The sequence below is a fragment of the Apteryx mantelli genome, chromosome 1, assembly GCF_036417845.1.
Source record: "Apteryx mantelli isolate bAptMan1 chromosome 1, bAptMan1.hap1, whole genome shotgun sequence".
Taxonomy (NCBI): Eukaryota; Metazoa; Chordata; class Aves; order Apterygiformes; family Apterygidae; genus Apteryx; species Apteryx mantelli.
This window is the reverse complement of record NC_089978.1, coordinates 163,269,611-163,412,705: the sequence shown is the minus strand read 5'-3', so window position 1 is coordinate 163,412,705 and position 143,095 is coordinate 163,269,611. Positions and strand designations below refer to the sequence as shown.

Here is a 143,095-nt window from a genome sequence, read left to right as displayed (position 1 = left end):
CTTCCCTCACCGATTCCGGGTATCTCACTGCTTTGGGCACTTCAGCTGCATTGCCAGCGGCATGCACCATGGTTATGAGGCTCTAGGACAGTGCACTGCCTCTGCTTTGCCGTGGGTGATGCAGAAGTCTGCCCAGTGGTCCCTAGAGCACAGGCAACCATTTCTTGCATCAGATGGAGAAGGAGAGGGAGACCCCATAAGTCCTATCATAGTCCAGCACAAAGCATTTGCTCCAGAGATTCAGGAACTACTTTCCTGTCTGCCAATCCCAGTGCGGGTGAAACAAGTTCTCTCCCATGCTCAGGCATCTGAGAATTGCCTGGGAGTCTCCTATTCCCAAGGGTACAACTTTCAACAGCTGCTGAGTGGCCTGGCAAATAAACAAGTAACTTCTGCAAAATGTATCTGGACATCAGCCATATTAACCATGAGTGCTGCTCACCCCTATGGATGCAACAGCTGCCCATTGGAATAAACAGGAAACTGTGTTATCCTCTGAGGAGCAAGAAAGGTGAAGGGGTCATGACTGTAAATTTTATGTCTCTATGTTTGGGACATGCAGCATGAGCCACAAACAAATAAGTTTTCCATTTTTTCTCATAAAGCAGGGACTCAAATGCTGGTCTTTTCCTTCTGAGCTGGTTCTCTGACCTAATGTTACCCTTTTCTTCAGTGCAAGACCATTAGCCACATCCAAGAGAACAGAAATCCTGGTTTCTCCATTCAGGGTTTGGAAAGCAGTCCAATAGCATGGCATAGGGAGGCACTGAAGCAATATGCCTGCCAGGTCAAGCGGAATAAAACCATGGATCTGTCTTCTCTGATTCTATGCAATCACACATTTGTTTTGTACTAGCAGGCCTGGGGTCCTGCCTATGAATACATGTTCTTCTGCACTTTGTCTTCCTGCAAGCTGGTGTTTGTCAGGAAAAACTCTGAGCCCCTTTGGTGTCAACTTTTCTCGGCCATTTTGGAGTCTTTACTTTTTCACCCTTTTGGAAAGCAAATCAGGAAAATTTTATATCAAATGAATGCAGCCCGTGAGAATTTGCATTTGCCCATGGAGTGCTCAGAAATTTCTGAGATCCTTGGCAGACCTTTAGGGCCTGTGTCACACCTGACCAGGAGGTCAGGTGAGCTGGGCCAAATCGTTCCTTCTGACCTCAGTATCTATGGATAAGTTTCAGTTGAACTCAAGACTGGGAAAGTTTCACCCTCTTTCCTTGTGATGTATCTATTACTGAAAGTTGCATCTGCACCTGAATACAGTACAGTAAAATGACGTTGGTGCAGTGTGGCAGCAGTGATGTTGCTGTGGAAACCATGATATTTTAATTGCCTAATTCAAGAGAACCCAGGTAAGCCAAACATTGTAGTTCCCCCAGTAACAGCAGTTCTGCTGCAGAAAGATCTGGACTGAATATCAGGAATGTAGGGCTCTGTCACTGACCAATTTGTGTGAGCTGTGTGACCTTGGGCAAGCTGTTCCCCTCTTCATGTCCTTTGATTCTCCCCAATGCATGCGCCCACCTTTCGCCTGCCTGACCTGTATGGATGGTAAACCTCCCGGATTTGTGACAGTCTCTGCATTCCATGAGGGCACAGCATCCTGGTAAGATCACTGAGAACCTTCACAGTACAAAATATGGATACAAGATAATTAATAATGTTGAATGTGCTCTTTTACTGGTGCAAGGGTCTAGGACAATGGTACTACCTGTATGGTAGATTACGTGTCCACTGTTGCTCTAAAACCATATAAATATCTTGAGCAGAGTGCATTTAACTTAGTCTAATGATATACCAAAGTTCATCTTTGTGATCATTTGTGACAGAGCCCACAAAATACTGTGTGCAGCTTGAGACCTGACAGATTCTATCCACTGAGGGATTTCCAGAAAGGAAAGATGCCTACATACCTATTTATAGGTGACTATTTATACCACAGAGGTACTGGATGCTGATGAGCACACAGCATGTGACCAGCTGTAGATAGACCTGATTTCCACTGAGCAAGTATTTCACAGATACTTCAAACAAGGCAAATGCCTTAATAATGCTCCTACTTTCATTCTGAGGGCCCAGAATTGTGCAGTGGAAAAGGCATACAAATCAATATTGCCTAGCCTTTCTGGCTAGAGGTTTGTGTGCTGCAGCTCCCTACAACCTACGTGACCAGCAATAGGGAGTTATGACTTGTGGCTGGAGTTTTCAGTAGATGGCATGGTAAGGAGATAAAAATGCTACTTAAAAAAAGCTTGCTGCTCTGAGAAACACATGAGGATGAGACAACTGGAGGGGCTGTAGGAATGAGAGAGAAACCACCTGGCCTGAAACGCTGACAGGTCTCCCAGAAAGGAAGTCAGATCTGAGAAGGGTGACTCTCGCATCTCAGCACCTTCATTTTTCAAAGATCTGTCACTCTCCAATGTCCCTAAGAGTAAAGTGGCTGTGAATAGACAATTCCTTTGCTAAGAAAGCCTGTGCTTTCTTGCCACAATGCCCACGCAGAGTCAAGCAAGAGTCTTGATGACTAGAGGTGTGGGGCAGCAATGGGAGGATTCAGCAAGATTAGGGCACTGATATGAGCTGTAAGATGGCCCCACAGGCCAAAAGGAAAAGACTAAGCCTGGTAGGAAACTCTACAGGCCCCAGAGTTAGTAAGAAAGATTTAAGCTCTTCACAGGACTGCTTTGTTTAGGGTGGTGCAGCAGCAGGCTGCCAGGAGACTCAAAAGAATCAAGAAATGAGAAGAGCATTGATATTAGACATTGCTGAGAAGAAATCAGCTATGGGTGAGAACATAGATGTATCCTGCTGCTACATCTGAAAGATGAGAATAGATAGGTGACAAAAGAGGACTGTCCAGGACAAACTCCTGCTTTGTCCTCTCATTAGAGAATGGTGTCCATACTGAGGGGTTAAGTGTCATGGGGTGACTATCTCTAGTCACTGCAGTCTTACACCAAGAAGCTATCAGAAAGCAGTGAGTGAGGGAAGCCCAGCGTGGGAGCCCAGTGTGACCAAGTGTGAGGCAATGAGTGATTTGGGATTTTGAGGGAACCCAGCCCAGAATTAGGAGATCACAGGCTTTTATTCAAACCTCCTAAAGGGCTTGAATCTTGACACGTGTCATCCACCACCAGACCACGTCACAAGCACTTGGAGCCATGACACACACGGGCCTTTGCAGGGGGTCACGTAATAGGGAATGGCACATCCTTATGAGGTCATGCAACAGGGCATATGGCAAGGGAGAGGCCACAGTCACTTGGCTGTGGTGTGAGACCTGCCCAGACCCAGTGAATTGGTTTTGCACACTGAGGACAGTTTCTGTTCAGTGTGGCCCCAGCGGATGGCATAGCACGGCCCTGTGCCTTTCCAGAAAGATGTCAGGAGGCATCCTCGCCCTGAAACCACCACACAGTGCTGCTGGGGGCTGGCGTACTACTGTAACGAGGCTACTCCTTGCTGCGCTGCAGAATGACATTGCTACTCCACAGTCTCAGTCCCCAGAGACTGCTCTGATTGTCTGTTTGTCTTTTCTGGCACTTTACAGAACAAAGTACAAGAATTTCTTTCCCTCCATGAGATCAGTTCTGATGCAACAGCCTGGCAAGGGCTGGAGAGAACACCAGAAGGTGTGAGTATTATTTATGTCAGCATGGAGACTCCACCACTGAGATCATGCTAACATTGTGCCAGGCACTACACAAATGCATGGTAAGAAATGGCCTGCGCTCTGAAGAGTTTATTAGCTAAGACAGACAAGAAGATGGAGTTATTTGCTCAACTGAACCAGTAAGTCAGCAGCAGAGAGGAGGAAAGGACCCAGGCCTCTTTCTTACATTCAAAGTCAGTGCTTGTCTGGACCAGCTTAGATTGTTTCTCACATCACCCCTATCAGCATATTCGGCTTTCCATAGTTTATCTCACATGCTTGAGCAATAGTTTTCAGGACTCACAGTTCAGCTTTGTTTTATTTTATGGAGGAAGTGACACTCACAATATTCTCAAAGGTTATGTTGCTGCATTGCAACAGCTCTCATCCTACATGGAGATGGAATACAGCTGAGCGATGCTGATGTGATGACTCAGCTTTGCTGGATTTTACAGTAGTGGAGCACCTCTGACATTTCCATGGAGATATTCTGATTAGTTTGGTGTACAGGGCAAGAGAATCAAACCTAGTGAAGTCACCCCAAACTTAGCAGCCCAAAGCAAGCCTTCACCAAAGCCACCTTCTCCTTTGCTACAGCAGTTCAGCACCTATAGAGGAAAGATGCACACACCTCCCTAATTTGAGATGCCAATGATGTAGAATTATCCACCTGAGCTAGTCACCTGACCTCCTTTTATAGCCAACAGAGGGGAAACAGATCTTACTAAAAGAGGCCAAAGGAATTGTGCCCTAATATCTACTTTGGATAAAATGAATCATTATCTAGAAGTCCTCACTTCTCTGCACTGACACAGAGCGCCTTGCTCAGATACAGCTGTTTGCACTTGGTCAAGTGAATCCTAACCCTGCTGTCCCATGGTGACCCAAAAAGGTTAAGAGTACTGTGCACTAGTCGCCTTCTGAGCTAGAAACCCCGTCCTCTCATACAGATTAACACATTTCAGATAGAATTACATGTAGTCTACAAGTTTCTCAGGGGTTAATTAATTGTAACAACAGGTGGGTGGCTCCTATACAAGCACAAGTTTGAATCCAAGGCAACCTCGTGGTTGCTTTTTTTCCCTAGTTTGTGGATGTTGCACTCACCTAACCGTACTTCTCAAGAAGATGCAAGCCCATGACAGCTGAAGTTACGGTTGGAAAGAGGCCTTTCTATGCAAGTGGCATAGCACTAAGTTAAAGAATACGCTAGGTGAGTGAATGCTATATTGTTCAGATGTGAAGTGGCTAAGTCTGTCTGTTTTTATTCTCTGTGTTGGCCTTAGAGCTGAGAATCATATTTTTGGTCATCTAAGGACTCCCAGATAGTGATTCTGTCACAAGTATCAGCAAGCCAGAACCTCAGGGGTGACCAAGAAGAGTCATCTTCACCAGGAGGACCACTGATCCTTTATCAAGTAGCTATCAGGTGAGTAAAGATCTGACTATCTTTGGAGCAAGGTCATCTGTTTCCAACTAGCTGAAGAAAGCCTGTAGCACTCATCATCTAAATACCTCTGCATCATTAGCACTCTGAAGACATGTGATGGTAATTATCATTTCCATTTTAAAGTCAAGACATGGAGGTGCAGAGAAGTGATGTGATTAGCCAGGGGCCACATAATGAGTCTGTGACAGAGCAGGGACTTGAACACACGTTTTGTAATTCTAGAATAGCAGACTTATCCCTGGCCCACTTTTCCTGTTTCTATAGTTATGCAGGATATGTGCAAGAATTACCACTCTGTCCAGCTGAGAATTGCTATTTCTCCCCCAAATCTTTCTTGCAGTGCAATGTTCAAAAAAGAGCCATTACTGATCAAAGATCTTGAGTTCCAAGATAATGTCAGAGTTGTGCATATCCCAGCTCCACTTCTTGTGATAGAGCTGCATACATTAGTTGCTAAACAAAGTTGTCACAAACTGTGTGTACACTTACATAACCTCAAACCATATAATCAGCACATTTCATAGCACGAAGAGATCAATCATTCTGATCCCCATCACAGAAATATTCCTCTGATCCATATCATGCCATGAAAACAACAACAAAACAAAAAAAAACAAAAAAATCCAACCTCTGCACCTGCCAATGCTCAACATAGCTTACATACTTTGAGATGCTGTCCACTTTAAAACTTGTGAGCGCCATGGTCAGCTTAACAAACACCACACAAAGTCAGCAGGCAAAATCCAGCCATGCACTACCACTCCAGCACAAAGAAATAATCAATGGGAACGCTGTGTGGAAGCTTGTAGGTGGAGGGAAGCAAGGAAGGAGAAAACCAACAAGAAGAGTGACAGAAGCAAAGCACTTGGTCACTATGTTCTCCTTCCCCAATTCCCTTCCCAGGGCACTCTCACCACCCAGTCCCTTTCCACTGCTGGGTGCTCTTTCCAAGCTGGGGCAATGGAGGCTTGCAGCCCCTCTTCCAATGGCAGTAGTAACAGCAGGCTTTGGATACTGTTCCCCCTACTCACCTCCACATTTGCCTTGCTCTTGCTGTGCCTCTGGAAGAAGGACCACAGACAGATATTGCCAGGATCTTCTAAGCAGGAGTAGATGTACTAGGGAATGGTGGCAGAGGCAGAGACCCCTGTAGGACTTCTCTGCTACAGTGACACATGGACACATAGCAGGAAAACAGCCATGACATTACACTGCTTTGGGGCCAAGTTGACCCTGCCTTCACAGGCCACCTTCTGATGCTACATTACCAAGTACTTTATCAGGGGCACAGGAGCTTGTGAAGCAAGTGGGATATTTTCAGCTAGACACTGGCAGTCTTGTGAAATCCATCTGGCCACTGCTTGAACAGTGTGGTGCAAAGAGGAGAAAAAAAAAGGCAAAAGCAGATCTCCATTTCTTTCCTCTGCCTTCAGAGCATTTATCTTTTGGAACTGGTATGAAGCTCATTGACAGTGGTGCAAGCTACTGAGGTGACAGTGAGAGGGCAGGCAGAAGACATTTAGGTAGGTCTCCCTTTTTCTCTATGGAAACAGGAATTATGGCTGCTAGAAGTCTCCAGGCAAGGAGCTGGCCCAATTATTCCCACTTTAACTTCCCTCATCCATGGAGCTGGTCCTGTTCGTGGAACAGGAGGTTGGGGCAATAATATTCCTTTCTTATTCCAGCCCTACCTCCCCAGTTAGGGAAAGATGTAGGGAGTGCAGCTGTGTCTCTTTTTTTTAAGGGAAAAGAAGATTCCTCTTGCTTGCCCTGGTATTGAACGTTGCTTGCTCCAAGAAGCCTCACATGGTGCATGGCAGCATGCTGTGTTCTCTACAAGGCTGTCAGCGCCATGTGGAGGAAAGCAGCAGGTGAGAGTCCCAACAGTACCTGTTGACTGTGCCCACTCACCTCCCCTTTTACATGCAGCTGTCACCACAGTGCCTAGCTGGCAGAGACTGTAGAAGAATATGGGGAGATAAAGTTGCTGTCCTATCCTCTCCCAAGCCCCATACAAAGCTCTGGATAGCAGCCACAGGAGCAATGCTGTCAGTAAAGGTACACCCCTTACCTAGGATGCCAGTGCCTTCAGCAACTCCAAACTTTTGCGAGGGGCTGAGTCAGCCTGACCCTGCCTTTGACTATGCTTAACTTCCCATTCCTCATGCAGAGGGGAAGACAGGAGGCATGCAAGCTCTGTAATTGCATGAGTTATACACCCTCTGTATGAAAGCCAGGCCAATTAACTGTGCCTCCTTCCGCTCTAGAGCACTAGGGACTGAGGCTGCTATTTCGGAAATGTCAGGGAGGCACAGCATGTGTAATTGAGCGCAGCAGCATGTGCCCCGGCTGCACTTAAGCCGATGAACTCTAGCCTGTCCCTGTGGGGGAGCAGAAAAGGTTGTGCTCTGCATGGAGGACTATACCTCAGTCCCTCTCTAAGCCTCTTTCAACCCCTCCTTCCTCTTTCCCCCCCACTCCTGGCTTGCAGCTCACTGTAGAATGGCTGCCCTGCAGCTGCAGAGGAGTCTGCCCTGTTACCCCGACTGCAGTGAGAGGCAGCTGGAGTGGACTGGCAGCAAGCACTTACTATAGCTGTGCACAGCGAAGCACTGGCCATATACAATGGCACAGAGAATAACAGTCACAGAAATGAACTTTAAAAAATGCCATAATCTGTGCCTGAAGTCTTTGCAGTCCCTAAAGTTTGAGAGTGCCTGTTAAGCCACTATACTGCTGTTCCCTGAAGCAATCTGGCACAACCTTCAGCAGTGCAGGAGGGGGTGTGGGGGTCTGTTTTTCTGGCCTGTTTTTACTTTCTCTCTCCTCTGCAGTGGAAATGGGAATGAGGGCAAGCCAGCACACTGCTCTTTCCTTTCACTAGGAGCCCAGAGCTAGGCAGAGTTTGGGGCAACACTTAACCTAAGGACCACTCCAAACTCAGGAACACGGGGTCTGGTATGAATACCAGTGCTGGCTACTACCTCTACCAAACTGAGCTGAGCTCAGTTTGGGACCATGCTGAATGCTGACCCAAATTCCCAGTGCTCCTTGGACTCTTCAGAGGATCCAGATTTAAGGAATTAAAGCTCAAAGTTTCCTCCACATTAGCCATGCTTGAATACAAAGCACAGTAAATCCAGCTGAACTGTAATTTTGTGTTATCCCTGAGAGCATTTGTACAGACAGGAACAGAAAAAAAACAGAGTGAGCTTTCAGGAAACCGATCATTCCTTGGATTCTTTGAGACAGCCTCCTTTTCCTTCCAGTCCTCCACAAAAGTCAGGTCCACCCAAAAAACTACAGAGTATGAAGAGCGGGAAGCTATTTCTTCAATGCGCAGGCTTGTAGCCTCACACAACCAATCTGGTGAGGGCTACCTCAGGGTGCAAGGCTGAGGTGACCACTGCCTCAGCTTGTCAGTCCATCCCCTCCAGACAGACTCCAAACTCATTGGCCAGCTTCAACCAAATTCCAAAGCATGCTGTACGCTTCTCTAAACATCTATACAGAAGCTTATAGGGATCCTATTGGGCTCCCAAAGGCTGCGAGGAAGTTCAGCCCTTATTTGACAGCTGACAGTCTGCATGCAAACTCAATACCAAAACACTACTCTGAAGAAAAAACATCCACTGACTTACTGTTCTCAAACTACAAGGCAGAATAGTCTTGCAGTACCACAGCCCCGTATTCTCAAGTCTCTAGTACCCTCTGCTGGCCCTGAGTATTTATTTTGCTAATAATGCTATTTTGCCTGTGTCACGTTCTTCTGGGGTGTATTTTTAGTCTGAAGGTCACTCTAAGACATGGCACTAGCCCCTCCTGCACGCACAACAGCTTCTCTCTGCTATAAATGCCCTGAAGCAGAACTCTTTTGAGGTCACAAAGTCCCTCGCTCAGCCCTCTCTCACGTTCGAGGCTGGCCCGGGGTGGCTGAATGGACAGAGACCTACCAGCACATTGTGTCTTTAGGATACTTAGATCCAGCTGTCCTTAAAACATAACCAATATTACTTAGCTAGAAATGACAAAATCTTGAGTGACAAGTGCAAGGACACAAAACAAATACAGAAGCAGATACTGCAGGAGGAATTCAGGAGTACTGCTTCCTAACATGAGCTAACCTGTGTGACAGCTACATACCAACAGCAACAGCTCTGAGGTGTTGTTGGCCAGTGAGGTGCTATAGGCTAGTGCTTCTCTGAGTGTGAGGCTTTTCAGAAAACAGATTACCACAGAGTACAGTGCATACTGCACAATAACCATCCACACTCCTGCAGCAACACATGACAAACAAAGAAGCTCCTTTTTGTGCATCCATGGGTGAAAGGACAGCCTATCTCACACTGAGCAATGAGGGGAAAGAGTATGTGCTTCTATGTACTAGGGGCAAGAAGATCTGTGTGTGCTTACAGACAAGTATACAAGAGTAGCTGACATGCAGAGCAAGTGCATTCTGCCACTCTAAGGGCCCAAGCCAGAAAAGGTTCAGAGAGTTCAGGAAAGACTCCCTGCAAAGCAGGACATCCTGCCTCACAGCCACCACACACAAAAGAAGTGTTTGAAGCAACACCTTCTACAAAGGTGCACAGCTCTTTGCCACAGTCACTGCCCCCAAATCCCCCATCCTCTCTCAGCAGTAGCAGCACTCTGCCAGGCTGACAGAAACAGGAGGCTTAGAGCCATTCTGCCTATATGTGGAACTAAGGCTTATTCACATAGTCATTTTTTACTGCAGGGTAATGTGCTTGCCTACTAAGGCCCTTTGACAGGGAGAGGAGGGGTAAGTAAATAACACCTTGGAAACACTGTGTCCTGTACAAAACACCAGGTTGTTTCCTGCAATGCTGCTTGAAGGCAGGAAAGACAGCAGCAGCCTGTGGTTAGTGACTTAATAACGTGCTTCCAGCATAGCTAAGCCTAGCAGAGCAGTTTGTACTAACAGGATTTATGCCTCAACGGGGAGATCAAACCCTGAGTGAAAAGTGACATTTTTCCTTTACATATGCTTGAGCTGCCCAGATGGCAGCAGGGCTGTTTCCATTTTCGAGGTGAGCCCACATTGTCAGTGGCTGAGTGGAGAGGATAATACAGAAGGAGCAGAACAGATGCCCTTCCAAACAATGGTCCTGCACTGCCAACAGAGGAGGATAGGGATAAAATGCCCTCTGTCCCACCTCCCTCCAGACAGCAAAGGATCCTGGAGTACCAATGTCAGCTTTTATTTTAACGCAAACTAAAAGCTTTCGGAGTTCTGAGAAACACGAAAGAGACCCTGTGACAGAGCATCTGACACAAAGTGGGAACCCCACCTGTCCTGAACTGTGGTTGAAGATGGAAGCACCTGTCTGTTCTGCTTCCCAAGGAAAAGCTTCTTCCATCAGCAGAAAGCCAACCTAACAGGGTGCTCTTTCTCAGCAACCACCTGGGGGGTCAGTCAGCAGCCAGCAGTGGTTCCCTTTGGATGGCTTGAGCTACCAGACAAGTGGGATAAAGAGGTTACTTGATGCGGTAGAGAACTTTACGTTGCATGCGGTGCTGGATCTCTCCACGCCGCATCATGAGCTGCAGCACCTTGTAGATGGCATGTTCTGGATATTTCTGGAAAGGGGGAGAACAGAGCAACATGAGCAGGGACAGGAAAAGCTCACTATGGCCCAGCAAGAACCAGAAACTGTCTAGAAAGCTTTGCTGTGCCCTCTCCGTAGGCAGGAAACTTTGTGGCATGAGCTGCTCACGTTCCTTTTTAGCTGAACTGTTTCAGTTCTGACTGCAGACAGTCTCACAAACCCAATGGTTCCAGTTTCAAGGCTAAGATCCCAACCTACAGGCAAGTAGGCAGGGTACCAGAACAGCCTCCAACCCCCACACTTTTGCAGAGAACAGAGTTCCTGACTCAGTCCCCTTACACTCTGCAATCTTGTTACTCGCCACTTCCTACGAAGGATTTCAAAAGTAATTATTACCAAAGGGCTCTCCAGCCACATTTCAGGGAATGGGTTTCACCCCACAAAGCAGTAGCCTGTGGGTACCTGTTTTCACAGCCTACCACCTGCCCTCAAGCAGAATCTCTGCACCCCAGCCCACCTGCCGCATGAAGTCCTGGACGATGCTGTGCTCTGACACCTGAGAGCCGATGGCAAAGCGGCGCTTGAGCTGTTTCTCAATGCGGGACAGCATCTCTTGGTCCTCCTGTGTCATGAAGCCTTCTGCCCCTAAAGAGAGATGCTATATGAACTTTCTGCACCGCTGAGATGTCACTCTCAAAACCAGAATGCCTGTCTCCCTAACCTCCCACCACACTTGCATATCTCTAGCATCAGAGACCTTTAGGGAAATTAGGCAAATCCAACATCAAATATTGCGGAGCTTCAAATGCACAGCCAAACATGTTCCTAACCATCAAAGTTTCCCTGAAACCCTTCATGCCATGCTGCCTCTGAAGGAAACACACAGTCTTCACCCTCATAGGAAAAGGGATTAGAGTATGAACAGGATGGGGAATGATCTTTTTTCCTCCACCCTCAGCACTGCACTCTGTCCTCAGTGCTACAAGGAGCCAGACTGTACCCCCTTCCCTGCTATTGTGAGAGACAAACTCCCCTGCCTGTATGATTTATGTTCATCACTGTCTAGACCACTCGGTGAGCCACAGCCACACAGCTGCAGTAATCCCTGTGGGAACAAGGAGCCCTTGCAGCCATACGCACTGCTTCACCTTCGCTCAGAAAGCACTTCCAGCACACAGGGCAGCAGCACCCTGTACAGAGGATGCCTTTAAGCACCCTCTCTGCAACTGCCAGTGCTGTCCTGAGAGGTGAGCTTGGCTCTCCTTGCTCTATGCACTGGGGTCAGCTTCATACCCCACCCTGCCCCCAGCAAAAAGCATCTCAAGCATCTCTGCCTCACCTGACAGGCTGCCCGACATGGCCGCATCAAGCGTGGACACCTGGAAGAGCCGCAAGGCCTCTTCAACATCCGCCTCAGTGGCAAAAGGCTGAAGCTTCATCTTGCCAAGGGATTCAGCAATGCGCACGATGGCCTCCAGCTGCCTGCGGCCGATGAAGACATAACCCTCTTACTACCACAGTTCTAGCAGGCCTTCTCCTTCCCTCCCACCTGTGACACACACACACACTCCCACCTTGCTCAAGGAATCTCCTGCCACACAGCCACACCTCCAGTACTGCCCTATGGTACATGCAGTCCATTCACTGGTGAGGAAGGGATGACCCCTCATCCACAGGAGGACTCCCTAAAACCCAGGGCCCTGCTAACCTCCCTGGGCTAACTCAGGTGACACCCAGCCATCCACTGAACCACTTCCAACCCTTGAGGGTTTAGGTGGCACGAGGAAGACAGCGGTGCCCTTTCCTCTGTGCATATCCCCCAGGCATTCAGGATCCATGTTTCCCTGCGCTCCCCCAAGACAGTGCTGAGAGGGCCCTCACCGGATGGTGATGGGGATGCTGGACCGATGATCACTCTCCTGCTCATGCTGGCGAGCACTGCTCCGCATCAGGATGTAGCGATTCTTCAGCTTCTCTGCGGCTGCTGCAGACAGGCGAGGGCCACACTTCCTGCAAAAGAGGGCAGGGACACTTGATGAGGCATTGCTAGGGAAGATGTACTAGACAGGCAGCACCCCATCACTGCAATGAGATGGGGGCACCTCTCACTTCCTCAGGCCAAGTTGTGGCACAGTTTCAGGCCACTTTCACTTCCATTTCTTCTGGGCAGGAGAGAAAAGGTCACCCAAACAGAGCACTTCAAAAATGTAACTGAAATTGCTGTGTCGCTGCTGGAAATGGCCCGGCGTTTTTAGAAACACCTCCCCCAAGAAGCACCTATGTGGCTCAATATTGGGTCATTCCAGGTAACTCACTACCAGGCAGGGAACGGCCCAACGGTTGGTGCAGCAGCATCAGGCATACACCTAAGGGCCCTCAAGGAGCACATCTGTATTGCTCCATTACATGGTCCACACAGGTCAAGCTGTATGTGCCGCCTGCAGTTCTGTCATGCAACCTGGCACTGCCAAAAGTGATGTCATAGGGAGACACCTTTCACTCACGTCCGACAGAAGGATATGAGCTTCTTCAGCTTGTTCAGCTCAATTTCACCTTCCACGGCCTGGGTCTGTGTCAAAGCACTCACGTGTAAGGACATCACGTGCTTAGCCAGCGTCTAGGAAAGCAGAGGACAGTCAGACAATATAAAAACTCCTGCCTTCAACTGCAACATACAATCCTGCAGAACAATGGGGCAGCTTGTCTCAGCTTATTGCACAGTCGGGGCAGCAGTTTTATGAACATAACTGTTCAAAAGCTCTGTCCCTGTGAGACTGATGTTTGGCAGGAGGTAACAGTGCTTTAGAGGACATGGAGGGGGTCCAAGCTATGTTAGTGCTGAAGACAGGATTAAAGTCCCCCTGCAAGCTAATCTCAATGTTACATGGGCTGTGCTCAGCTCAGTAGAAACAGGTTAAGGGACCCGCGGGGCCAGGGTTCAAGGCACACCTTGCCCTAGTGGACAAACGGGACAAAGCAGAGGCTTTGCTTTGCCTCTTCCTCAAGCTCTTAGCCCAGTGTTATGGCTAAATAAGCTCCCAGCTACTTGCCCTGCTGCCCTTGATCATGCGTCTGCTAGGCTGACTGCGCTGCGAGTTCCAGTTGAGCCCACAAGCTCCAACCCACCATGTCTCGCTCCTCATTGTGCTCATCCTTGACAATGAAGATCATGTCAAATCGGGACAGAATGGTAGGCATAAAATCGATGTTCTCTTCGCCTTTGGTTTCATCCCAGCGTCCGAAGACAGAGTTGGCAGCCGCAAGCACTGAGCAACGGGAATTCAATGTGGTTGTGATTCCTGCCTGCAAGGAGGAGAAATGGCTGAGGTCAAGACCACATCCATGTAACAGCAGGGCTAGGTAGCTATTAACCCACATCAAAAGGTCCAAAGTGGTTTGCAAGGACTCTTATCCTCAAGCATCTGTGTTTAAATAAAGCTCTTTAAGTAGCATCCAGTTGCTCTCTTAGGGTTCCACATTGGAGGGAGGTCATCACAGCAGCTGTATGAGGTTGGACCCGCGTGTCCTTCTGGAGGAAAACTAGCTTCAACTGAGACTTGAGCTCTGAGTAACCTCATTTAAAATCTTGTGTTAAGAGCAAGGACACAAAAGTGAGACAGACTCTACCCTTGAATTTGCAATCTGAGCGAGAAACTTGGAGGTCTGGGGCTGAGAATCCACCAGGGAGGCCAGAGGGGGAAACGCCTATCTGGGCTGGTTTACTACTACTGCATAATTTTCAGAAGCAGCACAGAAAAAGAACAAAAAAAGTAAGAAAGCATGTCTGCAATGTAAAGGGAATCACAAAGGGGAGGGCATCAGAAGATCTGCTGGGATGAGGTGACCAAAGATAGGGAAGAGAATCGCCTGGGTGCGTGACAGAGAGAAGGAATCTGATCGACAACAACAAATCTCTGCTGGTTTGAAGGTAGCACCGGCAGTTAAGAGCAAAGAGCAAGGAAAAGTTGTGGCAGCTGCTCTATTAAGAAGGACTGAACAGATAAGAGGTGAGTCAGAGCAACCAGGAGGGTGGAGAGCTGCAATTAAAAATGTTGAACAGTGGAAATGAAGAGAAACACTGATTTGAGGGAGACCTGGCACCAGGAAGTCAGGCAATTTCTGTAGATTTTGGTGGGGGCAGGGGAGGGAAAGAGTGGAGAGCAGGGGGAAAGGAAGAAAAGGAGGCAGAAGTGACACCAGGCTATGACACAGGAATGTGAGTGGAACTACTAAATCTACAGGAGCAGAGCAGGCAGAGCAGAGGAGGGAGCTCAGTTTCAGTCTTGTTCAGGCTGCCTAAATAAAGACAACCTGATGCCCATAAGCAGGGCCTACTGGTCTCAGATCACAGAAACCAGTAACTATTAAAACAACTCTAAAATGTGCAACTCTGGCAAAAGATGTGTGACAGCTGGTCGCCGGGCTCTCACAGAAGCTGAGAGCTGTAAGTCAGACTCCTGCCACTATTGCTCCCCTCCCACCCTGGGGAAATGAACATGCTAGCAGCTCACCTTTGCAATGGAGATGGTCTGTTGTTCCATGGCCTCATGGATGGCCACACGGTCATCCTCCCGCATCTTATCATCAGAGGAGAGAGAGAGATTGGGGGGTAAAAAAAAAATCATCAGTCATCTTCACTGAATTTCAGCCAAACACTGACTGACGTTGACCCCAGAGGTAAAGATCTATCAATACTTCTGCTCAAGAGTGTGGTATGTAACCAGCACAGCCTCCCTCCTCTGAGCCACTCTTTGGATGAAGAATAGGACCCTGGAGCCTGGGAATTACCTTGCAGCCCCTGCAGCTCCATTTCCTTCTCCAAAGGAAAATGAGGGTGTCTTAGGAGATACACCTCTTTCTCCTACAGCTCTGGGCTCTCCAGGGAAGAGTTCATAGAAGAGTGGCTCTCTTCCCCACTCCCACACATTGTAACGTTGGACTCTGCACGCCACACTGGTACCTTGTCAAACTCATCGATGCACACTACTCCCCCGTCTGCCAGCACCATGGCTCCTCCCTCCATGAAGAAACTCCTTGAAGAAGGGTCTCGGATCACGGAGGCTGTCAAGCCAGCAGCACTGCTGCCCTTCCCCGAGGTGTATACCTAGCAGTATGTGGGGCAAGGAATGGGACAGAATATGAGCTGCCATGGGATCCAAGACCTTATCACTCCAGCTGGAGAAAAAATATCCCACTGTACTGCAAGATCTGCCTTGCTACAGCAAGAACCCCATAGCACACATCAAAGCTGGATGCAAAGCAAGATTTTCACATACTTTCAGGCACTGGACTCAGGAGTTGTGATGCACTGGAGGGCTTGTAGACATACAAATACAGGTAATAAGCACAGAACAAAGTGATTCATTTTTTTGCTGGGCTGCTGTGTTCATTTTGTTTTCCCTCTGAGGAAACAAAGCAGTCAGAGGCTGAGTTTTATGGAGATGAGAAAACATAGCTGAAAATATAATTTCGTGCCTGAGCTCTGTCTGGAGCTCCGTGCCCAAGACGCAGTCAACTTCATTTGTTCTGACCAGACAGTCTCTCTGCTGGTCAGCTCTTAACAATAAACAACACCAGTCACATCTTTGGACATCTGCAAATAGCCAGGCTCATATCATAACAAAAAGCATTACCTGCTTCTCTTCCCCTCCCTCATCCTCTATCCTGCACACATCTCTCTTCCAGGCTAGCACCAGAAACAGCAGCTCGCCCCTCTGCCAGTCAGTCTAGCTGTGCACGTATGGGCAACTTTCTGCTGTGACCATGGTTTGGTCCTCTGTGCTATACAGGGAGCAAAAGGAAGAAATGAGCTGCACTGTAAGCATATGCCTTGTACCACCCATAACACCTACCCCGATGGGTGAACACTTCTCTACAAACTTCAGCAGCTGGGATTTGGCTGTGCCAGGGTCACCCAGCATCAGTAAATTGATGTCTCCTCTGCGGGTCAGCCCATCGGGGAGCCTGGAGTGACAGGGTGGGAAGAAAAGAGGGGAGACAGATAGTAAGCACTTATTCTGACAACAACTTATTGCTGACGAGTGGCAGGCAGTTGTTAGCATTGCCAGAAGACTGCACAAGGGCTCTGTGCCTTGAATGATACCCCTGTCACCACCCTATCTCCACCAGGCTGTTTCTCCTCACCTCTTGCGAGAGCCTCCAAATAAGAGGCAAGCAATGGCCTTTTTGATGTCAGTGCTGCCATAGATGGAGGGTGCAATGCTCTTAGCAATTGCCTCATAGATGTTGGGCATGGCAGCGAGGCGACGAAGTTCCTCCTCTTCTTGAGGTGTCACTGAGCCAGCAAAACTGTGCCCTATGTGGGGAAGAGGAGAATAAGGCACAGCAAGCAAACGGATGCTTTAAACAAAAAGACACCCCCTGCCCCCAAAAGCCCTTCTTGCAGATCATGCCAAATGCCACCATGTCTGGAGATTGGAAACGGCAGGGGTTTGCTAACCCAGCAGACAGGCTGTTTCCTTGGAGGCTGGGTGAAGGAAGGAGCTGAGTCTACAGCAAGACTGGAAGGAAAAAAAGCAAGGATCTTGGGCAAAACAGCTCAGGAGGAACCAGAGAGAGAATTATGGGCAGGACTGTGTTTTAAATACACAGCTCAATTTTAACTGTTGACTTCAGCCCAGATCCTCAGGGACAGCTTAGTGGATTCCCACTAAGATCAATAGGATAAAACTACTTAAGTACCCTGAAGGATTCAGGTTGAAACCTCATTTAATATCATTGAGGAAAAATCATACAGGATTCTTGAGCAAGGACACAGGATACGGGGCAAGCCAACCCCCCTGGATAGCTTGTGCCTTTTGCTATATATGCAATAGAGAAAGACCCAGGCTGTGATTTTGTAGTCCTTGTTGAGGAGCTTCCTTGTTCAGCAACAGGGCTCTCCTAACACCACGCTATCAACACAAACCAGGCAGGAACCAAAACCAGCCTTCACCTGAGCCTTCCACATCCACCTGGATACCCACAACACGGAGGTAAGCGCTTCGGATGCCCACACCCACGTTGTCACGGCTTTTGTTCTTGCTCTGGGTAGACTTCTTGATGGAATAGATGCCCATAATAGTGACTCTGTTCCCTGGGACAACTTTGTCACACAGGTACCTAAGAAAAGGAAGGGGAAAGCAAAGGATGACAGAGAGGAAAAGGACAGCACCAGCAACACCTGTTAGCCCCTCTCTTGCCAAACCCAGAAAAATTTCGAGGCCCAAAACTCAGCAGTGGAGGCTGTCAAAAGGGGAGAGCTGGCCGGGACTAAGTCAAGAAATGTCAAGGGGGTTTCAAGCCAATTTATGGCTCTTGAACCTGCTCACTAAGGCTCCCATGTCAGACCAAAGTAACATCACCAGCAGGAAGTCATATTGTCCAGGTCTGCTGAGCAATCCCAGTCACCAGCTGCGTGACAAAGTGGAGTAAATAGAGGCTGCCAGGAGCAACAATGTAAGATCACTCTGAGATGGAGCAATGTGTCTACAGCCTAGCCCATGGCTTTCCCAAAACAGAGGAGCAGCATCCCAGGGAGTCACTGTCACCCCTCACATCTGAGAGCTGCTTCCCAAACTACCTGGTCCCCCAGGTACGTGGCATGGCTCATGGCCACAAAAAGTTAGGCTCTGGAAATCATAGGAGGAAGAGGCCAGCCATCTCCAGGCTATGGTAGCTGTTAAAACATCCCGGCACTGCTGTGAGGTAACCACACAAGTACAGGGGCACGTACAAATCTGTTTTTGAACAATTCTGTGCAATACTCCTAAGGACTGATGCAGGAAAGGACAGAATATCCATTTCAACTCAGATAACTTCTTGCCAGGGAAGAGCTGAACCCAGCACCAGCTGTCTGAAATGTCCTGTGGGATGAGTGGGACAAGGGACTTGTTTTTACCTGTCACAGTACAGCTGCATGTGCCGAGGCATCTCCCCATGTGGCACAGCATCTGGAGACTCTTGGAGCTTCAGGACTTGGAAGTCCACGCACTTGCACTTATCTGGCATAATGAAATACGGGTCCAGTGGGCACTTTGGGCGGCCAGCCTGTTCTCTGCACAGAGATCAATCAGGGAAATTAGCTGACTGCCAGGACTCAGAAGACACCACCTCAAAGCCCCCTTTGCATAGGTAAGAGCAGTCACACCCCAGAGCAGTCCACTCTCCCCAACAGTACCAAGCAAGCCAGAAGAGCAGTCATACAGGCCAAACCACAGGTTCATCTGACCCTGTTTCTTGTATTCAACAGCTGCTAAAAGCAGGTGTAAAGGTCAAACTATTAGAACAAGCCAAATACATAGTGATACTTCTCCTGAATACTCTTCCAGCCTCCTCCCTCTCCCCTGCTAGCTAAAAGCAAAGAGAAAGGTAATTCAGTAATTACACAGAAGGTAACAGTATAGACTCAATGACCTGACAGAGCATTTTTCTTTAACTTCAGGCATGAAGCAAATGTTAAGCGGTTTCTGTTGAGAAAGCAATTAGCAATGTGACAAGACTGTCATCAACCTCTTAGTCTCTTGAGACATTGGCTCTACATATCTGTCTTGCTACACTACATGCTCTTTGAGACAAGAAGCGCCTCCACATCCTGCTGGCTTCTTAGTACATTATTACTGATGCCTGAATCCATGCAGGCAGTGACAGGGCTTTCAGGGAGGTTAACATGAGAACGAAAAATCTCATAAATGTCAGTTACATTCAGGATAGAAGGAGAGGTGACTGCACTACAACTCTGCAGATGCACTTCCGCGGTCAAGGATCAGGAATTAGGTACTCTACAGACTAAATACAACAATGATTCCTATCCTAAAGATCTCTCAAGCTGTGTTAAAGACGAGGCACAGGAAAAAACAGCAGACATGAGATCAAACACACGATCCATCAGCATCAGTCAGCATGAGAGCACTGCAACACCTAATGCTTGTGGTTCACATAGGCATCACAAGCTGTAAAGAGGGGTTTGCAAGTTAGTAGCAAAGTGCTATTACAGAAGTTTATGAAAAACAGCAATCTGAGGAGAGGCAACTGGGAAGCAAGTTTGTTTGAAAAAGAAAACAACTTAATAGGAAGTTAGGATAGCAACTTAAAACAATACTGTAGGACAACTGGAGGCAGGAGTGAACCTTCAGGTACCTGACCACAGGCAACAGGGGAAAGCAAGGTTATGCAGTGGCCAGCTTAGAAACTGAAGACAAATAGTCCACATAACACTTTAGCATAGACAGACTTGGTGGAGAAAGAAGGCAAAAGCCAATGGGGAGAGAGATCTAGAAGGTGGACCTCCAGACAGCCACAGAAACTGCTTCAATGAGCCTGTGATGAGCAGAAGCCAGTGCAAAAGTCTGACAGGCAGGAGGATTTTTGTTTGTTTGTTTTGCTTTGTTTATTAATGGAAGGCATTAAAGTGCGAGAGTGAGGGACAGATGAGAGTTTGAGAAGGAAAGGAGGAAATCATCTGTGTCTGCAGCAATAGGGAAGATCAGATGCTGGAAGCAATGGAAATGCAGATCTAGAGGAAGAAGGACTACACCTTATTTTCTGCCAGTTTTCATTTGGAAGAGGAGTGAGATCCTGGGCAGAAAGGTCTAGGAAGAGATGGAGCTTTGAGAGTACGGGGATTTTAAGAAGGTCTGCAGAGCTGGGCAGCAGTTTCTCAGTCTTTCAGTAGGAACACCTGAAAATCCCAGCCTTTGGGATTGTGTGACAACTTCTGGTTGCAAGAGCTGAGATTTTTCAGAAACACCTGTGAAATCAGGTTTCACTACAGTTGAATGGGAGGTAAGCACTTAAGAGCCAGCTATGAAAAAAATCTCATCCTTAAATCAATTGGGGCTGATTTTCAAAGGAGTATTCAATTTACCTTAGCTCAACATTTATGCAAAGCATTTGGAGCCCTCTGCATCACAAGTGAATGATTTACATGAATGTGAGAGTACACAAACACCATCTACACTACTGTACATGAAAATCCTCACAGGATGCTTTGGGACAAATTACTCAAGGATTTATTCAAGCTCTGCTAATATTTGCCAAGAACCACTGGTCTGATCAGTAGGAAGTAGTGCTTTGAGTCCAGCCTTGCTGGGACTGGATACCCAGTAATCTGGTCCGATCTCATAGCTTACCCTGCTTTGAGCAGGAGGTTGGACTAGAGATTTCCCAAGGTCCCTTCCCACCTGAGTTATCCTTTGAAGAGACAGTTGAGTTTGCCAGCAAAGGGTTCTTACTAAATGGGAGAGGCTGAGCTGTTATCTAAGCAGATACCCCTCAAAAGTGGTATATATCTGCAGTGACAAAGTCAGCTGGTTCCTGGGATATCTAGCAGGGAACAACAGTCTAGAAGGGAAAAAAAAAAAAAACCCTCAAAAGAGAAGATGGTGGCGGTAAAGCCATAGCAAGGTTTGGTGGTGCAGGCCTTGTAGTGAGAGGGAAGGGCTGAATCAAGAGGGGAGGAGAGCATTGTCACAGTGCTGGAAGAAGAGGGTCACAGCAGATAGGCAAAGCAAACCAAAAGATGGGAGACCTATGGACAAAGAAGCAGGAAATCAGTCAGAGGTATTTTGCACAGCTAATCAAAATGAGATACTTGGTAAGGGATAGTTGAAGCAACAACTAGGCTAGGCTAGGCTAACCACTGTAATGGGTCCAGCCCCTGCAGTGCCCCACAGATATGAAGAAGTCCCCAGAAACTGCCACTCAACACAGCTTGCAACACTGGTCACACAACATCCATGACCAAGGCTACTCCCAGATGGATGGAGCTAAAAGCTGCTGGCCAAGGATGAGGGCAGGCACTAGGGCAACAGGAAGGGAAGAGGCTCAGAGCAGTGTAGACCCTTCCACTCCGTGGGACAGGGAGCTGACTCCACGTAACATGCAAGGGATGAAGGGGAAGGAGGAGACAATCTTTTGTCCCACTACCCTGGCACATTCATCCCCATTTCAGTCCTTACATGTTGCATTTCCTGGGCAGGGCATAACCTTCCAAACCTGGGCGCACAGCAATGTTGCTGATGGTGTTACGGCAGCTGCGGCACTGGATAGCTATTTTGGTGGCTTTGGCTCTCACAGGAGTTGCTGCAATTACAATCCCAGGGATCTTCACAAGGTGGGACATCTGGTCAGACTGAAAGGGAAAAGGTGAAGGGAAGGTGAGAAAGCATGTCACTGGAAGAGTGACAAGAAACTTAACCATGCTATACGGTGTTAAAGAAACACAGGGGTACCAGAACAAAAAAAACCCCTACACTTCTTGCAACTCCACACTCTTGCTCTACAGTAGTAGGGGAAGGTTGCATGACTAACTACTCTGCCTTCAAAGCAAGAGAGGTAAGAGGACAAAACACTACACACAACACCCCTAACAGCAATAAAGTCCCCAAGGCAGGAACCAATCAAAACAATCCTGTGCAGTCAGATTTAAGTTGCTTTGTATTCCTGTTTGTAAATTAGTGAACAACAACCCATGTCCTGAACTAAGTAATCAAGTACCTGAAATTCCACCAGCAATCACACCCTCACACAAGCAAGCCCTGCCACCCATTCCTCCACATAGTAGTAGTTTCACCTCACCTTCAAACTGCGGATGTTGGCTGCATTGGCATCTGATCTCAGCATGACCTGGATGTCTTGCAGAGTTTCTTCGCCTGAAGGACGAGGACGGGTGACCTCATCTGCAACTTCTTTTGCTGCTTCTTCCAACTACGAAGGGAATAACTAGGCTATTACCGACACACTACAGTGTATTGTCAGGACTGCTCTCATTACATGACTGAACGTCAGTGCACCAGATCTCCCATTCCCTCCATCTTTACCAGCTGAAGGTGCTCTGCTGGTTGCTTGTACAGATAGTCAGCAAGATCTTCATCAAAGCTGGCTAAGTCTTCCATCTCCACCTCAATCCAATACTGACCCAGATTATAGTGTCGTTTAAGTTCATCCCTGCAAGGCAGTAGGCAGTAAATGTTTGCAGAGCAGAAAGCATCGATCTTAATAAACATGTCCAGCTACCATCCCACAATGACCTTGTGACTACCCAGTGAGCAGAGAAGATAGGTTCTGTATGGAGTCCTTAGTTTGGAAAGCAAACAGGGAAAATAGAGAGAGCTCTTTGAGAATACAAGGGGGTCCTGAGCAGATCTTTCATCCAAATACACTTTGAAATGTGACATAGGATCAGGAACACTAGTGCTTGCAGTGATAGTATAAGTTTAGTGCTAATTCTTCACTAGAGTCACACTACCAGATGGGCAATTCAGGAACTCCTATGCAGAATAGTGTCTATTATACCTAAACTGTGATTCTAAAAAAACAGGATGTAATAGCCCTGCAGGCAATATTTCCCTTACAAAAGCGGGGGTGCAAGAAATTCAGAAATGAAAGGTGAAAGATTTCCCTAGCCCATGCATAACATGTCTCCATCTTCTCTCTCAATAGTCTCTCCAAGTTGCATAGGCAAAGCAATAGCCAAGGGACCTTCAGTCTCAGAGGGCATAAGTAGACAGCGTTTTATCAATTTTAATACACCAGACCAGAAACTCAGGCCAGTCCAAAACTCTGGACCACAAAGCACTAAAACTTGACGACAGACCTTGAAATTCTGATCCAAGTGCACGTTTGGCAGTGCAGGTCCCACTATTCCTACATTTGCCACTGTAGACCAGACTACTGCCTACAAATTTCTGAGAATGCCAGACCTCAGTTTTCCCATAAGCTCAAATGGGAATAATGACATTTCTTATCCTAACAAAGAGCCCTTTGGAGGTCTACAGGAAGGAAACAAGCTAAAATATGCTATTGCGTCCTTTGGGTTTACGTAGCAGAAAGCAGGTTAAGAGCAGGTTGGACGTGCAAAGAGGAGTGAGTGAGTAAGGTCACAGACAGAGAAGAGAAGTTGCTACAAGTCACAGCAGCACCTGTATTTGAAGGTGAAGCCTGTCCGGTCTGTGCCCACCCGGTACTGCCGCAGAAACTCTTTGAACCGTTTCTGCAGCTGGGATTTCCGAATCTGCCCTTCATCGGCCGACACGTCGCCCCCAAAACTGTCGCTGTAGTAAATACCGGGGTCGTCGAAGCCGGACATGGTAACCACTGCTTCCCTGAAGGGGTGAGAGGACACAGTCAGCCCCCACCCGCCTCTTTCTCCCCCCCCCCAAAATGTCTCATGGGATCCCCACCTCCCGGTGTCACCACGGTCCCACAGCCCCTGTCCCACCCATTACTCCAGCACCCCCCCCAACCTGCCCTCCTCCCCCCTCCTTCTCCACCCCAAAGACCCCCTGTCCCACGGGATCCCCCCCACCCCACTCTGCCCCCCCCCGCTACACGACGGTCCGGCAGCCCCTGCCCCACCGATTGCGCCAATATCCCCCCAAACTGCCCACCTCCCCCTCCAAGAAGGACCCCCCTCCCCAGTTCCCACGCGGGCCCCCCTGCCCCCGCCCGCGGGGCGGACCTCAGCCCCGGGGCAGCCGCGCCCCCCGCTCCGCACCTCGCCGCTCCCCGGGAACCGGCCCGCAACTTTTCGCGGCAAAAGCAGCGCGAGGCGGAAACAAAACCGGATATGCGGTGCGTTCCAAGCGCGCTGCCGCCGCGCGCTCCTATTGGCCCGCCCGCAGCGCGCCGCCGCGGATTGGCCCCGACCGTCCTTTCCCTCCCCGCCCCCTCCCCTTGCGACCGAGGCCGCCGCAGCCGAGTGCCCCGCCCCCTTTCGGCCGGGCGCAGTTTGGCGCGAAAACTGGGAGAGAAAGGGAGGGGGAAAAGGGGAGGAAAATGGCGGATCGGGCGGGACTATTGTAGGCGGCGCGGCGGGGGGGAGAGGGTGAGACCATTGCTGCCGGGGGGGAGAGAGCGCGTGGGCTGCCTAGAGGCGAGCCTAGCGGGGCGGGCCTGGCCCCTCCGTGACATGCGTCAAACAGCTGCGTTAATGGACACAAATAAAATAAAGTGGCGATTGCGGCAAGGCTGGAGGCCAAGGTGGAGAAAACCCTGGGTTGTCTGGAATTCCTGCCTCCCTAGATGCTGGGTGCTGACAGGCCTTAGCAGGAGGCATTCAGCTGAGGGCTGTGAAAAGGCTGGCAGCTCTGCATCCCGCTTGGCACTCCAGGTGTCTGCCCTGGGGTTCATCTGCCAAGCCCCCGAAACATGGGAGGTGCAGTTTAGTGGGGCTATGGCTGTCTCTGAGGCCCATCAAGTCGGTGGCAGCCTTTCGTGTCCTCGGGCAGCACTGCGATCACCTCTGATGCCCCCAGAGTGGGGATAACAGAGATCTGTGAGGATTAGTTAGTGTTTACACAATGTTTAATCAATGCTAATTTGCCCAGAGAGGTTGTGGAGTCTCCATCCTTGGAGATACTCAAAACCAACTGGACACAGTCCTGGGCAACCTGCTCTAGGTGACCTTGCTTCAGCAGGGGGTTGGACGAGACGGTCTCCAGAGGTCCCTGCCAAGCCCAACTATTCTGCGGTTCTGACGTGATAGGTACCGTAGGCCAGATAAGGAGCGTTGTACTGAGCCACGAGAGACTCCTCGGAGCGTTTCCAGAGCCCTTTCTGCGAAGACTATATGTACCAGATTTGGCTTTGCGATCCTGCCTTGTTGGGGTAGCTGCTTTGGGATGGTACTGCCGGCGAGCTCTGGCATCTCGACAGGGCAATGAGGGCTAGTCCTTAGTTCAGGTGACAGGTCCATGATAGGGACATTTCTGAGGGAAGGGAAGGGAAGGGAAGGGAAGGGAAGGGAAGGGAAGGGAAGAACATGTGCAGATTTGTTCTGGTGCAGCAGGCCAGCAGCCAAAGACAGCTGGATGAATGAAGAAAATAACTTGATTTGGAACATACTGGAAAAGGGAATGGCAGGTGGCTGGACTGTCCGGAGTCCCACAGGGAAGACAGTAACTATGCAGCAAGCCAAATATGCATATACACAGACTGTTGTTTTAGGATATGTTTTCTCTGGAATGCTTTTCTGCTAACTAGTACTGAATTTTTGGGGAAAGCTGACTTGTCATTGGGTAACCATTATGGCTCCTAGAAAGTGTGGTAGTGCACATACTAAATGAAAATCAGAGCTGGGAAGCATAGTGTGTTGCAAGGGAGATTTTAACAGCACGGGATGGAAAATGAAGACCATCTTGTCAGCTGTAGCTATGCTGTAGGGAAGCTGGATATTTTCATAAAGATCATAGATGAGTACAAAGGAAAGTTTTAGTTTTTACCTCTGAAGACTTGCTTTAGGCTCAATCTGGAGTCCTTCTGTGTGTGATGCTACAATGGCTGTGAGATATTCAGAGCATGATACCTCTACTGCTATGAACAGGAAGGGGATGGTGTCAGTTTGAATCCAAGTTTCATAACTTTGAGGTCACCATTATGATCTCTTAGGGCAGCAGAGTGGGGGGCTGATTGTGCTAGAATGCATTTTCTGAGCTCTTTGGCATTTCTTTGCATGTTTGGGAGGTTTATTTATTCAGCATGGTTGAATGAACATAATGATTTAGTTGGGGTGTGTTAGAGAGACTGAATAGGTGGAACTTAAAATAAATTTGAATGAATGAATGAGTTCTTGGATTTGAATAGCTATCAAGCCTAATATCCCTGCTTTTCAAACATTTGACTATCTTTTTTAACAATTAACTTGTTTTCTGTTTTTCCAGGGATTGGTGAATGGGTCCAAATAGAGAAGTATTAAAGGGGATTTTGGAAGAAAAATAGGATAGACAAGAACCTAAGGATAGTGACAGTCCCTCTTTCTCACCATTTATTCTCTGCAGGACCTGCCTTCTGATTCTTGCTCTTTGAGTAGGTTCAGTGCTGGTCATTAACACAGATCAGTAGGAGTATATGTCTTTGGGATTAAGGCCACAGCTAGAACAGGCAGCATCATGAAGACAGGTTGATCACAGAGGCTCTTCAGGTAGAAAGAGGGGAAAGGACTCTGAGCTGAAGGATAATGGCCTTGTCAGTATCTGCTGTGTTACACCAAATTGCAGCCACTCCTTCAGGGACTCCTGCATTAGAAGACCCTCATAAGCAGATAAGGCCTACAGCCATAACAGCAGGTGGCCACAAACCCAGACCTCCAGTTCTGAGTGAGCAAGGGGAAAACAGAAAGCTGTGTACATGGGCTGCTCTAGTGGTGCTACTTATTTGTACTGTCTTTAGCAACTCCTTGTGCGTTGCCAAAATCTGGGAGTAAGCTGGCTTGGTTTGATTGTTACCTAGGTGAGGACATGCTTGATGTCTCTGATTTTGCTGTCTTGTAGGATGAAAAGCTAGTGTGTATTTCATTTGTGAGTAGTGAAAACATGCTTGTTTTTCTGATTCATGGTGACATTCTCAGGCAGTATGATTAATGGCACCTGGCCCTTAGCTGGTACAGGGCAGGGGCAGCTGCCCTTGTTTAGACCAGCCAGGAGTCCAGTCACCTTTTTCTTTTAATAGAATAGCAGCTAGCTCTTATGTACAGCTTCCAGCTCTTAAAGATATTTTGTACAGTCACAGAATTTCATTCAATTTCTAGAAATAGAGAGATCATTGTGAAGCTTAAGAAACCTGACTGAGCTTGTACAAGTTATTGTTAGAACAGAGTGGGAACAGAGTCTGGTTCTGATAACTCCCACTTTTGTCTATTGTCGTGTCTGTGGAGGCAGCAGTTCCAGAAGACATAAAATTGGGAGGCAGAAAGGCACTTCCATTCTCCCTGGATACAGCTCTAACAATAGGAAACACCAGGCCTGAAGACTTTACATTGATGTTTATTATGTATATAAATTATATAACAAGACAAAAGAACAACACTATCTTCAACAACTATGTTCTGCTTTTTAAAAAACAAAAATGATTTGAAAAAGATTTAACCTACTAGTGACATATAAAATAGTCGATAAACCCAGAGGAACCTTGTGGCTCCACAGAAACAGTGATCACAGTATCAGCTAGCAGTATAAAATATTGAGCAAACAGAGCTCTGGGGAACTTTTCATTTCTGAGGTGAGACAAGATGTCAAACGTGCATTTCTGATCTTGCAGGATTTTTACAGGAGCTCTACAAAGCAATGACAATTCCCGGTCATTGCTTTTAGGCCTTTTCTGCCCTTATGTTCTGGTGATAAATTTAGTCTCAGGCATAGCTCACAGCAAGCACAGGAGAGGCTTTGCCTGAACCCCCCTTAGCACTCTCTTTGCTTTCTGGGGAGAGAAGTCTCCTAATGTTAGTGACAGAGCCAAGATCACAGCACCCAGCCAAGGAGAATTTCTCTCAGAAGGACTGAGGAAGATGGATTAGTTCATGGTGAGGGAAGGCATGAAGAGAAGGTGAAGGTCCTATTTGTTCACATGGCAAATAAGCCCACGGCGACTGTTGTGGCTAGGAAGCTGAGTGCAAGGATCCACCGCACAAGGGGAGTAGTGGGAAGCATTTCTGTGCATCTTGTATTTGTCCTCTCTCTTTCTTTCCCAGACACTGGACCTAGATTAAATAGGAAAAAGTTGATGAGACCAGGATGAGGCAAGAGGCTGCCAGTATGCTGTGCTTGCCTTCCACAGTGCTGGAGCAGGCCTTGGTGCAGTTGTTATGGGGAGAAGGAGAGAGCCCAGTGAGGCTGGGGGAAAGAGCGACAGCAGATTCTGCTCTGCCAGGGTAGGTGAGGAAGGGAAGCAGCAGACTTGACCTGGACATCACAAGCAGAGGGGCTGTGAGCCCTTGTATTTGATTACTGGCATCTTCCTTTGTCTCCTTACTGGTTTATAAATACCCTGCCCAGATCCCGAAGAGACTCATTCAAACCTCTGATGCGTCCAGAAGACAGTTAAATGGTTAAACCAGAATTTTAAAGGCATTTTGTCTCCTAACTCTCAATGATTTAATCAGTTAGGCATTTTATGACTTTAAACAGGTAGTCCTTAACATTCCAGACAAATAATTGTCCTAGAGCAATTTTAGAATGGGACTTTTCATCCAACACTGAGCTTTTTAGAAAATCCTACCTTTATGGGTTTACTGAGAAATGAGCAGCAAAGATTCACAGAGAAGTTCTGCTGCCCTGACTGAAGAAGTTGCTCTAAGCTTCACTGTTCAGATGTGCACAAAACAAGGAGATTTTGCATTCTTTGCCTTGGGAAACTAGTTCAGCCCAGTATGCAATGAAAAATCTGTCTTTTAGTTTCAGAATGTGTAGGTCATAAGAGCTTTCGTATTCAAACCACATCTTATAAGAGAAACCACTTTCCTCCATAGACATCTGAGCCCTATCCAAACTCAGTCACAAGTCTGACTCCATCAAAAGGGATCACTTTGCCAGCAGCAGCTGGACTGACTTTGCAGAAAGGGCCCTTTGCACAGGATCTGTGCCTTTACCAGTAGATGGAGCCTTTTCAGTGTTGCAAAATTGAACTGGAGCCTGTACAGCTCCACTTCTGAGCTGGTTACATTTCACTGCACATTCACATTTCCTGCTGATTTTAAACCTAGCACATTTTCATTGCTTTCAGGAAGTATTTTCAGTAAATACTTCTGGAAGGCATGAAAATGGCCACAGGAAGATTTAGTCCAAAAGGACAGGCTCTTGGATAAGGTTGCATGTCTAGAAGAACCTTCTGTCAGCATCACAGCATCACAGCTAACATGCTAGGCCCAAAATTGCAGCTTTTCCTTTGTGAATTCAAGGCCAGGTTCCCCTTTGGTTGAAACTTATATGGCTAATGAAGCTTACACTTGTTAAAACCTGAGAGGGAGAGAGGGTAGTCTTTTCCTGTAAAGCTTTCCCATGGGCACTATTCATGGAGAACCCACATGTGTCATCCCTGCTCTGCCATGTCTGGAAGCAGCTTCACACACATGAGGGCCCCTTCTTGATGACTGCTGGTGAAGAGATGAGGCAAGTACCTCACACTTATTTCTCAGTGGCTTGCACAAGCAAGAACACAGGAAGGGAGGAAAAGAAAACCACAAGGGGCAATTTTAAACAACTGCTTTTAGAAATCTCTTACCATGTTCATATGATCTGTTAGCATTCCTTGCGCGAAGCTCTGCCTTCAACTGCACAGGGTGACCATTTTCCTGGTCCTTAGACACCAGCTCCTGCAGTGCTTCAAACACCTGAAAAGAATGAACACTGTCTCATTATGTGGGCTTCTTTCCTCTTTCACTGGACCCCTTGCCCCTGCCCCAGGCACTTCAGGAACTAGAGGAAGTCACAAGTCTTCAAACCAGTTGTGCCCTTCCTGGTACTGCTGCTCTTTCTGCACAGAACATAATCTACCTGTGGGGTCAAGAGAGTGTCTTTCAAATTCCTTGTTCACTTTACAGGTTCTCTCTGAAGCTTCCAGCTCAAGAGAAGGCCCATCTTCTGATAGGAAGGAAAGCAAGTTATATGTGTATCTAGTCAGGATTCAAAGAGGAGCTATAGAGCTTTACTGCAGAGGTGGGGCAGGTAGATGGTGATCCCTGCTCCCAGATTAAAGCCTCATTTATATCTGAACAATAGCACAAGAAAGAGTCTGAATTCGAACCCTAGGGAAGGGAGAAGGATCTTTCAGAAACTGGTTGTTCATTAGGCTCCCAGGTAAGACGAGTGGAGCTGTCTAGCTCTGACTAGCTTGCCCTAACCCACAGCTTCCTTTGAGCTCCATAGCAGAAATACCAGCTTTGCCTTTCCCCAGTAGCTGTTATCTTGTTTGAGAGAGGGTGTGGGCAGACAGGGCTGGCCAGTTGTTACTCACTTGTATATTTAGCAGGAATGCTTTCTTGGCTTCCTCCAAGACTCTTTTCTTAGTGGCAAGATCCATCTCGAGGGCATTCATGCGGGAGCGATAGAGCTGTTTGAACTTGGTGGCATTAGATACTCCATCGAAGGTGAAGAAAGCCAGCCCTTCTCCAGTGCTGGGCAGCTGCAGGGCCTTTTGGGCAATTTTCTTTAGCACCTGCCCCCCAGACAGGTCTCCCAAGTACCGAGTGTAGGCATGGGCCACCAGGAGCTCTGGACGGTTCTTGCCTATGTAATGGAGCCTCTCTACGTATTTCTGAGTAGCCTCAGGACATGGGATCTCTTCCCTCCAATTGCTGCCATAGAGGTACTCCAAGTCTTTCTCCAAGGCAGCTTTCCGGTGCAGCTCCGCCGGAAAATAAACAGGGGCATAAACTGGGTTGTCCTTGTTACATTCAATCTCTTCCTCCAGAGCAGAGTAGATGAAATACAGGGAGGCAGTAACCAGCTGAAATAGAAGGGAGGGTATGAGATACAGGTGCATCTGTCTGTCCTCCAGCTTTTGGGACAAATCCCACTAATAAAAAAAGTTACTCATACACATACCCAGTATGAATCATGCACATATGTTATGTTGTTGTAGGTTTCCCATATGGAAAACAGAGTTGGAAGGGACAGTGAGACACCTTCTGGCCCTTCCTCTTGAGGCATCCTCAGGTGAGACCTAAGCCATTCCCAACAGATGTTGGTCTTACCTGTCCATAAAAGCTGCTGTCTTCGCCTTCAAGTTAAGTTAAGATTCTGGCAGCTTGATATTATAGAAAATGGAGCCCTATTAAATAATGCCTGGTCTATTCTTTTCATTCCTCCCAGTCAACAGAGAGATTATTCCCAAAGGTATGTTTTCTGGTGTAGTGTTCAAATCTGAATGCTTCAAGATGTGCCTTTCCTTTGTGGGGCCCTGTGAGATGATGACACGCCCTGTTTTCTGGTGCAGCCTATTCATCCTGTTGGCAATCCACCATCCTGGGAATTGAGGCACCACTGCTCCCTTCATTCAGATTTCTAAGTAGGGTTGCTTTTTGCTTTCCCTTTGGTTGCCCCAAGGAGATAAGATACAAAGGGGACTGAAAGCACAGCTTGCCTCTTAAAGATGCCTTTGTGAAAGATCACTGTGAGGCTGTGTGTTCATTTCTATTTTCAAAGCATTGCTATTGTTGTTTTTCCCAGCTTACACGATACTTTTTTCTATCTGCCAGCCTTTCCATATAGGATAAGGCAATCCAGCTGTATTCTTTCCTTTCCTGGGCATTCTGCTCTTAAAAGCTATATACATATTTACATGTACACCATCTCTTGCTTACACTGAAATTCCTCATCAGCAGCAAAGGGTAAAATGTGAAGGCACTGTAGTACAGGTGAGTGAAGCTTGAAGGGGAAATTGTACTGCTGATAGGGGAGAAAATGGTTTATTCTCCCACAAAGCTATTAGTTCTAGCAGTAAAAGAGCTGCCATTTCAACTTTTCCCCACTGTGTCAGCAAATAGGACTTTGATATACAGACAGGCAGTGACATTGGTTGCAGAAACAGATATTCAAATTTTATGGAGTCATGTTTCAGGGCAGATATATAGGTTTGCCAAGAGGGTAAACAAAAAGAGTTTTTAAACAATAACTTGTTGTCCAGTTTACTGGAAAAGAAACAAAATACAGGAATATTGCCTAACAAATTAAAGGAATTTAATCTGATTGTTGCTTTCAGAGGCAGATAGTAGTTTAGTGAGAAATGCAGCTTTTGAAAATCATCTTACTTTTTAAAACCCAGTGTCACATCTCATTCCCCCTGACTGCCTGTCAGTATTTTCTAAAAAACTGAGCTGTATTCCTGGATCTTAGAGGCTTGACTTTTTAGGTTATTACTAGCCTGTCTCAAAGTTCATTGCCTAGCAAATGCTCCATTTCTAACAGCAGGAAGCTAGCACCTGAGATTAACAGTATGCTTGATTGCATATCATGAATGTGACCTGTCAGAAATAAGTACTTTTTTCCTACTCCTGTGGATCTGTTTATCAAGGAGCAATTCAACAACAAAGTCATTAAGCCACAGGTCAGATTACTAGCTGTTATTTGCAAACCCATGTGTCACATCCTCTAGCCTCCCAGGAATTTCTAGCTCAGGTGTCTACCTTGTTTTTACACATGGCTTTGTTACGTGACTCAGGTCACATTATCTAGCCAGGTTAGATACAGACTTAGTATCTGCAAATGATTCTGTTATATCTAAGAAAAGCAACAGGCTCCTACACGTTAACAACAGACATGGCTTGCTCAAACTCACTGTGCTTTGAGTAATTGCTCCTGATCTCAGTTCTGGTATAACTCAAGTGATAACTACAACACCGCAAGGTTCAGTGCCAAAAATGATCCCCCATTTCTCATTATTCCGTCATTATTTCTAGCCCTGTAACTGCCTAAAGCATTCTGAAGTATTCTCCATTCTTGTTGGCATTTCAACCATTCATACACTTGCACATAGTTGTATCTCCATTAACTGTCATTGGCCATAATTAACATGCAAGCATTTATAAGGAAAGATAAAAGCAATTACAATCTCTTTGCCTTTTTATCTTGTTTTGGCTTGGCTGCCCATCCAGAAAGACAAAATCCTGCCTCATGTTCTGCAAGAGGAGCCTGTAAAGAATGCTAAAGTTTGATTAAGAGCATGCTTTGCACAGGAGATGCTGATACAAAACAGCTGTGATGCAAAGGGCTTCCTTTGCCCCTCAACCTTTAGTCCCCGCATAGCCTGTCTGATCTACCAGTGTATTCCATGACAAGGAAATCCCATCCCCAAGCAATACTGCTGCAAGTACCTTAAATTCATGGAGCGACACCTGCCCCTTCTGGAAATTTTTCATGAATGGTGTGTTCTCTGCCTGCTCATGCACCTCCTTGGTGGCTTCCTTCATGAGTTCTGACAGGTCCCGTGACACGCTGGGGAAAAGCAGCGAAAAAAAAAAATGTTGGTGCTGTCACTTTCCTCCTGCAAAACAGATCTTAGCTCTCTAGCAAAAAGAGGGAAGCCTGGGAAGGCAGGGAAAGGAGCAGAGCATTCCTGAGAGCCGCAGATGGGAACAGGGGAGTGCTAGCATCCCAAATGCTGTCTGAGGGGAACTAAAAGCGTCATACTCCAGCCAGAGAGGAAAGAAAGAGCATGCTGTTCCCTGCAGAGCAGAAACGGGAACAGCACACCTAAAAGCAAGGGGAAAAATATGATACTCTTTTGGCTGGAAATTTCCCTCTTATTCCTGTCCCACTCTCACCTTTCAGAGCTGTGTGTCTGGGAAGTTTCCATGTTTCTCCTTTTCCTCCTGTGTCCCTGTTGGTTTTTGTTGCCCTTGCTTTCCTCCTTCCCTTCTGCTCCCAGGACACTGTGAAGCGTCTGAGCTGGACTGCCTGGCTCTTGCATCCAGCTTTATACTGGCCAGGTCACGTGAGCAGCCAAACTGCTGACCTCAGTGGGAGTACAAACTACTTGCAACACAACTGCACTTCCCTTACCAGAGTGGCTGTCACCCTCTCCTTGCCTGCTGTCCAGAGGGACCAGACTCAGAGGGCAGAAGGAAGTCACCTGATTCATCTTGACAACTAAGCACAAATAAGAGGATGTTGAACAACTTCTTTTTCAAGATTGCCTGGCTTGGTAACCCTTTCAGCACAGTGCTGATGGCAGGCAGAGCCCAGGTGCTACAAGCAGTGGTCACTGCACTGGGGGCAGCAATGTTGGATAGAGGGGTGGATTTATGGGTTAGTGCCATGGTCAAATGTGATGAGGCAGGGCAGGCAACTTCCTCTCCCTACAGCCTTCTACTCCAATCTGTGTCCCAGCTGCACCCCTACTAGAGAGCTAATACAGCATCTGTCCTAATCTCTGTCAAGACTCAGGTGTAAATGTTTAATTTCCTGTGGCCATGAACATTGTAAGAGAGTCCCTGAGGTAACGTGGTGCTTACTGGCCATAGGATGGGGAGCTCTGCCCTACAGATTAGGAGCATGCCCACTCCACAGTGGGGAGCACAGCAGGGACCCTGGGCTTTGTACCAGTTGTGAGTATCTAGGTAACCTGGGTGCTGTGGCACAGGCACGCACCAGCTCCAGTCAGCAAGTGGCAGAACTACAGCTGCACAGAGCTGGACCCTGATGAATAAACCCTTCCTCTTCGCATAGAGCCAGCACAGGTTTGCCTGCACCGATGCATAGAGACATCCTCTGCTCCCTTATGAATGGAAACAATAGTGGCTGCTTTGCGTGGCAAATGGCCCCTGCTGTTATCACAGCTGTATGCAGGGCATTTTGGAAGGAGGGCGGCCCATCTCCTAGATACCCAGAAGACTACAGTAGCTGGTATGCATGAAGGACTGAAAAGATGCAATGTAGGATTTAGGGAAAACTCTGAGGAAGTCTGCAGAGACTTTCAAATGTAAGTAATTCCTCTGATTTGGGAAAAGAGATTTAGACACGCTGGTTCTGCCAGTAGCTGGCTCCTCTGCTGTTTTGTCTGTTGAAGTGGTTAATGAGGCAGCCAACGGACGGTGGGGCCCTCGTTTTCCAACTGTGCTGGAAGCAGGATTAGCCAGGGTTGAAGATGCATCAGCCAGCTCTGCTTTGGGAAAGCACGAATTTTGCGTTCAATGCAAATACCAAGGCACTTAAAAAAAGCATTCCCCTGCTAATGCAGAGGTGAGAAACCACTGCTGCAATAACACAGAGCACTACATGAATGAAGTGGTAGTGAGGTAGAGCAGGGGGAAGAGGGGGGAGAACTGTAGTTATCTTTTGTCCGTGTCTTTAGTCCTGGTGAGTCAATCTGTGGCTTTGCTGGTGGGTGCTGTAGTCCAAGCCACCCGTCTCCCTTTCTCCCTGTCACTGCACCTACCCTGATAGTAGCTTGCTGTGGTGCCATAGGTTAGAAAGCTGTCCTGGAGGAAATATGCATCTACGCTTGTTTTTTTTCACTCAGGCAGACATCTGGTTTGCAGTGTGGGGAGCTCAGGAAAGTTTACTCAGCGATTCCACCCTGACTCAGCCAGACTTTTCCGGTCTTGTTTTTTCTTTAAAGCAACAGTACACTCTAGCAAAAACTGTCAAGTTCCTTTCTTTCCCCCTCTCTCCCATGCCATTACACAGAACTTGTTGCTGGCTTGTTTGTTTTTCGGTATGGTAAAATAAGTTTATCAGGATGTCTGAATCTCTTAAGAAGGTGTGACAAAGCCCCAAACACCCTCTCACAGAGGGCTCTGCACAGGAGCCCACGGGAGTGCAGGGCTGCGTGGCCATTCTGTCCTGGAGACACTGATGCCATCTTGCCACAGGGATGGCCTTGAAATGAGCATTTCCCTCTCGCATTGCTCTCTTAAAGCTCACATGCGGTTTTCAGTTCTTTTCAGTGAGTCCTGATCTGACAGGGGAAGCCAGTGCACAAATTGAACCGGTAGTTCCAGTAGAGGAAGGTATACTTGGTCTATATGAGAAGACCACAAGCCCAGGCCCTGCCCCTCCCTTCACTTCTGTTCAGCAGCTCTGTTAATGTGCCCAGTTCCTCTGCAAAGGTTTTCTAGTTGCTCTCAGATCAGTGCTTTTGTGCCCTGCCTGCCTCCCTTCTCCTGAGAGGTTGCATGCTTGGAGGTGCTCTAAAAGATCTGTCCAAAACATCTTCCGTCTCCTTCCTTTTCATCCATGATTGAGGTAGCCAAGATGTGGATGAGGGAAATGGACTGGGGAGGAGAGAGAGCTGCTGTTTAGTCATATCACTGCTAATCCAGGTAGGATACTTCTTCCTGGGAAATGTTCTGGTTTGTAACCACACTGTCCTGGAATATGGAACTGCCAGCTTTCTGCTCTGGGTGCTCCCCAGTGTATCTATCTCCTTGCTGGCTCTTGGGGCTTTACCTTCTCCTGGGCCAGTCATAAGAGATAAGCTCCCTCCTGCAGCTTACCTCCTCAGATGAGTTTTTCCATATGTGCAGGGAAACAAGCTGTGTCCCATAACTGAGTTATACCTTCTGGTTTCTAGCTGATCAGGGTTATTTGATGGAAGGGCAGGGATCAGCTGTGAGACTGGGCCTAGCTCCCCAGAAAAGCCCAACTGCTCTGCAGCCAAGATGGAAGGGGAACTGAAAACGTGCTGTCATCATCTTTGCAGTCACTGGCCTGGGGCATTTCTGGCCTTGTCCATTGCTCTGCAGCGAGGAATTGAATTGCTTCCACTGTGCTGTTGCTATGCAGTGGCGGGAAGGTTAAGGACATGGAAAGTGCCAAAGTTCTTGCAGAGATTTGTGAGTGACCATCTCTTCCTAGAAGACAACTTGGGAAGCTGACATTTAAGAATGATGCACTGGAAAGAAGGTACATATTTTTAACAGAAAGAGCAACTGGCCCCTAGAACAACTCACTCAGGGGTATAGTGTGCCACTCAAAAGGCAGATGCTTGTCCAGATCCAGGTCACTGGTAAATTTTGCTTGTGACCTGTGACCAAGGTCTCAGACCTGTGGTCTCTCCACCGTGCCTGCCAGAAGTCCTGTAATACTTACTGTTCTCCTGTTCTTTCACAAAGCAGCTGTTGGGTAGTGCCAGAGTTATTTGTTGTGAAGGTGATGTGCATGGAAACAAGTGAAATTGCCCAGGATATTTCTAGTAAATATGAATCAGCCCAAGACAAGGTATTTGCAAAAGTCCCTGCTGGGCTTAGAAACCTCTGATTGCATATCCTGGCCACTGAGCAAACGTTTAAGTCAAGAGATTTGTTAGATGAGCAGTTAACGACATTGTAAAGTTAGTGAGGAGTTGGTGGTTTCATCGGGGTAGAGAAGTGGGGGAATTTTTCCTCTTTATAGGCTTAAGAACATATTCTGCTGGTAGATTTTATAGTCAGAAATTTCTAGCTATATAGTCAGTCACAGAACGTGAAATCAACTCCTCTGAACTTGCATGGGAAGCACTCTCTCATGTTTTGGGTCTGGCACACAGCCCCCTGGAGGCTTGGCTAGGAAGAGAAAGCAGTCTGGTACAAACTAGTCTTTCCTGGCAAGAAAGGGTTAAATGGGATCTGTCAGACCATGACACAGCAAAATGCAGCCTCATGGTTTTGAAGGAAAAAGCTGACTCAATACCCAGAACTTGCTGTGTAACAAGGAGGAAAAAAAAGAAGTGATATCTGCTTGAAATTGCTTTCTTAAGAAGGGAGTCACTGCCAGGGCATACAGTGATATGCTATGGGTTAATTCATGTTTACCAAAGGAAGATTGCCCAGCCCAGCACTGGCAGAACGGGCTGTGCTCGCTCCCGTCAACATTTAACAATCTAAGTCTAGATCAAAGATACAGGTGGAAAAATGGAGGTTGTGAGTACAATGCACTGAAAAATCCCTTAGGGAGTGAATGTACTGTATGATTCCTCTGAACTGGCACTGCTGGTATATTTGGCACTTGTGAAAGAGGAGAGTCCTACAGACGGCACTGCTGCTCTGGGCAAGCCTGGTATATGGAAACCCCGAGGACAGATGCAGTGGGAGACAAAGCTGCAGGTAAATTTCTCAGACATAAATGAACCAACATGACAGAAACAGGAAGCGCAGATTATAATATATGTATTTTATACATGTATAAATATATGCTTACCAAAGTGCATAGGTGTCTCCAGAACCTGACTATGGATATGATGAGAGCTCTGCTGGGCAGGCTGAGAACAGAGCAGTGATGAGAAGGAAAAATAGAGCAAGCACTCTGCCAGGTACAGGTGCTTGCTTTGTGACTAGAGACACAAGGAGCAGGCAGCTCCCTGAGCACAAACACCACCCATAGCAGCTCTACAGGGTATCAGTGTGTTGCGCTGAAATTTTGGAAGAGCACACACAGCGCCCACCAGAGCCTCCATGCTGGTGATGACAGACTCCACTGCCTGCTTAGGCCCTGATCATACGTTTCTGAGCAAAAGGGAGGTGTGGAAGAGAGCAAGCCTAAGACAGAACTAGTAAATTAAAATCCCAGTGGTGCAAATGTTTCAGCTTCTTTTGTGTCAGTGGTACTACCATGTGGAAAGGAGAGTGCAGCCTGACTGTGAGATGGGGGCCAAACTGAAAAGGAGGATTTGAAAATCACACGTACACAACATGAGAACCTTCTAACAAATCTCGCACCTCTGCCAGAGGAGGGGAGGAGGTGGCATTGGAAACCAAGCTCTGGAAGTTCTCAGGGAAACACAGAAACTCTCCCAAGGTTTCCAAACCACCCTCTACTTGGTGTTGTGCCCCTCAGGTAGGGGGGGACATGTGTTCTTTTCTGCTGCGCGGGGCTGCATAGACATCAGGCTGCAGGCAGCTGAGGCTGTTTCTAGTCTAGAGACTTCTCTGAATCTTTCTGTCCCAAGAAATGGGAGCGGGGCCAAGAGCGGCAGCTGCAACCTCAGCGCAGCGCGGCAGGAAACCGCCCTGCTCATAAACAGCCTCACGTGGGCCCTGCTCTGCCGTGACTCAGCAAAAGAGGCCCCCCCTCCCCCCCGGCAGTCCGAAACCTTTGCTCAGCAAAGCGCCCCGGCCTCCCGTGACTCAGCAGAACGTGGAGAGCAGCACATGCTCTGGGAAAGCAAATCAGCATCACTGGGAGCCTGGAGCCTGCGGCTGGCCGGGCACAGGTGCCGTGGTTGGCGTGCTGTGGTCGCGGAGCTCGCACCGCAGATGCACATCCGCTGGGGACATGCAGTGCTGCCACTAACAGGGCTTTGAGGGTCAGCAGAGCTAAATTCAGTGCCTCAGAACTGGCAAGCGATTGTGAAAAGAAGCTAACTGGGAGCACCCTTCCCACAAAACACACCTGGCATAAAACCTAAGAGATATTTTAGTATTTTAGAGTAAATATTTAAAATGAAAAAAAAAATCCTTCAGCCCATGACTTCACTGCCTTCCCTCCCTTTTTACCACTCTGACGTGTACCAGCTGCTCAGAACCAGCAAATTCATAATTTGGAGTTTTCTGCACAAAAACAGCGGTGGGAACAAGAACAAGAACAAGAACTGCCTGCTTGTCTCTCCTAGATAGACAGGCCCCGTCCCATTTCTTTTGGGTAGAAAGACTTGGAGAAGGCTCTAGAAGACTCTGTGGAAGCTCAGAGGGGTTAGCACTAATATTATTTATATTAGTGTCAAAGGGCCCCAGGGACAGCAGGGTCCCTTGAAAGCATTGGTCCCCAACTGGTTGTTAAGCATTGTGTTGACATGCCAGTTAATGAATTTTTCTGAGTTAATAAGCATGGATTCAGCTGTGTACTATTAGAGCAGGTTGGTGAGGGACTGAACTGGCAGCAGGTGGATCCCTGGCTACAGGAGAGAGGAGCCAGTGGTTAGGGCTCAGGAGGGGAGAGGAGGCTGCAACAAGGCCACTGGGAGCAGAGTGTGGCTCATAGCAATCATGGCTGCAAAACAAACAGGAGTCAGGATGCTGTGGGCTGCACTGGGGCAAGTTGTGGGCTCTTTCCGCTCCATACAGGGGGAATTGAGGCACAGGAATGCTGCTTTCCAGGAATGCGTTGAGATGGGCTGATGCTAGGTGAGTGCCTAGCATCGCCTTTACTGTCATATAACACTAAAGATGGGAGATCTGGAGTGTGGGAAAGGAAGGAGTTTGCTTCTGAGGCTGGGATTCAGGGCATGATGAATTTAAGTGACTTACTAAAGCCAAACAGGATCTCTGTGGCACAACCTGTTGTATTCTCCCCCACCTTCAACTTTTTGTTCCTTCATTACAAAAAAATCTCTCAAGGGCAGGCAGGCAAGACTGTATTTGCCAGACTGAGTTGTTATTTTTAAGAGCTTTGTTTTGAAAGTATGACACTAAATGCTAATGAGAAGAAATAAGACAAAGAAGTGTTAGCAAGGCAAGAAGTCAGCTATTGAATATGACTGTAAGTAGCGAGCAGCCAGGGAATATGTCAGGAGCATATCTGAATCCCAGTTTCCTTCAAAGGCCTTCATTTAGAGTCAGGGTTCAGCTCAGGAGAACCCCCTACACCGCACTGCTTATGGACCAAAACCACTAGTACAAAAGACAAGGCTGAGCAAGAATATCCTCCTTTTCTCCAACAGCAAGCCTTTTTCACCATGTTCCCTAGTATCCCAGGCATTGGGAAACTGGATGGATCTCTGGTTTGACAGGGTTTGGCCATGTCCCTACACTGGGGCTGTAGGGGGTGAGCTCCCTCTGACCTGCATTTTTTTTCTATTTTAACTGAAATTGTACAAAGGAGATCAGAGAAAGAGGCATCTGTCTCCCACTGAGATCTGCCTGGTACTTTAAGTCCCGTTTTTTAGCCAAGAAGCTAAAAATACCGCTGAAGTGCCTTGCAGCTTTTCTAAACACAGCTTTTCCTACCACTCTGTGCTCAAGGAAGAACCTCTCCTAAAGCCACAGCAAAATTGTGTCCTTGCCTCCCTCCCACATCAAATTCACCTCATGCCTAATCAACATTTTTCTTCAGAGAAAGACCAGAAAAGCACAGTGTCTGGAGAACACCACTTCTGGCTTTTTTCAGCTCAAGGCTGGGGAGTGAATTACTGATCTCAAGATCTACTTCCTGAGAAAATCTCTGCTGAGGAATCTTGTCTCTCTGGGAGGCTTCTCACTAAATCTAAGCGTCATGCTGCAACATCTCCAATCTTGCTCCTTGGGCCAGGGCTGCTTTGCATGAGTTTTTTCAGTTCCCTTTCGTCCTTAAAAGAGGACTGTTGGAAATGTCAGGCTCTTTCTCATGCAGGCTGCAACCACCTCTGGGAAGGGCCTTCATAGAGAAATTCTCCCCATTGGCCCAGTGTCCATGATAAATTTAGCTCATGCCCAGGATTTCACTGCAGAAGTTTTACTCTGCTGCCATTCCTTTTTCTGCAGGAAGGCCAAGGGGCGCACACATCAATACTGGCTCCAACTTCCTTGTTGCAAAACCAAATATCTATGCAGCTGCATAGTGGAGGTGGCACTGGAGAGGGGAGGGCAGGGGAAGAAGGGGCCCTGGGCTCGAAGGCAAAGTTTGGGGTCATAGCGGCAGGAGCTGGCTCAGATGGCAGTGGTGGTCAGAGTATCCTGGCAAGGACCAAAGTCCGTGCGAAGCATATGCTCCCTTGATTAACAAAACAACAGTGAGAGAAAATCTTTAACTGTAACTAGGGTGAACATGGACTCTTACCTGGTCCCTAGCAGCCCAGCCAACAACAATGCATACTAAGGCTGTGGAAGAGGTGGGTCCTCCGTGGGGGTGGAAATGATTTTAGAATCTAGAGGGTGGAAGAAAAAGGGAAGGCAACAGGAGTAGCCCTGCAGAAACACTTCCAGAGGCAACACTGCAGAAAACTTCTCTTAATAAAAGGGAGAGACCCTGTCCCCCCTCACCCATTTCCAGCTCTGTGACTGCTAGTGACCCGGCTGGGAGAGGGAAGTGAATCTGCCTGCTCTTGCAGTCTGAATCAGCTGCAGTTCCCAGCCACCCTCCTATTTACAAGATTTTGCAAGGATGATGGCAAGGATGATAGAAAAGAAGAAGCTTTCGCTTGGAAATCCATGCTCCTAAATCCTTGTTTCCTAGCTCAGATTTCTCTTGTCCTTCATCTAACTAATAGGCTGAAGTGTTGGGACTTGTCCTTCAAGTCCCTTCCTTTGCCAGCCACTGCTGCCACACAGCCCTCAGAGATATATCAACCTGGGATGGGAAGACCCTGTCAGATGTTCCACTGCACTAGGCATATCACAGCAATCCAGCCGGAAGGATCATGATTAACTTTTCCTCCCTAAAAATGAAAACAGTGTTCTGAGCCTGCATAAGCATGCAATTAAATGGCAGATGAAAATTAATGTCAGTAAATATGAAGCGATGCACAGTGGGGAGCCTCTCCTCCTTCCAAACGAGCCTAAATACACATGTGAAATGATAGGCTCTGAGCTAATGCTTACCCTGGAGGCTTGCAAATATCTGGGGCTTGCAATAGAAAGTCCCATAAAAGCAGTTCTGCTCTTCTTCACTCCTGAAAACCTCTGTAGGACTAGAAAAGGCTCAGGAAAGGACAGCAAAGACAAGCAGAGAGGCAGAGCAGCACCACGAGTTGGATAGGACTCTTCTGTTTGGGGAAGTGTTACCTCAGAGGGGATATGACAGACAGGATATTCACAGTCTTTTTCCCCTAAGAGCTGAGGATGATCAGATGAAGCTGGTGGGAGCCAGGCTTAAAACAAACCAAAGGAAGCACTTGTTCACCAGACAGGCAGTGGAGCTGCCAGGCTCTGTGTAGGATGCTTGGGATGCTAGAAGAGCCAGGGGAGAGCAGGCAGGTCAGTGAAAGACAAATCCCCTGAGTGTTACCAAGTGCGTAGACATGCTAACAGAGGCAGCAAACAGATGCAGCAGTTTGCGCAGCAGTTTGCACAGCAGTTAGCGCAGAAGGGCGCAAGAAGGCACCTTCATTTCCAATCCCAGCAGTGTACGCTTCCTCAGGTATGGTCATGACACACCACAGAGCACATTCCCCAGTAGCTGTTGGAGTCGCTGCATCAGCTGTGTCAGAGGCTTGGACCCAGACCGACCCTCTGACAGTAGATGCAGCTCTACAGGTCTCAGGCTGCAGGGAGTGCTTGGGGCCTCTCCGTGAGGCCTGGGCTGACAGTCAGCTCTCCTGCAGAAGGTATGGTGCCTATATGCAGGTTCAATGAGTGTATACATGACCTGAAGTGGTCACCGTGTGCGTCTGTATCAGGCTAATGGTTGCAGTGTAATACCTAGAAGGAGGGAAGAATTTGGGGGTTTTGTTTCCTTTGATTGCATAGCCTGGTAAGCAGGTCACTGCAAAGCAGGTTTTCCTTTCCAATTTGCAGAGCTCATGCTATGAGTGTGCAAGTGACTGCAGCCCTCTGGTGGTCAAAAACAAGTAAGTTTCATTATTAAAAAAAAAACAACAACGCCACAACTGAACATTAGAAAACACTTTAAAAAAGGAAAAAGCATTTAAAGAAATTATTTATAATACTGTCACTTTATTTTTTCATTGCCATAAAGTAGCTGTTGCCAATGCAAAATATCTGACCTCTGCTTAAAACAATCCCTTGCAGACTTGGCAGGTTTTTTAAGCTCCTCTTCAAAAGAAATCTCTCAAAATTATTTAAGATATTACTGATATAATCTATAACAAGTATGACAATATTTATATGGGCTTGGAAAGATTCTCCCCTCATTTATCATGCTATTCAGTCAGTTGAAAAAAGAACTATAATCTTTCTAAGATAAATCTTTGCATTGACTGGTCAAAAGTTAAATGAGTCACAATGTGCAGATCACTACACAACTGGGAGGAGACATGTTAGCCCAGAAAGCTATGAGCAGGACTCTGAATTTTCACTTGTTGGTCACCACTTCAAACTGGCTCTAGTTTGGCAGTGACCAAAAACTATTCCCACCTGTTAGCCCCCTGACAAAGGTAGTAGCAAGCAAATTCCTCTACCTTCAGGTCTTCCTCAGGAAAATTTCACTCCTGTGCTTTGCATGCCAGCTCTCTTGTTGGCTGTTTCAGGAGGGAAAAAACAAGGAACTAACAGGGTGGAGAAGAGGCCCTTACCCTGAGGTGGGCTCAGCATACTGCAGAGGCAGCAGGAAGGAGCTTGTTCTCCATATGCTCTGGGTATGAATTTGGAGATGGCGTCACAGGGTGGCCAGCTGATGCTTGTGTTTTGGGGCCAACCTTTTCCTTATTAGATAGGCAAGCAGGTCCTTTCCTGGGCTCAGCTTCACTCTTCAATCCTTCAGGGGCTCCTCAAGGTAAGAATGGAGTTGAGAAGTATGGACCTTAGTCATCACTTGCCTTTCCCAGGGCCACAACCTATGTGTTTCTCCCTTTACCCTGAGATTTTGGGCTGTTTGCATGCCACTGGCTGTCCTGTGGAGTGAGAGTTTAGTTGAGTGCCTGCTATTCTTGTTTTGCTTTCAGGGAAAGACATAGGCAGTACACCCAGAGAGTCAAAGGCACCAAGAGCTCTAAGCATCCACTGTGGCATGTTGCAGCATTCAAAACATGGTCAGCCCTTATCATATGAATAGACTGGTATCCTTCACAAATGCTGACTGTGCACTAAAAGCCTGCCCTTGCCTGTGGAACAGGGGAGCACAAACCCAGGGGCCAGCGAGAGGATTTTGGCATCAGGCCCTCTTCTCTGGATGGCATTCTGGTGATACAAGTGCAAAACCCATTAGCCTGGACTCCATAATTCTTCTGCTCTTGCTTCCTCTCTTGTGGGCAGCTGTTACTCTGGAAGGAAAGCTCAGTGTGCTGCCCTCTTGTCTTTTCCCATTGCTCTCTGTTCTTTGACCAAAACTTGCAAGACGGAAGCTGCAGAGGCTGTGAGACCCTAATGTCTCAGTGCAGAGTTCTGTTTCTCAGGAAGTACTTACCCTTGTTCTGCATTTGTAGCAGTAGAAGTAGAAGTTTAAGTAACCTCTGCTGCTCAATTGGTTTACAGTGAAATATCCCCTAAGGGGCTTTAACTTCCTATGTTATGAGTGTCTCTATTAGCCAGACTCACAGAACACAGCCCTTGGTTGCAAGCTCTGCTCTCACAGCAGATTTTCAATTTGTATCTGGGTAGGGGGGGCAGCTGTGCCACAGAGAATTTGTGGATACCTATCGATATTGATCCCTATCAATAGGTATGGAAATTGACAGGCATCAATGCCTGTTCATATTGAGAGATATCACTGTTGATAGGCATCAATGTCTACCGATAACAAAATCTGCCCAAGACCAAAAGCTATAGATGCCTTTCAGGATTCTCTTCGGGAACCTGCTTGGAAGAATCCCATGGGCTAGGGCCCTAGAAGGAAGAGGACTCCAGGACAGCTGGTTGATAGTCAAGGATCACCTCCTCCAAGCTCAAGAACGGTCCATCCCAACAAGCAGGAAGTCTGGGAAAGGAGGCAGGAGACCTGCATGAATGAACAGGGAGCTCCTGTCAAAACTCAAACAGAAGAAGGAAGTGTGCAGGAGGTGGAAGCAGGGACAGATAACCGGGGAGGAATACAGGGATCTTGTCTGAATATGCAGGGATGGGGCCAGGAAGGCTAGGAAGGAAGACCTGGGAGTCCTGGTGGACAAGAAGTTGACTGTGAGCCAGCAATGTGCCCTTGTGGCAAAGAAGGCTGATGGCATCCTGGGCTGCATTAGGAAGAGCATTGCCAGCAGGTTGAGGGAGGTGATCCTTCTCCTCTACTCAGCCCTGCTGAGGCCATACCTTGTGTACTGTGTCCAGTTCTGGGCTCCCCAGTACAAGAGAGACTATGGAGCTACTGGAACAAGTCCAGCAAAGGGCTACTAAGATGATTAAGGGACTGGAGCATCTCTCTCATGAGGAAAGGCTGAGAGAACTGGGACTATTTTGCAGAGAGAAGAGAAGAAGCAAGGGAGGATCTTATCAATATGTATAAATATCTGAAGGAAGAGTGTAAAGAAGATGGAGCCAGACTCTTTTCAATGGTGTCCAGTGACAGGACAAGAAGCAATGGGTACAAACTGAAACCCAGGGAGTTCCATCTGATTATGAGCAAAAAAACCCTATTGTACTGTGAGGGTGACTGAGCGCTGGAACAGATTGCCCAGAGAGTCTGTGAAGTCTCCATCCTTGGAGATGTTCAGAAGCTATCTGGATAGGGTCCTGGGCAACGTGCTCTAGGTGACCCTGCTTGAGCAGGGGGATTGGGCTAGATGATCTCTAGAGGTCCCTTCCAGCCTCAACCATTCTGTGATTCTGGAATTCTATGATCTTGAGAGGTATCCAAAGATTTTGGTCTCAGGCTGATTTTGCTTTTGGTAGGTATAGATGCCTATTGATATTGATTGTTCTTGATATTAAGAGGCCTCGAAGAGTATCAATTTCCATATGTATTGACACGGATTGATATCGATAGGTCGTGTTAACTATCGATCCCCATTGATATCGATCCCTATCAATAGGCCTGGCTACTGCTCCATCTTGAGAGGCATGCATAGCTTTCGGTCAGTGGCCGATGTTGCTCTTGGTAGGCACTGACGACTGTCAACATTGACCATTCTCAAGATGAAGGGGCCTTCATGAGTATTGATTTCCACACGTATCGCTAGGGAACAACATCCATCAATGTCAATGCCTATCATTACCCAGCGATACCTCTGCATCTCAGCAAGCATCGGTCATGATCAATTTCTATACCTATCGATGGGCATTGATATCACTCTGTGTTGATACTTACTGAGAACTATCAATAGCCATCCTTGCTGATAGCCATCAATACCTCTCCATCTCAACAGACCTCTTGTGCCTTTGGTCTCAGACCGTTCTCAATATCGAGAGACCTCGATGACTATGGAATTCAATATGTATCGCTATAGATATCAATCCTTACTGATAGGCATCATTACCTCTCAATCTCAACCGGCATCTCTAGCTTTCTCTTTTGGACCACTACTGCTCTTGGTAGGTGTGGATGACTATTGACATCAGTACCTCTCTATATGGACAGGCATGGATATCCTTCGATTTCCATACCTATCGATAAGGATTGATATTGATAGGTATCAGTAACTATTTGTACCTATTGATATTGATCCAAATCAGCAGGCATCCATACCTCTTGATCTCGACAGGCCTCTCTAGTTTTTGCTCTTGGACTGATTCTGCTTTTGGTAGGCACCGTTGACTATCAACATTGACCATTCTCCATATTGAGAAGCCTCGGGGAGTACCTTTTTCCATACATATTGCTAGAGAACCACATCTATTGACATCCATGCCTATTGATACCCATCGATCCCTCTTGATCTCGACAGACATCAATGCCTATCAATTTCTAAACCTATCAAAAGGGATTAATAGCAATAGGTATCGATAGTTGTAGCTGGTATCTCTAGCTTTCTCACTAGGATGGATTTTACTATTGGTAGGCACTGATGACTATCAACATTGACCGTTCCCTATATTGAGAGGCATTGAGGAGTACTGATTTCCATACATATTCCAGGAAATTATATCTATAGATATTGATCCTTATCGACAGGAATCATTACTTCTTGATTTTGAGAGGCATCTCTAGCTTTCAGTCTCAAACTGATTTTGCTCTCAGTAGGCATTGATGACTATCGACACTGATACCTCTTGATATCAACAGGGATGGATACCTTTCAATTTGCATACCTGTTGACAGGGATCGATATCTCTCGATCTCAACAGGAATCTCTAGCTTTTGCTCTTGGACTCATTTTGCTCTCGGTATGTACTGATGACTATCAACACTGATGGTCATTGACCGTTCTCAATACCAAGAGGCCTTGAGGAGTACCAATTTCTGTACGTATCGCTAGGAAACAATAACTATTGATATCAGACCTTATGGACAGGCATCATTACCTCTAAATCTCGAGAAGCACCTCCAGCTTTCACTCTTGAAGCGGCAAGGCATCAACAACTTTCGAGATTGATATGTCTCAATATCGACAGGCATGGATGCCCTTCAATTTCCATACCTATTGATGGAATCAAAAGGGATAAATGTAAAAACCTATTGATCCCTATTGATAGGCATCAATACCTCTCAATCTCGAGAGGCATCCAAAGCTTTTGGTCTCAGGCCGATGATGCTCTCGGTAGGCATTGACACCTAATGACATCAATACTTCTCCATACTGACAAGGCATGTGTGCCCTTCAACTTCTATACGTATCAATAGGGATTGATATCAATAGGTATTGATACCTATGGATATCGATCCTTACCAATACCCATCGAGACCTCTTGATCTCATCTGGCGACTCTAGGTTTCACACTCAGAGCGATTTTGTGTTTGGTGGGCGTTGACGCCCATCAACACTGATATCTCTCGATATCGATAGGCATGGATGCCCTTCAATTTCCATATCCATCCCTATCCATAGGTATGGAATTTGAAAGGAGTTGATGCCACTCAGTATTGAGAGATATCAATGTCAATATTATTCAAAGCTTCCCAAGAGTAAAATGGGCCCGAAGTGGAAAGCTATACATGTCTGTCGAGATTGAGAGATATCGTTGCCTATTGACAGGGACCAATATCAACAGAGATTGACAGTTATTGATACAAATTGATATCGGTTCCTATTGATAGGTATGGAACTCAACAGGCATCAATGACCCTCAATATCAAAACGTATCAATGTTGATATCGTTCAATGCTAACTGATAGACAGTCGGCCCTAGACCAAAAGATAAACTTTCCTCTCAAGATCGAGAGGTGTTGATGCCTATCAATAGGAATCAATCTATATTGATATCAAGCCCTATTAATAGACGTCAATACCTCTCCCATACGATAGGTATGGAATTAGACAGGCCCTAACAATACTTATTGCAATACATAGTCATCAAGTCCACTCAACTTCGAGAACGGTCAATATTGACAGTCATTGGTGCCTACCAAGAGCAACATCAGCCACCAACTGAAAGCTATGCATGTCTCTCAAGATCGAGCGGTAGCCAGACCTATCAGTAGGGAACAATATTGATGGGGATAGATCGTTTGATGCCTGCCAAGAACAACATCATCCTGAGACCAAAGAAAATAGATGCCTGTGGAGATTGAGAGGTATCACTGACTATTGTGTTGGATAGATATCAATGGGGATGGATAGTCATCGATCCCCATCGATATTGATCCTTATCGATAGGTATGGAATGTGATGGGCATGGGTGCCCCTGCATAGTGAGAGGTATTGGTGTCGATATCGTTCGATACCTACTGATAGCAAAATCGGCCTGAAACCCCAAAATGGAGATGCCTGTTGAGATCGGGTGGTATTGAAGCCTATGGACAGGGATCGATGTGGACAGATATCATTCCCTAATGCTACGTGCTGTAATCCATAGTCATGGAGGCCTCTCAATATTGGGAATGGTCAATGTTGATAGTCATGGGTGCCTCCTGAGGGCAGATGGTTCGTGTGAGGAGTTTCTTGTCTGGGCCACACATGGGGGTCTTCGGCTCAGCACTGGCCCAGCAAACCTTTACCATTAGCGTTTGGGTTAGGATTAGGGTTAGGGCTGGGAGAAAGAGAAAGCCTAGAGGCGCCATTGTCATGGGTATGGAAAGGGGCTGCCAGAGGAAAGTGTGCGCTGCCCAGAGATGGTTCCTGTGAGGAGTTTCTCATCTGGGCCACACATAGGGGTCTTTGTGGCAGTATTGCCCTGAAAAACGGTATAGCATTAGCGTTAGGGTTAGGGTTGTGCAAAAGAGAAAGGCTAGAGGCACTGTTAAAGCAGTACATATAAAATTTGGTGTAAGTGGTGATGAATTATTGTTCCACAAATCCCTGCAAGTCTCCACCAGTGGGAATTAATCTCTCTCTAAAGATTAACTGTGTCTTCAGAGCGGTAATAATGAACATCCTGAACTGAGTGCCACAGGAAAATGGGACTTGACAGATACACAAAAAGCCATAAATGTAAGAGCTGTGCTAAGCTGCCTGTGTATTGTTATGGATAGCAGACATTCAAAATATTTCCTGATGAAGAGGTATTCACAATGCCACCATAGATTTACTATACCTTCTTTAATGTTTCTCAGTGCTTGACTGGATTTCCATATGTTATCCTTTGCCTTACTGGCATATGGTGCAATGAAATATAACAACTTCTACACAAAGCTGTATGCCTAGCATTCATTAATCAGCTGAAGGATCATTTGCAGTCTCCTCAGTGTGAGTAGCCCTGTCAGTTTCTGTGATCATCTAATCTGCCTTTTATTCTATTTAAATTGGCTGCATATAGATATTACATACTGACACTCTTTCTTCCCATTTATATTTTGAGTGGTTCCTTGGAAATATTTAATTCTCAAAGGCACAGTTTTGCTCTGTTTTTTCATTGTTGTTGGCTGTTGCTGGTGGTGGTAGGTTTAGTTGTTAGAACCTACTCCTTTTGATCTTGGTTCTTCACAACTTGTATTTTGAAGTCACTAAGTTAACAGTGTGTTATACTATTTTAGGCTTTTAGTATTCTCCCGTGCTGACATTTCAGAATTTTAGTGAGAGATTCATGATTTTTATCATTTTTAACATAAACTTGTCATTCAAGAAAAGAATGAGATTTCAAGTAAATGAAATGACTGATCAAATGGGACCGTGCATGTGTTTCATTTTGTGTATTTTCCTTACTCGACAACTTGTTCAGGCCAGCTATGTAAACTTTCACTACAAAATTCATCCTGCTTTTGTATGCCAGCTACCCTAGATGGGATAGTGAGACTTGATGTCTCTGGGGCACATGATGTCTGGGAAGAAGTGTGTCTTACAGGCAAGGGCAGTTCCTAGTAATTCCTGAAGAAATAATACCTGCCGGAGGCAGAATTCCTTCCAGGTGCTTCCTGAAAGTGGTGCAGTTCTCTTTAACCTTCAAAATGAATTCATTCTTTTTGTATGCAAGGCAACAAGGTTCTATTCTTGTGCTCTAAGAATCTGGCCAGGGACAAGACTGAATCACTGATGGAAAGACCTTGCTTTCACACTGCTTATGTGTTGATAGTTCAAAGCCAATATTTAAACACAGAAATATGCTTCTTCTATGAGAGCATGGTAAAATGAATGTGGAGTACAGGCACATGTCTGGGATGTTCCTATACAATAGTTAGTCTGAATTGGAGTTTCATCTAAAGCAGGTTGCTTTTAGTGGAAGTAGCAAAGGTAAACCAACATGATTTTGGACTTCCTTTTTCTTAACTTCGTCTGGCTGCATTTCAGTTTGGCTATAAACATGGTGCACAGTGTAGAAAAATATTATCCATTTCTCATTCCAGTGATGCTGGAGAGGAAAAGGAGTGTTTTGTTCCTTCAAAAATGAACATAAAGGAATTTTTCTACTGTTTTCTTGTTTAAAATTTATAAGTATGAATAGCAATGGATTTTTTACAATTGATTTTGCTATTCTATATTGTCAGATTTTGCCTGTCTCCCACTGCAAATTGGTTTGCCTTACCTATATCAGTATTTGGTCTATATTTAGACTTAAGCTTGTCTCTTTTTTTTCCAAGTATAATATTTTTTTTTAGATTAGGATTGCATGTTTAGTTTGATTGTTTTGCTATTTTTTTATTGCTTGTTTTTCAGATTTAGGTGGTAGTGTATATGAGATGCTTATGTTGCAAATATTATGCCTTGCTGTGTTTGAAAAGCTTTCTCAAAGAAGATTTTGTAATGTTTTTTGAAAACCACAGTGCTCTAGGTTTACCTCATTCCATCTGGATGTTTCTCCCCTACCTAAATCATAGAAACTCAGGACACGATACTCAACAGGACTTCAACCTCACTAGAAAGTTCTTCTTTCAGCACTACTTGCAGTCATCCTTTTAGTTAGTGTCTTAGCCATTTTATGACTTCTACACTACATTGTATCAAATACTATTTAAACAGTAATGTGAATTCTTCTCTGTGCTTTACTTCTGACAGAAGAGATTCACTACAATTATTTTGTTTAAGAAATACTTATCTCAAAAAAAGTTCACAGATTAATTTGGCATAATCTACTTATGCTCAACCTCTGCTGCATGTTGTTCTATTTTTCTCCAGGTATGAATTTTTCTTGTTTTCATAATTTGTTCCAATATCTTTCATACAACTGAAATCAGACCACAGGGTATTGAGTCAATAATTGTCACTTCATTTTTCTTCCCTCTCTTAAATATTTTCTGCTTTCCAAATAAACTACAGGCTCAGTAGATCTCATCATAGGCCATATTTTTCAGAATTCTGTGGTATAAATTATCACTGAGATCTTTCAGTTTTGATCTGCTTTCATTGAATCATTCCTCTCAATCAAGGATGCTTTGTTAGCAGCTGTCATCCGGACTTTGTGATCTGAAGTGTTACAGGGGAACACAAATGTCTTGCTAATTAAAAGACTAAACTTTGGTCTTTAATGTAGCTGGGTCTTGGACTTCTAATTGTTCCTTAAACATCTATTGTGAGATGACTGTGCCAAGAACAAATAAGACTGAACTTGATGTTGTCTAAGCCTAAATATATAGCATACATTTATGAAAATAAATAACTATTTTTGGATTGAGTGTTCCAACCGTTAGCAGCTATTTTTCATTCCTCCCCACTTTCTGAGGTAGTAAGGCATTAAAATGATAATGCAAAATATGTTTCTACATGAGAATACTTTAGCTCACAGCTTCTGTCTTTAATGTCTTTAATGTCTTAGAGAAGGTGGATGGGCTGGAAAACAATGCGTTTTACTGCCAACACTCATCCCTTCCTTCCTTCACCCTTGTAACTTGACAGTGGTACTCCTCAGCCTGAAATCCCTAGTGTAGTAGTATTGCCTGCCATGCAGCCACTAAGTCACTTAACCAAATGACAGTGAATGAAAAATGACTGTAAAAACTATTGCTCTGACTGGGTTATGTCCAGTGTGTACAAACATGCACAGAAAAATGCAGTAAGGAAAACGGCACTCTCACTAGCCATTGACTCTTCTTACTGAAAAATGTTGCACCAATGAAGTCTGTTTTTCAAACCAAAATTCTTCACAAGCTCAAAACCAGTATTTACACATCCTTAGTATGAATAATCTAAGTTTCTTTTAGGTATTGTTCTTAAATAAGTCTTTGTAGAGGAATGATTTTGCACTAACCCAAAATAAATCTGCTCTGAGAATGAAACATAAGTTGCACCTATTAGGCTGTTAATGCATTAAACTGTTGAAAAATATACAGTTAAATCAGCACCCTTCATTAATAACCAGCCCTTTTGAACAGTATGAGGACTCTAGTTGTAATATAATAACTTAAAGGAAGAAAATCCAATGTTTTTAAGGTACTTTGTGTTTCAAAGTGGGTGGCTAAAATTTGTATTTGAGAAAATTAATATATCACCATGAACTGGAACAGGAAAGGGAGTGAGGAATGGCTAGTGGGACAAGCCAGGGTGCGATGCTTGGCTAGCAGATGGCACTGGGATGCCCAGCTGGACTTAGCAAAGTAAAGTGCAACTGGTAGAAGCAGCCAGTGGAACAAGAACTGCCTAACCAGAGCAGCTAGCAGGGCAGGAGCATCTTGAGACACTGTCCCTGGCAGTGGCAGTGAGGCAAGGGAAAACAACGCATGGCACAGCCGCCGGAGCAAGAGGTGGCACGGGACCCAGCCCATGGAGGAGCTGGCTAAGCGCAGGGCAGCTGGCCTGAGCGGCTAGCAGAACTGGGGGCCACACACAACAAGCCACACCACCAGATCACTCCAGCCTCTACCAGGCCTTGCTATCCAGCAATGTTTAACAACCATAACTACAGAGGGGGGCAGAAAACAGTTGGCCTGGCATTTGCTTTTTCAGAGGAAGAAAGAATATAAATTGTTTTAGTTATCTTTCAGGAATTATAACTCTGCTTTTCTACCTTGTTAAGAGTATTCTCCCCACAATAAAAAGATGAACATACTTCTCTTATTCTACATGGGGAAGATTTTTAAGAGTGCTAGGCAGCCTCATTAAATTTCAATTTTTTTTAATAGGATTTCACTGGTTTTTTTGTGTGTTCATACTGAAGCTTTGCTAGCAAACAGTGTTTCAGGCCTTACAGTTCACTGGTGCTTTACATGCCTCCTCAGACTACTTTATGTCGTAGAGTGTTAGTTATGGAACTGTCTAAATATAGATCATGTTTACTTTCCATAAAACACTTACGGACTTGATTCTGCTTGTGTGGAGGTCAGTGAGAGTTTTGTCATCAAGTTGCATGTGAATAGAAATGAGTCTGATGAAGAAATAAAGGGGGAATATGCAGAAAAATTAGTAGGCAGACATCTGTGGTTTTCTTAAACATTTTTCAACTGCAGTATTTTATGTGATAATTTGGCTTATATTTGCTATCAAGTGTTTTGGCACATAATATTCAATGATCTTTTACAGAGGATGGATCTCTGCCGTGTAAAGGAGTCCATCTGAGGCCACTGTTGCTGATGGAGGGAGCAGAAGTGAATTGAAAAACTGGATTGATGCATTTCAGAATCTCTTACTGTTGGTTGGCTCATGGATCTGAAAGGGCAAAACATTAATATATTATGGCAGTGAATGGTACTAGTCTGTTGAGAAAAGCGCATCAGGTACTGTCAGGATATTCTTGCCAGAATTATCAAGATGTGGTGTTCAGGAAAGCTTGTTTAGCTGGCACTAGGTCGGAGGACAAATCTTTCAGATATTTACAGAGAAACAGCACAATGTATGAGGATAAACATAGTTCACATGCAATCTTTTCTGTTTTCATTCTCTGGAAATGACGGTGATATCTGCATTGGTTTTGTATTTAGCGGACTAGCCATTGCTATGATCCTTCTGCCTGGTCACACTGGTCAGTTTGTGCAGGGACATAACTGGGTGCAGTCATAGAGCTAAAAGCACCAGCCTTAAGAAAGATAAACATAATAGGAAATCCTAAAGACAGTTTCAGATTCAATACATTGAAAAGAAAATTGAAATAAAAATATTAGGGCATGTGAGGAATCTGATTTGTCCTTTGGTGCACAATTAAGAGGAAAGGACAAAATTTTCTTCTACTGCAGCTGATCCCACAGTTATGAAAGTGTGTGTAGTAATAGTAACAAGTCAGTTTCTAATCACTACTGCTTCTTTTGTTGTGCGGGGAAACTGATGAGTGCTAAGAATGAGACAAATAAGTCGGTTCTTCATATACGGATTTAAGAGTCGAAGGTGACCCACGCACAAGGTCATTGTGCTGGTTTGTTTTTGTTTTAAATCAGTGCAATCCCCTGCATAGACACTTTTAACAAACTACACTGCCTAATTCTAAGCATGTAATTTTGGCTCCTAAGCTGGATAATCAAAACAAAGCTATGTGAATCTTCCCTAAATCCTTTTGATTTAGGTGCTGTCGATTTAAAAAATTTCACACAAGGATTAAGTCTGTGTTTTTTAAAACAATTTTAATTATACAAACACTTTTCTTTAATGTGAAGTTTTGTAAATTTTGACCCCGCTATAGAAGTAAACTACACTCACTCCAGTAAGCTAAGTAGGGCCCTGGCACAGGCATGGATGCTGTCCTGTTGTCACCTGTACTGTTCAGCAGCTGATGCACTGCTCAGCCTGGCTGTGGCTCAGGCCAGCTGCCAACCTCACTGGTAATGCCTGGGCATGGTTTGGGAGATAACTCACACTAGTGGGCCAGCCCATTTGGAGAGCAAAAAAAATTAGTCATATTGATACAAGTTGTGCCACACAACTTGTCCTCTGTGCCAGATACCTATGGCTTCTTTCATTTAGTAATGCAGAAGCAGGAGGTGTTTGTGTTTCCTCTCACCTTTCCCTCTCCTCCTTTCATAATGAGGCACTAATCTGCAATAGTTCCTAGGATTATGTCTTCACTTGAATACAGTAACTTTGTACCGTTTAAACACTGGAACTTTATATTTGCTTGGGGTTGCTTTTGTATATTTAATAATGTAGTTACATACTTTGTGTATTAGTATAATGGTTCAGATAGGGTGATAAACTATGCCAAGATAGTTATTTTAATATGACTGGAATTGCATCTGTGATGAAAGCAAGGAGGACTGTATTTCTTTAAGTATATCATTACAATTAAAGCAATACAAGAGGTGCTGTAGATTACATTGAGAAAGGATGAGGAGGCAGGGTGGTAAGGAGAGAAAGAGGTATAGAATGATGTAAACACAGTTGTTGGTAACTAGTATCTGCTTGGTCATGCTGCCTTCTTCCCACATCTTGGACAGTAAATAGCGATTTACCCAAATACATATTTTTAACTGGAACTCCTACTTTCTTTTATTCTATTTACTTTTCAGCACTAGGCAAAGTGTTTTTGTCCTCAGACTGGAAACATTCATTCTTTGTATTCCATCAAAAGCTCCCAGAATAAATTGTCAATAAATGTTCTGCCTCCTTAGAAGCTTTACAGCACAACCAGTATTACTATCCTGCCAATAATATGCATATGCAATTTCACTGAATTCACATAAACCTAAAGGCTTATCTTTAGGTATTTTGTTCATTGAATATGTATTTTATTGTATAAATTTTGTGAAGCTTAATACTTATTGAAAATTTAGTAAGCGATTTGTGAAAGAATATGGGTTTGTATCTATGTGGAAATTTTCTTGGAAATCAAAACTGTAGTCATAAAATACTTAAATATCCCATATTTTATAGAACCTGAAAAAATATTATCAAGAAAGTATTCAGTATATTCTCCTGTACATCTTATGTATCAGAACTCCAGGAACTGTTCATTTAAGGAACAAATAAATTTTCTGAGGAAAACCATATGAACATAGGCAGGACATAAAATGCCCTATATCTGTATAATGTGTGCATGTGTACAAGCTTGGCATGCCTTCAAATTCAGGAAAGAGTAATGATGTGCATCTTATGCAGGATGAAAGCTCAGAAACATATAAAGGGATAAACAATTTGCAATTCTTCATATTAATGGTAGTAAATTTGTCCTCCACACATGCTGAATTAAAGGATTATTTTAAACTTTTTGTTAGTACAAGGTTCCTTTTCACATCAACAGTATATACATTAGTATATATTTCAGAAATAAATGCATGATATATCTTTCAGTGTGCATCATATATATGTCTTCATCAATGACTTATATCCCTGTTGGCACCCATACTTAAAATCATCTGGTTAATAGACTTATTGCTTTGTTTTGCACAATGTCTAAAAATAAAATTAACAAATATATGATTTCATAAATGTGTTATTTGGACATATCTTACAACAGGAAATTAACTGGTTTGTGTTCTAATATATTATATAACAAAATGTGACATAATTCTCTGTGACCAAAAAGATTATTCCAGGCATGAAAAAAGATATTTAATGAATGATCTTAAATATATTTTATTTTACCTCAGCATCTCCTAAACCATAAATAAAATAATCTAATTCAAAATAAGCCCTTAAACATTTTTTCAATGAACTGATCACATGTGATCAAAGATAAACGAGGGGATGGATTTCACACAGCAGACTGTAATTTTATTAATGTAAGGCATTTTTCATTTGTATACAGTAAGAAGACCATAAAATTGGACCATTATGTAAGAGGATCATAAAATCTGTCTCTGAGGACCAATTATCTTCAACATACCAACAGAATTCCCCTCAATCTGTAAGTCTATTCCATGGGGCGTGGCTGATGTGCTAAAAAGGCAATTTTATCCATCAGGTCCTTAGGATTCCCACTTCCCATTGGCACTGTGAAATTTCACATATCCTTTATTTCCTAGCACCTCTACTAGTAACCTATCCAGGGTCTACCTGGCAATTCTGAGAATAAGTAAAAAAGCCTACTATATTTTGGCAAATTTTGGCACTAACCAAAAAAAATTTGTTCTTGACCCCTCAAGTATTTAATGATTTCTTTTTCATACAAGATTCCTCTTTGGAATTATATTTCCTTGATTTCACTGGACATGTTTAATACAAAATAATTAAATTAATGTCATCTGTCAAATTGTATAGCACTTACAATACCTACATATTTGATGCATAATACAGAACTTGTCTGTACCTGTCCAGATAAAAATGAAGAACTATGTTGTTTTAGAAATTAAATAGAATAGTATTAATGAGATGGCGCCAGTAGTGAGGCTTCATATTAATCTGTCAACCATGTCATTACTTACTGTAATGTTGGGTTAATATAAAGAAAGAATGGCTGGAACTGTTTAATTATAACAAGGTTTTATCTGCTCATGACTTCTAGATGGCTGTAGTACCCTTCAAGATAATATTTCCTTGACATATTAATAAGGTCCTGATGATTTCAGCAGTGTTAATTAAATCTAAATCTTTACCTTCAACTTTCAATGAATATTGAACTTCCATCTAGATTACTCTAGATCTTTAAAGAGAGAACTTTTATAATTTTCATGAGTATTCATTTCAGCTGTGTTGGAATGGTCCCTTCAGCTGTTCCTGCAGGCGTGGTAAGGCAATTTCATCGTGCATAGGACTCAAACTGCATTAAATGAAATAACAACTATCTCAGGAGCTGAAAGTTATGGTTTTCATTTTTGTCAGTGTTTCTGAGATTGTTTAATCATATAGAATCAAAATAAATGGCCATCCCTGCTGTAATTTTTATTGTAACATCAGAAAAGATTGTCATAAGAAGGCTTTCATTTCTTCAGTTTCTTGTCATGAGTTAAGGTAAAAGTTATTTTGTGTGTAGACAGATATAATCCAATAAGAATTCATGGCATCCATCAGCTTTAATTTAAGGAATTCTAACAAGGCTCACAAAAATGACAGTAGCTTGCCTTGAAAGATGAATATGAGGTAAACCCATACATGCATAAGCACACACGTATCTATCTGCATCACTGATAATGTCTCTGCTATATTGTTTAAAGCACAGTGGGGATAGGACTTATATTAGAAATATTCTCTTAAAGTTACTAATGCCATCAATAAGTCATCAATTTCTATATTTCTAGAATTTACTCTTACTCTGTAAGAAGGTAAATTTTGTGCTGTTTAACATTAGATCAGCTAGTCCATCCTGTTACCAGAAGACTATTTGTATTACGGATTGTTCCAGTTTAACCCCATGTGCCCACAGGCAATTAGGTTCTTGAATTCTGAATAGCTAAGGATATGGAAGAAGGCCTACTACATGCACTCTCCACTGAACCTTCTTCATTGCTATGATGAAATTTTCATGTTGTATGACAATGTGACATAGAACAAAATGCAAAAATTTCAAGAGCGAGCTTGCTGTAGGAGCAAACGCCTCAAATCCACCACAAATGCACCTCTTTCAAAACAACATAATTTGAAATTTCATTGTGTGTAACACAACTAATACAAACAGAATTTTACAGAATATGACAAAATTTCTAAATATGTTATAGGATGCTCATGTTTCATCAAGTCCAAACTGATTCCAGCTAGTCTTCCAGTAGACTGAGAAATAGAGAAATCATTGCAGTGAAGCAGAAAAGCATGTCCAAAGGACAATACACCTTGCCTATCTTAGGATGGGATTAATTGTCCATCAGAAGTGCCTATTCCTCTCCATTGACTGTAACAGCCTAGAAAACTTAGTTATACCATATTTTTTTGGAATTATAACCATTATTTTTGATGGTTAATGCTAGGAAAAATAAATGCCATTTAAGCATGTTATAAAGGAACTTAGGAGCCCATTAAAGCTGGATGGGAGTAAATTCCATCCAAAATTCAACTGTTACTCAAAAAACTGAAATTGATATATAGTCAGTATTTGTTTTGCATTTCATTCTGTTCTGCAGTATTTGTATCAGGGAATAGGACAGACGCATGATATTGTCAGCATTTCTTTTAAGTGATTGAATATTGGATAGCTCTTGTTCGGTTTCTGTCATCTATATTTGAAATAAAATCAAAATAATATGAAATCCCCTAAACGTATATTTTAAAAATTGTAAAAAGGATGATGATGCAGTTAATTTCACATTTTAAAATATAATTTTATTTTAATCACCAGACAAAATTTAAGAGATCTTCAAGTTCTCACTGGAAAGTTCTCAGAAATGGGTGCTCTCTACTCCAGGACTTGCAGAGTTTTAGCTTTGTTAGGCAAATTTGCAAGCAGGCTGCTAAATATGTAGGCAAACCAGATGGCAAGAGGCCAAGACAGGCTTAAAAACTTGTGTAGCAGACATGCTTTTTCAGGTCTAGGTTGCATCTGACCACGTGCCTTTGCTGAGTCAGGAGACCATCCAGCATCGCAGGCTGAGTTTTCCAGGTCTATAGAGTTTTCTCCTCAGGCACTGACCAGGTTCGGCAGAGGTAGCAGGAGACGTGGCTCCCTACCTCAGCCAGCTGCAATGAAGTGTCCGTCTGAAGCCAACACCGCAAGACTTACAAGATAGCTATTTTCTAGATACCCTTCAGTTTGCTCCCCTGTTGAAACTACACAAACTACCATTGACACGACCCAGGAAAACTGTTTGTGAAGAATTTGTTAAAGACAGTCACAGTATACAATCCTAGACTAAACTCTTTATGAAAAACAGTAACTCTTATGGAAAGCAGAACTGATATTTTAAAATAAGACGCCAAAAATGTCGTCATGAAACAAATACACTTGTGTCACATACTATACCCAAACAAAGTATATTTGTAAAAAGAGTCTTTTTATCCTAATCTTTTTTAGCCTTTTCAGTCATGACTTTATTGGTCTCAGTTTTTATCAATGATGTGTTCAGTTAACTCTTGTTGACTTAATGTCACAATGTACTTCATGTTGCTTGTAGCCGTAAGGAAGGCTAACTGATTGATTAGTTATTCATTTGAAGTAAAATCTTGTGAATTCAGTTAGGAAAGCAGAGACTGCAAGCATGTTTTTAAAATAATATATATATGTATATATATATCACAACAAGTTTTGGTTTTGCTCTCAAGTACAGAGTGGGGTAGGAGGAGGTGGGCCACTTCTTGTGTGTTTCTCATTAATATAATGAAAAATTACAAAGCAAAATAGAAATTATTATAGGTTTACATGAGTTCTGTTTTTATAATTTGCAAAAAGTACAGCAAAGCTTTGGATCATTGCTCAGTATTGTTTGTAGGCATTTAAAACCTAAGCTTTTCATATTAAAGTGAACATATTACAGGATTATTTTGTTGAGTCACTTTGTGATATTTAAAAATATTTAACTAATATGAAGCAATAGTATGTTCACTCTTCAAAGGCATTTTTTCTTTGGTTGCCCAGCTAGAAGTAATTCAGTTAAAAGGCGAAATGGAATAAAGGAAAGCTTTGTTAACATAAAGCCAATAGTGATGTGAAATATTTATTAATATCCAGAGTTCCTATTTTCTTTTTTCTTTCAGGAAGGGATAATGCAAGTTAAAAGATTTATAAATAGAAGATAGACAATGAAATGCTTCAGTGTTTGCTCTTGTTTTTAACAGAAAAATGAATTTCCAGCTTAAAGTAATAACATTCTCATCTCATCTGATGAGAAAACCTTCTTATCAGAAAACCTCTATTGAACCCATTTGCTCTAAAAATAACTTAAAAGAAAGCTGATTGAACTGAAGACAGGTAAGCAGAATGCAGATGCAGTACAACTAGACAGAAAATTAAAGGCCTGCTTATTCCTTTGCACTGCTCTTTGTTTGACAAGTTGCCTGCACTTGGCAAAGCATTTGTGTAGAGCAAACATTGTAATACATTCAGAAGTACATGGCTTTGACATGAAACATATGTTAAATAAGCATTCTCTATAAAAAAAACCCCAAAAGATCATCCTTCACAAAAGCACAGATAATTTTAAGCTCTCATCAGCACTTTGGTGAGATGAATAGTTCTTCATCTTTAAGTTTTTACAAGGATGATTACATGTGTAAGAGAGAAGCAGTTTTGACTATTGTATCAAATCTATGTTTCTCTCTGACAGAACTTAAATGATTGTCAAAATAAAAGAAAGATGCCAAATTTTATTGGGGAAAAATCTTGTAGATAAATGATATGCATTAGGCTTAATGTTGCTTATATAAATTGTCCCTTATTTTTATACTACTGCTGAGATGTCTAGTGAAACAGATTTTGCAGTTAAAATGCCTTTCAGGGATGCAGCAGTTTTAAATATCCTATGATGTGAAATTCTATCAAAAATGGGTCAAGCATGAACTGAAGGTTCAAAAGAAGACAAATGATGTTATAAGAAAATCAAAGATTCCTTTGACATAGTGGTTATTTCAATGTAGTCATGGTTTTCACCATCTTCCACAGATTCTGTTTTTCTGTTAAAAGGGTTCTGTATGGTTAAATGTAAGAATGTTCAATAGCAATAGTTACTTAATCACTCAAATCATTAATTAAGCTTTAGAATGACAGATACATTTGCATGAATAATATATAAACTTTTTAATTCACTAAAAGTGGAAAAATATGTATGTATGCACATATGTTTGTGTACATATATGCACAAGCATAATCTGGATGCTTGTATTCATGTTTATTTCTATATGGTATAATTCTAATTCCATTCTATTTTCTGCTTTTTCTGGACTCCTCAAATACCAAATCTTTTACTCAATGACTTGAATGGTTAAGCTATATGAGGACTTTTCTTGATGATTACTTATTTCTCTGAGTACTTACAGTCTTGACAACTATAGGAAAAGTACTATTAAATATATGGCATAATTTAAAAGCTGGAAAGCTATAAATAGTACAAGAGAGACAGATTTATGAAGGGAGTCTGGTGACAGGTGCACACAGGTGCTTGTTAAAAGAAACCAGTCATGCAGTTCCTTAATTTAGCAAACTGATAGCATCAGTATGTGTACTAAGGACAGGCGTGAGTTCTCTGTATATTCATAAACATATAACCTGTGTTTATATGAATACCTTTATATGTGGATGAGGCTTTAAATATCCATTTATGTATACAATCATTATTAATTTATTTTCACCTTAATAAATTGTATTCTTGAATCATTGGGCTATGATTTGCATCTAATTTGATGGCAATATTTAGGAAAACAGATGGAGAACTCATAATTTAAAATAGTATATACTTCCTGGCATTGTAAACCAGACATAAAACATATGCTGTTATGTACTTTTCCAAAGTTGTTTTCAGTACTTAGTCTTGCAAATAGTGTTATACAAATCTATATAGATAGAGATGTTAAAACATACCATGGACTTTCTGAGTGAGTAAAATCCTCTCTAGTGAAGAAAATAATAGGAAAGGAAAAAGTGTCCATTAGAAGATGACATTCACAATTAACTGTGAAGATAAATTTGTATAAAGGAATAAGATTCAGAACTGAGGTCTAGCCTGAGGACTTTTACCAAAAACTAGAGATGTGACATTTTGTTTATGTTTTTTTCCCCCAAAACCAGGTAGCTTAAGCTTTGTGTTTTCCCAATTCAGGGCACTGCATTTTTTGATACTCCTGCTAATTTTAAATGACAAATTTCCCACGTCCCATAAGATGTGCCTCTCCCTAGCTTCAGCAGAAGAAAGAGCAAGTATAGTAACACAGCTGTAGGCACAAAAATATCCTGATATTAACAGAGTGGGAAGGAAAAGGGTGCTGAGCTTGCTTCCCTTCTCCTTTTTCCCTCCCAGTTTTCTACACGTAGCAGGAGCCCATTTTGGGGGGCTATGGGGTGCCTCTCCTAGGGGGATCTTCTGGTTCCTTTCCATCTCCTGCTGCCCTGCCACAGTACAGGCACTATTAACATCTCCAGGGCCATTCCACAACTTTTGTCTGGCTTTGTTCATCTGGCAAATAAGGTCTGGGAGTCACAGCAAAAATGCAGCACTGCAAATGAGTAGCATATGACTAGCAAGTGGGCTCATCTAACTCTTTTTACTCCTTGTCTATAATGACTGTACCCTAAATGACTGTCACCCTTGATAGCGAGATCTGTGATGTGTCCCTACAGAGGACAACAGAGACTTTACCTCAGGCTCGCCATCGGTTTGTGCACAGTTAACATCACTGTATATCTGTTTATCCACCTTTAAAAGAGCATAATTGAAAAACAATTGACACAACTCTGAGTGACTGACACATCTCTTGATTGATGTCTAATGAATTATCTCTTTAAAGACTATATATAATTTCAGAAACTCATGTTTTCTGCAAGAAACTTGCCTCCTAAGCTTTACATGTAAGCTCCAAGCTTTATATGCAAGACTGAAAGCTTATAAGTAATTTGTTTTCCAACTCAGAACATTTCCAGAAAAAGGAAGTCTCTGTTAATATAAATGGTTCTATATATGTATATATATTTACACACGCACACATACATATATATATGTGTGTGTATATGTATGTTAGAGACATTCAGTCCCTGTAATGTTGCATCCTATAACTACTGGAGGAAAAATTACACAGGGTTCCTCAGTGGCTTCCAGCTTGTAATACATCTGGCTCAAATATGATATGACAGATGTTCAGAATATGCTTATTTGTTCAACATTTTAAGGTGATTAAGCAGAGTCTAATTAGATTCTAATAGTTTAAATTGGCCATGGAATTTACAGAGTGCCCTAATTTTTAGTTTTGTAGCAAAGAGATTCAAAGCAAAAAATCAGCATATTTTCAAAATATTAGTAACTTGTATGTTGATGCTACTTTTCCGGATTCTGTTGAGCTAATACCATATAAAATATTAGGCAAATTGTCAGATTATTTACTATCACAGCTATTTACATCATAGACTGGATGTGTAGCATCAGGTGATGGCACTGGGTCACAAAGAAACATCCTTTGGCCCCTGGTTCACTGGGGAAGGATCTGTCTGCAAAACACATACAGTTCAGGGACAGCACTGCACCACCAGTGTCTGCAGAGGTAATGTGTACAGACAGTCTGTTTCAATGGTTATTCAATCGCTGTGTTGCAATGAAATACATTCCCTTGTGTTCTCTTCAAGAACGTGCAAACTGTATTCATAGACTGTGGCTTGCAGATAATAGCCATTTTATTATTTGTATACTTACTCTTTTCTCTAAGTGCCCAATCTGGAGTTCAAAAATGTATATGAAATTCATGATAATCACAAATGTTGCACTTTATATTAAGAGGATACTTGTAAATAATTTATAAATAGGCAATAAATTATTAATACTTGCTGTAAGTGCATAAGAAGGGCTATAGTGGCAGAGCTGTTAAGGAATCCTGCTTTTGTTTCAGAGACCTCAGTTTGAGCCATGTTCTGAACTTCTATTACAGGCCAAGCCTAATTACTTAAATTGAAATTTGGTTCATGGTTATTTTATCTAGCTACTCTAAAGCTAATATGATGTGATACCGGCCATATGAGCTGTAGCTACGAGAAAGAATTCTCTAAAATTTGCTCATAGCCATAAGTCAAAAGGACCAACAAAGCTCAGGTGGATCTTTGATTTTTGATAAATGTATTACAAACTTGAGTCATTTGCATTGAATTACTCTAAGTATGTCACAGAATCACAGAATGGTTGAGGTTGGAAGGGACCTCTAGAGATCATCTAGCCCAATCCCCCTGCTCAAGCAGGGTCACCTAGAGCACGTTGCCCAGGACCCTATCCAGATAGCTTCTGAACATCTCCAAGGATGGAGACTTCACAGCCTCTCTGGGCAATCTGTTCCAGCGCTCAGTCACCCTCACAGTACAATAGGGTTTTTTTGCTCATAATCAGATGGAACTCCCTGGGTTTCAGTTTGTACCCATTGCTTCTTGTCCTGTCACTGGACACCATTGAAAAGAGTCTGGCTCCATCTTCTTTACACTCTTCCTTCAGATATTTATACATATTGATAAGATCCTCCCTTGCTTCTTCTCTTCTCTCTGCAAAATAGTCCCAGTTCTCTCAGCCTTTCCTCATGAGAGAGATGCTCCAGTCCCTTAATCATCTTAGTAGCCCTTTGCTGGACTTGTTCCAGTAGCTCCATAGTCTCTCTTGTACTGGGGAGCCCAGAACTGGACACAGTACACAAGGTATGGCCTCAGCAGGGCTGAGTAGAGGAGAAGGATCACCTCCCTCGACCTGCTGGCAATGCTCTTCCTAATGCAGCCCAGGATGCCATCAGCCTTCTTTGCCACAAGGGCACATTGCTGGCTCACAGTCGACTTGTCCACAATGACCCCAAGTCCTTTTCTGCAAAGCTGCTTTCCAGCAAGTCAGCCTGCAGCCTGTACTGGTGCAAGGGGTTATTGCTCCTGAGGTACAGGACTCTTCACTTCCCTTTGTTGAACCTCATGAGGTTCCTCTCTGCCCATCTCTCTAGCCCGTTGTGGTCCCCCTGAATGGCAACACAACCATCTAATTGATGGTTGTCCACCCCATTTTGTATCATCAGCAAACTTGCTGCGGATGCACTCTGTCCCATTATCCAGGTCACTGATGAATAAGTTGAACAGGATTGGACCTAGTATTGACACCTGGGGTACACCGCTAGCTACAGGTCTACAACTAGACGTTGTATCACTGATCACAACCCTCTGAGCTCTGCCATTCAGCCAGTTCTCAATCCACCTCACTGTCTGCTCACCTAGCCTGTACTTCCTGAGCTTGCCTATGAGGATGTTACGGGAGACAGTGTCAAAAGCCTTATTGAAGTCAAGGTAGACAACATCCACTGCTCTCCCCTCATCTACCCAGCCAGGCATTCCATCATAGAAGGCTATCAGGTTCGTTAAGCATGATTTCCCCTTTGTAAATCCATGCTGACTACTCCTGATCACCTTCTTGTCCTTCATGTGCCTGGAAATGGTTTCCAGGATGGGTTGCTCCATCACCTTTCCAGGGATCAAGGTGAGGCTGACTGGCCCACAGTTCCCTGGGTCCCTCTTCTTGCCCTTTGAAGGCAGGAGTGACATTTGATTTCTGCCAGTCCTCAGGCAGCTCTCCTGATCACCATTACCTTTCAGAGATGATTGAGAGTGGCATTACTGGACATCAGCCAGCTCCCTCAGCACTTGTGGGTGCATCCCATCAGGGCCCATGGACTTGTGTATGTCTAGTTTGCTTAAGTGATCCTTAATGTGATCCTCCCCCACCAAGGAAAAGAATTCCTGTCTCCAGACTTTCTCCCTTGTCTCTGGGCTTGGGATACTTGAAGGCCAGTCTCACCAGTAAAGACTGGGGCAAAGAAAGCATTCAGTACCTCAGCTTTTTCCATCTCCTTTGTCACCAGGGTCCCTGCCCCATTCAGCAGTGGGCCCACATTTCCCCTAGTCTTTCTTTTGTTACTGATGCACTTACTTATAAAAGCCTTTCTTGTTGTCCTTGATGTCCCTTACCAGATTAAGAGCTAGATGGACTTTGCCTTCCCAGCCCCATCCCTGCATGCTCGGACAACATCCCTATATTCCTCCCAGTTTAGCTGTCCCTGCTTCCACCTTCTTTATACTTCCTTCTGACGTTTGAGTTTTGCCAGGAGCTCCTTGTTCATCCATGCAGGCCTCCTACAACCTCTGCTGGACTTCTTGCTCATTGGGATGGACCATTTTTGAGTCTGGAGGAGGAGATCCTTGAATATCAACCAGCTTTCTTGGATACCTCTTCCCTTTTGGGCTGTATCCCATGGGATTCTTCCAAGCATGTCCCTGAAGAGGCCAAAGTATGCTCTCCTGAAGTCCAGGGCTGTTAGCCTGCTTTTTGCTCTGTTCCCTCCTCTCAGGATCCTGAACTCCACCATCTCATGGCCACTGCATCCAAGATTGCCCATGACCTTCACATCCGCAACCAGCCCTTCCTTGTTTGTAAATATGAGTGAGGTCCAACAGAGCACCTCTCCTTGTTGGCTCTTCTATCACCTGTATCAGGAAGTTGTCATCAATGGTCTCCAGGAACCTTCAGGACTGTGTGTGCCCTGCTGCATTGTCCCTCCCGCAGATACTGGGGTGCTTAAGTCAGCCTTGTTGACTAGGGCCTGTGAATGTGGGGCTACTTCTAGCTGTCTGTTGAAGGCCTCATCTACTTCTTCCTGATCAGGTGGCCTATAGCAAACACCCACAACAATGTTGCCCATATAGGTCTGCCCCTTAATCCTTACCCATAAGCTCTCAGTCAATGCATCATCCACCTCTAGGCAGAGCTCCATACATTCCTGTTGCTCTCTCACAGAAAGGAAGACTTCCCCTCCTCACTGCCCTGGCCTGTCCTTCCTAAAAAGCCCGTGTCCATCCTTTGCAGCATACCAGTCATGTGAGCTATCCCACCATGTCTCCGTGATCCCAACAAGATCATAGACCTGCAACTGCGCACATATCTCTAATTCCTCTTGTTTATTCCCCCTGTTGCATGCATTTGTGTACAGGCACTTCAGAGAAGTACCCAAGCATGCTGATTTCCTAGAAAGGGGGTGAAAGGTTTCCGCATAATGCTATCTTGTAGCCACTTCCTTGCTTATGTGCAAATGCTTGCAGTGCTCCCACTTAAGCTCTGTTTTGTTGATCACGTGTTTACTTTTGTTTGCGTCAACCCGGGGCCTTCTCTTGTCAGCCCAGTGTAATGCTCCCTCAGATGGCTGCTGCTATCGGTGAATACCATCCACTGTGGCCGAGTTAGGTGTTGGGGTTGTTGCAAGGGTGACAGCAGAAGCCAGAATCAGAGCAAATTGGACAAATGTAGCTAGCATCTTCCCTCAGGTTTTACTTCCAGCATCCCCTTGGCCAACGATGCTTTGGAGCAAAAAAAAAAGATATTTCAGCAAGCTGTGAATGTGGAAAATAGACTTGCAATAGAAGTTTGCAGCCCAACCACTTAAAATATTTACCTATGTTTGCTGCATGAAACCTGTGATAATCAGTAAGGATGAAACACGCAGCTCTTAGGCTGTGATCTTCAGTGAGAAAGTGCTTTGCACACTTAAGCCCTTCTTAGGTGAGGAGCATATAGTGTTGTGGTATTGTAAAGTCCAGCTGCAGAACTGGCTGTGAGAGGGGAAATATCTTGATGTTCAGAGACAAAGTTACAACCTTTTTTGCTTTGGGGAATCTCCAGCAGTGTTTGACATGGAGCCACTCATGGATCAGGAAAGATCTTGGGATACCGTGCAAGACAGACCATGACTGGCAGCTCTCTTCTTGGCTGTGTCCAGCTGGGCTCCAACACAGCAGTTCTCACACTTTGGATGTTCAGCCTCCCATATTCCTCTTTTTCTGGAGTATTTTGTCCCTAATCTCCTGGGGCTGAGAGAACAAACAGGGGAAGGGAAGGACTAAGGCCTAATGAAATGCTCATTAGGCTAGGACTTTTCTTCCCCCACCATCTCCAGATTACATCTCCAGCTGGAGAATGGCTGCTCAAAGAGGGTTATAGGAAATGTCCAAGAGGTGAACTGGCTCAGAAGGGAAGTGGTGGCGGGGAGGCTCCCTTGGTTCCTCCCAGAGCCCTACAGAGAGTGCTGTGGTCACTGGAATTGGAAATGATGATTCATTTTTCCAAGGGACAACCTATCTAGAACATGTTGTCCATCCTGGAAAGCTGGAAAAGCCACAAAGCCTCTGCCCATCCCCAACTGCTAACGGAGGAGAGGAAGAAACCTGAGCACACTGCTTTTTCCAGCCGTGGTACCATCAGCTGCAGACCAGCTTTGCTCACAGCTTTTACCCTGAAGCCTCTGCTTGAGCTTGGTGTAGCTGAGAATGCCATGCTTGTGTGGGAAGAGGGAGTCCCTGAGGTTTGGACACCTGAAGCTAATTTAACTCCTTCCTACAAGTTTGGGGCTCAGATGATGCTTTCAATTTGTTCAACGTTCTTTTAAGAATTCTTCCCCACTCACTGGACACCAGGGCATGGCATGTGGACACCTGAGGACACCCCCTGGGCACCAGAGAGCCGTTTTGTAGTAACTGTATTTCTTGCAGGTCTTCAAGTGATTTATGGACTGAGAGAGGAGTATTTGGATCTGGTCCCAAGGCAGAGAGGGAAAGGAGAAAAGGTAGCTCTCTCTCTCTTCTTATTTCAAGATGGGCTGGAGACACTTCCCCAGGAGACTGTGCTAAAAAGCAGCAGCTAGTGCCTGCTTTGGCTCATAGCACGGTCAGCCCCCATGGTTTGCCTCTCTCAGCACCACAGTGCCCTTGCCTTCCTGTGGAGAGGAAATGTGGCTACATGGTTGCACCCCTCTTCTCCCCCACAAGGTCCTCCCCTCCCCACGCTGGCACATATAGCACATGCACATCAGCAAGGGAGGTTCAAGAGTTTGCTCCTTTAATATGCAATAAAAAAGCAACTCTTCCACATTCAGCAAGAAATACCATAAGCAGGAGCCCCAGGCTTGGCACCCTCCTCCCTTGCTGCCGTTTGAAATTAGGTAGCATGTGCAGTTTGCTTAGAAGGGTTTTTCTCTCCATGTGCAAAGGAGCTCCTGGCTGCAGCAGGACTGCTGGCATGAGATGACTAATGTCTTAATCCACCTCTGTGCTCACCAGCTGAACAAACTACCCCAGAAACAGAATGTTCTCACCGGTATAACAGTGCCTACCATAAGGGCCTCTTCCTTCAGGGGACATGGCTGCCCCGGCATACACAGCTACCCTGAGGGAATCTCTAGCATTGGCTCGATCAAAGGCTCAGAGAGACTCCCTGACACCACAGCATGATGTGGTGGAAGGCATCAGTGGAAATGAGAGACAGAAGTGAATCACATGCAGAAAAGAGGGGAGGAAAGTATAATAACACAAGAATTAAATTAACTGTGAAGAGTTTGCTGAAGGCACATCCTACTCTATAACAGACAGCCTCTTTAGCCCATGGATTGGGAACCATGCACAGCTCAAGCCCTGTGTGCAGCCACAGGATTAGGTAACTGGCTGTCATGCAACGGAAACGTATGGATTGTGGGTAGAATTCTGGATAAACTGATGGGGAAGGGGAGGACAGGAAGAGGAAGAGAAGGGGTTGTGAGTGGGAAGGTGTTGCATACCACAAGTACTTGTGCAAGAGAGACTAGAGTAACAGGGACAGACTACTATTAGTGTTCTTCCTTTGCTAGCTTTAATGCTGTGGATCTCCAGGCTTTCCAATCTAAGAGTGATAGGCAGCGGGCTGGAGACCTATTCTAGGGAGGGGGATAGGAAAGAGACAGGCAGGAGAGATTTCAGCAGTCTCTCCTGTTTCTTGGGCAAGATTTGTGGTCACCTCAGTGGAGAGAGAGATGGGGAGCTTCTTCTGCTTTGCCCACATTGTACCAAAAAAAAGTCCACTGAACTTCCATGTTCTCTAGCAGCTTTGAAAACCCCCTTCACAAGTCTATTGTGTGACATCCCTAAACACAACAATGATTTTCTGGAATCTGCAAGCAACTTAAAAATAAAAACAACTCAAGAAAAACAGGAATAGAGTGGAGGAAGGGGACAGAGTCCTTCCGCTGCTGGCCCCTGGTCAGAGGCGAGCAAAACAACACACACAGCCTCTTACTCCACAGCACACCAGTCTGTAGTGTTCACAAGGCAAACATAGCATCATCTTCCTTTGCCTGCTTCCGGTGATGGCTGGCAGCAGGAGAGGAGACAGACGTCCCTGCTGAGGAGCTGGACAAAGTGGGTAGCCGGTCTGCAACTTTTGCTCGCTCTTCCAGGAACTTGTCAAACTCTGGGGCAAGGGCAGAGAGAACATTAGCAGGAGGGAGGTTTGTGGAAGTGCCAAGGTGCTGCCAGGAACAGCTGAAGAAGGGGGTTGGCTGGGACTCTTACCTTCACTGGTGACACCTTTCGCATCCTCTGACTCTCCCTGGGAAAGAAATGGCATGGTAAGGGGCAAGGTAGACAAAGACACCTCCACAGATGTGGTTCTCTGCTTGCACGGAGGGAGACAGGATGGTGCTGTACAGGCATGTTAGAGTGGCCCTGAGCCCTGGTTCATTAGCTATGCCTCCTAAAAGGCTAATCATACTAATAGGATACCTCAGACCCTGGTGTCCTTGGCTTCTCCTTTCATGTTCCCTCAAAGCAGGCTGTGCCACATGTTTAGCTGTGCTAGGGCTATTGTACACTGCCTAAACCCCAACCCCTCAGCAAGAGTCAGGAAACTCTGACAGGAGTGCTAGCTCCAGGAAAGCAAAGGTCATGAAGGTTTTCAGCAAGGTCAGATGCCACTAAGAGGGAAATGGAGACATAGTCTGGGGGGCTGGGAGAGACCAGTGGCAAAGAGGCTCTGTGTTAAGGTTAAGGGAATGTGAGTAGTGCTTGAGTCCTCATGGTTCTTGCCTGATACCTATCAGAGCCTCCCTACAACCAGTTGGGACTTGCAGACAGATGCTCTGCACCAGATGCAGCCGTGCAGGAACCACCTTGGTCCTGCCCCTCACTTACCACATCAGTGGAGAGCCACTTCTCTATGTCTTCCATGAAATTGGCTTGGGGGACTGGCACCTGGGACAGAAAAATGAGAAGGAGATGAGGCCAAGGAAAGAGAGGATGTTCTTGAAACCCACTCCTGCAAAAGGAAAGCCCAACCCAAAAGCTAACCCTCATGTACCACCATTCAGTCAGCTCAGGCCCTTCCAAATCCAGCCGGTGCCACTGCAGCTCTCTCCCTGCTACCAATGCCACCGTTCACCTGCTTCCTCCATTCCATCCACACCTGGACATGGATGATTTTCAGGATACGTGCCATCAAAAGCATCTGAGGTCTTAGGACAGACTTTGGGGCATTAGCACTTCATCAGGCTTTACATTTTGGAAAGGAACCACTAGGTGAAAGTTGGCTGCTCATTGTTAGGCAGCCAGAGAACAAGAGACGTACTTTTCTTCACGCTGCCCGTCTTCCACAGAGCAATGATAGGCCCAGTGATGGTCTGATGTCAAAGTCTGTGCTGCTGCAAAAACTTGATGTCCTAGGTTTGATACCACATTGAGGGGGAAAAGGCACCTGCCTTACCTCCCTGGTAAGATCACAGAGCACAGCAGTATTTGACATCACAACAAACTATAGAAACACGTATTTCAGAGAGAAAGTTCTCAACGATTAAGGTAAATTTGACTACCAGTAGGGAAGAGGCTAGTTCAGAAGAGTTTAGGTCCCTGGCCAATTTATGCAGTTAAGAGACACTTTCTTATAGACAGAGATAACCTTGAAGGCAACCAAGACCAATTCAAACTCCAGATCTTTTTATCCAGTCAGGAGCTTCTGGACAAAGCTGAGCAAGGGGCAGCCCTTGCTAGAGGCTCCACAAGCAGAAGCAGGAAAGGGCATTTGTAGGAACTTATTTCTCAGCTTCTGAAAAATGTATAGTTTCTTTACTGTGAGGAAAACAGCAAGACCAAGCACAAGAGTAACCTTTTCTTACCAAGAAAAGGCAGATTTTCCCAAAACCATGCAGTAAGTTAGTTACCATGACTGGCAGACATTACCACAGCAAGATAGTTACCATGGCTGGCGGATGGATGGGGAGGGAAGAGGATGTGTAAGATTAAGGAAGTTTCAAAGTGAAGTGGCTTTATCTACCCAGAGAGGGACTCTTTGGGGTAGAAGTGTATCCAAGCCAACTGGACAGCACATGGGGAAACTTCCAGAGCAGACATCAGCCTGGGCAGTGCCCATTTTAGGAAGGCAGGCTAACAAGCATTAGACCTGGGAGCGTGTCAAAGACTCAATGTGTCTGAAGGGATACAAATGCAGGACTTCTGCTGCCAAAGACCAAATTCAACAGCTTGAAGGCTCAAACACTTTATCAATGTCCAGCAGGAGGAAGCCCTGAACAGGGTAAAAGGGGAAATTGTGTTTTCCTCCAAATGAGGAAGTTCAACCTGAGCGGGAGAGGTTCCTCAGCAGGTAACATGAATGGCAGCAGCCTTCCCCAAGATACCACTGGTTAATGCTTCTGCCCCAGATATCCAACATGAAATGAGCCATCCATTAGCTCAAAGAATGGCACATGCTCTTTTGGCCTCAGAGCTCCTAGGGTTGTTCCCTACAGACAGGTTTAGTTGAGGAAGGACTGACACTCTGCCTGTTTCCTTCCCTGGTCTCCACTACTGGCCCAGGCAAGGGTTGCTCCATTTCATTTTACAGCCTCTCCTGATGTCTGCTCTGCATCCTCATGTGCTGTACCAGTGCCACCTCTAGTCCAGCAGCCCCAGCTTCCTTCCTCCCTGCTGACACTGCCATGATCTCACCATTCCTTGTCGCATCATCCAGTTAGTTAGCTGGGCTCCATCACCAGGCTCCCCCTGGTTGAGAGAAAGTCTGTGCTGAAAGCTGTTATCACAGAGGGTGAGGTACAGGGGAGGCAGTGGGTTCAGTGCTGGGGGGGGCAGAATGCCTTATTACTGATGGTCCACCTCTCTGATTGCAGAGAGGAGATGACTGGACTTGGAAACCTGCTAAATAGAATAAAACGTATATTTCCAGGTAGAAATTTCCCTGCAGATATAAGGAGGCCATCCTGTTACTGAATGAGTCAATTTCAGACTTCTCATACCTCTGGCAAGGTGGGGAGTTTGCTCTCCCCACCTCCAGAGTTTAAAGAATGGGGTATAGAGTCCAGGTATTTAAAGCAGGTTAGTTATTGGGAGAGTTATCATCAGTCATGTTAAACATTTGATCTTTGCTGTAACAGACTGCACATTTATTGTGTTGGGAAGCAAGAGGGACACTCACTCCTGGTGTGCACTAAAGGCTCTGCAGCCACTTACCACTCCCGTGTTCTGCTGCCGGGCATCCAGGGCACCAGCAAGTCCTTTGGAGGCTTGGGGATCTTCGTACTTCATCCTGAAAGCACGAAGTTATTTAATGCATGGGCTGGTGAGCAGCCTGAGAATGTAAAGCAGGAACTGCTAGACGTATATTCAGGGCTGCTGACTGCACAACCATTCATCTCTTTTATCTGCATCTAGAAAGGTGGGCAGAACCTCTGCTAAAGATGTAGGCAACAACAGAACGGACTAATCTACCCACTGCAAAATCTTTGAGACACCACAGTGAAGCCCTGGCACATTACAGGAAGATGATAAGGGATCGTATGAAAACAACCATCCAACAGATTAAGTTACAGACTTAAAGAGCTAGATGCATCAGTGACACACATGTTATCTGGGGTTGACTATAGAAGAGAGATACATAACACAAACTGATCAGAAGATTGCAGCTACTATAGAAAGGACTCTAGCAACAAGCCCCCATATACTCAGCTTCTTTCACAGGCACAATCACAGCTCAAAAAGATATCTTTAACCAATACCACTCAAAAACTGATGGCAGCAGAGATATGTATGGCACATACATAGAAAGTGAGACTGGGTGAACAAAATAGTCCCATGTTGCCTCAAGATCTCCAGATGCACCATTACAGTGACCTCCTTCCACACACTGACATGTCCCACCCATAATCTCCCTCATCCCATTTCTGCACCCCCTCTAGGATGCTACCACACATGCCAAGGCCACACATCACCATCTGATCCATGCAGACTGGGATGAACAGTCCATCCATGCTGGAAGAATGAAGCCTCTCCCAGAGACTCTCCGCAAGTCTCCCCTCCAGCTGCTCCCAGGGCCCTCCTCGCAGCTCTAGGGGACCATTAAATGGAGTCATTCTTGTTGGAGACCAGGGGCTTGGGCCACCGACGCTCAAACTTCTCGAAGAAGTGCTCATCAGTGAAGGGGCCACTGTGGACAATGGCATCAAGGATGAAGTACAATGCTGCTATCATGCCGCTGATGAGAAAGAATGGCAGGAAAGGCTTGAGGTGTCTCAAGCACTGCTTAACTGAGACACTCATGAAGCATGGAGGCTCAGGAACAAACCCCAGCTATCCTGCCTGTGTCTCCTGCCAGCACGTCCTGTCAGGGAACAGCAGGGGAATGGGTCTATTTAGAGGGAGGGAGACACTGAGAGCAGGGGCTGGTGTGTGAAATGGAAAGCCTGGGCCAGTGAGAGGAGAGGCTACCTGGCAGGAGAGCAAGTGCAGGCAGATGGTGGGTAGTAAGGAATAAATAGAAGATGTCTCATTACTGCAAAGATCACAAGTCTCTGTCTGTTAAGGACTGGGCCATGTTGGAGGGGATATGATTCCAGCCCTGCCCAGATCTCCCTCAGCCTCTAGTTGTGAGCACATACCTGCAGCTCAGATGTCAGCCCCAAATCCGGCACTGCTGGCACCAGTGTTTTTGTCCCAGACTGCCCCTGTCCCCAGGGCCTCCAGCACACCCCACTCTGTACTGGGAGCACCCTCCAGGCAGTACCCCTGCACACCCCTGATGTACTCTCTGAGCAGGAATTCAGAGCCCTGACTGAAGCGGTTCAGAGCTGTGAGTGCTGGCAGCCATGTCCAGTAAATTGGCTGGCACTAGCTAAGCCCAGAACAACTGTGTATGTGTTTAAGCACTACTTTCTGACACCCCTAACATGCTCCTAGCGCAGCAGTGTCATGGCCTAAGGAGAGGTGTAGCTTGGTGACAGCACAGAGGACAGAGTCAGTGGGACAGGACCAGAATTCCCTCTTAGAAAAGCCAACCAGGCTCATGGAGACAGATCAGGGCAGTTGGCTTGGGAAGCTCAATGCTTGGACAAGATCGCTAGGAATAAAACAGGCTGTATGTTGGCCATTAATCTCCCTGCCACTTGTACTAGAAGCAGTCTGAGGCAGGGGAATGAAAGAAGACATCCTTAAGAGATCTTAACTCGCCACTGTCCAACTGTATGGACTGAGATCAGGAGCACGGGTCTTTGAGTGCTGGAGGCAGCTAGGTGCCTACAGGCTCATAGAGCCCTGCTCAGTAACATATGGAGAACACTGGATGATTCTGACAGACAGAATAGATCCTGAATAAGATCAGATGTAATCTCTCAAGCCAAAAATATCCAGTTAGCATGGCTCTTGTCACCTCCTCCCAGAGTAAAGATTCAGGAATCCACTCTTTGCAATATGGAAGAGACCTCTTCAGCTTAGATGGTACTATGGAGATAAAGCTCTTAGACTGTGCTTTATATGAGGAGGTCTCAAACACATTACAGAGGAAGAAACCACAGTCCCACTTACCGGTGGGGAAGCTGAGGCACAAAGACATGCCCTGCCTTGCAAGCCACAACAGATTATACACTTCCTGCATTCCAGTTCAATACTCTGTACTTCAGGCTGTATGGACATTCAGGAGTTCCCAAATTCAACATCATCCCATCGAAGGCACAGAGCAACTTAAGGGTTCAGAGACAGACAAGAAAACTTACCTAGTCCCATTCCACACCTTCATCTCCAAATGTTGAGCCTCCCCAGCACATGTGGCACTACAGCCCCCTGACACAGCAGTGAGAGACATGCATACACAGAATACACTTCCTTCTCACACCCAGGAGGACACTGCAAAGGGGAGTTGATGGCAGAAGGAAGAACGACTGGGAACAGAGACTGTGGAGGTCAAACACTGTGCACTGAAAAGATGCGCCTCTATTGCATTCTACTGCCTCCCAGGAACTGCTGCTGGTTGGGATCACAGTCCCAGCTCTCCCTTCTGAAGCCAGGCATCCCCCTCACCCTCACCCTTTGTGAGAAGGCAGGGCAGCAGGGGCTGCCACACTTACTCTCTGCGCTGCTCAGCCAGTGAGCTGCCACGGGTCAGGGCAAACATGTCAAACTCTTCTTCCAGCTTGCCAGAGGTGTCAAGGGAGCGCAGCCCTGCACTCACACTGCTCGAGCCCAGGTCTGCAGCAGAAAGAGCAGGGTGAGCAGGCAGCACAATAATAAATGGAAGGTCATGGGCTTGGAGGTGCTAGGTAGAAAGCTAGTGTCAGAACAGCCTAAACTGCCCTGGGCCCACTCCGCTATCCCACCCCTGGGCAGTAGCACAATATATGTGTTTGTTCAGCATTGTGGGTGAAGTGACAGAATCAGTTTCTTTGCCTGCTCAGCAGACACTTTTAGCTCAGTCACTGGCAGCAGCAGCATCAATATACTGCACTGATTCTGAAGGCCAGATGTTCCTGACCATTTAAGATAACAAAGAGGGAATTACTCCATAACCCGTGGAAGAGGCTAACCTGTACTTCTGGCAAGCACCTCCGAAACAGATGAATGAATTTTCATGACTCAGGTGTCATCTGAAAGACCATGACTTGATAAATACATCCACTGGGTTGTCTGTAAAAATTATCTTGCCAGATTTCTGTAGTTGCATCCAAGCTATACTGAATGTGCTTGCTGCCAACAAAAGCTTCAGGCACTGACATGTAGGCTGGTGCTATGTCCTGAAGGCTCCTCAGGACAGAGTGCTTTGTTGGTAGACACCCTGTCAAGTCTTGGGTCCTGAGAACAAGATGCTCATGGCTGCCTTTGCAGCACTGCTGAGCAGCTTTCTTCTTCCAGACCTCAGTGATTAACCTCACACTGCACAGCAAGAGAGAGGCAACCAATGCTGCTAGGGATCAGAGGAAGAGTAACTATCACCCCTGCCCTGCTGGAAGGCCCAGTCCCTAGCCACAGCCTAATGCTGATGTCCTTCTTAAGTCATGTCCATGTCCCACATAACCTGAAGTGTGGATGCTGAGGCATATGTTTGTGTCCCTTGGCACATAAACAGGTTTCTTCATGAGTTTACTAGTCGACAATACACCCTATTTCTCTAGATTACTCTATGAAGGTGGCTAAATAATTTTGGGAGGGAATTCAAAGGCATTAAAGGATTCCCAGTACAGAAGAAGGAGTGAGGGGAACAATGTATGGCAACATACTCATTCCAGCCAGCTGAGAGGAGAGATTGTTGGTGGCTTCAGGTTGTCTCACTGCAGAAGCAGCACTGTGTCCCAGATCAATCAAGCTGTTCTCTGCCTCATTTGGCATCTTTGGAGGAAAAAAGGAAGCCAGTGAAGATTTTTTGAAGCCCAGACAGCTTGCATTCCTCAATCCCAGGTTGTTAACACTGGGGAAGGAAGCCCTTCTATACCCACCAAAAGATATTGGTTGGGGAGCCTCTCCTTGCAAGAAAGGGGACAGTGATCAGAGAACTGGCTGAGAATAGTGTCCCAGGGCAGAATAAGCCTTAGTAGTCAGCCTCCCAGCTCTGCTGGATGCCAGTAGGTCAGGTAATGGCTCAGAAGACAGGGCAGTGCTGACACAGGGAGGTTACAGCTTGAAGTGGGGCAGAGCAAATCTCTCTCCAACTCAGCAGGACATAGCAGGACCTGCAGAATGCAAACCAACATGCACAGAGGGGGAGTAGCTCTGAATTACCTTGAAAGGCTGTCCAGTCCGAAGACGCTCAAACCTGCAAAAAAGATGAGAGAAGACATTTCAGCAATGTGAGGTTTTCAAGTGCTTATACACCCTCAGCCCTGAGAGATTCCTCACTAAGGCTTGGCATAACCTGTCCCTTCCTACATATTAGGAAATGGGGATCATGGTTCAGGGCCCAATTTCCCACCAAGACAGGAGACACCACAGCAGGACCCACAAAGCTGATGTCTCCAGAGGTGTGGCATGAGGAAGCTACCTGTGATCCTCCAGAGCTACTCCTAACCGAAGTGGTTCAAACCCAGCTCTCCTTCAGACAGACACAAGGGACTAAATTCTCTTGGCTTCACCCCAGCAGAAGAGATGGGTTTGGCAAAATGAAGGGAAAAAAGGGGTCCTGCCCCCACCTGGGCAAATCCTCTCTGTTCTTGTCTGCCTCAGAGCTAGAAAAACAGCTCATTCCATGCAGTTCCCTTCTCCTCCTTCTGGGTTGGGCCACAGGGACATCTCTATATTGCCATCAACAACTTACACAGTGGCTTTGAAGGAACAAGATAAAAACAGCAAGAGCCAAGGAGTGGATCTATTCTCAAAGGTGGATGATACAGACTGATACACATTGAATATTACATTCATAGGCAAAACAAAAGGGTGGGATACGAGGCCCCCAAAGGGAAGCAAACTCCCATGGAAGAGCAGAGCAGAGAAGGGAGGAGATAGGTACCTTTCATGGCGCAGAAACACATTGTTGAGGTTGTCATTGATGAGGAGTAGCTCCTCGGTGAGCTGCTCATGGAGCACACGGGGAATCAGCTCCAGCACACGCTGTTGCATGGCTCTGCATGTCCGATTCAGTTCCTGCTCACAGCAAGAGGAAGTTACCACAAAGGTCAGGCCAAGCCTGAGCATTCACAGATTTGGAAGCCTGAATGGGACAGTCAGAGGCTACTGGGGTCTATCAGCAAGTATTTAGGGGGAACAGATATTGGTATGAGAGGCTCTTCTAATGGAGGTAAGCTGAGTCTGAGATTTACAGTTCCTGGTTTGCTCTGTTCTTGCAGTGAACATGTACTTCTGGTGGAACATCATGTAGGAAGAAAGGCCCTCAAGAACTATGCAATACCCTCCATGTGAAATGGTTCCAGTCTCAATAGTGCAACTTCCCTTGGCCATTGAAGCTCCACCTTCTCTTTGTCTCCCTTATGCTGTCACTCCCTGATAAGCCCCACACTAAACTGTCCAGTACAATTGTTGTCCATGCCTGGCATACATAATGCCTCAGTCCACTGAGACATTGCTCCATGTGCCAGCCCTCTGCCCCCACCAGCAGCTGCTTCGTGTTCCTTACTTGCAACAGTTCCAGGTCGGAAGTCTCTGCCTGGGCTGGCACCAGCTCTGTCAACATCTCCGACATCACCTTCATGTTTCCATTCACCACTTCCAGCTCACTGCGCAGTTTCCCAATCTACAAAAGGGAATGGAAGTCACTGCTCAGCCTGGGAAGACTGAGGAGATGGCTGAGACAGTTCTGAATGGCAGTGCACAATGTGTGTGAATCCATAGAACCAAAGGGAAAGGCCATTGGAGAACTCATTTATCACTGCTCCGTTTGGCTCCCAGGAGCACCCAGCAGAAGGAAGGCCATCAAATTACCATCAAATTCCTTTGCTGGTAGCAGATACCAGGCCCTCACCCGGGACCTTTGTCCATTAGGCCTAACCTTGATTTTTAACAGCCAGCATAGGCTGTGGTTATAATTCGAGTCTCTCTCTCCCCAGCCAGCAGCTCCTGTGTGGCAGCCACACAAATCATCTTGTTCCCAAAGCAGTGTAAGAGGGGAAAAAAATGAATTAACATTCAAAAGGTGAGTCTGGGCTATGTGTGCAGTTGAAGCATTTTCCCTCTGGTTTCAGAGGCTACTAATCAGGCTCTTGAGAGCAGTTATCTAGCCTATTTTCTGCAAGAGGATGCAACCTACTGAAGGCTGGAGCATTGGTTCTGAACCTGTATCATACGGAGTCAGGATGATGAAGAAGAAAAAAAGGATGGGGAAATGAGTGAGAAAGCCCTGGCCTTTGTAAGTCCCAGAGCCAGATGGGGTTGATTTATATAAAATCAGCAGTGAGGCAAGATAAATATAATAAGGAAGCATCTACTGAGCAAGCTTTTGCTGCCCTGCACTACGAAGACCTCCCTTAAAACATGTTTCTCCGTTCCCCACTTCCCTATAGTCAGGGGATTCTCCCTCTCCCTCACTGCAAGAAGCCCTGCCTTAAGAAAATGTAATCACTCCAGGTTCATGGTATCCCAGCTAATCACCATGACTGTGATGGAGCTCTGGGGAGCCCTCAAAGTGATGGTGCTTTTGGAGGAGCAGTTCCTTGAGCCAAGATGCTGGGGCAGGACCAGGACAGCAGTTCCAGAACAGCACTTGTAAAACAGCCCCCAAATGTAGGGACAGCCTGAAGCACCACAGGGCCCATGTTCAACTCACCTGCTCTGGTGTGGGTGTGATGGGCACATCGCTGGAAGTGCCTGTCCCCATGGGCAGGGTGACAGGATGGAGGAGGGACTCTATCTGCTGAGGGGAGTTGACTGCAGGCGAGTTCTGTCCAGACTGTGAGTCAGAGCTATACACAGTCTAGAGACAGGGGAGGAAACAGACAACATGACAGAGAGGGGGAGATGTTAGACACTCACAACTGACAAGGTAGTGCAATTAGGAGAGAAATGTTGATGCCAAATCCTCATCTGCTTCCAGTAGGTCTTCTAGCTTCATTGCCTTACCTCCCCCCAAAGCTCCTGACCCACACCTGCAGTCCCTTTGACCACCTTGCGAAGAAGCTGTCCTAGAGCCCCTCACTCCCCCAAAGCCCTGTAACTGCTAGCTGGAGTTGCTGGAATCCCCTCATAGCTCCAGAATGGCAGCAGCCCAACTCCTTTCTCCTCAGAGATGCCTCCATACCCTCTGTGGTGTGTGGATGGGTGACAGCATGTCCAGGTCAGTCATGGGGAACTCCAGACCTTTCCGCCTCAGGTCTTCATAGACAGTGACAACACCTGTCAAGTCTGGGGAGCTCCGGAAGGCATCTGCCCAGGACTGGGGAGAAGGAGACAGTGTAGCCCATCATCATTTAAAATACTCTGCTATATAAACACCTAAAGACATAGTGTGCCCTGAGCTGGTGCACAGGCCCATTTTTATTGGCTCACCTGGATGAGGGTCAGCACCTTGTCATGCACGATGGCAGGAGGATTGTTCTTCGGCAGGATTGTTCTCACCAGGACACCTTCTACAAAGTCCTGGCTGGCCACAAGGACATGGAAGCGATGGCCACAGTTTTTAACACATGTCTCCAGGACCTGCAAAGGCAAAGAAGCATTAGCTACAGCCTTCTCTGATTGTGCGTGGTAGCCTTGCTGTCTTTAGACACCTGTGCCTTTGCAGCCAAGGACTCAGCTTTGCAGCAGGATATAGTGGAGCTGAGAAAGAGCCATGACCACTCACCGTCAAAGCCAGCATAACTTCATGAAAGTTCTTATTCCCTACAATCCTCTTCTTTATGGCTCTGAAGGCATCTTTGGGCCTGCAGGAGAAATCAGGTGAAGAAAGATCAGCAGAAGGTTGAGACCTGCCTCTAGAGATGCAAAGAAAATGGCCACTGGCACCCAGAGCCTCATACTCAGCAGGTGACCTCCCACTAGGTTTTCAGGATGGCTTGAAGCAATGACTGTTAGAGCAGCTCCTGACAGTGACTCTGCAAGAGGAGTGGGGTCCTGCTAGTGAGTGCTGTTGCCAAAATTTGAGGCCTTTGTGCTGATGTCAGCAACAATCCAAGGTGCACAGGATGAGACAGAAAACAGTAAAAGAAACACTAGAAATGTACTGCTTGGGGGTAGAGCAAAATCCCACAGCAGAGAGACAAAGGAATAGGAGAAAAGAAGCGTGGCATGAGTTAGAAGCAGAAAGGAGAGAGAGAACTACAGTAATTCTTGTGCTGCTCAGAGAGCAGTTGTTTGACAACACTTTCCAGTAAGAAAGGAGGCTAAGGAGAAGCAGGAAAGATGCAATGGCAAAATCTTGCCCATCTTGGAGGTGGACAAGAGAGCAGCAGCATTGCAAGACCTCCTCAGTCATTCTCTGAGGGAAAAAGCACTGTGGTCTCAGCCCACTGTAATCTTGTGAAAGGCAACAATGAAATGTACTCTGTCAGAGCACAGAAACAGAGGCTGGGCTGGAAGAGCAACAGTGCTGGAGGGTAAGAGTGAGATTGAAAGACTCAGCTCATGAGGAGGGAGGGAACGCATCAACTCGTGGGAGTGCATGGCTGCAATGGACTGGCATTAGCAGGGGAAAGGGAGAGCTCTCTCCATGCCCAGAATGAGAGGGGGACATGACTGGGGTGCAATTGTGTTATCAGGGACCCAGCACTGAAACACCAAGTGACCACAGCTTGAGAACTGTGGGTAGAGATGGGTATATTTGCACCATGGGGACAGCAAGAGGGGAAAAGTGGTGTTCTGTAAGTAGATGTTTGGCTTGGTGTACATACAACAGTCAAGCTGGAGATAGGCTGCTTGCTAATCCTATATAAGCCTCACTGCAAGGTGGGACAGCAAAAGGAGTGAAACCTACGTTTTTTATTCCATGTAGCACCTTCCTTTTACATGCTGCTCTTGACACCTTCACTGTGAGAAGGAGCAGTCCCCTCTGAATTCACTGGCAAATCCCCAAGTCCAGAGTTAACACACATGACAGATTTCTGAACATCTTCCCTTAGGGAGAGGGGGGCAAGGGCTCTCCCACTCACTTTGCACGTGTCTGAGTGACTGTATATGAAAACACCTGAGAGCAGAATCCCAGCAGGATTTGCACAGTCAGAGAATTGACTAGCAGCCTGAGATTTTCCTCTCTCCTCAGTCACCAACCTGGAGACTTTTACATTCCCAGAGGAGAGAAAGAGAGGGCTATGAAGGAAGAATAAATCAAAGTGACAGAATTTCAAATATGCCTTTGGGAGATGGAAGGCAAATTGGCTTGAATCAAGGTTTCTCTGGGGACCCTAAAGGCCTGTTTGAATGGCTCTCTGTGCTCATGAAGATTACAGGGAAGCATCTAACAGATGCTCTGAGAGCTTTAGTGTGTCTCTAGGTTTCCCAGCAGAGTAAAGTTCAGGGACTGTGGGGCAACCTGGCTTATCACCTCCACCAGTGCATGGTACCACGTAAGTCTAGGGATGTAGTGTTACAGAGTGTGCACTGAGACCCACTGCTGGAGGTATGCTCTTGTCAGGTCCCTTACCCTTCTTCAGTCTCGTTAATGATATCACAGATCTCCATGTTGAGAGCCCAGTCTTCGCTCCGCAGGGACCCATCTGTAGCTCTCTCTGGAAAAAAGAAACCAAGGCAGGACAAGGCTAAGAGCTTGCTCACAGTTTGCTGTTCAGCTGTCATGAGCTGTCACAACACCCCAGAACCTAGTGTCGTTCTCCACGGCTTCCACCAGAAAATATAACTGCCATGAATCAGGCTGCGATGATCGGGCCACAAAGTGCAGCCCACTAGGTGTCTCTACCGCAAAGCATGTGGCTGGCTGGGATGAGGAGGGGGTATGTGCTCAGCTTTCCCTGCAGCAGGCACACTACAAACGCACACCGCAGGCTCTCTTGTGTCCTACACAAAAAGGGAAAGGACCTCAGCAGAAAACGCATAACTTCAGCTCCACAACAGGAGGGAAGGGGGCTTGTTTGCTTTGCCGCGGCAGGGCCAGCATAGGAAACCATGTCTGGTCTGCTCTCACTGTCTTGGATCTAATGTCAATAGCATCACTCTTGATTTGAAGCAAATTGAGGAAACAAAAGAATCAACCCCCTTCTTTTTACATAGGTCCTACAAAAACAAACAAGCAAACAAACAACCAAAACAGTTGGTTCAACAGCTTTCTGTTGTTGAACATTTACATTCCTCCCCTGAACTCTGGGGAGTATGGACGTAAGTGGACTGCAGGCTCAAGTTCAAGCAATATCATTTTGGCTTGGACTGTGTTCCCTTTAATTAGAAATTCCTGAATTGGCCTTGATGTTATTCATGGCAGAGACTCATGCAGCAAACAGCTATTACTGAGAGCACCCATGCCTCCACCCTGTAATCAGCCATGTCTCAGTCCCAGCTGGGCTGGCTGACTGATGCCTTTAGGGACAGCACCAGGAAAGAGAAAGACCAGTACGGTAGGCAGGATGCAGGCACTCTCCAGACCATGGAGACACACTGAGATAAAGCAGATGGCAAGGAGAAGGAAAGAACCCTCTTTCCTAGCTTTCTCATCCTCTAAAATGCCCAAGTTGGCAGTCGGGCAAGAGAAGTAAGACTAGCCAGACCATTTCAGCACCTACAAGGTGCTCTTCAGGAGAGTTCAGACCGAGTTAGGTACTTAAGTATCTGCATTTCAAAACTGCTCTCCCTGCAAAATCTGGAACCAGCTCTTGATGTTGTGGGCCCTCTGCCCCTTTGCAGACACCCTCCTCTGCAGAGCTGTCTTTTCCTATTTTTGACCCAACAGCTAATGATCTGTTTGTGGAACAAAAGGAAATGCCCATTCATGCAGTGGTATTGGGATAGGGGCCATAACATGGGAAAAAAGATTTTTAACTCCTGCCTGGGTAAACATATCCATCATGTTTAGGGATGTGCTGTTTTCAAGCAGCAGGCAGAGAGCTATTCACAGCACTGTGCAATACAGCCACACTGCCTTCATCTCTTACACGTGTCCCTCCCACAAATTACACACATCACACATATCACAACGTGAAGCTACCTAAACTAATCTTATCATAATCCAGCCACCACCTTTTCTGCTGACTACAAAATATAATGATTACACTGTGATTACACTGATTACATTGTGGCTGCTACAATTAGATGGAAGAGGGCAAACAAGGGAAGGAGAGTGGAGGGCAAACAAGGGAAGGAGAGTAGCAGAGCATTCCTGATGCTTTTCCACATATTTGAATGTCTGGTTACTACTTCTGCCCTGTTGTAATACCCTGAAGGCTTCTTGGGTCAGATGATGTTTTTTCACTTCAGCAATTAATTTTAAATAGGAATTCTAGTCTCTGCAGATCTAAGCTTCCTCACTGAGACATATGAGATAGCATTAGATTGGGTGATGTGGTAGAGAATATCTAGGGCAGTGGGTTACAGGGGAGCATGCCTGGTGCGTGGGTCGTATGCAAATGAATGGGTGAAGCTGTGGTAATACATCTAGAGAAAATGTTTTCCATGAGGGCTCCTTTGGGGTCAGGACTTGGTACAGTAGCAAAGCTCTAGGTTCTCTTCTGTTCTGGGATGCCACACACCCAGCCTTGCCAGGTTGATCAGGTTGGTCTGATGCATTTGGTACATACGGTCACAAAGGTACATTTCACTTGTGCTCTCCCCTAGAATGCTGAGGAGCAATTCCTGCTCAGTACACTCCTTAGTTTAAACCCCAGTCTAGCTAGAAGTTTCCCTGCACTGCTTGTTAACACTGGCAATGATGACACAAATCAGTCACAAAGGGGTTTGCCCTACTAAAAGGGAAAATTCCTCTCATCTGCATCCACCCATCTCACCACTGAAGAAACACACTGAACATGGAAAGGAAAAAAAAAAAAAAAAAAAAGCCAAAAAGCCTGCAGCTTGGGAACAGATGCAAAAGCTGGGAAACTCTGAGCTACAGAAGAAACTGGAGAATGAAATGAAAATTGTTTCTAACCATGAAGTCTTTGTCATTCAAAAGTCTCTCCAAACCCTCTTCAACCTCATTTTCACCATACATAAATGTGAACAAAGTCTGCAAACACCCATCTCTTGCTTCCCCATACTTGGTGTCGCTCTGTAACCTGTTCCTCCCCTCACTCTTTTCCTCCTCCAAGTGCATCAGCCCTACCAAGGTTGAGGAGCCAGTTTGCTTTTCAGAAAGGAATGCAAACTGTGCACACTCTTTCACCTGGCTGATCACTTATAGGAAAATGAGGATTCCTCACAAGTGACACATACAGCCCCAGCAATAACCTTACAAGGAAACAAAGATCCTGCTGCTATCACCTCCTCTCTGACACTGGTCAATGAAAAGCTGCAGAAAAGCAGCAAATCTGCCATAAATGCAACATGCACTCAACAAATAAAAATCAGGACGACCAGAATTAGGGCATATGGAAAATAGGAATGTGACCATGAAACATTTCCAAGGACAAAGCAGTTGAATCTACCCAGTACAGATTAGCCTTGGGACAGCTGGAACTAATGCCCTTTTAATCCTCCTGGCTTCCAAGCACTAAGGGACTGTCCAAACTTAATCAGATATGTTGGAGTTTTCTCTGAAAATCCTCAGCTTTACCCAGCCTGCAGAAGGAAGGGAAACAAAGTGTGTTCATTAGTCACATGAAGGATCAAGATGGCTGGCCCTGTTTCATGAGCTGTAATTAGTACATGAGCTGTCTGCCTCTCATGAAATCTGAGCCCACGATGGCTGGGAACAGCAACAAGTTCCTAAAAACAGCACACGCGGGAGGCAGAGCACAGCTGCCTGCCCAGCACTTTACCTGGCAGGACTTATTGGGGAGTTTCTACTACTGTGTGCCAAGGAGCTGATCCCGACCTGCAGCAGAAAATTCCACGCGGGGGCTATCAGCGAGTGTATAAATGCCATCTTCTTCAAAGCCTGAAACCAACTGGCTGCTGAACATCCAGAATGCAAGTGTCCTTCATGCGGCCACTTCAAAGCCACATTATTTTGGCAGCCAGTCCAGCTTCTTGGGCGTGACAGCATTGGGGTTTGTCTGATTCCAGTGTGCTGCCTCACAATTTGCTCAGATCAGCCCAGAACCTCCGAGAACTGTGATATGGGCCCAACTTGCATCATTTAACTTTTTCCTTCCTGGCATTTGATGCAATCCTGCTTACTGTAACTAAGTTATCAAAACTGTCTGGAGTCTTAAGATAAGGAATAATTCTGAACATGGCATCAGTAATACAATGGAACTGTATGTTCCTTTGTGCCAAGACCAAATTTGACTCAATGATTTTTCTTTGTTTCTTTTCAGGTTTATTGTCTTTTCCCTTGTGGCAGGGGAGAGCCTGTTGTTGGACTTGAAATCCACCCATTCCTGCAGCAGCAAACTGTCAATACAGTCAATAGTTCAGAGAAATACAGGAGTTATGGACAGAAGATAGCAAGCAGGCTCCAACCCCTTTGTTTCCGCTCAGAGATCTGAAGCATCCACAACCAATCAGGCAACTTTCAGGAACTCTTCACAGGTGAAATGCTCTCCTGTAGTTCACCAGAAACTACACACTCCTCCTCTGAGTAAGGCCCTTAGCCAGCATTTCCTACAGTACTCAGTCTCACTAGTTTTAAATTCCTCACCAAAGCATCAAACACTTTCCCGCTTATTTGAACAGCAGTTTGAGGGCATCAGCATTTCATTGGACGTGACAGTGTAAGTCCAGCAGAAAGCAACACAAGAATCCTTTCCCCTAGCCTCCCTACAATTCATAATGTCCCTGACCAAAATCATCATCCTGTACAAAGTCTCCTTGCTAAGCGTCATGCTTTCTCCTCCCACAAGGAAACTCCAGTACAAACTCAGGAAGGACTCCATCATTCAACCTTGCTGTATTTCTCCTTCAAAGATGGAGGGGGACAACTCTCTTTCTAGAAATATGCCTCCAAACCTCATTCAAGTATGATGACGGACACAGACTTGAACTGATACAAGACTGTGGGTATTTGAGTCTCTGAATTTCTCCTCTTGTTCCCTTTCTGTGAATCAACTCAGACTCTCAGGGATCAAAACTCTTCAGAGAGCTTTCTTTGCCCTTTCTTCCAGATACAGAGGGCACAGAAGACAAGGCAATGCTTATTTGTGAAGCATTAGCTTGCAGGGACCAGTGTGTTATTAACAACAGCTGATATCTGCTTCCCACCAATTCCCAAGATCCCAAGATTCAACTCACAGAAGAGTGCAGGGACACCTGCAAGGTGGGATCTAAATGGCCATGGTGATTTTTCTGATGGATTGTGTTTTATTTACTCCTCTCCCTCACTAATAAGCAGAGGCAATCTGCTCTTGCCAGGTCCCTCTTCCCAGTCTCAACTTCTCCATCCCTCCCTCCCAACTCTTCTTCATCTCTCTACTACATCTTTAGTTTTCTCCCTTACCTGCCCTCACTCACTGGAATGACCAATCTCTGTTCCTTCAGTATTACTATAATTACAAGCTATTCCAAACTCCAGGTTTCAAGAAAGAGAGCATTCGTGGTGTCTTCTCCATTTTCACACTCTACAGTTGCCTTGTTACTACTAGAGTGCCTCCTTGAAGTTGGATTTTCCATTTTGAGGTTTCTCAGAGCTCCTAGGTAGAGGCCAAGGGGATTACCGTTTTGTGTGGAGAGTCCAGACTATGATGCTTCAGCACCCTTTGGAAAGTTCTCCACTAGTCAAAAGTATTGTATTAAAAAAAACCAAAACAGTCATCTCTATTTCTCTTACTTAGGAAGAAATATCATGAGCCAGAAACAGAACAGAAGGAACTTTTGTGAACAAATTCCAGGATTGGGAGTAAGAAGCTGGAAAACCTACTCCTCTGCAGTTTGCAACCAACTCATTCTGAGACAAATCACTGAGTTTATCTGAGCACCAGTTTCCATGTCAGCAAAATAAAGGAGACTTCTAGATTAACATTAATTAAGCAATTTGAGAACATCACTGCAGTGTGGCACAAAAGATTTTTTCATTCCACTGCCTTCACCTGAAGCTGTTTTAGACTTTATAAGCTGTATCAGGCATACACGACTCTGCTGAAGTAATTTACAATGATGCAGTATAAGCCTTTTGTAGACAGCCCAAAGCAGCAGCACTATGCAGGTTTGGTGATCAGGGTTCTATAAGCAGCTGACACTGACCTACCAAGCAACTTAAGGTAAGTCACATTTGCTTCTCAAATTAAATAATAAAGACGGCATTTATTTATGTCCCCAGGATGTTGTTAGGCAATGATCAAAAGGAGAAAAACATTCATATTTACAACCACCAACCCTTTTAAGTCCTCCACACTTCAGTTCCTTTCTCAGACATTGCAAGTCCTTCACCCCTTTGGACTCCTGTAACCCCAACCATTAAGATCTCTCTACTATCACACTTCTGGTATTAAAGACTCTAAATTCCTGTCTGACAACACTTTTGAAATACTTATTTCCTCTTCTTCGCTGTTGGTTTGTTACTTGGAAACCCCTTTAACAGAAGAAAAGCCCAGGGGGAAATCACTTACAATCCGGCTACTATACTCATCAAAACATCTGGAGGGCAAGAAGTAACCTGTAACATCTAAAGATTACTTCATTTTGCCTCAGCCCAAATGCAAAAATCATATCCAAAACATTCACTTAGGGAATCTAAGAACATTCATTCTGAAAAGGACAGGAGCATGCTCTTCCTGGAAAGCATGATGCAACATGTGACAGCTGCCTGGGGGGACATCAAAGATCACCTGGAACTTCTTGTTACTTAGAAACTTCCCTGATATCTTTGACCAAAGTGATCCTTCCCCTGCCTTGCTGTAGGGCATCTCACCTATGTTGTTCAACACTCTAAAGTGTGCCACATCGCAATGCCCTATCCATATTTTCTGGACACTGCTTCGGGCAGCAAGAGCCTCCAAAATGAGCAGGACTTATAAAAGCATTACCTACTCCTACTACTATTACTGCTTGCTCCCCTCCTGCCCCATACATGGCACTGTCTACTGTGTCATCCATGACACAGTCAGTACACTACATGTGTAGTCCCCACACACAAGCACTTTGAAAACTACTGAATTAGGAATCAGATTTTCAAAGTGAAGAACACAGGCTGGCACTAGTGATAAAAAGCAAGAGTGAAGAAGTGTATAAAATTAGAAATGGCCATTCTCTATCACACATGCTGGAGAGATTAAACATGTAACATCAACTGCATTACTTCAAGCAGAACCAGAAGGCACTTAAGACAAGATGCTACAAAAAACATCTATTTTGTTTTATTTTGTACTAACATGTACCCTTGAACAATTTAGCTAATCCTTTAGGCAATGTGAATACATGTTGCAAGTTATTTGTTATATGTAACATAAACAACAGGGGAAGAAAAGAATCTTTATTTTAAGTATTTTAAGAACTGTATATCTGTTTTGAGACTTTAGGAGAATTGTTGCTGCTCTTGTTCTTTCTAATTGCAACATCTCTTTGCACCACCTTTTTTGATTACTTTCTTCCCCTGTGTTCATCTAGTTGACCTGAGCACAGGGTCTAAAAAAGACTTAGCTGTCCATTGGCCTGAAAGGCCACTGAGTAGATGCCATAATCCTGCCATTGATTTCATTTCCCATGCTGATATTCAGCCCTACCAGAAACCCAGCAGTGCAGGGAAGAGTGCTTTCCTCCCCATGAAGCTGCAGTGGGGCCCTATGGGGAGCCCTGCTCACTGCAGACCTCAAGGCTGGGAGGTTCAGCAGTGGGCTGCAATCCCTGCAGCACCAGGCACACTCCTCCTTCAGAGCGGAGGAAACACCGAGCCCCCTGGGAAAAGCCCCGAAGAGCCTGGAGCAGGCCTGACCCGCCTCCCAGTGGGGCCCTCCAGGCTCTGTCATGACCCCCGGGAGGCCCCTCTCCTCATGGAGAATCCCCAGCCCTTCCCGCCTAGGAAGCTGCACCTGAGTCCCAGCCAATCAGTGATCCCCACGTGTCTCCCCCTGTAGGTGCCCGCTCCCCCCACGGGGCCCTCATGCAGGTGTCAGCGGGAATGGCCCCGAGCCAATTACAGGCCTCGGCTCCGCGAAGGGGCGTGGCTCGGACCACCGCTGCTTCGGTCCCTTTAAATAAGAAAACTTTGCCTCGCCAGGTCAAGACCCCCTCGCACACGGATTGGCTGGCCGACGGAGCCGTCCAGGTCTGGCTGCTCTCCATTGGTGGATAGCGCCTGCCCGTCAAAAAGGAACGCTCCCCTCATAGGCTGGAGCCCTTTCAGGCCCGCCGTGGAGGCGGGGCCGGCCGCGCCCCCTCGGGGCTCTCGCCGCCGCTTCCTGGAGGAAGGGGGTCCAGCCAGCGGGCGAGCCCACCTCAGGGGCGCGGGGGAGGGCAGGGGAGCGGCGCGGGGGGCGGGGCGCGCGGTCGCGGGGGGCCTCACCGATGCGCTGCCCCACGGGGGAGCTGAAGGGGTTTCCTAGGAGAAAGTCCATCGCAGCCGCCGCCGCCGCCGCGATCAGCTGACTCCGCCGGCGCCGCTCACGTGACGCCCGCGCGCGCGCCAGGCCGGGGCGTGCCTCCGCGCCCCAGCCACGCTGTGACGAAAGCGCCCCGGCGGCCGGCGCTTAACGGCCACCGCCCCGCCGGCGGGGGCGGGGCCGGCGCTGGGGAAGGGTGGCCGGTAGCCCGCCAGCCCGCCGGGGACGGAGTCACCAGAGCGCTCCGGCCCCGGCCGCCCTCCGCGCGGAGGGGCCCGGAGCCAGGGACGGCCTCAACCGCCGCTTTCACGAGCGGCTATAGGAAACCGTGTGTCCTTCCTGGTTTCAGGCCTTTCTAACCTGACTGCTTTGAGCAGCTGGGGCTGGCTGTTGTTCACCGGTGGGACTGAGGTCCACCGTGTGTCCTCCCCGCAGGGAGGTTTCGAATGCTCTTTTAGTAGACAAGGCAGGTGTTTGCAGCAACAGCTTTGAAGAGCCCAGCTACCAACAAGTTTAATTTCCCTGCACACATCTTCCCTATTGCATTGGGTATTATCCAGCCTTTAGTAGCACAGCTATTTACACTGTGGCACCAAGACTGGGAGGTGTTGCTACTGATGTACCTTTTTGCTACTGATTTCTTACTGAAACACTAGAACAGTTTCCTCAAATGCACTTCCATATCTATATAGAATAAACATTACCTAGAACTGTGGTGAAATGTGTGAAAGGATGTGGTTATAGACTTTTTATTCTTCCATAAACTTCTGTTGAAACGTACTCTTACAAGGAATACAAGTTGGCTAGTAAAGTATCACATTCTGCAACAGCCTCGTGTCTTCGGACATCACACCAGCTGAGGGTGTAATTGGTCAATGCGTCTTTCAGACCCTGGAAATGGGGACATGTTAAGAACTAGCAGAAATTATGATCTAACTTTGCCATGCCTGTAGTTCTTTTTACTACCTCGATCTTGCGTCCCCTGTACTGTTTCACCTTAATGCCACAAACATGAACTGGATTGAGAGAGCAGGGAAGAAAAATGCCCCAATGCTCAAGTATTTGCAATGCTAGATGATATCTTTCACTTCAGGAAGGTCTCCAAATTGTCAGTATTTTCTGAGTAGTATTTCAGGTGAACTGTGCTATTAGGAATAGAATAGCTTGCTTTAAAAACAACTGAGATTAAGGAATTTAAAATTAAAGGTGTTTTGCTGAGAAACACTAAATACTAGTAGTAACACCTGTTACAAGAAAACACAGTAAACACTAGAAATGAATGACAACACTGCAAATGTTAAAAAAATTGTATTGTAAGTACGGTACAAAAAAGTTTCTTTATATAATTGTAATGTAATCTGGACCAAATGGCAAGGAAATAACAAAAATATAAAAACTGCTAAATCTCGCCAAAGTTTTCCCTCTAGTACCAAATACCACAAGATACAGATTATACAAAGTGTACAAATTTTAAATAAAAATACAATACACTAGGGTTGTGTGTGTTTTTAAACTCTTCAAGAGTTTTCCATTGTACAGATGACAAAGTTAGAGCTGATTCCCTTCTGTTCCTTAGAGATCTACCCCTTTACCACAATGCTCTCAGTTGTAAAGGGCTGGAAAGAGCCAGTTATTTTGTGCCACTCCCAACAGCAGATGCTTTAGTAAGGGACCAGAATCACAAATTGAATTAGACTGCCTCCCTCCCAGGCTTCTTCCCAATTCCAAGATCTCTGGGATTAGTCATATATTGTCAAAACACGTATTCTCTGGTCTGAGGTTTCAGATAAGAACTTACATGATAGTCTGAGAACCTTCTGCTTCATCCACTAACTTACTGAGAAAACAAAACATTGAACTGAGAAAAGCTCTGTAAAAGACAGACTGCCTTGCACTGGCACAGTTGGGGAATACATGGTAAAGACGAATGGGGAGAAAAACCCTCCTGCACACCTGAGGATTTAATTTTAAATATGATTTGGGACTCAGCCATAATGAGGGACAGCTCACTTTCAACTGCCCTGAAAAAGAGAAACTTCACATTGGAAGTAGTCCAAAAGCGTTCTTCTATCATTTTAAAACTTTTATGCTATAAGGGCTGGAGATGCTGGGGTCAAATTAAAAAGCCTTATATTTTAGATTCTACCCAGCTTCACAAAATAGTCTGTTTTTTACAAACACTTAAAATTTTGCTGTTGTTTCCCCATAGAGAGCCAATGCCTGCTACTGCACGTATAGCTTGATGCCTGCAGGAAGTGGTTGAGGCACACCTGATTCATATTTTCCACACACTGTTGGTGCAGGGAGGGATTTTTGCTTTTAAATTATATATATATATATATACACACACACACAGAAATATACAGGATAAATTAAAATCTGTTACAGATATTGGTAAAAGTTAAATACACATGATATGAACACCACATACACATACACACAGACACACAAAAGCCTATATGAGAATCAAGTGCTCTCCTGCATCTCCTCTTCTAGAGGAGCAGAAAACCAAAATACCAAGTATGTGGCTGGAAGGAAGGGGAATCAGTCCAATCAATTGACATGTGCCTTGCTCAGTCATTACTGCTTCAAACTGGTCATTAGTCACTGCCTCACAGCAGCACCGTGGCTCTTTCAAACCTGCTGGTGAAAGGGATGGGATCAGCGATCTCAGAAACTCAAGTCCTCTGTTCACAAAACACGTGCAAGATGAGCAGAGGCAATCCAGCTTTCTCCCATCTGCTACCACTCCATCAAAGTGGGCTGACCATGCCCTGGAAAAATCAGCAGGGGATTCATTCTCACAAGCCAATGCAGTCTGTTGATATCTCACGCTAATGCAATTTGGATGCAAGTCCACAGAAAAGAACAAGTTTGTTGCCATCTTCAACTTTAAACCAAATGTAAGCTACCAGACCAGCCAGCTGACGCTGACAACTTTCAGTCATCACTGAAGAGGGAAGCTTGGAAGTTGTGACCGAGAGGTGAAGACCTCTGTATCTTTTATCAGCTATCCAACATTTCCCTCAAGCAGTAGATTTTAAACTGAAAAACAGTTAGAAACAGGGCTGGTGAAGAGTTCAGTTCTACTCCTTGGTCCAAAATAAATTAGCATCTCTAACTGCCCATGGAATAATTAACCTCTAAGTTGGAAGGTATATCAGGAGGTCATCTTGTCCACCTCTGCTTAAAGAAAGTCCAACTAGAGCAGGTTGCTCAGTCAATTTTTGACTATCATCAAGGATGGAGATTTCACACCCTCTCGGGGCAAACCGTTCCATTGACCACTTTTATGGTAACTTTTTTTTTTTTATATATATATATATATATCTAGAAGTCGATCCTCTGGCTGCTTCCCCCACTAACAGATCTGAATTTAAGGCTAGCATCTCAAAAGCTTTCTGAATTCTTCATAGAAATACTTTCAGATTTGAGTACATTTCATCCACCAACAGATAAGGGTTCTCTCAGCTTAACTTCACAACTTTTCATAAAATTAATAGAAGTCAAATAGTTACAATCCTATGTATATACTATACAGATATAAAATGTTAAAACCCTACACACGGAGCCCTTAGAGAGTACCGGCGTAGTGCATATGTACACAAGTCAGTTATGCAGAGGCTGAGCGCATCCCAGGATCTCTTCCTGTCAAAGTCCAGGCATGATGTAGGCAATGTTGTCTAGCGTGTTTGACTGGGAAAAGAAATTCAATATTGTTTAACATCAGATAATGACTCAAAATACTTGAGAAATGATACAGATGAGGAGGGTACTAAGCATCTTCACTGTCTTATAAGTTACCATATGATGCAGCTAACCAAATCTGCCTAGTTGTTTTCATCACTGCTAGGCTAATTTGCATATTCTTGGAAATATGAGTAAATTAAACACAAAGGTAGCCTCAGTATTTGGAAGCAACTATATATAAAGAAAATGCTTAAGACTTCCCTCAAGTGACCTCCTCCTCTGTCTTTGAATTTTGAGCAAGCCACATCAGCCAAATCACAACAACCACTGGGAAGACTTGTGATGAAGGACTTGAGCAAAGTGATCAAAGTAGTAGAATATACGTAAAAAAAAACCAAACTGAATCTACATACACAAATCATTTATGAAACTCTGAAGTGTAAAAGTGAAGAGAAAAAGCCTCAAACACACCTACTAATAGGGTGTCAGACGGGAAAAACAAGTGCTCTCCAGTCTTCCCTGCAAATATTAGAATTCTGAAAGTAAGAGTCCCCATGCATATCAGAAAACAAGACTCAGCAGTATTATCTGTATGTTCTTCAAATGCAGTATATCAGCAACTTCAAACCTGTGACTAGATGGCTGAAGGAAACCTTAATACCTGCCTTTTTATTGCTGAAGACAGAGGAGCTGGATCTGTAGCAACTGTGATTCTAGAATTCAGCAATGCCATCTACTGACTGGAAAGATAAATTGCATACTACATGCAGCACTAGCACTGAGAACTTTATCCATGTTTTAAACACTGCTATCTTTACATATCTGATGGCAGAAGTCAGAAAAATTTATTATCAAGTCTGAGTACCAGTTCTCAGAAGTGAATGGTGAGTACCTTAATCCACCAAAAGCTCTATTGCTCCCTATAACAATACAATGATTACGTTTCCAAGATATGCACCATTAGTCATGTGGAAAAGGGGTGTCACTGCTCTGAAAAAACTTGGCAAGCAGGAAGAAAAAAAAACATAGGATGTTTTTCCATGGCTTAGGATGGAAACACCCTGCTGACTCAGCTTTTGTGTAGAGAGCCACTTTGTGGGAGCTTACAGACTAAGCTGTCAACGTTTTTGCTGTTAGTAATCCCTTCTCAGCATGAATCAGTGTTTGGGCTGTCCCATAAAACATGCCAATTCATATCCTATTTTATTATTCTCTCTGTCAAATTTGTTTTTAATCTCTAACTTATTCAGTGTATTTCTGCAGACTATATATTTTTCATTTTTGCTTTGCCTCCTCCCTGCCACCCATTCTCTGCTTTATTCATGGCTCCTGTTGGAGGTATGACTCCTGGTTCTTTTTGTGCTGTTGCCATGTTACTCTGTGTCCACATCATGCTACATTGATGCCACAAGCTGTTGCTAAATCAGGTCTCAACAGAAAAGGTGGAAAGAACTTGTTGCTGTTATCCAGTTCCTTAAAACAGAGTCTATTTTCCTTTCCTTGGAGAAGGTTAGAGCTACATGTAAACTCAATCGCATTAGGAATCCTAATTAAGATAGCAAGTTATTTTTTATGCTGCTATAAAAAAATATAATGTGTGCATACAGAGCAGCAGGAAGGGGCTTTTTAATTCTTCTGCAAAATTAGAACTTTCAAAAATAGTGATATGTGTACAGGTGCTTTATTTGGTTCAGATGGATTAATGCAGTCACTAAAACAGAACCTACACATATTGCAGTCAATGGAACAAACATTACATCAGTTTTCCTTGAAGCTTTAAATTCTGTGTCTTTACTGGAAAAAACTGTTGTACAATACTGTATAGCAGTAACATCTTAAAGAATTTTATGAAATATCCCTCTAAAAACTGAATGAGTAAGACAATTTCCTTATCTTTGTAGCACTGGAATTATAAGCACATCATAAGACTGATTTATCAGAAAACTCCAGGTGAACTCCACTGAAATTAACAGGTCTCAAAGGGAAATAACCACAAGGAACTCACCAAAACTTGCTTAGGGCAGCCATTCAATTCAGGTAGTTGCGTTGTCAGACATGCTAATGGACCCAAAGCACAGATGATAGAATCTAGAAGTACTGATAAACTTCCTGAAACAGCCACCATTCCCTGGAAGTAAAGAAAGAAAAAAATGGATAGGGACAAGTAGTGGAAATCACAGTCCTTTCACAACTGTATTGATTTTCATGCAAGTAATACAGGCTCATGCTTGTGGTTATCTAGTTTACTTTCATTATTTACACAGTAACAGAACTACAGCAAGCACTTCACATACAGAGACTGCTGGTTCAAAAAATTTAAGAGTTCAACAGGCAACAGGCATATGTAGGATAAAAGTAGGGAACAACAGAAAACAAGGTCAGACAGTTGTTAGTTTTGTAAACCACTCAATTCCACAATTTGCGTAACGGAGTTTTTTTGCCATTTCCTACCATCTATTGTGTTAGCTACACGAGCCCTAAAAGGCAGTATCTCTGTTGATAGTTTTATTTTCAAAGCCTAAAGAAATGGTAAGGATGTAGAAAATGCTTTAGTGGCTGATATACTTCTAGGAAAGGGAATTTTTTGCATGCTTTTTTGTGAAGGGGGAGATTTTTACTCCAGAGAAGTTCCTCTGATGAATAACCTCAATGAAGTCATACCAGAAACAAAAGTAAGTGTGTGTGTGTGTGTGTGTGTGTGTGTGTGTGTGCGCGTACACGCGCACATCTGTGTGCATGTGTGTGTGCGCAAATGCATGTCTGTATGTGTGTAACCACTATCATCTAACTGTATGAAACCATTAGGATACCACAACTTCTATGTTACCAGGTAAGCTGAAACATTAGTAGCCCCTACCCAAAGCACTGGCAACAGGATACTGCAAGAGAACAGCAGCACATGCAAAAAAACATCTTGGTAAAAGCTTTCTCTGATAGTTTTCTCAGAAGGCTTGAGAGGGTAACAGAAACTGGATCAGAGACTGGCAAAGACAGAAAAGGAATACTAGATCCAAGGTGAACATATAGTAAGAAAAGACTGAAGAGTTTGTTGAGCTAAGAATTGCCTTCAAGGGCCTAGAGCTGCAAGCCAGGGACCTGTCTTTGATATCTACTGTATATTGACAAACAAGGCTTTTTATTTCACTGAAAATTAACAGCAATACATCAAAGAAACAAGACAATCCATCTTCCTCCTCCTAATACAAAAATATTGGCTAACCTTTTAAGTAAATTAAAATTATAATAATAAAAAAGCAATCCTATATATGGATTACATACAATCACTGAGACATTACTGGTTCCAAACTCACCTCTGTTTCCTGCAGTCTGTGACCAATGAGGCTCAGAGATTCACCCAGCAACTGTAAGTGCGCAGCTACATCAATAGGATCTGTCTCAGGGACTTTGGCCGGTGAGGCAGACACCACCACGGTGCTAGAGGGGGATTTCTTATGAGGGGAAAGCATGCCTGTTGGAGAAGCTGGAAACACAACAATTAGAATTCCATATTGTCTTCTCTCATTCTTTTACTTACAAGTCTGTTTACATAGTAAAGTTCAAATCTCAAAAGCAATAAATGCTTAAATAGTTCTGTGGATCTGGTCCTGTAGTCTTTGGAGTCAAAACTTCCCTTCTACATGTGCAAAACATCTACCCCAGCTGAATGCAGTTTTGTAGGTCGGGGAGATTTGGTTAACAGCAATGCCAAAATAAGCACAGCCATTTTTTCTCTTGCAGCATGCTAGTCCCCTCCAAGTTCCCTGCTGCCTCTTCTTGTTTTGTTTCAATTCCTGAAGCGCTAAAAAATCCCTGTTCTTCTAATTAAAATTAGACAAGGAAGTTTTTTTTTTTTTTTTTTTGAAACAGGCTGACATCATTCTTTGTTTTTGAGTAAAATATAAGTTAAAAAAATACCAAGACTTGTGAGAAAACAGGTAGTAATGGGAAGCAGGAAAAGACCTTTGTTCTTTATTTCACAGTCAACACTATCTCCCCTATCCAAAAAAAGACTTGAGCAAACAAGATGCAACAATTACCTTTTACTTTTGGTGCACCATCTGAAGATGATGCCTTCCTCTTCACAGTGGTGGCCTCTGCTTTATTCTGTTTGTGCTGCAGATACTGAGCTTTCTGTTTCCAGATCTGCAGTTATCACAGTATGAAAAGAGAGATTCATAACAACAGGTAATTCTGTTACCTGATGCCAGAACCTGGAGATAGAATGACTTTATGTAGCCAACTGGTTGAGCAATGCCATGAAGATAAAACAGATGCTTTTATAACCATAAAGGTAAGATTACCCATTTTTCTCTACTTTAGGGAGAGAGGAAACATTTTGTAAGGCATGGTGGCAATGCTGCCAGCATGTTCTGACCTAAGCACCTAGTTAAGAGAAATCATTTTACAAAAACATCTCACACAGACTTACCAGTTTATCCTTCTCAGGTAGCTGCTTCCACACTTCTGCCAGTTTTTTGCTCAGCTCTCCAAAATCTGGCAGAAGAGAAGAAAAAAGTTTAATATGCATGAAATAATAAAATCAAGCACAGAACTTATGAAATTTATGTGAATGTTGACAGTGGAATAATTGGCCCATGCATACACATTTAGGAAACAAACTGTTCTACATCAAGAACTCTCTGTCTACCTAGGAAATTATTTCCAGTGTGTTGTTTCATTACTGACTAAAATGAAAAAAGCTGATATAGGGAATATAAGATCATATGTATATTTGGAAAAGTGATGCAATGAACCTGCAGAGACAGGTCTACAAGTAAATGAAAGGGAGGGCTGGCAAATTTTTTAACCAGATTCACAGCTTGGTTAAAATACAATGAAATCAAATCATGAAATCAACTCCTATCCTCTTTGCTGTCTCTTATTCAAAGAAAATTGGCATTCTTCGCACTCCATCAAAATTAAGAGTTTGGTATGATGCAGAGAAGGTATGTCCTGATAAATAATCTGACAGATGTATAATCAACAGAAGACCAGGAGAGACTATTATCTCACCTATCCCAGGGTGTTCAGACACAATAGTTGTACGATATTCCTTACAGAATACTTGATAGGCAGACATGTTCTTCTTCTTTGGCTAGTCAGAAGAAGAAAAGGAAACAAATATTTTTAATTACAATTATATCTACTTGAATTAATAATAAATTGGCATTTATAGAAGTCTTAAAGAAAGATACTGTGCTTAAATCAGGAACCTAAAGAAGCAGTGTTTTAGCAGTTATGAAAGCACAGGAACCATCCAGAACCAGTCTTAATATAAGGCTTATCTTGCAACAACTCTATCAACGCATTTCATTCATAACTCACAACTTGCTATTCTAAATCCAGGATCAACATATAACTCCGTTAATATATCTCAGTTTTAAAACTTAAAATTAAAAAAAATCTGTTATACTATTCACACTACCTATCATAGATCTGTTAAATGATTTCAGTCCTCATTCTAATGTTCTGTTCCATTCCTTGCATGCCTACAAAACATTTCATAGCAGGAAAGTAGATAGTAGAAGTATAGTGATAGCAGAGGCATAAGCAGCTGCCAAGCTGTGATCAGAGAAAACTTACCAAAGAGAATAGAGCAGAGTTGAACAGACTTGGGCTACTTCTGCCCATTTCCTGACACAAAGCAACTCTTTTCTACATAGACATACAGAAACTGTTTTTTCCACATTTATACACTTACACAGCTAGAACTATGTAATCTGGAAACTCATTCATATGCTAGCTACAATTTTTCCTACTCATACCTTTGGAAGTTAACCATGAAATCCTGATAAGTACAGAACAAAATTGGGAATGTGGTAGTCTGTAGAATTAGAACTTCATTTTAATACAGGAATAAATGGGAAAATATCTTCACACTTCAGGGCAGAGCTCAATTCCTTTTTACAGAAACTATCATGATGGACTAGATCACTGCTAGCCTTGTCCAAACTCCTGCCTGGCAATAGCTATGACGAATTACCTTAGAAAATGACATAGTTGTGGCATAATCTATACCAAGCAAATTAAGTATAATCTTTTCAAAGGACCTCTGTCAGCTAAAGACTGTCCTATACTACAAAGAATAATGATTTATATTACTTTTGTTACAAAAATAAATCAAAATAGCTGAAACATTTTTGCCAAACATCCTGCAACAAAATCATTAATGCTGATATTAGTTATCCTCTGTTTTAATATAACATGCCTCTGTAATGGATAGGGCACTTGACACAATAAAATTATTTTCACAACAGTGAAAGTTAGAAATATCTTTAAACAGAAGACAAAACAAAGTATGAAGAGGTAGTAGTTCTTACTAGGCCAATTGTTATTGCTGAAAGAAATCAGACAAACTTTTGTGCACATATGCCCTAAAAATCTGTTAAACATTTTCAGCTCCAGCAGTTAGCCTAATAAATTGTATCACTTCTACCATCAGACTGTCATACACTCTCCAAACTTTGTGGTTTCTGCAATCTACCGCTTTGAAAAACTAGGTTCTGAAATAATGGTAATGAAATCCTTGATAACTTCTGCAACACTGAGAGCCTAATTTATCATTACCCAACTTCAAAGTCTCTGGGTATCCCAATTTCTATCTTCCCTCCTATTTTTCCTTACTTTTTCTTTTTCTCTTTCTCTTTCTCTTTCCTTCTCCTTTTCCTTCTCCTTTTCCTTCTCCTTCTCCTTTTCCTTCTCCTTTTCCTTCTCCTTTTCCTTCTCCTTCTCCCATTTCTCAGCTTTTTCCTTCTCCTTGTCTTCCTTTCTCCTCTTCTTCTCGCCCTGTCCATCTGAGTGAAAAACAGGAGGAGGTGAAGGAAGAACATAGGGAGTACTGGTAGGAGGTGGTGGTGACACTGTTGCTTCTGCTGCTGCCACAGTGTGTCCAGAACTCTTTTTAGATTTAGAGTGCTTCTTCTCTCTGTGTTTCTCCTTGTCTTTTTTTTTCTTACTTTTTTTTGACTTCTTCTTCTTCTTGATTTCCCGGTAGGAGTCATCTATCACTAGCTCTCCAGCCTCCAACTCCCCACCGGAAGATGAACCAGATTCTGGTGGTGCTTCTAGACCTGAAACATCATATTCACTCCCATGGCCCTCTGAAAAAAGGGAGGTGTCAGCACCAATCCCCTCGGAAGGTGGATGAGGGTCTGGAGGTGGCTTGTGCTTCTTCCGGGCTGACTTCAGGAAGCTCTGCAGTTCATGACCCAGAAGGAATGAGCCTTGCTCATCTCGAGCTGATTTCTTTGAAGATTTCTTTGCAGCTGCTGGTGGTGAAGAGTAGGAAAAAGACTCATCATCTGCTGCACTGCTTCCTTTCTCCTTTGGTGAAAGGATGAGCTTCATCTTCAAGCCATCAGGTTCACGGAGAGTAAGTGTCTCTGTGTTCACATAGAGAGGTTTCATTTTTTTAGATTTGTGGTAGCTGCCATCGTCCAGTGAGTGCTCCCCACTGCTTCCGCTCAACTTCTTCTTGTGGTGCTCCTTTTTGCTTTCAGAATGGCCAGAGGAAGAATGAGATGATGATTTTTCAGAGGTTTTCTTTGAGGACTTTGAGCTAGTGGCCAAAGGTGAGGTGATAGCTTTGAGTAGATCCATGGTTGTATCAGCAGAGGGTGGGCTGGAAACTGCTTTTTTCTTCTTCTTTGATGGTAGATCCAAAGGCGAAAGATCTGAAAAAGATCAACAGAAATGCACATCAAGATGCTTCCCTTAAAGAGCATTACACTAGCTTAAGAAGTGAAGTGGGAATCCTGCAATAGTTATGATTACAGCTAACTGATCTGCATTCCGGCTTAAGGACAAGATCTCTTAAACTTGTTACCACCTCAGTGCATTTTTGCTGATACAATTCAAACAATTTAAGGAAGAAAGACAGACTAAGCAAGTTCCTGAAGTTTTGTCTGACTTAATTTTCTATCATGAAATAGCATATTTTTCTGAGAATATATCTTTTGAAACTGAAATATTACATCTCAAGTGCAAAGTTTTCTTGTTACTTTTAGTCAAGGAGAGACCAATGAATTGAAAACACAAGCTTTTTCATTCTGAAAACAGATTTTTGATAAAATTTGTAAAAATATTGCAAAGACGTGGCTTTCTTTTTGCATCAGGACAAAAATAAATCTTAAACCTTCTAAGCCATTATGAACTGAATTGTCATTTTCTGGCCAATTTATTAACTATGAGAATAATGTCTTGGTATTTAAACTGAACCCAAAAGCGTTCCTCTTATGCCTTGACACATTGTATTTCTACAAATTCAGAGAAATAAATACCATCTACAAATGAAATCATAGCTTGTAATACAACACGGAAAGAAATAAATACAAAAGTCAAAAAGGCTTCCATTAGTTACAACTTGATAATGAAAAGAGGGATGAAAGCTGTATATCCCCAACAATGCAACTTGTTAAGCTAAAATCTGAAATATCAATCCTTATCTTTTGCTGTCTGGTGCAGTATTCTGATCAGGTTTCTGATTAGTTGTCCTAAGACAGATTGGTGTACTTTCTCTCCTGAAAGTGCTGACCACAAAACTTGATGACATTAGTTGATGAGCTCCCTTTCCTCAAAGTCATGACCAGTTAGCCCCTTCCCCTGCCTGATCACCATCTTACCTCTGTAGCTGAACTCATCGGATGAGTGCTTTCGCTTCTTTTTGTGAGGTTCTGTCCCCAGAAAGACAAGTTTGCTGTCCTAGAACAAGAGCAGAGAAGTTGCTGAACAAACAGGAGGGAAATTATAAGAGATTCACATGGACTATTGACATAGAAAATAATTCATAAGAGTTATCAGAGTTATTGGTTCTACTGTAATGCCAAGGAACCCTAGTCATGGACCAGGATCCTTATTCCAGATGCTATGCAAACATTCTTTGTCCCCAGGAGCCCAAAGTGTAGGTATAAGGCAAGAGACAACAAACAACATACGGATAGCCAGGAGAGTATAAAAAACAGTATTAGTCAGCACTGGTTTCAGCACATCAGCCACCTCACTGGCATCAAGCTTTCTGTAGACATTGTAGCAAAACAGGAGTATAAGAAGGAAACTGAAAGAAGGCATCTCTACAGGGAGCTCCTCCCAAATGAAAGGAGCAATACAGAAGAAAACGTGGAATAGCACGTTTGAAAGTGTTAAGAAATGGGCAATGGAAGCCATTATTTGGAGATCAGCTGATGAGTTGATCAACGACAAAAGTCTACATATTACTATGGCTAAGAGATAACTAAGCATGCATAGGCTGTCAAGCCTTGAAAATGAAGGTGAGTAGTTCATATTTAATATGCCGAAGAAGAGAAAGAAGTGAAAGGAGGCATAGGGAGGTGACAAGTAAAATGATGGGCCAGAAAATTGACCTCCATATCTCACGTCACCCAATTATAATTTGTTGCTTGACCAATTTACAGTCTGAAAATGAAGCTCCTCTGCAGAATTCCATCTGCATGGTAGAAGAAGAAGATTTTCATTTAAACTAGAACTTTTCTTCTCACATTTAAAAAATTAAAAAAACAATCACAAGATAGTCACCTTTGAGCTGACAGCAGAAATTTTAGCTCAAAGAGGAAAGTTTTGAAGAAACTTAAGTTGTCGCTACATGATTTCAGTGTTAAGGCCCCAAGGAGATGAATAGGGCAAGTTCATACCTCTCAAGAGCTATCGTTTCAGGCTGTCTGCAGAATCAGGAAGACAACAGTGCATCAGTTAATATTTTATTCATCCTTTGCTGGCTATTTATACAATTGTAAATTCTAAAAATCTTATTTCTGTGTGTAAAGTCATTCATGCTATCTCATGATTTGCAAGGTTCTGCACCAAGGCTAGGATAAGACCCAACTATCCTATTTTCTGAGGCCAGAAAAATCAGAATCAGTTGTACCTGGGATTGGCCCCCTCCTTTTTCCCAGAAAAGCTACTGAACAATACAGGACACTTAATTAGCTGCTCTTGCTATCTTCTACAGGAGTTTCTACATAGACAAAACCAAGAAACCCTCCCATCCCATCTCATCCAATCCCATCAGTAACTTTATACACATCCTTACACTTTCAACCTTTTCTCTGAGAGCTTCCTGACCTGAGCTGCTATCTCCTCCTCCTCTTGCAGTAGATCCTTGTAAGAGTGTTTTCTCTCTCGCTGTGTCCTGCCAGATGCCAGCCCCACGTCATCAACACTTCGGTCACTCTCTAGTAACTCTAAGATTTACGTGAAATGGGGAAAAACGGAAGAAATGAAATACCCCATTAAGGAACAATAGACATATGGTCTATGCATAAAATATGACAGCAGCAAAAGTTGGCACAGGGTGATGCATAAAACCCAACAAGTCCTGGGGCCTAAAAAATAATGTGCTGTACTCCCTAACCACAGGGATAGGGTCAGTGCTCTAATGCTACAACAGAAGTACCCAAGATTTCATTTCTAATGCTTGTATATTTCTTCCTAAAGACAACTGGATCTAGAAATGTTGCTATGACTAAATCTCTATCCCTGGTCTCCTGTTCCATTGAGCTGACAGGGAGAAACAGGCTGCAGTGGCAGAGTACCTAGTCAAGGTCTTCACATTAAGAAATACCACCCATTTCTCTCAGGTTCTAATCCCAATACTTTACTTCTGGAAGTCAAGGGCTTGGGATCCTGCAGAAACTTGACCAGGTTAAATTTAAGGCAATACCCTTCAATGCTCCACAAGAGACTAGCTTTCTCTCCCACTCTGACTCCATGGCCTAGAAGGGCTGCAGAGGGTACCCTTTTTTGGCAACTCTCTGAGATTACGAAGCAGTCATACCTTCTTTCTTCCTGGAGTCATCATAAGCCATGGTGGTCCTGCAGGAGCCTGAGAATGTGTTGCCACGTCTGGGCTCCTTCCCCCGTTCCCGTCTACAGGAAAAGGTCTGAGAAACAGAGAATGAAAATAACCTCCCAGAAAGAAAAATCATGATGGAATATGGGAAACTTCCTATGAACCAAATGAAGATTCTCTGGAAGATAGTGGGAAAGTAAGGAAATCTACCTCCTGGTCTGTTCACACTCATATTTCAGGCTTGACAAAAAATTTTGTTAAATTAACTGAACATAACGGGAAGCTGTTTTTCTCTTATTTTTAAAGAAGTAACAACACAAGCTCCACACCATTGAATGAATTTATTTTCAAAAGCAAAAAGAGTGTGAGAAAATAGCTAAGTCTGATTTTTAAATGACACAAAAAAGTGAAACAGAACTTGTGTCAAGATCCTTTCTCAGGAGCCACTGTAGCAAAGAGTGGGATGTTTAAAGAGAAATTCCAAACCCCTGAATCTCAGATGAAGTGAAGGAAAGGAAGAACCTGGGCAGGAATCACTGTATTATAAAAGAATTATTTCAGATCTTTTGAACTAAATAATTGAAGATTTTGGAGTGAAGATGTTAATCTTTCTGGTGCATTTCCAGACACTACCACTGCAGCCATTCTGAATGTCAGCTTGGAAGAGGGAGCAGAGGAAAGTATTCCTTGATTCTGGGACTTTTGCTGCACCCTTAGTCCCCGCCAGCTCACCCAATTCCAGGTCTCTTCTAATTGAGTCATTCTATTCTATAGTTACTGGTATATAGAAGGACAGTGCTATTATGAAATAGTTGCACTCTAGCTCTCTCAGAGTTCTTCAGTCAGTGACCAGCTTAACTTGAGAAGATTGACCTTCTGATAACCCAATTTGCACTTAAAAGTGTGTGTGGGGGGGGGTGCGTGTGTATGCACATCTGCAAATGTTAAATCACAGAGATCACGCAGCTAGTTCTGACTAGCTGATACAGTAATCTCAGCACGTTGGTTACACTGGAATACCTTGAGCGCAGGGAACTTATCTTACATACACTTTTTGTATCCTTGCACATAAACAAATTTTATAAGCAACTGATCAATGCTAAAAAACATACAGTGTATTCAACATGTTGTGGCTTCTTAGGTGAAAGAAGAAAGCCCCAAATAATTCAATCTTACAGGTACACAGGAGATATTTTTAAAAAATTCATAAGGGTACAAGTTAATTCTTCAGTTCTCTAATACTTTGGGAAACCATCAACCACAGTATTTTTAAAATCAGTATTCTGACCACTATAAATTGTTGCTAGCAAGTGTAGCAATTTGTAAGCAGAATTTATGTATACACACAACAGCACTGTGCTTCACAGTAAAAAAAAAAAAAAAAAAAAAAAAAGGGCATCTCGCCACTTGATGGGCTTACAGTCTTGGACCAGATCTCGCAAACATTTCAAGACATCCAGTTCTCTGTTGCCATACAAACTTCAGTGGGAACACACATAATAGTAAAGCCTTGTGCTCAAAAGGACTAAGGCTCAATCTTGATGTTGCTCAGCAAAAACAGAAGATGGTCATTCACAACGGGATGACATTAAGAAACTAAGATTTGTTTACAGCTACTTGCATACCTTTTACTGTCTTTTTAAAACTTAGCTAAGTTATCTGGCAGGTATAAAGGTTGGTAAATAACATCCTTGCCCAAAGGGGCTTACAACCTAGACCGCTAATCCTACAAATATAAAGCATATTCTTAACTTGTCTTCTACAAATTCTGATTAGATTCCAGTGCTTTAAATTCTTAGGTTACAGAAGATATCACAAAGGCTCAGCGGGGCAGGTCTCTCCAAGGTCCTTAATACACGCGTTTGGAGGATCAGGATCACATGTTGCTCTTCTGCAAACCCAATGGCACTCTCACGTTTCATTCCTCCAAGCGAGGTTGCACAACCCACTGGCGACAGACGACGGTACGTGGAAGCAGAGAGGCCAAGAGCAGGCTCCCACCTTCCCTTGCCCAACTTGGCGCACACGTCCCCTGCTCTCTATGGGAGCCGTGACGGCGCGGAGACCACGCTGGGACTTTCGGGGCGCGTATAAGTGGCAGACGTCGGCGGCCAACGTGGCTGCCCGGCCAAGCAGGCCGCCTGGGCCCGGCCCGCCGCCCCCTGCCCGTGAGGCAGCCACGGACCCGGCCGCGCGCCCCCCACTACCAGCCCGCGCGCGGAGCCCGGCTGCGCATGCGCGCCAACGCCCGCTTGCGCCCCCCCCCTCCCCCAACGGCCGTGGCTCGCGCCTTTCCCGCCGCCTCTGTTTGAACCGGTGTCAGCCTCCCTCCCCCCCCCCCCTTCCCGCCCGCGTGCCTTCTCACCCGAGCGGACTCCGGCCTCACTACAGCCCGCGGCTCTGCCCCTGGAGCAGGCCAAGCGTGCCCCCGCGGCGGTGGCGCCGAGCGGAGACGCGAGCTGCCAGCCTGCCGGCGCCGAGCGGCGGCCGCAGTTCCGGGGTGCAGAGGCGCCGCGGCCGCCACCTCACTCCGCACTAACGCTTCCCGCCTCGCCGCCGCAACCCGCGGCCGCCATCTTGGAGTAAGAGAAAAGACACCCCGCCCGGCGCCGGCGGCCAGGGGCAGGCAGCCGAGCGCCGAGCCTCTCCAACGCGTCAACGAGGGGAAGGGGGAGAGGGAGGCAGGGTAAGGGCGCGCCGAGCGTACTGATCGCGCAGGCGTTATGGGCGCTGCCGGAGGGGGGAGGGGCGGTTCCCGGGTGGGGCAGCGGTTGCTGCGTGTTCAGCCTCTGCTGGCCGACGCTGCTGGCTCCTGCCGCGGGCAGGGCTCGGGAGGAGAAAAGTCTCGGAGCCCTGCGGGGCAGGTACCTTGGCTGGTTGTGCCAGGTACCCTGGATGAACGGGAAGCCCGGTTATGAAGAGGCAGCGCTTTCGTGAGGTCGGGCGCGCACCCGCGTGAACGGGCGCGTCTCCCCTGTGCCCGTCGGACCCCCTGAGGAGCCGGGTGGGCCGCCAGCAGCCGCCGGCTTAGGCAGATCTGAACACACGGCAGGATCCTGCCTGAGAAGGCAGCGTGGCCCCGCCGCGCCCTGGCAGGCAGGCGGCGGGAGGGCAGCCTGCCCCCGGCGTCTTCTCAAGGCTTCCTCTGTTACTGCAGAGGGTTCAAGACAGAGGTAAAAAAGCTCAAGAGTGGTCTGACCAGAAAAACAAGTGTTTCGCCCTCCGTGTTAGCCTTTCTTCACTCTGTTCATTAGCTCAGGAGGTCCCTATTCAACAAACCGCACTTAATTCTTACATTAAATCTCATTATTGCTACTGATGCAGGGGTCCTCTTTTTATACAGGTGCCAGTGGGAACTAACATGACTTTGTAAGAGTCTGCTCTCAGGCACATGCTGTCCACAGACTACAATTCCCAGCCATGCCCAAGGTTAAAGTGACTTGACCCATCACAGACACATCGTTTTCCCTGCACTGACAGATCTACCTTCTGGTCTTGCTAATATTTTTGTATCCTAACAAGTGCTTAATGATGATGATGATTTGAGTTACTGCAGGGCCTGCAGGAACCAGAATGGCCCAGCTGTGTTACACCATGTGAATCTACAGTTTGATCCAAAGTAAGGGTTACAGCCTCTAATAAATTTCCCCAGCCACTTTGCACAGATCAATGCCTGCAGGTGCAGTGGCTGTAACACATCAGAGTAAAACCCACCGGTTGTGAGGATGAGCTCAAGACCTGTGCAGATGTTCTCATGCATGTATATACTCATGCCTGCTGCTGTTTATGCTCTCTGTAAAATCACCCCTTCCAACCCATAACACAGGAAGCAGTTATGGTCTTCACCAGTGGGACAAGTGTCTCTCCACAAATATATGTCCAGAACCTTGTCAGAACTGACCACATTGCCCAAGACCTGCTATTTATCACAGATTACTGATGATGTTTTGGGGGGTTCCAGTGATAGGTCCATACTCCATTCTACAATGCATTGAGTACAAGAAAAACATGGCTTCTGTCACCAGAATTTTACAGTCTGGAGCTTCCTTGCTGGTATTACAGACTGTATGGAAACATCAAATAAAATCCTGGAGCAAGTGAGCATGACAGCCTACAGGTCAGGTAGAAACAGTTGGGAGGAAATAACAATAAAGTTTTAGCACGGTTGGAGGAGGCTAGGTGCAGCCTGAAGGAGCAGAGATACAGACTGATTTGAAAATCAAATTGAGAATTTGCACAACAAATTGCATTGAGGATTGCAAATGTTTGATAATGGTAGCTAGTAAATATATAGGGAGGGTATGTTTAATATTCTACACCCTAGAAAGAATTTCAGCTCCCCTGCAGTTTAATGGTTTTATCACTGGATGTTTCAGAGGTATTAGATTGTTTCAGTGATTGCATGTGGAAGAGAGAGAATGAATTTTCAGGTGAATTTGTGAAAATGAGCATATAGCGGGATACTTGTACATAAAGCCACTGAAGCATGAAGCATTCAGATCTCCCCTGCTGAGATCCATCCATGTTCCTATCCTCCCACAGAATACTAATAATACTAATAATACTACTAATAATATAATGTAGTCCCTCATACTGCACTTTTCACCAGTGCAGAAGGGCTCAGAAGAAATTCATTTCAGTCATTCCCATTCCCCAGGGCTAATAAAGGGAGCCACTGACATTTACTGGCTGCTTTCAAACAACTTAGCCTTTTCTAGAAAATCTAAGGATTCCTTTAGAACATACACCTAGACTATAGAGGTCAGGTGGGGAAAATGTCAGGACACTGATAGCAAATTTTAAGAAAGTCACAACCTCTCTTAATGCATAACACCTGACAGAACTGTATCTTTGTACTGTTGAATTGGAAACGTCATCATGAGGGAATAGCAGAAGCAAACAGTCCTCATAGTTTCAAAGACCTGAAGTGCAGCATCAGTTAATCTCACGCTATTGTGAGAATATTGCCCATTCCTTTTGTTCAGAATATCCTGCATTCTTTGGCCTACATGCCAGAGAGAGAGACTGCTAAAAGAATACACAGTATGTTCCTTCAGATGTCTCATTAGCAAAGACGTGCACATTGTATGAAATGCTGTTGCCAGTGCAGAACATTTTGAGATGTGGGTATACTTACTTATGTTTGATGCAAGATTGTGTGCTAAAGGCTACTGCCCATTAAGGTGACCAATATGGTCTTGCTATTCCTATATATGTCCCTATCTGTCCTTGTCTGCATATTTTCTCCTGCCTACACTACTTAAGATGCAAATTTTTAGATTCAGTAGCTCTCTTTTTCTTTCATGCTTGTTTAGTACTTAGCCTGGTGAGTTCTCAAGTGAATTGAATATAAAAATAATTGATAATAACCGTGAGCACAAGCCTACAGCCAAGTTATGTACAAAATTAAATACAGAACTCAGAGCTCTATGAACAATTATCAGTTCTCCCTGCCACAGTTTGCAACTCAGAAATCTCTTTTCATTCTTGACCCATTTTTCCATACTTTTTTCCTAAATTCACAGAGAATTTGGCATTAACTGGAATGGGACCTAGATTAAATCCTATGATCCCTACCTCTCCACCAAAAGCCTGTTTTGTTTTGCACAGACAGTGCTACTCTTCTCTGTGTACACTACAACACTTGTAAGTTACCAGCTACCAAACTGCCCTTAAAAGGCAGCATAGCATATTACATTTTGGTAGGTTCTAAAAGAAATAAACACGTTTTAAAAGGCTTAAGGGTATGAATATGGAGGAAGTGACTTCAATGTCACAGTGGAGTTTAGGTAAAGTAGATATTGGGTGCCAATTACCTTGGCCCCATAATTTCACTAGTCTTATTTATAAACAAGGCTAGTGAGTCCTGTTTGAATATAAGGACTCGCTTCCTTAGAGAAGCAAAACTTCAAAAGATTTATCTGCATTGTTTCAGTATTGGGGATTTACTTAAATTACTTCCCATTTGTCTTCAGTTCCTGCAGGAAGCATTCATTTTCTTGCCTCTTCATCTGGGAATATAGTCACTAATGAAGCCACAAGCGTAGGTGTATTCATTTGTAACATCAGTACAGCAGTTTGAATGTTCCCCAGAGCCACAGTATCTGTCACAGTGGACACAGGCATTCTCTCCCTGTTCCTAGTGCTGCACCTTCTGTATCCACATGCGGAGAGAGGTAAAGCTGGGTGGAAAGGCAGTGTCCTTGTCCATCTGGTGGGGAATCAGTGCAGCAGGATTAGTGGAGTCCAGAGAGGAAGAGGAAAGCTGAGTTTGCTTAGCCAAAGGGAAGGAAGAGATATGTGGGCGATATGCATAAAGGAAAGATTAAATGCAGAAAATCAGTGTCAGATTTACCTCTTTTCACTGAGGTTGATTTCCTCCTAAGTAGCTTCACACCTCAGCACATGCCAGAAAGAAAGAGGTGGTTTAATCTGTTTCATGGTGCCATACAAAGCCTATTTTAGTGCTTTTGCTGGTCAGCTCTCTCTCTGTGCCTGTTCCCTGGGGTTCTTGCTGGTCTCTGCTGACTATAACTCCCCACAGCCCCAGTCCCGTGAACCCTGAGGCATTCAGCCTTATCTGGATTCTTGTTTTACTTTTTCCCTGGATCAAGTGATTTACTTCTTTCCTCCTCTCACACCTTAACTCTTTATATCACAGCCCTCCTCTGTAGAGGCCATACTGTCCTGCTCCTCTCTTTTGAGAAAGAATTACATGATCCTTCACTTGTGGGAAAAAGCCTGTAACTCTGGGCTGCTTCTTTCTTACAATTTTGCCTAGCTCCTGCTTACAACAAAACCACTGCTTCAGCATTTGTCCTGCACTGGGTACCAGATAATATTATAAACTGAAGTTTTACAAGCAATGAATCAATCACACAAAAAAGGTAGAGTTAAACCGCTAACCTGGAAGCTAAGATGTCAGCCTCGCAGCTTAGGTGCATGTATAGTCATTGCAAAGTTGATGTGGTCTTGCCAGGCCCACCTACAAGTGTCCAAATTGTGCAGCTGCGGCTTTCTAGTGGACTCTCCATGCCTTGGTTAGAGGGATTGTTCTAGGATCTGCGGTTGCCTATTGGTAAACTTCTCTCTTCCTCTCAAGCCCCTGAGTGGGAGAGTTCTTCACCAGCCAATGCATTTCTTGAAACATTTCTCATACTTCATGCTCTTTGTTGCCAAGCTAGGGGTCTGAAGCAGATGGGCAATCCATTCCTGCTTGTAGAGGAGCTGCTGTAGCTACTTGCTGACAACAGGGAGCATAAGAGCAGATGCAGAGCTCATTCTCATCAGGCACTGACAGGACAGAAAGGAGAAACAGGTTGCAGGCTGTGGTGGCTGTGTATCTGCTCTATACACACCCAGTATCAGGGAAATTACAGTGCAAGGCAGGACCGTGCCATTCTGTAGACTTAAACATGAGGGCTTTTAAACAAAAATGGCTTAAACAGAGTTGCCAGAGTCTGCAGATGAGGGAGACCATCCTGACACATCAACAGAAAAGTACTGCCACCTGAACATTAGCTACCTGGGGTTGCTACAACTCCAAGGCTAAAAAGCTAGTGCTGGCAAATGACTCATAATGTGAGGCTGCTGTGTGTGAAGGCGATTCCTGCTGCCAGCTCGCTCGGAGCTGGTGGGTGTTGTTGAGAGGTTGTGAAATAGTGACTGGCTTTGAGAAAATGGGCTTTCTGAACTGTGCGGGGATCATCATCAGTGCACACAGCTCTGACCTTGATTGCATCCCTGCCTGGAAGCCAAAAATTACATCAGTCACAAAGGTGTAACTTAAATGTCCTGCCAGCCTTGCTTGAAGGTAAGGACAACCTCACTGACACCAGTGTGGGAGCCACCTGCAAAGGTCATCGATCATGTACTAAGGTGACCTGCATTTGATGCCCTGTTGGAAGGAAACACAACCCTATTCAAATAATGTAGACTGGTCACTGCTTTTTTTGTGGAGTTAGCCTGCATACTGCTTCCCTGGCTAAGGACGTTGTAGCTGGAGATCAGAACTCTTGGGAGTTGCCCCTGAGCAGTTGTGTCAGCGGAGCGTGCATAGATAGGCTGGCAACAAGGTTGTGCTGCCTGCAAAAAGCTTGAGATGCTACCTGGGCTAATGCCAACCTCCTGACTATGATGTGTTATGATCTGTGGAGTCACTGTGAGGATAAGAGCAAGAATTGACATGTGGAATGGGCTTCAGATGCCAAAGTTTGGAGTCATGGCAAAGGCAATAAGAAAATGCACTGGGGCTGGGACTGGGTGAGTTAGAATAACAAAATGTACCTTGTACACCCACATGCATCACAGAGTGGTATGTGTGGGGAGAAGTAGTGCTGTGGTAGGGCATTTTATATATGGCTGCAGTTTACACACCAGTTAATTTGCATTTATTTCAGGATCACGGGACTAGACAAGATGATCTGGGTCATCAAGTGCTATTCCCTGCTAATGCAGGCACACTGTCATGTAATCTCTATTGTAAACTAAGCTATCTTTATCTTAAAAACAATCAAGTCTCTGCCCCCCACAACACCCACTGGGAGGCTGTGCCAGAATCTCCCTCATCTGATAGTTAAAAAACGTCTTCTGATTACCGTCCTAAATCTATTCATGGTTAGCTTACATCCATTTGTTCCTATGCCAGCTTTTTCTTTTAGCTAATATAATTATTGTCTCTTGTTGGTGTTTATGCTCTGATGTATTTATAGAAAGCCATCATATCTCCTCACAGTACTCATTTTGCTATGCTAAAGAAGGCTTGCTTTCCTAATTTCCTCATAGCTGGTGGGCTCTTTGTTCCTCTCCCCATGCTAGCAGCTTTGCTCTGTGCTTGCTTTACATTCAGTTCTTCCCTGAAGCTGGGTGACTGGTAATGGGTGTGGTTTGCTCAGAGGTCTCCCCAAGGCCTTATACAATGACTTTAATACATCCCTCTCTCTATGGGAAATACTTCCCTTGAGGATAGAAGAGCTGGGTGTTTTCCAAAAAGCTTTGGATACAACGTTCTGATCCTTCCTTTCCCTTCACACCCAATCCTCCTAAGTTCATGAATTTTACAACCACATTAATGTATTAAGAGATAAAATATGCATAAAGAATACTGTGTTGAACACAGTTGCAGGTGTCTGAGTTGTCTGTAAGTCATAACATGTTATAAAAGGCAATGCCAGTCAAACAGACTGCATTATACTTTCTCCTGTAGTCACAGGGAGACAACAAGCAAGGAACATTCACAGCCTATTCACAGCCTTTTGGGGACCAGGCTATAGAGCCCACTCAAGCTCTAGATTTTCAATGTGACTACAGCACATGTATAACATGGAAGAGGGACTGTCATGTCAGGTAGGTAGCACCATGTGGTATTGCACCATAGGGTAGGCCACCACCATCACACTGGAGGCTTTAGGATGCTGATCATCACTTGGGGCCTGGAGCTGACCTTACTGTTTCTTCATTTCTTCAACATGACCTAGCTATAGCAGGGCTGTACCGTCTTCCCTTTCTTCTTTCTATCTTTTTTACTCCCTGTACTACTTTTTCTCCTCATAGTCAAGGTGCCTGTCAGATGTGTATCTGTATTCACCCATAAGGAATCATCTCTAAAACTTTTTCTTTTCCCTCCTGACTCATTTTCTCCAAGGGCCAGTGCAATAGTACTATCTACCAGCCCCTTTTGGGTGGAAAATTTACAGCAATTATTCCAATAATTATGCTAAAGAGCTACAATAGCACCCTTCTTTCTCCTACTCTTGCTTGAAGTCTACCCTGGGTTATTCACGATGATGGAGGGTTGGTGGAGGCAAGGGAAACCATGGTAATGTCATGGCTTTTGTTTCACACCTGGAGTCTAGTCCTGCACCTCTGCTACCTTTGAGGTCTTCACCAATGCCTTTCCTGTCTTCTCTCTGTCTATTACCAAATACCTCAAAATCTCCTGGCTCTGAAATGCCTTAGGAAGTCTGGTGGTCTGCATGCTCTGCATGGCAGTCTGCATTCTCTCAAATACCTCTGTACTCGAACGAGTAGACAGGTGGATGCTGAACATGCAGTTATGACTCTTCTACTGCTTCAGTATAGACACTCTTTTTACTGCTCTCCATGAACTGGACAGCTTCCTCTTTGACGTACACCTTTTTGGGATGATACTGAATTTATATTTAGATAGGTACTAGTTTAAACTGACTTAATTAAAAATTAACAATTGCTAAATTGTGCCAGACAGATCACAAGATCTGTTGCATTTGCAAACAATATAGGATGAAGTCACAGCAATGAGAAAATGGGATGTGATTATAATATTTTTACAAGGAGAATTTTTATTCTGGTCATTTGGCTTTTGCGTGCAGGGGCACACATGATGGTGGAAAGAGCTTGGAGTGCTAGAATTTTCTGGGAGTCTTCACTCAGAGGAAGGACAGAAGCTGTAGTACACAGAGCCATGAAACCACCTTTCACCAGCTGCCTAAAAGCAACTAGTCCTTGGCCTTGGAATAAGTATAGCTGATTAGGAACACAGTCAGTGGCTTTTCTGTGTGGTTGCACTAGTGTTTCTTAATAAACTTGCTTAAAAAGTCTCACCTCTCACTGTGACAAACAAGCTGAACTGAATATTACCTCCAGCTCACTTGGCTGGTTTAACGGAGAATCTAAAAATCTAGACCTGTGGCGTTGTGACATGGCATAAGAGAGCTATCTAATGGGGAAGTCTGCAGTCTGGTCTACGGCTGTGCTCATACTGGGAAAGAAGTAGGAGTGGAGTGAAGTAGGAGTGGAAAGCCTCTGTCAGTTGAGTTGCATTTTAACTGTGCTTTCCACCAAGCAAAGAAGCTCAGACACAAAGGATTCCTAAAGTTGAGCTTGAAAGTTTTGGGTGGAGACAGCATTGGGCTGAAGCATAAGTAAAAGTAAGGGGTAAACCTACGATGAGAACATCTTCAGAGTAATGTTTACCAGAAAACCTACAAAAGAACTTGAGATACTCTGAGATGAATCAGAGAGGGGGAACTCCTTCAGCTCATAGCTCACTGCAACCAGGCAACAATGTGTTGAGATCTCCTCTTTTTTTCCTTGAAGTAATGTCCAGCTGGAAGTTGAGGGTTTCAATATTTGTCTGGGAATGCCAGAGCTGTAACAGTCTGACTAGAACTTCTGGAAAATAGTTTTGACCAGTCTCACAGTGATCCCCAAATCCTGACCATGTGCACAGGCCATGTGCAAATCAGTTGTATACTATATGGGGAAGCTAACTAGTTCTCCCAACAAGTACTGGTCCTGAGTAAGGCACACAGACCTTTATAGCACACACATTTATTTCAGTGAGAAACCTGCGAAAGTATATGGTGTTCTGCAATTAAAGTTTTAGACTAGGGGATTCCCAAACGAGAAAAACTGCTGCTGTTCATTTCTGTGAAGGATACAATACTTAGTGTACCTATGTAGAGGGAAGAAGAAGGATTATATCAGTGAGCATCCCCAGTCATAACTCATTTCTCTTTTTAACAGTACCAGCCTGGTAAGGCTATTGAGTATTGGTGCAGCACTTGGATCACAAAAAGAATGGGATGTTTTACGGTGCTAAATTCAATTCATGGTTAAATGTCTTAGGTAATGGAGGCTTTTACCATACCACTTGAGAGACAATTCCATAGTCCACTAGATTTCATAAGCAGGGAGTTTTCTTTTTTATTTAGTTGAGCTGCTTGCTTCTTCTGAAGAAATAAATGGCCAAATAAAAAGCAAATCTCAAAAACTCCCCCACTGAGTCTATTTCAGTTGTTGCTGTTTTCTTCACATTTTCCTCCTTGAAATGCATTAGTTTCCAGTTGAAGGAACCTGAAGAAAAGATGATTATTACCAAGAAATTTGCAAATTAGCACAGCTCAAAACACCCCCACAGCAGTGTTCTAGTAAAATGAGTAAGTCTGTGCTAAAACTTCTATATATTTATTTGGATCATTCTATATTAGGATTTAGCAATCCTATTACTGAAATGAAGTTTAGAACTGTTCAGATACATTTATCCTGGAAATAGCACTAGTAAATTGTAAGCTCTGATGGGTGGGAGAATGAGGACAGCATCTAAGATCAAGCAAGGAGAAAAGCGACAGTCAGTCTTCCTTTTCTATTAAAGTTGTTTGCATATTTTCAGCACACTCAGAAATTGAATAGTTTTTGTAGATGAACAAAATTAGTGGTTAAAGAGAAGCAAAATGCACAAAGCATGGGATGTGGGATATTGAAGTGCTATTACACAAATCGATGCTATGCCTTCAGCAGGAGTTTTGTGTTCAGTTTAGATCACCTCAAAGAAAGAGGAGAGAGAGATTGAGAGTCAGACACCCACAATGAGCCTACATATGGAAAAACTACCGTATGGAGAAAGACTGAAACATTAGAAAAGAGATGCAGAAGAGAAGGTGTGGGAACCACAGTACAAGGAACTATGCAGGAAAAGTAAGTGACCACTGATCACTGTTTGGTTTTTTTTTGTGTGTGTGTAAAACAAGGGGAAAGAAGGGTTTACTGCAGAGGAAAAAGACTGGTAGAAGAAAATCTTCTTCCATCTGATACAAAAAGAGGCAGTGGAAATCCCTGCCTGTGTGTCATGGAGTCCAGTATCAGAGCATAGCTCTTAACAAGGGTTGAAATTTCTCTTGCTATCTCTAGTGTATCTAGTGTAGTTTCAAATATATATTTTAAAAATACTGCCATTCTGGAAAGCAGAAGCATTCCAGAACAGAAGTTAAAACTAGATTTTGAGAACTTGTCAAGAAATGCTTTGAGGAAACAAGTGATTATATAAACATCAGCTGCAGTTTCTTAAAATTTCCTCTGAAACGGCTGGTTGGTCACTGCCAGTAACAACATCTCAGCAATATCTTCTGGGCTGAACATGGATCTACACATTATATTCTGAAGACATCCAAGGCTGATTTTTTCACTGTATTCCCATCTTTATTGTAGCGAAGTTCACAATTTGTATGCATATTATCCAGGGCTGCTAGCCAGTGCTAGCTGCCCAGATTTACAGTATTTCCTTAATTAAATGGCTACAGAAATCACCAGATGGCAGCAGAGTCATTTCTGGTCTACTCTGACCCTGAACTTCTGGTCACAGCTGCATGCTCTGGCATGCTGGTAATGGCCACAGTTCCCAGTTTTGTAGAGTATACAAAGACAGCTATCCCTACTAAGAAAATATCTGCCTCTTTCTCAGCAAGAGATTTATGTTTTCCATTTAGAAGGATAGGTTTTAAGGAATGATTCCCTATTTTTTGGCAACATTGCCCCTATTTATAGCTTGCAAACATGGTGAAGTTACTGAATAAAAATTCTTATTGGTACCAGGGATTTGGTCCATCTGTGAACTTCCACAAAATTAAGGGCTTAATTCTTATAATTATAATTTGGCAGTGGAAGGAATCCCCCAAATTGGTGGTATTGCACGGATTTTTAAAGCCCTCTCTACATTGCTGGAGTTGTGGAAAAGTAGTAAGTGAAGATGAAAAGTAGAGCATTTATTTATTTACACACACAGACACGCATTTAAGGCTGTAAACATTCCCTTCCTCATTCTCTCTTCTGCTTAACTTTTTACCATGCTGTCCTCCAGCAGGATTTGGAAGTCTAAAATGGACTTAAAACAAAAATAGGTGTTCTGTTTCATTATGAGCCTATTTCAAAGAAGTGGATTATACTTTCAGTGGAATGAATACATTCAGGTGCAATAAGTTTTGTTTTCTCCAAAAAAAGTTTTGTTAGTCAAACAAAAAGTAAGTGTTGTCCACTATGCCAACTCTAAACGTTTTCCTGTAGTTCATTTTTAAAGTAGCCTTTAGGATTTATTTGACTAAATCAAACATCAGGAAAGAAAAGCTTATGAGAGGAAAATCACTGCATTAGCAGAGATAAAATGGAAAATGAGAGAGATGAACATCAGTGCAAACTCATCAGCATCAGAATAAACTCAGAAATAGACATTTTACATTTCCATAATACTGTCAGCTGCCACTACAGAGACAGGGATCTATTACCTGTGTTTATACTGCTGCTAACTTAATTTATAGCAATTTATTCTATAAAAGTAGACAGTAACTCAACTGGCTAAGAAAGAAGAATCTCCTTTGTGCTGAAAATAGAAATGATAATGCATATAACAGATCTCTGAAAGTAATTTGAGTGGCCAGTTAATAAACAAGATGAGTTAAATATATTTTTGGTAAATCTCAGCATGAATTACCTACTCTCATATGCACATTTGTAGGTGGAATGATAAAGGGAATCATGGCACATCTACTTAGTATGATTGGATTGGCCCAGGTTAGCTCCCCACTTGCAGGCTTTTTTATTTTTTGCAGGGGAGGGGTGCATGGGAGGAGGAAGCAGGAACAGAAGTGGGCATGATGTACTCAGGGCTGAAATCAGGCACGTTTCATGACCAGCTTTCTGAGAAAAGGATCTGATGCAGCTTTGTTCAGGGGAAAATGAGCAGCTCATGATATTTCTGTCCAGACTGCAGAGAAGATGCGAAATACCAGGCTTTCCACTGCATTCAGTCTAAGGAGGTATCCAGATGGTATTTTGCAGGCAGACATCAGTGCATTCTGCTCTTGCTCTGAACCAGCTGACACAAGCCCCAGACTGGAAGACAGCTGTCATACTAATAATCTGAGACCACATTGCCAATCCCTCAGCATGGTATATTAGCTTGAACTCGGTTCTGTGTTCACCACTGCTACTCCATGTCCAGTCTGGAGCTGGCTGCATCATGTCAGATTGGCTCTTGAACAAGTTCATGTCTTTGCAAAATACCCCAAAGACATACCAGAAATGATGGAATCTCAGCCCTTGGAGTGAGATTGTGTCCCTGCTTGTTAAAGAATATGGTCTGGCTCAGTCAGACCTCTGCTTTAAGGCAGCAGTCCTCAGCATTTTCATTCCCTGAGTGGAGGTCTGGACCTTCTCTCTAGCGCACTGAAGCCTAGTGATGAGAAGATTCCTTTTCTTAAGTACCTTTCAGGCCCCCTTAGAAGTAGTTCATGAGCCTCTAGGGGTCCATAAACCACAGGTAGAAAAGCATGGCCCTGGGAAGTCTAAGGGATATAATCATGAGCTTACAGGTAAACATGTGCTTAAGTGCTTTGCTGATGAGAGACAGACTGCTGAACTGGGGCCTCGGGAGCTGCCTTACTACCACAGTTACTCTCTTTATGAGAAGAAGTTGATCTTCAAATTGAGGCAGAACATTTTCTTGTTGCAACATAACCTGTTTTTGTGGGGGAAAGGGAATGAATGAAAGCACTGGTAATACTTTGTGGCAATCTCTGGTCAGGATAAAAATAGCTGGGAGCAAGACAAAATTGAGAGCATTGTCACTGTTGTGCTGAGACTGCCAGATTTGAATAATACACGGGATGAGAACTGAGCTGCACGAACCAAAACACCAAAGGAGAAGTAAATGCAGGAACAGCGGGGCGCCAGCATGTCCAGTGGTGACTCTGGGCAGAGAGAGGCATGATAAGTTTGCATGAGGCCTGCCTGCCAACTTTCTGGCATCAGAGAGTGCTGGGCCAGAAAATCTCACATCTCATGTCCCTATTACATTTGGTACTGTATTCATGATCCTGCTGACCCAGCAACCTCCCTGATGTTTCCAGGGTTAACAGGTGAGGTTGACTTTACGCGATGCAGCTCCCCATTCAGGACTCTGAGGACTCCCGTGATGGCATAGGTTTCTTGCCTCAGCTTTGCTTGTGCCTCCCACCACTTGGAGGCCTCTAGTGCCCTTTCACTCTGCGGAGCTGCTGGTTTGCAACACATCCTCACCTCCTGTGGTTGTGGAAATCGATAAGGTCTACACTGCTCTGCAGGAGCAACTGGGGGATATCTGGCAGCACAATACTCTCTGACCCACCGACCCCACAAGCAGCCCGGGTGTGTTCCTACTGACCACATGATAACTCACTTGGCACATGTGGAGTGCTCACATAGGTCCCATCTGAAGGCTCACAAAGCAGTCCATGGGAAAGACCAGTAATGAGAGCAAACCTAATGGCTGGTATCTCCAGGACTCATCCCTAGCTTTGCCTTGAGATCAAAGCAGTGGTTGAACTAGCTTTTTGATGCCTGAGCTGCTTCAGATGTGAGCTTAATAACAATCCATGTTGAAAAACAAAGTTGGGACATGTTCAAAAGTCAGCCTAATTCACTCTGCTTCTGGCCCTGCACCCTTTAAATTGCTGCTACTGGAGGAATGTCAAGCTGCTAGCCACAAACTCTTCCTGTTGCAGGACTACACTATATTAAGTTTCTGTTCTACCCAAAGGGAAAATAGGAGACAAGAAAAGTGTTGACTTTAAAAGGACTTTTTATTTAATATTTCAAATGTTTACAGGAGATGCATGCAGAGCTCTGTGAAGACTCCTACTTCTACTAAAGGGTTTAGATTAAGAAGAAAAAAACAAGCTGTTTGATTCATTGGCTCAGAGTCTTTGGTAATGTAAAACTAGCAGGGCATTGACTTATAACAGGTGAAAGCCTAGGACAGAGTCTGATAGCCCACATCATGAGTAAACATACAAAAGGCTTTATAAAGGTGCTGAAAGATAGTGGTTTTGGTCCTTAATGTTATTTAGCTACTCAAGTACCACTAGTTTCAGTGGGAGTCAGAAGATTAAAACCTCTGAGGATCTGCCATCTTGCACATATATTTAAACCTCCTAACATGGTGGGGGAGCACAGACAAATTCTTTCAGGTTCTACATACCTCAGTTCCCGTAACAGTTTTTCCAAGTTCACATGGTCAAGCAGGCAACACTGGCATGTGCAACAGCATTGCAGGAAGAAGCGGAAATCTTTTGGTGCATGGTAAGAGATGACAAGTCTGAGCCATACTGTTTTATGAAAGAGGATGCCAGCTTGTCTGTGGGAAACAAAAAGCAAGACTTGACAGTGGGTGAAAGACTGACACTGGTGTAAGGAGTGTTGAAATGCAAAGGAACAGCATGCATGACAAATTGAAGCCTTCTCAGTGTACAATATGTACCAAAAAGAAAAAAATCACTGGCTATGATTTCAAACCCAATTGCTGCTCCTCAAGGGCCCTAGCAGAGCAATTTATTATGGATGTAAAAGCAAGAGCTTTCTTGAGAACATAGTTAAAGTTTTGAACTCTGAAAGCTTTGCTCATAGGGCTGATTTTTGTACACTTCAACCCAAGTTAATTAACGTACAGAACAATAGTTCATGACAGCCTTTCTGATACCAATCGTACACTGAGCTGGATTTTACTTTTTATGACTGCCCCTCAGAGAGCTACAAATCAAAAGTCAATTAGCAGTGCAATTTAATGCATTCAAATGCAACAAACTGCAAAAATCAGCCACACTGCAGGTTACAGGTAAGATCACACATTGCATTCAAATAGCTGCATTGTCAGGTCTGTGGAACTCCATGAAGTTTGCCTTGAAGTGCCATTCTGCTCTGAAAACCAGGCTCTGAAAAGCTCACTGTGTGGTTTCATGTTTATTGCATTGCTCTATCCTTACCAGATCATACTGTTTGAAAGAAGATGCTTTCATCCTTCTATTTGCCAGCTCAAGGTGGGATCAGAGAGACAAGCTGGATTGTTCTCCCATGTCAGCACAAAGAAGATAGACAGATAAGTGACGTACATATGATTTCATCCCACTATGTTTTCCACTATGCTTGGGCAGTCCTTGTCTCACCCAGTAATGCCACTGCTGGAGCATTCACCACACTGTTTGCTTTTATAGAAGCAAACTTTGCCTTTGCTGCCCAATGTCATTTTAAGTTAACATGACTGGTCCTGCAGTGGTTGTAATGTTGTAAGCTGTATTTCAACATAAGGCAGCTAGTAGATTGGTTAGTGAGTTAAAAAGCTATGGTAATGGCCTTCATTCTTTTGATGTCCATTCTCAAAGGTCTCTCTGGCCTCAGACTTCCAACGGTCTGGTGAAAAACACCTTCAGACACCAAAGGGTTTCCTCTGCTCATGCTTAAATGAATCCAAATCCCTTGCTAAGAGATAAGAGGGAAGACAAATGAAGTGAGATGCAGAGTATTGAAGACATCCGTCAAAAATTTCTGTGAGAAAAGCCGAGATAAAGTTTCACTGCAGTGTGATACAGTGTTTATTCCTTTTCAGTAGCTGCAAACTGGGCCTTCTGAATCTCATTTACTTTTCCTGCATAGCTAGGTCTTGCCCCTCCCCTTCTCCTTTCTTTCTCCTTCTTTTATGCAAGCAGTTTTTCCCCTCAATTCAGCAGAGTGGCACCTGTGCATACCTGCTGAGGATTTGGCCCTGTGCTCAGAAGAGAGGTCTGCAGGAGACAAAATGGGGCTGGGCTGGAGGAAAGGCAGCCTGAGGAGGAGGAGGAGGAGGAGGACTCCGTGAGCACTAACACAGCGCAGTTTCCTTGGGATCCATGCTTTGCAGGGGACTATAAGTTCTACCCGAAGATTTTCCCAGGGCTGGGGTATCCTCAGGTGCCTGTTCTTTATGGATCCTTCCATCTTCTGTGACAGTTGAGCTCACTCTGGAAAGTTTTTGTCAGCTGTGGTATTCAAGAGTCTCTTTCCATCACTGAGACAGCTTTTTTGACTGACTTATTAAAACATAACAGTCTTTGACTTCTCTGTCTCCAACCTGGCTGATTATCAGTCAGTGGTGTTCAGAAATTACTGGTATGGGGGTGGGGGGCCAGGAACCTGGTGGTTTTATTAGTCTTGTTTCCTCAGGAAATCAGGATAACAAGTACAGATTCAATGAGTTTTCCACCAGCTAAGAAGATGGTTTATAATGCTGATGCATCTGGTTTCTTCTGACATGCCTGTGGGTCTCTCAATCTACTTTCTACTAAGAAATGGTATTAGTGAGCAGTCTTTGCTTTTCTCAAGTGGTCTTCCCAATACGCTCATTTGTTTTCTTCCTAATCCACCTTGCAGCAAGGGCATGATCTTACATGGGGTTATATCTGTGCTATCTTAACTGAAACAATTATGCTTCTTGCTTTAATTAGTATAGAGCCCTGCCCTCCCTTCCAAAACTGTAGGATATATTTCTGTTAGCTGTAGCTGCACAGCTCTTACTGACTTAAAGCTCAGCCAGGTGTGTGGTAGGAAGCACCCAGGCTCCTTTAGGGGATCTCACATATAACTCCATGGGAAGAGAATCCTGTTCACTTCCTCCTGGGACTAAACTGCTCAAATCCCTCCATAACCTCTAAAGGAAAGGAATTGATTCAGAAATAAGCCCTGACTCAGATACAAGCTTCTTATCTGAGTGTTGAGCAGGGACTTTGTACAGGAACCCTTTAGGAGGTACTCCATCACATGCTTCCCCTCCAAAGGAAGCATTCAAGTGGTAAACCCCCAGCAACACACAGCAATACAGCTTAAACTAACCTACTTATGAGCCCCAGCAGTGTTAGGCAGGATCCTTTGGCTGTTGGTATTTCTTTGACTCAGGCAATCCCTGCCTTTGCTATGATTTTTTTGCATCTGCAACCGTAATGGGCAAAGTGCTTCTGCTGGGCCTCAACTCTTTCCAGACTCAGGTGGGGCTCAAGGACGGCTGCCTTCCTCAGCCACCCCAGCTACGTGAGCTCTTGTTTCAGTAGCAAAGCTCCTCCCTCCCCGTGGTGGCTGAATAGTCCATAAATGGGCCTCAACTCTCTCCTTCCCCATCCTTGGGCCTTGACAAGGCCTCCTCCTCGTGAGTGATAGTGGATTAGCAGTACAGTGTCAGAGGCAGGTGGAACTTCCTTTTTTTTTCCTTTCTAGGGCCTGTCCTTCTTTGTTTCCTCCCTCATTACCCGGAGTCTGTGGCATGATGCTGTCCCTAACCTGCTGCAGCCACGTTCCTTGTGGTGTGTGTGGTCATCCATGTGGCTGAATAACTTCCTACCCCATATAGCATACTGCTCTGAAAATGCAGTGGGTTAATGTTTGCTGAATTGCTCTGTTTCACCTTTATTTGCACCCTTCCATTAAAGTACATTTTCCAGAGCTGAAAGGACAATGCAGTTAATCCCAGCTCATCATTTATTTTGAACTTTTCTGCCAGCCTCCCTCTTCCAGATCCTACTGTGCGGTTTGTTGGTGCAGGATGGCTGGCCTGTTGGCCCTAGCACTGGCTGCAACTCAGCAGTGAGGGAAGAGATGCCTAACACAGTTGCCCTGTTTTGGGCTACTTTCCTCAGCCAGCTCACAGGAAGGGGTTGTAGGTTAGGGATTGAAAGGCCCAGACAGCATCTTTCACCAAGATCAGGGATGGACCTAGTAGAAGCAAAATCAACTGTTGGGTAGCAGCGACAAAGAAACTCATTGTCCTTTTCCTTAATAGTAGTTTAGAGGAGGGTGGCAGCAGAGGGCAGTCTCCTCCCTTCATATAATTACAAGAGAGAAAAGGAAACAGCCTTTTCTCTTCATAAGTGGTCAGAGGGGCAAGTGCACATGGTGGGGCCAGAAGTGGCAGTTTTCCCTTTCCTCATCACCAGTGCAATAACCATTAAGGAGATAAAAGATGGTGGGGAGTTGAAGCCTGGAGAGGCCTCTGCTGCTGGACCAAAGAAGTGATGAAAACGTGCTGGGAGCCTGTGAGGGGACACAGGAGGAAAGAAATAAACAGTCTGTGAAGAATGGAACTAATGAGGCCTGGTTTCAATAAATTTTTGTCTCACGGTTGATTGTCAGCTCCAATTGAAACTTCTCCTGTGGTTGGGGCATTTATAAGTCTTCTCAGCTGTGTGGGCTCTCTTGTGTCTAATAAGCTGTGAGTTCACCTTGCAGACTTTACATCACTTGGGACACTTCATACATCACTTGAGACTGTCCTCTACCCAGACGTCTTCTTTTTAAAAAAAAAAACCCTTTCACTTAAGCCTGTCATCCCTGTGAAATTAAGTTGAAATTGTACAGTGAGTTCAAGGGAGTGAGGGAAGGAAAGGCAGACAACTGCAGACACACACACGCACACACTAACACCTCTGCACAAAGAGCATAACTATGTGAATCCCATTTCCTTAGAAAATCTGGATCAAAATGTCTGACCTTTCAGCAAGTGGAAGATGAACTAAAACGCTCTGAGAGCTTTGGAGAAGTAAAGCACTGTGCAAATAGGAGGCTCAGTCTTTCTTGTCCAACTCTCATCATTGTTCAAGGAAAGTAGAAATGCCACACATGATGTCTGAAATCTTCTGCCAGCATCTACTTCCAGCTTCTCCCTGCAATTACCTTTTAAATGAGAGAAAATTGTTTTCTTCACTCAATCTCTCACTGCTGCCTTCATCTTCTTTTTTTCATAAACAACATGAAATCATCACTGGAAAAGAGGGAGAGAGGGAGAGATTAATTAAGAAGCTTGTATTCCAATTTGAGGCTTTCACTGATAATCAGAAACTGCTTGAGTTGTGCTTTCAGGAGTTTGTTATATGAACAGAATCTCTGGATGGGGAGACAGGCTGTAATTAATTTCTCTCTCCAGGATGATTACAGATATAAATAGTAAAACAAAGACAGGTGAATTTCAGCAGAGGTACCCATGTTGCATGTACTCTATCGTAATGTTGCTCAATAGCAGATTATTTTCAACTCAAGGTCAGTGGTTCACAAAATGAAATGGATATGCTACCTGATTTCCAGGGGTCACTGTTCCTGGCCTTTGCTAGCATAACTCCTGCTAATCATCACTTTCATCCACTTTTCAGGCATAGGAAAGAAACTTTTTCTCATCTGTGTGCTATCAGAGATCTGTCCCATGGAGGGCTGGCAGCAGAAACTAGTTAAACTGGGTTAGTTTGAACTTTAGTATAGCAGTATTGTAGGTGTGAAGCCTTAGCAAGGAGATAAAAGGCAAGGATTAGCAGAACCCTCTATATGTTTTTTAGCATTTCAGTTTTCATAGGAAAAAATAAATGTCTTGCTGTTTGGGTTCTGTGGCAAATTCCAAAAGAAAGAGCAAGGCTAGTGTTGCAGCACTGAACAAGTTTGCAGACAGCCTGAGAGAGCAGTGGTGGGATATGAACTACCTGAATTTGTTTCAGCAAGTGCTATCTCCCCAGCCAGCGAGGACACTTCCATCATCTTCAACAGGAAATTTTTCCTTGCTGAGCAAAGCCTGGGGAAAAAAGGGAGAAGGCTGTGTCTACAAAGGTTCACGCGTTCTTCTTCGACAAGACCCAGTGGTCTAAGCAATGTTTTAGGCAATGTGCTTTAAGACAGCAGGGGTGTAGCGCTGGGTGGAGAACATGCTGTAAGTTTCATTTTCCAGACTGGGAGACATAATGTTCTGGAAATGTGGCTCTTCTGTAGGCCCTCTGGTCAAAAGGCAAGGGAAAGCTAGTGAGATAACAGCCAGCTCTTACCTAGTGCTCTTCATTAGCAGCCATACAATGTTTTTCAAAGCAGGTCAATAGCATCATCCACTGTTTTACTGAGAGGGACAATGAGGCGTAAGAAAACAGCAATGCACTCACAATTTCTCATAGCCATAGATACTGCGCTTTCTATGAACCACACTTTGCCTGATCCAAAAATCTATACAGCTTCCTTTAAGGGCAAATAACCACAGCAGAGCTAAACTACGAGCAGCTTCCAAAGTAAGTTGATGCCACAGCAATAAAAACTATTCCCATTGTTCTCTCCATGCTTGTCAAAAGCCATATGAAGTTCCAGCTCTGGACATATGTTAGTAGCAGGAATGAGGGGATAATTCACTTTAAAAGCTTTTTTCTGAGTTTTATATAGAGATTTTATCAGCTTGTTCTTGTACTGACAATCTGCCTAAAATGAAAGACTGCTTTGAAAACAGGGGTTTCAGTGACTCCTTTTAAAAAAACAGAAAGGAAGCAGTAGGCAGGGAGTGGCTGAATATGTAGCAGGCTGTTCCAGAGGAGAGCAGGAAGAATCAAGCTGTTGTGTCTGCTGTGGGTCAGAACTCGTTGTTTGTCAGGTAAAGAAAAATGTAGGAGATATTGAAAGGTCCAGAGAAGGTCAATGAAGATAGAAGTGTCATTGAATTTATAGATGATGAGAGATTGCAGGGACTCTTTAGCCAGAAATGATGACTAGTTAGAGGGAGACTTGTCTGAGACATTCACAGTGATTAAAGATGGAAAGTGAAATTGATTGCTCCTTCCTTTCTTTTTTCTTTTTTTTTCTTAACCCTGTCCCACAGTGTGGAAACAAGAGGTCACTTGCTGAAATTAAAGGGCAGCAGCTTTAGAACTAATAAAAATAAATCTTTTTTTTTCTTTTTGAAATGATACATGTAGTTTATCTATGGAATTTCTTGTTCCTCTTCCTGAGGCCATGGAGGCAAAGGCTGTGGCTGGATTTTAAAGAGGCTAAACTAATTTCACAACCTTTTACAACATTTGTGGCTATCTGAGGCAAGGCAAAGAGGGCAAGAACTGAATCACATACTTTAGGGCAAAACCTCGGTGCTTCTGAGGCAGGATAGAGATCTCTCTGCCAGAGCACGGCATGGTCTTTTGACACCTGTTCACTGAGCAAGCGGCTGGAGTGAGTTTAAACATGCCCATCCCTGTGCTGTGACATCACTCCTCTGCCAGGGGTTTCTGTTTCACTGCAGAGGCATCTGAAGGGAACATTAGCTTTGAATCAGCTTCTCTCATTCCCAGGATGGTATCTTAACAAAAATTGACCTTCACTGCTGGATTAAGCCATGAATTGGAGCAGCCTGTGCCTCAGGGTTGTCAGCTCCAGCAGAGGAGTGAGATGGTGGGGAGGGACATTCCTTCCTTTAACCTGCTACAACTCCACTAGGTAGAGCTTATTTGTCAGGATCCACAGTTAGCTTGGGCACTATTATTTATCCAGTGCCTTTTCTTTCCTCTTCCCTCTGATGCAGCAGGGACAGGTGTTGCAACATCAGGAACACCAGTGTTCAGTTCCACTACTGCAAATCTCGCCTTGCAATATACTATTAGAGCCATGGATGGCTGCAGATCTAGTGGAACAGCATTTCTGTAGCCAAAGAGTTGCTCGGGGTGGAAGGGTGGGCCTAGGACTGCAATATGCATGGAAGGACATTAATGATGCATGCACTGATCTGCGAAGTACTCGCAAGTATCAAACGCTATTGTCATATTGACAAAATGAGCTCTATATTAAAGAAATAAATACATGCCAGGCCCAGCATGTGTTTCTTGGCTGCTCTCCAGAGTAACTGAGGTCTGGGCTCAGAGTTCAAGCAACAATTTCAGCTCTCATGGTTTTCCTGGCCTTGTCCTTTCTTAAGCAAGGTAGCAACCATCATGTTCTGTTCTTTGGAAAGGAATGGTTTTATTATTCATTGGCTGCCATGAAGCTCCAGCTGCTTAGGAAAATAGTGAATAAAGTACAGGGAAGGCTGTAAATCTGCTCTGATGTGTGTCCTTGGATAATTCTGCCAAGGATGAAGAGCTAGCCGTTTTGACAGCTGGGCCCTAGGGATAAAATTACAGCCTTCTAATATGCCACAGATACCTCACCAGGAGTAAAACATGGGCTGGGCTTTCACTTTTGGGGCTGGGTTTCAGTTTCCTTTGCAAGTCTATCTTCAGAAGAAGACGGTGATGAAACATGTACAGTTGTTTGAAAGAGAACTTGACCTCCAGCAAAACACAGATTAGAGACATTTATTAGCACTGAATCTTCATTCAGGGGAAGCTTTGCTTCAGCTGTAATGCCAGGGAAATCCTTGAGCTATCAACATCAGTGGTCACATCCCTATGTCCTGGAGAGCCATTGACCATTTCCGGCGTTATGAGAAACACAAGGTTCCTAACATAATGCGCTTTCCCAGATATCTTTCTGAAGTGAGTATTACCTGTCAGCACCCCTGATATTTCTTTTCTTGTCAGTGCTCTTCTGACTTGTTCTTTTTTTCTGCAGCATCCATGTCTAATAGCTGAGGTTCTGTATTGTTCTGCTCTGCCACAGGACATGTTTTCCCACCTCACCAGTCAGAAATCATAGGATAATTTTATTCCACTGACAATGCTGTCAGCTCACTAAAACGCTGCAGGATGTTCCACTGATGTCCTCTCAGTGACCACTTTGGCCTGGCAAAGCTGTCATCTTCCTGGTTACATGCAGAGTTATGGGGGCAGCATCCCTGTTCAGCAATACACTGTTCATATACTGATCTTATTAGGACTGCTTCCTGCCACTTGCTCCAATGGCTGTTTTCTGCAAACCCTTATTCCCTTCCCTATCACCCAGAGTACCATCCTATCCTTCACCTGTATTGTACATAGCCAGCTGGTGATGGCTCTTTAACTATGAATGGGCCATTCCTCAAACTGACATAGCAGGGCAGACTTCTTGTGAATTTTTCCCAAATGCCCAGATGGTACCCCCCACACCGAGATTACTGTTGATCAGGTGGAGCCCTTTTCCATCTGGGCTACAAAGCTACACACTGAGGAAGGATTATTAATAATGCATCAGTGACTGTGAAGAACCCACCAGAGAGTGGGTGCATCTGTGGGAGCTGTGTTACAAAGGTGACTGCACTAAACTGCAGGCCCTTTAACAGCTCTAGCTAGACCCTCAGGGGTCAAGCAATAAGCAAATGTGAAAGGTAGGAAGAAAGAGATATCTGACTGCAAAGAGAATTGCCCTCATATATGCAATTACTTATGAGACTGTGATGAGAAAATGGGATGTAAAGTTTTCTAAACAGCCTATCGATCAGGCTTATACCTTTCTTAATCCTTTAGTCAGGAAGGGATGAAAATATTTCTAAACCTGAATTCTGCCTTCACAGTGTGAGGCCATGCTTTATCTTATGGGCAAGAGAAAGTTTACAATGTTCCATGATCCTTTAGGCTTGTCCTCCCCTCTGATTCCTCCTTCTTGGGAAGGATTCCCCCTTTCAGCCTGAAGAATCAAGGCCCTAAAGAGCAGTGTGGTTGACAGGTCCCTAGGCAGACTGTGAATGTTGAATTCTTGAATGAAGGTCACACCAAATGATTTGTGGATGATCCACATGCAATTAAATATGTTTGCACAAAGCATTCATTAAATAATTCTGAATAATGAGTGCAGGTGCTAAAATCTTGATGTGTTTGTATGCATTTCATGATCAGAAATAAGAGCTTAAAATTTGCCACCTTAAGTTGCTCACAACAGAATAATCAACATGCTTTGCTGTGCTCTGTTGTTGCACTCTCAATTGAGTGCCTGAATTACAGGAAATTCTCAATATAGTTAGCCCTCCCTATCTGTACATTTTAACAAGACACTCCTCTAATTCTGCCAAGCAAGAGATCTCAAAAGCAGACTCACTCCAAGACAGGTTGGGCTTGAGGAATTAAGAACGAAAAATAAAACCTCTCATGGCTCAGATTCATAAGAGACTGGAAGTGACCAAACGCCACTACCATGTAACAGTCATCTGTAAGCTTTTGTGAAATGAGCTTGTTGCATCGGTAGTCATACTGGTCAGCCCTTGGATCTTTTTCTCCTGATTTTACACAACGCATTCATGCCACATCCAAGCTTTGTTCTGGGTTAAGCTAAGTGGTTTCTTAGGGAACATGGAGGGTGAGCTAGTGGATAGTATCACAGAACAGACCTGACCTGTGCTAGGCCTGTTCCCACAGGCCCACACGAGGTGTTGTTCTGTGGCTGTACACCCACCCTGCAGCATCCTATTACCAAATTTGCATCTAGCAGGCTGTGAAACATCCTTCTCATTAGTGTGCATGTATGATGAGATAGGATGTGTGCACAGAGGAAGAGGCTAGGGCTCTGGCATTCTGCTGGTGGGAATACTCCCTGGCAGCAGTATGAAAAGACAGTGAATGACTTGGCCCAGGCTGGCTTTGTGTGAACCAGTGAGCTGTGCTCATTCAAATTCAAAAAGCTCAGGCTGCATACACACATGCGTGAAGGAGAGGAACTGCCCTGGGTGAGCTCAGCATTGCTGCTTATCCAAGACTGATGTGAATGAGGAAGACCACAACGAAGACCGCTGTGATCTGTGAGCCTCTGTGGTTGGGTCCTGTGGTTTTTGGCCTCTTTAGCCACAGAGAGGTGGTATGGTTTATTGAGTCAGAGTGGCCTCTTTGCACAGGGCCTCTTTGTTGGAAAGTCCTGAACCTAGTGCTTGGCCATGCCAGGTCATGGAGATGAAATAGTCCTACCTGTCATCAGCTGATGGGTAGACAGGACTGTGCCACAGCTATGGCTTTGGCTGCTGTTTGTGGAAGGGGTTACTGGGCAGGGTTCTGGGTGAGATGTCCACCCTATCCTTATGGTCAAAGATGAGGGAGTGGACTGTGAATCACAGTGGTACCAAGGCCACTTTCCCCTTCCATGCAGTAGAGGTAGTGCTGAGGCAGTCCTCCTTGATCTGAACCTCCTAGAAATACTAGCAGCAGCTAGGGGAGACGTGGCTATGCAATAAGTGCAAAGGAGAGGCTGAGGGCCTGCCTTGACCCTGAGCAAGCACAGGTGGTCACTGGCTGTGCATGGGACAGATGAGTCAGGACCAGGGTACATGTAGTGGAAATGCACATGGTTATGGCATGGCTCTCATGTAGTGAGGAGCTCTTGATTAGGAACAGTAGAGATGCTACCTGTCTTCCTCCAAGATCCTGACATGTCAGGAGAATGGCTATGAGCCAATCCTCACCATTCAGGAAGACGTATGAGGCATCTCCAGAGAACCTATAAAAGCCAGGATGGACTTAGTTTCTGTGGACAAATGTACATAACTCCAAGAGACACTAGCATCTGCTGTATGAGCAGTTTGAGCAACCTGGTCAAGAGCTAGGCAGGCCTGGTAACTGGGTAGTGTCTTGACTCCAAAGGACCCTCTCCATTAGGAATGCTTCTGACCACTCAGTGCTACCTATGGTATAGATATGTCCAATTTTGCGGATCCTACAGAGTCATGTCAACATTTTCCTGTGGCCAGGAGTCAACAGATATCCCATACTGCCTAGAAACAAGCAAGAGGGAAATGCTAGGAGTGTTTTACAGGGAAGGGATAATAAAGACTGATCGAGGTCCTACTTCTCCATGGTGAGAGGAGGCTGGTCTAACTCAGACATTCAGATAGGATTGGGGTGACTTGATTCACTTCCCATCATAGCTAGGGCTATAGATTACCTTACAGTTCCTGTACCAGAGCAGTCACACTGGCATGCCTCCACTGAAGGATAGCTCCTAGATTTGAGCTGCACTTGAATTGCTTGGGAGTCTTGGCTCAAGAACCATGGCTTGGTTGCTCCTGATTAAAGGCTGGAAGTGGTAACACACAGGTCTAGGGAATACAGAGATAAATGTCTTTGCTTGAACTATTCTAGCATCTGTACTAGTGCTGATCAGTAACTATACAACAATCTAGAGTAGCTGCATCTCTGGTGGACAGGATGAGACTCCCTGAGAGGGCAGTTTCAAGCATCTGTTCCCTGGATTGAATCTGTTTTGTTTAAAAACAGAGGACTGCAGTTCTTAGGGCTGTCAGCTTGGCATATTACAGGGGTCCTATATGCAAATGTAATTATACGTATAAGACCCTCTGAGAAAATCTGAACAATTCTTAAATTGGCACAAAGACTATACTATTATTGAGTCTGAGGTGTCTCAGCCTACTGGCCATTGCATTTCAATTGTCTTTACGTACATTCGATGCCACTGAATTGAAATCATTTTCACTGATTAATGCCAGGAACCAACAAATAAGCTCTTCCCATTTGTTTTTTCCTTTTCAAAATTGAATTTAGTGTTGGTGAGCAGTGCCAAAATGACAGCTCTAGAGCCTAAAGTATTTTATTTAGCCAGGGAATTAGTCCTAGCACATTCTAAGGAAGGCATGCTTTGCCCAGGAATGGATTTGCTAAGGAAGCAGGAACCAGACAGCTGCATTCCCTCCTTTAGTCCAGTCCTTGTGACACATGGTCCCCATGCCTGGGATGGAATTACAGCTCTGTGACTTCTCACATTCCTATCTCAGCTACATGAGACACATTTTGCCTTTTCCAGTGAGAGGCATCATTTCTGGACTGTAGGGACTAGGTGGAGAAGGATCCTGCCTATTTGTGAAGTGCTCAGACACTGGTGTTTGTGCTTGATGGTGGTAATGGGCTGTGCACAGTGTTCACTGAAGCAGAGTGAGAGGAGTTCTTCCTCTCTCAGAGACAGTATTTATTTGAGCTGTCTACATCCACTTAGCACAACGTGCCTCCAGGTGTTAGGCTGTAGAAGTGGTGTAGCCCAGCTAGCATGGGTCTGTGCCTAAGTGGAAAAGGGCTGCTCCTTCTGTCTCGGGCTGTACTGCTTGGATAGGGCTAACTGCTGTGGACATCTCCTTGGTGCACACTGGTGGACCATGCAGATGAGCCCTCCCTTGTCCCCTAGCAATGGCCCTGACACTAAGCGAGTTGGGCTCATTTTGCTTGAATCACAAAGTAGCTGGCAGGATAACAGTGGTCTCCAGCCACTTGTCATTGACTTGGGCATACCAAAGCATAGGACTAGCATAGGACTGTGGTCTCTGTTATGCCCCTGGAAACAGAGGAGAACAGTGCACACAGTGACTTCAAGTCTGGACTGTGTTCCTTGACCTCCTTCAAGTACACCCAAGCAATGTGCTGGACACAGGGACTGAGGAACAGGCCAAGTAGTCCCACATGGAAATAGGAAAGAACTCCCAATGCTTTTATACAACAGCACTTTCCATCACCATAAAACTGTTCAGCAAATACTAACTGTTGAATCAAAAGGCTCAGTTACCCCAATTACCAAGGATGTCATAAACAATCTCACTGAGTGAATTTAATTCTGTTCTTCTCCATCCTGCCATTTCTCTGGCTAGAGCCCTAAGAAGAAAGAAGAGGAGGGTGGATATTTATGAGAGTGTCAGGGAGACAAAAAAGAAAGAAGTAGCATGCATACTAGAAAGCCATTAGAAGGCATGCTTTTTTGTGCCATTTTGTTATCATAATTATTATTTCAGGTGCCTTGGAGTATAATCAACAGTTGTCTCCCCATGAATGTGCTTAGCAAAAATGTCTCAAATGCACAAGAGAATCCATTTATTGCTTCTGAATTGCAGGAAGCTGAAATTACTGCTTAAATAACCTCTCAGTTCAAGTGAGGGTAAATCAATGCTGATCGCTGAGAACAAACAGTACAGATTTTACTCTTGTGACCCAAAGCTGCACACCATCACAATTAATCTGATCTTGTCAAATAAAAATGGAGGTGAATTATCTTTTCGCAGCTTGTATTCCTATGATGTGGACAGGAGCTGCATTATTACAATAGTAATAGAATTTAGAATAGAATAGAAATAGAATTTTGTTTTTAGTTGCTTGCGCATTGAAAAGGGAAGAGGAAATACCTTGATGCCATCATGGTTAAAGTGCTTGTGTATATTCTCTCTTGCTTAAGCTCTCTTCCAGTCAAATCATTTATAATCACATTAAAAATCTGCTTTTTCTGTGAAGTATCTCTAACAATTTTGGACCAAACATTGCTTTCGGCTATGCCTGAACCACCTTCCTAAGTCTGAGGGGTTATGTGAGCATAAATGAAGTCATGCCCTTGCCTTCTCAGTTTCTGTTTTTGCAGTATATTCAATATGTGTGAGGAGCCGGATTTCCCACCTATTGCTTTGGCTTGCTCTAACCCTGACATACAAGGTGCAAATATATCATTGCTCATATTACAGCTTTATGGCCAGCAGAGTGCTGACATCTATTGAGATTCTTTTCGACAGAAAGTGACAGAAGCTGATCCTGGAGTTTGCATTCTCTGGGTACCGCTTTTCTATGGTTATGTTCAGCTTAGATTCACCATCTTGTGCTCTTTGTCATCCCTGAATTTTACTTGCTTTTCAAATCACTTGTCTAGCCACACAGTTTAGCAGATATTCAGCCATGAATTTCACTGTAAGGACTGGGACTGTCAAGAAAGATTTTCACTCTTTTTGAAAATATTCTGAGTAACTGTATGTTAGAGCTTTCTTGTGTGTTGGACTTTCACCTGGACTATTTTGCACTAGTTTGACTCCTATAACAGGTACAGAGGGCCAGTCAGGAGAACAACAGAGGTCAAGGCTTGTGTAGACAGGTGCCTACTTCTACCAGGGATATTCCAGCACTCTTGGGGTTGTCTCTGAATAAGTCTAGCTTCCAGCTGGTTGCTCTAGCTTCATAAAATTTCCAAATCTTCATAAGATACCCTGTCCTTAGAAATGTTCTATGTACTTAAGAGTCCTTAAAATTGTTAGTGGGAGGTGAGGAAGCTCCCATCTTCCAGACAAGGACCTTTTCTAGAAGATATTTTTTAGTCCTACTGCATATTGTTTGGTGCAAGAAGTGGTGGATGAAATTTATGGTCTGTTGTATGCAGGAGTGAGATTAGCAGATCTTAATGGTCTTTTCTCTGTCTTTAAGCTCCATTTTTCTTATATCTTTCATAAAAGTTGGATTGGAATGACTTTATTACTCACATAAGCAAGGGATTGAAAATGTAGGTTACGACCAGGTGGAGAGGATCTTGCAAAGAGCCCTGGAAAAGCAGTTCAAATTAGCAAAAAGTTCCTCAATGTGTTCTAAACACTTGGAGCTCACTTGTTAACGCCCAAGCAAGAGGTTATGGAAAGGGTGCCCACTGACAGTCTTCTGGAACATGGGGGTCTTTAGTCAACATTGCTATGACAGCAGAGCTACAGGCGGGTCACCTTTTGGACTGGAGAACTTACAGGACAGGGGGAGCTTTCAACCACCTCCAGTTTAATTTAAAGAAAAAAAATGAGTCGTCTCCATGGTTACAACCTACATACTTGGACCGCCACATGAATCTTGAATAAGCAAAACCCATCTCCAGGCTGTTGGATGATCTTAATTAAACTAAATTAATTATTTATTCAAATAAAATAAGACATGCCATGATTCTCTAGGGAGGCTGTAAAGATAATGATGACTCTTATTAAAAAAATATGTTAATACCTCACACAGTCTGGAGCCATTTTATCTGTGTAGGGTACTACTTTCTTAAGTTCTTCAGGACTCAAAATAATGAACTTTGATTTGCATATGGTGGGAGCCCATCACCATCTTGGTGTTCTGTATTGTGGAACTGTGAATGTCGGGCAGACATCTCTTTCCCTAAGAAACTTCTGGCAGCCTTCATACAAACTTTTAGGATCATTTATACAGACTGGAAACTCGCAATGCTGAGAAGATAATTTTTTTCCATGACACATCCTGAGTGATTCTTGCATAAAATTGCCAAGCATTTGACAAAGTCATAATCAGTAACTAATGATCCATAATGCAATTACTTTAATTAGTAGCATTATTGATATTACCTTACTAGAGTAATTGGACTCACTTAACCTTTGTTTGTAACAAGAGAAATTGGGATATTGTCAGGAACTGGCATCATGTGGACAATCAACAGTCTGTACAGCAGTTACATGATAACATAACTGCAGCTTGATCTCTGCTGTTCATCACAGGCATATGATATGGTTGGCGGTATATGGTAGGGATGGAGTTGCAAGAATTTGGAGCAGTGGAGACTGCTTTTTCCACTTGACTCTTCTCAAAACTGTCAAGGCTCTGTCTTGACCAAAAGTTTAAGTGTGTTTCAAGTCCCTTGACCTGTGGATTAGCCTCAAAGTGTCAATACTGTTCTTAGGAAGAGTCAGGCTGAAGATATCCACTGGTGGACAGAGCTGGAGTGTGCTTGGATCTCCTCTGTCAATCCTGACCTCCTGAATGAGAGTTTGGATCCAGGCCAAAGTATAATATTTGCCTTGACTCTGCTCTTCCAGAGAGCTCCAGAGTGTGGGCTGTGCCAGTGCTTATGTGTAGCCAGGTGAGCCTGAGCTCTGATCTTGGGTACATGCTTCACTGAGAGTATATCTTACACTAAGTCTCTTGATGATGGCTGAAGGATTCTAAATCACAGGGTTTAAGTACTTGCTAAAGACAGGAAGATCTAAAGTTCCTAGCTGCATGTTCAGTAGATACAGGGCTATGAAGCAAACTTTGATTATTGACAGAACTAGAGAGATGCGGAGGGGAACGTGCCCTTGCAGTGACCTAGACCTAGAGGTATGGCTTTGGAGGATGACTGAGCATTCCCCATGCTGTCCCAGCTTGGGGGCACTGCCAAAAGCTGATTGCTAACTGGGGGGCCTGTGAGAGGCTTGCTTTTCCCCCCTGCCCCAGCAAGTAACTGGACTGAATGCAATCACTCATCAGATAGTAACAGCTCTAGTTGCTAAGAAGCTGTGCTAGATTAAGGATGTTGTTTTGGAAGACGGCTCAGATTTCATTGTCAAACCAGCAGCCAGAAAGGGGTTTTGCTCGGAAAGATCTTTCTCCTCCAGCAAGGCGGTGAAATGATAGTGTGTTGGATGACAGCCAGAGTCTACTGCTACGTGGCATGAAGTGCAAGCTACATTGGGCTGAAGTCCTGGAATAAGGCCTTTGGGGAAATCAACATCTTTCTCTTTTTAATGACTGCGACATATTATATTGTCCTCCCCTTATTCATTTTAATAGGAAATACCCACCAAACATGTTCATCTGCTCTGTGCACAGTCTGTATTCCCTATGTGCCTGAGAGTAACATTTCTCCTGCCCTCTCCAAAGGCTGGCAGAACAGAGGAAAATGGAGGGAAGTGCTGTGAAAATGAAATTATACATTTTGAATTGTGGCTTCCTGCTCTGCAGCCTCAAAATGAGGTTTATTAATTTACTAGGAAAGGCTCTCTAAATTCCTGATTCCATGAGACACCCATTTCTCCCAGCTCTTCAGAAATCTGTGCTGCTCAGTCAGGTTCACCTTCCAGTGTGAACACAAACACTACCTCTGTTCCTGCAGCCCATTGCAGGAAGGCTACATAATCACAATGCTCCTCTTGGTTTTATAGAAATAAATTGGCTACAAGAAGGGCTACAAGAAGAAAAAGATCTAGAGCAAGAAAACATTTCTGTGTGGACCTCCTGTGTGCAGAAGTTCTGTCAGAGCCCCATTTTGAAGGGTCTAATGAGAAGAAAGTGCAGAAGTGTTTACAGGGATTGCTGCAGAGAGCTAGCTTTCACCTTAGCAAAACAATTCCTCCTGACACCCCACCTAGTCTGCATTTCCCCATGTGATGTCCCTGTTCATGATCTTGAAGATATTAAGGCAAATACAAACATCTCTCTATTTCTGTCTCTTCCAGTATATGAGTGCTCCTGCTGGGCCATGCAAGGGGGCAAGTGCAATCCCCTGCCTGCCTCTCTGGCTACGTGGCAGGGAGAGCACGCCAGCAAAATGCTGCTGCCAGTCACTGTATGTTGCAGGAGGCATTACCGTGAATGTGCAGCCCTGTGAGCACAGTCTCATCTGCAGCTCTGGGCTGGCTCTGAGAGCCCGCGCTTGAGGAGATGTGGGTTGGCAGACCTGATGCTCAGCTGGCATGTGTCACTACTGGCTTGCCCCAGGGCTTGCGAGAGAGGCACCATGCCAAAAAACTTGAGCTCTTGCTTGGAAACAGGTGCTGAGGGAGCGAGTCTCCCTGACAGCACCTGAGCCTCAGCAGGGTGGGGGCCTGATGACTCTCTTTTGATTGTCAGGATAACACAAGGCCTACCTTCCTGCTCTTCCAATGTTATCTCCCATTTAAACTTGACACAAGCCTTTTGTTTCCAAAAGTCTGCTGGAGCTGTGAAAAATTCAGTTTCTTCCCTGATAAGGTGGATTCAGAAGAGTTTCATCTTATCAGAGCCAACAAGTAATCTCAGTCCCTTAAGTGTACAAGTGGGTGCTTGACCAAACTTGTCCTCTTCATCATAGGGAAAACCTTCTACATGCAAAAAAAATTAATTTGCTGATTTTTTATAAAATCTATTTAAAACAAAATCTACAAAGGGAAAATTAGATTGAAAACTGACTCCAGACACCACTTAGTAAGAATTATTTTGTGCCAGTATGTGTTAAATTCAATATCTATTCCATTCATGCAGTGTAGTTTATTAAAATGAACAGCATCTCAAATATGCATTTCTTCATTCAGTTACTTAGCTGATTCTTGATGGATCTATTACTGCTGAAGGGTACAAATTCCTGCCGACTGTAAGTGAGTTCATGGCCATTTGATGGTGAAAAAAAAAAGTAAAAAGAAAAGTTAAATGCATAAAGTGCCTCAGCCTAAAAATAGCGGTAAGAACTAGCCAGCAGAAGACTGACATCAGAGCAATATATAGGCTGTCTGTGGCCTTTCTTGTGACAAAGCCTGACTGCTACATCATCACTAACAGATGGTTTGTCGTTAGCACTTTCCAGTGATAGGGAGACATTTTTCCTGGGCTACCTCAGGAGGTTCTGGGGCTGGGGTGCTCTCATCAGCCTTCAAAAAAAAACCCCAAATCATGACAGTGTGGTTTTGTTTTGACTGAAGTTTATGCTTTTTTTTTGAACTCCTGTTGCTTGGGAGAGGGACTGGGGTGTCAGGGAGATGTGTCTGGGTTTCAGCAAAACTGACTCCCCATGCACAGAGTCATGTGGTCTGTGTCTCTCCTGGCTGAGTGATGAAGACATCTGAACAAATTATCCCTCCTTGCCAACAGCTGAGTTTCCTTCCCAAACCTAACCATATCTTTATCCCATTGACCCTGTACCTGCTCTGTCCCACTACATCCTTCCTCCTTGTGCCCTATCAGGACTGCTGTTTCAGGACTGGAAGAAGTGGGAGGGAGAAGCAGAAGACGTGTAACCACAGAGCTTTTTCTGCCCTTTCCCATCTCTTCCTGTCCCCAAAGCATCCTTCAGTGTCATGGAGCCCTACTGGTTAAAACAGCATGTCTACCAAAAGGCCATGTGCCGTAGAGCAAGAGCAAGAAGGGGCAATGTGCACTGTCCTGCTTGACCCATGCTTACAGCAAGGAGAAAGGGCAGTATCTTCAGGATGCTGTACCTGCCTGTGTTCCAGTGGTGCCCTTGATGCACCTTTCTTGTCTCCATGGGACCCCTGCCGTCAGCAGGGCGTTTTCAGCTCTACTCCCAGGCTACTCACTGATGGCATTTCTGGCCAGTTACGCTCGCTCGTCTCCCGGAGCAAAACTGCTCCTACTTTGCACTCCTGCATCCTGACCTCCTGCTGCACATCTGGCACCAGGCAACTGTGCATCTGTCCTCTCATTTTGCACTCTTTTGAGCCTCTTAAAATGTCTGTTTCTCAGAGAGTAACT

At 44.6% G+C, this 143,095-nt stretch overlaps 4 protein-coding genes across 9 annotated transcripts; all 4 read right to left on the bottom strand.

The window, feature by feature from the left end:
- Positions 1–10,317: 10,317 nt before the first annotated feature.
- MCM5 (minichromosome maintenance complex component 5) lies at positions 10,318–24,247 on the bottom strand. The gene is made up of 17 exons (XM_067309128.1): positions 24,177–24,247; positions 23,602–23,784; positions 22,501–22,627; positions 22,259–22,387; positions 21,640–21,812; positions 18,582–18,737; positions 17,637–17,803; positions 16,826–16,997; positions 16,534–16,645; positions 15,642–15,785; positions 15,193–15,258; positions 13,808–13,984; positions 13,186–13,298; positions 12,563–12,691; positions 12,021–12,163; positions 11,199–11,326; positions 10,318–10,712 (listed from the first exon to the last, which is right to left on the bottom strand). Exons 2-17 carry the CDS (start codon positions 23,766–23,768, stop codon positions 10,611–10,613), a joined length of 2,205 nt encoding a protein of 734 aa, XP_067165229.1. The 5' UTR covers positions 23,769–23,784; positions 24,177–24,247; the 3' UTR covers positions 10,318–10,610.
- A 3,178-nt stretch (positions 24,248–27,425) lies between these two features.
- On the bottom strand, positions 27,426–33,860 carry HMOX1 (heme oxygenase 1). The gene is made up of 5 exons (XM_013947294.2): positions 33,714–33,860; positions 33,264–33,384; positions 30,407–30,898; positions 29,675–29,783; positions 27,426–28,154 (listed from the first exon to the last, which is right to left on the bottom strand). The coding sequence occupies exons 1-5, from the start codon at positions 33,857–33,859 to the stop codon at positions 28,018–28,020; spliced, it is 1,005 nt and encodes a 334-aa protein (XP_013802748.2). The 5' UTR covers position 33,860; the 3' UTR covers positions 27,426–28,017.
- A 37,077-nt stretch (positions 33,861–70,937) lies between these two features.
- TOM1 (target of myb1 membrane trafficking protein) lies at positions 70,938–92,420 on the bottom strand. 2 transcript variants are annotated; one of them, XM_067309111.1, is made up of 16 exons: positions 92,329–92,420; positions 84,430–84,514; positions 82,636–82,714; positions 82,341–82,490; positions 82,093–82,227; positions 81,622–81,768; positions 80,476–80,592; positions 79,852–79,985; positions 79,128–79,161; positions 78,629–78,737; positions 77,483–77,603; positions 74,598–74,673; positions 74,079–74,132; positions 72,273–72,332; positions 71,655–71,691; positions 70,938–71,553 (listed from the first exon to the last, which is right to left on the bottom strand). In XM_067309111.1, exons 1-16 carry the CDS (start codon positions 92,378–92,380, stop codon positions 71,405–71,407), a joined length of 1,539 nt encoding a protein of 512 aa, XP_067165212.1. In that variant the 5' UTR covers positions 92,381–92,420; the 3' UTR covers positions 70,938–71,404. The 2 variants fall into 2 exon arrangements, with proteins under 2 accessions (XP_067165212.1, XP_067165218.1); XM_067309117.1 differs by lacking the exon at positions 74,079–74,132.
- Positions 92,421–93,657: 1,237 nt separating this feature from the next.
- HMGXB4 (HMG-box containing 4) lies at positions 93,658–109,447 on the bottom strand. Of its 5 annotated transcripts, XM_067309091.1 has the most exons (11): positions 109,225–109,447; positions 106,845–106,950; positions 106,133–106,251; positions 104,677–104,755; positions 102,680–103,728; positions 101,069–101,150; positions 100,485–100,549; positions 100,093–100,198; positions 99,367–99,536; positions 98,061–98,183; positions 93,658–96,061 (listed from the first exon to the last, which is right to left on the bottom strand). In XM_067309091.1, exons 2-11 carry the CDS (start codon positions 106,873–106,875, stop codon positions 96,017–96,019), a joined length of 1,869 nt encoding a protein of 622 aa, XP_067165192.1. In that variant the 5' UTR covers positions 106,876–106,950; positions 109,225–109,447; the 3' UTR covers positions 93,658–96,016. The 5 variants fall into 5 exon arrangements, with proteins under 5 accessions (XP_067165192.1, XP_067165200.1, XP_013803487.2 ...); XM_067309099.1 differs by lacking the exon at positions 106,845–106,950 and having other exon boundaries at positions 109,225–109,375; XM_013948033.2 differs by lacking the exon at positions 109,225–109,447 and having other exon boundaries at positions 106,845–107,042.
- Positions 109,448–143,095: the final 33,648 nt, after the last annotated feature.

Coding starts and splice junctions, on each gene's coding strand:
- MCM5 (XM_067309128.1), bottom strand. CDS start 23,768: ATGTCCGGCTTCGACGACCCCGGTATTTACTACAGCGACAGTTTTGGG. Junction 17,804..18,581: donor ATGCAGCTGTACTGTGACAG/GTAAAAACAAGT, acceptor TCCTTTTCTTAG/GTACCTGTGTGACAAAGTTG. Junction 16,646..16,825: donor TTTGGAGGCTCTCGCAAGAG/GTGAGGAGAAAC, acceptor CTGTCACTCCAG/GCTCCCCGATGGGCTGACCC.
- HMOX1 (XM_013947294.2), bottom strand. CDS start 33,859: ATGCAAGAGCCAGGCAGTCCAGCTCAGACGCTTCACAGTGTCCTGGGA. Junction 33,385..33,713: donor CAGACACACAGCTCTGAAAG/GTGAGAGTGGGA, acceptor GCTTTTCCCCAG/CGTGTCACGGGACCTGTCAG. Junction 30,899..33,263: donor TGTCGCTCCATGAATTTAAG/GTACTTGCAGCA, acceptor CTTCTATTTCAG/CTGGTTACTGCCTCCCTGTA.
- TOM1 (XM_067309111.1), bottom strand. CDS start 92,380: ATGGACTTTCTCCTAGGAAACCCCTTCAGCTCCCCCGTGGGGCAGCGC. Junction 79,986..80,475: donor CCGACCTGGAACTGTTGCAA/GTAAGGAACACG, acceptor TGCTGTGAGCAG/GAACTGAATCGGACATGCAG. Junction 74,133..74,597: donor GGCAGCAGAACACGGGAGTG/GTAAGTGGCTGC, acceptor TCTCTCAACCAG/GGGGAGCCTGGTGATGGAGC.
- HMGXB4 (XM_013948033.2), bottom strand. CDS start 106,995: ATGATTTTTCTTTCTGGGAGGTTATTTTCATTCTCTGTTTCTCAGACC. Junction 101,151..102,679: donor GAGAAAGAGAAAAAGAAAAA/GTAAGGAAAAAT, acceptor TCTTCTGACTAG/CCAAAGAAGAAGAACATGTC. Junction 98,184..99,366: donor ACAGACTGCAGGAAACAGAG/GTGAGTTTGGAA, acceptor CTTTACTTCCAG/GGAATGGTGGCTGTTTCAGG.